Raw genomic sequence first — 144,179 nt, 5'->3', positions numbered from 1 at the left:
TCGTCTCCTGGATTGCCGTGTTATACGCGAAGATTACGTACGGCAAGATGGCGTCCCAGGTCTTGTGTTCAGCGTCGACGTACATAGCGATCATGTCCGCGATCGTTTTGTTCAGGCGCTCCGTAAGGCCATTGGTCTGGGGATGGTACGCAGTTGTTCGTCGATGGCTTGTGTGACTGTATTCCAGGATGGCTTGCGTCAACTCTGCCGTAAACGCCGTTCCCCGGTCCGTGATGAGCACTTCTGGGGCGCCGTGTCGCAAGAGGATTTGTTCGACAAAAAATTTGGCGACTTCTGCCGCGGTACCATTGGGCAGTGCTTTTGCTTCGGCGTAACGGGTAAGGTAGTCAGTGGCCACGATGATCCACTTGTTACCCATAGACGAAGATGGAAAGGGGCCAAGGAGATCCATCCCAATTTGTTGAAAGGGCATGATTGGGGGCGGAATCGGGTTTAGTAGTCCTGCTGGTCTGATCGGCGGCGTCTTGCGTCGTTGGCACTCACGGCACGTCTTCACGTAGTGGGCAACTTCGGCAGGCAGTCGCGGCCAGTAGTACTTCTCCTGGATTCGATGCAACGTGCGCGCAAATCCCAGGTGGCCTGCTGTGGGCTCATCGTGTAACGCCTGCAGAATCTCTTGCCGGAGGGTTTTGGGCACTACGAGAAGCTGCGCGGTCTTGTTGGGTGCGAAGTTCTTCTTCACGAGGAGGCCATTGCTTAACGTGAAGGATGATAAATTTCGCCTGAACACACCAGGAGGGGAAGCGGTCTTTCCTTCCAAGTAATCGGCTAGCGCTTTCAGCTCAGGGTCTGATCGCTGTTGTTCTGCGAAACTGCTGGCGCTTACCGGTCCCAAAAAGGCGTCGTCGTCATCGTCCTTCGGGGGAGCATCGACGGGAGCGCGGGATAAGCAGTCTGCGTCGGAATGCTTTCGGCCCGACTTATAGACAACAGTCATGTCAAATTCTTGAAGTCGTAGGCTCCATCTGGCAAGGCGGCCGGAGGGATCTTTCAAATTAGCCAGCCAGCAGAGCGCGTGATGGTCGCTTACCACCTTGAATGGTCGGCCGTATAGGTATGGACGAAACTTAGAAGTGGCCCAGATGATTGCAAGGCACTCCTTCTCGGTCGTCGAGTAATTGGCTTCGGCTTTTGTGAGTGACCTGCTAGCGTAGGCGATTACTTTCTCCTGTCCGGCACTCTTCTGGACGAGAACGGCTCCTAGGCCCACACTGCTCGCGTCGGTGTGAATTTCGGTCTCGGCGTTTTCATCAAAGTGGCTAAGTACAGGAGGGCATTGCAGGCGGCACTTGAGTTCGTCGAAGGCTTCTCCTTGCGGCGCTTCCCATTTAAAAGGTACGTCAGCCTTTGTAAGCTGCGTCAACGGTTCGGCGATCCGCGAAAAGTTTCTGACAAATCGTCGATAATAAGCGCACAGCCCAAGAAACTGTGGAAGAATTTGAGAGTGAAGCATCGACCATCGAGAAGACGTTGGATACCCGGATGCGCCACTACGAGCGACCACTTCAACCAAACTACTCATGCCACTACCCAGCACCTCCACCAGATGTCACGTAGTGGTGATGAGGTCGGCGACACCCTTCATTTGTGTCGTCGACCTCATCACCACTACGTGACATCTGGTGGAGGTGCTGGGTAGTGGCATGAGTAGTTTGGTTGAAGTGGTCGCTCGTAGTGGCGCATCCGGGTATCCAACGTCTTCTCGATGGTCGATGCTTCACTCTCAAATTCTTCCACAGTTTTCGGCGGGTTCCGGACAAGCCCCGCAAAAAGCGACTCTTTAACGCCTCGCATTAAGAATTTCACTCTGTCATCTTCGGTCATGTTAGGGTCGGCGCGGCGAAACAGGCGTTTCATCTCCTCTACGTAGGCCAGGACGGGCTCGTTTGGTAGTTGAATTCTTGATTGGAGGAGGGCCTGAGCTCTTTCTTTTCTCACAGAACTTGTAAAGGCCATCAAGAACTGTGCTTTGAATATCTCCCAATCCTTGAAAGAAGTCTCGTGATTTTCAAACCAAACTCGGGCATGTCCTTGAAGAACAAAGTAGACCTGCCTGAGTTTCGCAGCGTCGTTCCAACCGTTGAATTCTGCCACACGGCCGAAAAGGTCCATCCAGTCACCCGCATCTTCATCCGATCGTCCCCAGTCACCCGCATCTTCATCCGATCGTCCATAGAAGCAGGGGGGCTCACGGGGTTGGACGAAAACAACCGGTGCTGTAGGCTGGGCCATTGTCAGCGTCGATGCCTTCCGAGATCAAATGGAGTCAGGCAGCAGACCGTGTTCGGGTTGTAGGCCTTGAAGTCGGCGGCTGGCTTGGTGACTTGTAGGCTGGTCTTCCAGGGCGTCAGGAACACGGCTTGGGTCTTCGCTTGAAGGATCAAAGGCAGCACCTCCACCAGATGTCACGTAGTGGTGATGAGGTCGACGACACAAATGAAGGGTGTCGATGATTGCACTAAAACTCTTTATTTGGGCTGACTTGCGCCCGCAAAACAACTAAGCAACTCGGCGGCGGGGATAGTAACAAACGTGCTCGTCGGGTCGTCGAACAAAGAATGCCCGTCACACTCGGCAACGCTCAATTTAAAGGCTGCACAGAACAATCTAGATAACGTCGCAAACAGCTACCAGCACGGGCTGGAACATTGTGGAAAGACACGCGAGTGGCCGGAACCTTCGAGACAGATCTCGGTGCGTCTTGCGCTACAACAAAACTGATAAAGGTGTGACTCGCGACATCGAGCAGTAACAAACAAAGATTACGGAACTGATACGCGGTCCAGAATCAGAGTGATAAGCCTGTATGCCGGCGGCTGTTAAAAAACAACAAATACTGTTTTGAAGGTTTCGCGGCAATATGCACATGCGCTAGCCCTAAGCTCAAAATGGCGTCGCGCCTATCATACAAAGGACCGGCCCGTCGTGTTGCCGTGCGCTGCCACGTCGGCAGAGAAATCGTCCACATGGGTACTAATTAGGCCCCAGTTGGGTGCCAGTTGTGGGCGATTCCTCTGCCCGAGGGATGCGCACGACAAATACACAGCGGACCATATAACAAACATCTTTAATCTCACGTCAGCGCGGGGGTCGTCCAAGGCTGTGCGGGGTCGTCGTCCGGGGGGCTGTGGGTCGTCTCCGTGGAGAAGCGCCAGGAGCGAAGAAGCAGGAATGAAGGGGGCGAGACGGCGGCGCGTGCCTTCCTTTATAGCCCCCTCGCGCGGGACCGGTTATCCCCGAACGAGCGAGGAGAGGGAAACAGGCAGCGCGCAGGGAGCATTGGGAGGTGGCGCGGCCTTCGAATGCGCGGCGCGCCACGGGCCCTACAGATATGTGGCGCAGGGCCCCACAAGTTTTCCCTCACGTCGCTGCCCTGACGTCTTGTGCTGCTACGAGTGATGAGCTTCCTGTCGACGACCTTCATCGAGCTATCGCGACCGACCTTCCATCCGCCCAACGGGACCAAATAGTCGCCCTTCTTCAGCGCTTCAGTGCATCTTTTGACGTGTCCCGGCCTTCCTTGGGCCGCGCCTTGACCGTTTCTCATGCAATCGACACTGGTCCTCATGCTCCCCTGCGGCAGTGACCATATCGCGTGTCGCCCACTGAGCGCCGCGTCATTCTTGACAATGTCGCCGATATGCTTCAACGGGCATCATACGACCATCTCATAGCCCTTGGGCATCCCCCGTAGTGTTGGTGACGAAGAAAGATGGCACGATCCGTTTCTGTGTAGACTACCGACGTCTGAATAAGATAACCCGCAAAGATGTTTACCCACTACCACGAATTGACTACGCGCTAGATTGTTTGCAAGGAGCGGAGTTCTTTTCGTCGCTAGATTTGCGCTCTGGCTATTGGCAAGTACCCATGGCTTCCGCTGACCGCCCGAAAACAGCCTTCATCACTCCCGATGGCTTGTATGAATTCAATGTGATGCCGTTCGGACTGTGCAACGCCCCCGCCACCTTCGAGAGAATGATGGATAATATTCTCAGTGGGCTCAAATGGGAAACGTGTCTTTGTTATCTAGATGACATTGTCGTTTTCTCGAAAGATTTCCCTTCCCACCTTCTGCGCCTTCAGCGTGTCCTTACGTGCCTTACTAAAGCCGGCCTACAGCTCAACTTGAAGAAATGTCACTTTGCCGCTACCAAGCTCACAATACTTGGTCATGTCATATCCAAGGATGGCATTCTACCGGATCCCACCAAACTTCGTGCCGTCGCAGACTTCCCCAAGCCCACAACCTTGAAAGAACTTCGCAGTTTTGTCGGTCTATGTTCGTATTTCCGCCGTTTTATCCGCAACTTCGCCAGTATCATCGCCCCTTTAACGCAACTTCTCGCCGGAGGCCCGAACCTCTCCTCTTGGTCACCAGCCTGTGATGCTGCGTTCAGTACACTACGCCGTCTACTGGTCTCTCCCCCTATACTCCGCCATTTTGACCCTGCCTGCTCGACCGAAATACACACTGATGCAAGCGGCGTAGCTCTGGGCGGTGTTCTTGCTCAACGGAAACCTGGATATTCCGAGTATATCGTCGCGTACGCTAGTCGTACCCTCACGAAAGCGGAATCGAACTATTCTGTGACCGAAAAGGAGTGTCTGGCCATCATATGGGTCATTACCAAGTTTCGTCCTTATATTTACGGTCGCCCATTCTACGTTGTTACCGACCACCACGCGCTCTGTTGGCTATCCTCCCTCAAAGACTCCTCCGGCCGCTTCGCCCGCTGGGCGTTACGTCTTCAGGAGTACGATATCCACGTCATCTATCGTTCTGGACGCAAGCACACCGACGCTGATGCCCTTTCCCGTTCACCGCTTCCTAACGACTCGACGGCTGGCTTCGTTTGTGCCTACGATATGTCGCCGCTCAACATTACCAACATGAAATCTGAGCAGCGAAGGATCCATGGATATCCTCCCTCTTAACATTCCTGTCTACGCCCGCAGAGCTGTCTCCGTCACGTGCACTTCGTCGTCAGGCCCACCACTTCGCCACTCGTGATGGACTTTTATACCGCCGCAATTACCATCCCACAGGGCGAAAGTGGCTTCTCGTGATTCCGCGACATCTCTGTGCTGAAATCTGCGCCTCTTTCCACGCCGATCCCCAATGCGGCCATGCAGGTGTCATGAAAACCTATTCTCGACTGCGTAGGAGATATAGACGAACGGTCGTGCACGGCTGGTCCTCCCGTGTGCGCCGCGTACTCCGTGCCCGCTATCCCCCGGCATTTGCCGGAAGAGACGACGCGAGACGACCGTTCGTGTTGCCGGATGGATCCAGAATCTCTCTCTCGTCTTCTCGCGGGAACCCGCCTAGATGTCTTTGTGGCGTACCCATCACTGGCCTCCTTCCCCCAAGGTGAGGTATTCACCTCCTTCCCTCAAGTGGAAGTATTTGCCTGCCTGCCTGCCTGCCTGCCTGCCTGCCTGCCTGCCTGCCCGCCTGCCCTGCCTGCCCTGCCCTGCCTGCCTGCCTGCCTGCCTGCCTGCCCTGCCCTGCCCTGCCCTGCCTGCCTGCCTGCCTGCGTCACATGTGAGCGTCCAGTGATTTGATGCACCCAGTTCAGTTCAGGCGTTCAGTCGTGTCCGACTCTTCGTGACCCTATGGACCATGTCACGCCACGCTTTCCGGTCTCTCACTATCTTCTTAACATCACATAGCTTCATCTGCAATGCCTCGAGAATGCCATCTAACCATCGCGTTCGCTGCCTACCCCTTCTCCGGCGACCCTCAACCTTTCCCAACATCAAATCTTTCTCCAGCGACTCCTCTCTCCTCATCAGATGACCAAAGTAGCTGAGCTTTAACTTTAGAATTTGACCCTCCAATGAGCAGTCAGCGAGCCCCAATAACATCACTGAAGAGTGAGCGCAAGGGAGGTGTCACCTTAATTTGTTGTGAGCGGGTGTGAGGAGCACTTTGTAAACATTGTCTGCGAAGCTTTGAAATTTGACTTCATGCTCATAAAGACCACCTCTGTGAACTTCATGCATTAGAATATTACCACAGGTACCATTTCAGAGACCTTTGAAGTAGTCACTAACCCAACATGTCTATCAGCTTACAAGCCGGTACGACGATTTTATGGACTGTGACTTCACTAGCTTAATCAAGTCATTCATGAAGCTTTGTGAAGGCTACGACAATATGCGTATGTCTATCTGCTTCATTAGCTTGCATGAGCGTGCCCGCAATGAACATGAATTCTTTCCTGCTGAATGATAGCCATAAAGGACCTACAAAATTGTCTTGTCTCAGCACCTTGTGATTGTGCTTCCTTGTGTGTCTTTGTCCCGTCCCTTACGCTGTTCCTTCACCATGTCTTTCTGGGCTGTATAGAGTGCTCACAAATTTTCCTGATTATCTTAGCATTTGCTACATCTAAACACCTATTTTCTTAAGCATTGATGCATATTTACTCCTTTTTTATGACATGCTAAGTCTCATAGGGCACCACTCACGTCACACCTGTTTCTGTGTTTAACCGCACCACTTCTACACAGTATTAACATTACCGTGGGCCTGACATGGTAGAGACAAAGTTCAGTTCAGGGCCATTTCCTTCTTGCATTAACTGGAATAGTTCGTTCCACTTGCAAGGGTAACCAATTTTTTTTCAAAGCGAAGCACAGTGTAGCCCTTAAAAGGGCTGATGAGGCTAAGATTTTTGCTGGGTTCAGGTGGATGCAGCCAGCGCAGGACCTGGTTAATTCGAGAAATAAGGGAGATACATTTGTCCTGCCGTAGGCCTAGGGGCAGCGTGTCGTACTCAAGATCTAAGCAGGCCCGTTCTTGCAGGCCCGTTCTTGGTTGAAGCAGGGCTTTGTAGCTATGAGTGTTGGTGTTTCACATAATGTGGTACCTCACGAGTATAAGCTAATGACTAGGTGTGAGATGACAGTGGCACAAATTCAAGAATTAGTGATTCAGCGAGTTGTAAAGTAAGTTGTAAAATATTCTGCAGGAGGACCTGCCGGGGAAGCCATTAGGATTATCGCATTCGCATTAGGGCTTGTGTCTTCCAGCTTTTTTTTTTCGTTTTTCTTTAAGATTTTTTTTATTTTTGAAGAAACATGCTACAGGGATCTTATAAAGGTAATTATGATTATATTGTAATGCAGTACATTTCCAGGATTTTCTTTGTTGTTATTCAAGCCAAATTTGAAACGTTTCTGCATACACCCTTTAATTTACAAATTTTTCAAAATTGCTTTTCGCAGTCTATATGGACATCTCATTGCCTGCTCTTAGCTGCTCCCCACTGACATAAACTTAGCCATGTGGGACCAAATGATGCAAGTGAAATGGGTCACAGTGGGAAGCGGTCGCGACATTTTCTTTACTTGGCTCATCGGCTTGAGTTGAAGGGAGAGGAAGGGCTTTATTTTTTACCTAGATCTGTGTTAGTGTAATAACACAGAGATTTGAGCTGGTTGGTTCATCTTCGATATTTAAACCGGCGCTGCGACAGGGGACGAGGAACAAGAAGAGGCGACAAGACAAGCGCTCGGACCAACAACTGAAGGTTTAATGAAACATACAAGGAAATATATTGTCGCATGACAACCAGAAGCTCATGCGCTATCCCTTCCCACCAAAAAACCAAAACATACAGCTATGGATCCAAATATGAAAGTTCACAATCTTTGATGATTACTGGTGGTGTGCTAACGCACGTGTCACTATTTTTTTATGGATGTTATAGGCTTCACTGAGTTCTCTGGTCAATTTGTTTTGATTCCTAAAAATAATCTTAGCTTTATCAAGGATCGGAGTGCATGCTTTTTTCGACACCTTCGACAAATCGGGATCATTAAGATTACAATCTCTGTAATGTAGTGCTAAGTTGGATGAGGGAACACCTTTCAAAGACGTTTTATGCTGGCGCAGGCGCTATTGATGCATTTCCCCGTTTGTCCTATATACCTCTTCCCGCATGTAAAGGGAATATCATAGACTACTCCTTCTGCGCATGGCACAAAACGCAGCTCATGTTTTACTTGACATCCTTTGCTAGTTTTTTGTTCGTTTTGTTTTGTGAAGCCTATCACAACCATAAAAATAGTGAGACGTGCGTTAGCGCACCATCAGTAATTATCAATGATTGTGAACTGTCATGTTTGGATCCATAGGTGTATGTTTTTTTTTCTCGGAAGGGATAGCGCATGCGCTTCTGGTTGTCATGTGAGAATATATTGTTACATATATGCCCTGAGTCGCTGGATGTTGAAGAAGAGGACGATCAACAGTAGTGACGCGAAAGGAAGACAAAGCTGGAGCAGCGGTAGCTGTTACTAAGAGAAGGTTGGCGCCTACCCGAAAATTCACTTAAGTTATCAGCCGTTGCGTCCTCGAGCTAACCTTCTTGCTACGTGTCATCTTGGTGGAGGTGACCAAAGATCCCCGTGCGCACAGACTACCCCTTGCGCTTCCAAAAGCTCGATTTGCGCAGTGGCCGCCATCTACCTGGGCTTTCAACGACGTCAACAACTACCACTATGACCTCCGAGGCAGCCCCTACCACCGCGGCAACTTCGGCTCAGCCAGTCGTGCTCACAAAAATCCGCTACCCTGCCATATTTAATGGCGAAGACAAGACAGACGTGGAAGGTTGGCTGGATGAATACGAGCGCTGCAGCAAGAACAACCACTGGGACGCGATCATTATGCTGGCCAACATCATTTTCTATTTGGCGGGAACAGCTCGCACGTGGTTCCAAAATCACGAACAAGAGCTGGTGACGTGGGCAATCTGTAAGCAAAAGCTTCAGGACCTGTTCGGGAAACCCATTGGTCGAGCTGTCGCAGCAAAAACAGAACTTTTATCTCGCATCCAATACTCCACGGAGTCCTACCTTGCGTATATTCAAGACGTGCTTGCGTTGTGTCGCAAGGTCAACTGCTCAAGTACTAAAAATGACAAGGTAGGCCATATCCTCAAGGGTATTGCGGATGATGCGTTAAACATCCTGTTCTGCATGGATTCCTCCACCTTCGAATTAGTGCTTCAAGTCTGTCGAAAATTCAAGCAGGCTAAACAACGACGCCTCTTACATCGCTTTGAGCACCTTCCAAACACCGCAGCTACATCCTCCTGCGATGATCTGGCCCCTTTGCAACAGCCTTCTCATCCCACGAACATGACTCGTATCGTCCGGAGAGAACTCGAGGCCTTAGCTCCTACACCATTCATGTCTCCGCTACCCGACACCGTGGCCATGATACAGGCCGTAGTTCGCCAAGAACTTGCAAACGTCGGCCTCTCCTCCAGCCCCGTGTCGCCCACGCCACCACCCCACTCTGTTCCTGTAGTGGCTGCTGCTACTGCCAGCCCACCTTCCCCACGTCGCTACCTTAGCCGCAATCCTGCAGAGTGGCGCACCTCAGACGACAGGCCAATTTGCTTCATTTGCTGACGCGCCGGTCAGACATCGCAGTATTGCCGTAGCCATACCTTCTTCGCTCCTCGCTCCTATTACAACGCCGACCGCCGATACTACCAAGGACCTCGACGCTTCCCTGCCCAACCAGAGGAGCTCCGCCCCGCCTACGATGGACCCGGACATTATCTTTCTCAACAAGATGAGACCCAAAACAAAACCATCCCCCCTGCCCGTCGCACCAGCCGATCTCCATCCCCACTGGCTCGTCTATCCCGTTCACCGGTATCTCGCCGCAACTCCTCCCCATCATACACCGGCACCTACTCGGGAAACTAGCGAGTGCAGCGCCCTGGAGTGACGCTGCATTCCCGACCCGGACTGTCAACTCGGAACTGACCCCCGCACCTAGACGTAACGTCATTGATATTCTTGTGGACGGAGTCTCCGTTTCTGCAATTATTGACACTGGAGCCCACATTTCTGTTCTCAGTTCCTCGCTCCGTCGACGCCTAACCAAAGTCCTCACACCTGCTTCCTCGTCTACCATTCGTGTTGCTGATGGCAACACAGCTACTGTCATTGGAATCTGTACTGCGAGAGTTACCATTGCCGACCGCCACATCCTTGTGCTATTTACAGTCCTCACCAGTTGCCCTCAAGAAGTTATATTAGGACTCGACTTTTTAACAGAACACTCCGCTCTCATTGTTCTTCTGGACAGATTAATCTAGACCTGCCGCTCTGCGCTGACAACAAAGCTCCTGAAACTTCAACGTTCCGTCTCCGCTCCGCTACATTTACTCGCCTACCACCAGAAGCCGCAGTGTATGTGCTGATGTCGCTTTTTCCCTCCGTTCCGGATGGCGACTACGTTGTTTGCCCCATAACTTACGTGACTCTTCAGCGTAGCGTCGCTCTCCCTCACAATATAGTGCATGCAGCGAATAACAGCACTTGCATTCGAGTCCTGAACTTCAGCTATTTTGTGCAAGTTCTTCTTGAGGGGATTTTTCTCGCCGAACTGACCCCATTGTCGGAGTTTATGTGGCTGCTCTTTTACGTGATCCTATTTATGGAGTGCCGACATGACCTGCACCTTTCCCACCTCAGGAGGTCCGCACATCCGGTATGGTTGCTCCTGAATTGCGCCCTGATCGTGCTAAAGCACTTACGGCCCTTCTGACATCGTACAGTGATATTTGTGATTTGGGTGACCGACCCTTGGGTAAAACGCCCCTCGTAACACAACGCATCGATACTGGAGACGCCAGCCCCATTCACAGATGACCTTACCGAGTCGCCATTTCTGAACGTCGCCTCATACAAGATGAAGTAGACAAGATGTTGGCAAGGAACATTATAGAACCTTCTAGCAGTCCCTGGGCATCACCTGTCGTGCTTGTTAAAAAGAAGGACAATACCTGGAAGTTTTTGCGTTGATTACCGACACCTCAACAAAATTACAAAGGACGTTTACCCGCTCCTCAGGATGGATGATGCCCTTGACTGTTTGCACAGTGCCAGCTATTTTTCTTCGATTGATCTTCGTTCAGGTTATTGGCAGATCGCTGTTGACGAACGGGACTGAGAGAAGACCGCTTTCGTCACGCCCGATGGCCTGTACCAATTCAAGGTGATGCCTTTTGGTCTGTGTAATGCACCCGCAACATTCGAACGCATGATGGACTCTCTTTTGCGCGGTTTCAAATGGACGACGTGTTTATGTTACCTCGATGATGTTATTGTCTTTTCCTCGACCTTCGAGAGCCATCTCCATCGCCTTGAGGCCATTCTTGGAGTCTTCCGAAGAGCTGGCCTACAGCTTAACACGAAGAAGTGTAGCTCCGGCCAAAGTGAACTCAAGGTGTTCGGTCACGTGATTGACGCACGTGGCGTTCAACCCGACCCAGACAAAACACGTGCTGTAAGTGCATTTCCTACACCCTTCTGTACCAGTGACATGCGTAGTTTTCTAGGCCTTTGCTCCTATTTTCGGCGGTTTGTCCGCAACTTTGCGGAGACGGCTCGTCCACTCACCAATCTTCTGAAGAACGACGCTCCATTTTGCTGGGACCAAGAACAATCTCAAGCATTTTCTGCGCTCATTGCGGCCCTCACCAACCCAGCCATCCTCGCACACTTCAATCCCTCAGCACCAACGGAGGTACGCACCGACGCTAGTGGTCACGGTATTGGTGCCATTCTTGCCCAACAGCAGATGGGTCGCACTCGCGTCATTGCTTATGCCAGTCGCCTCCTTTCTGCGGCTGAGAGGAATTACTCGATCACAAAACGTGAGTGCCTAGTCCTCGTGTGGGCCATTACAAAGTTTCGCCCTTACTTGTTTGGCCGCCCGTTCTCCGTCATCACCGACCACCACGCCTTATGTTGGCTTTCGCCTGGGGCGTTGGGCCCTCCGCCTTCAGGAATACACGTTTTCTGTCGTCCACAAGTCCGGCCGGTTGCACGCTGACGCCGACTGCCTCTCCCGCAACCCGGTAGATCCACCACCCACAAGCGAGTGTGACGATGACACATGTGTGTTGGCCATCTCTGACCGTTTAAACATTCGCCATGAACAGCGCTTAGATCCCAAGGTTTGTAGCATCATCAATCGCCTCAGCACTAATCACCTTGATGCTACCCTTGCTTTGTTCGTGCTCCACAACGGCACCTTATACCGGCGGAATATGCCACCAGATGGCGCAGAGCTTCTGCTCGTAATCCCCAAACACCTGCACGCCATCGTTCTACAGCACCTGCACGACGCGCCCACTGCGGGTCATCTTGGTCTATCTCGCACGTACGTCAGCGTTCGCCGCCTTTTCTTTTGGCCGGGCCTCTATCGCTCTGTTCGTCGTTACGTGGCTTCTTGTGACCGGTGTCAGCGACGGAAGAAGTCATCGGTGGTGCCTGCTGGATACCTGCAGCCGATCGACATTCCAGTAGACCCGTTTTCCCGAGTTGGCCTTGACCTCCTCGGCCTTTCCCACTCTCTTCGTCGGGGAATAAATTGATTGCGGTGGCCACGGATTATACTACGCGCTACGCTGTCACTCGAGCGATACCCACCAGCTGTGCAAACGACGTGCTTGCGTTTCTTCTCCACGACGTCATCCTGCTCCATGGTGCTCCACGCCAGCTGCTCACTGACCGTGGCCGTTGCTTTCTTGCTCGAGTAGTCGACGAAATTCTCCAGTTCTGCTCCATTAAGCACTATTTCACCACTGCTTACCATCCACAAACGAACGGCTTCACCGAACGCCTCAACCGCACGCTCACGGACATGTTGTCAATGTATGTATAGGATGATCACCGTGACTTGGATGTTACTTTACCGTTTGTAACGTTTGCATATAATTCCTCCCGTCACGACACGATGGGCTACTCACACTTCTATCTTCTATACCGCTGCGACCCTCCCCTTCCGTTTGACAGCGTACTGCCTCCCACCATTAATGCCAGTTTCTATGTTCGTGACGCCATATCTCGAGCTGACGCCGCCCGGGTTATTGCTCGCCGCCGACTAGCTTCCTCACAAAATTCCCAGAAACGCCGCCATGATTCTCGTCACCGGGACGTTCACTACTCTCCGGGCTCTCTCGTCTTGCTCTGGACTCCCGCTCGTATAGTTGGGCTGTGTGAGAAGCTCTTGCCACACTACGCAGGACCCTACCGTGTCTTACGGCCAGTCACTCCTGTGACATACGAGATCACCACCTGTGCATCCGCCGCAACAGTCCGCTATGCCACATATCGAGATCGTTCATGTCGTCCGAATGAAACCGTACTACACCTGCACTAGTTCGACATAATGCGCTCCGAGACTGTGCTTTTCATGGGGGGGGGGGGGAATTTTACATATATGCCCTGCGTCGCTGGATGTTGAAGAAGAGGACGATCAACAGTAGTGACGCGAAAGGAAGGCAAAGCTGGAGCAACGGTATCTGTTACTACGAGAAGGTTGGCGCCTACCCGAACATTCACTTAATGGGCCACTGTCCAGGAAAGGCCCTTTTATGCAAAGGAGCCCAGTGTTTCGATCAGGTACCGGAGATAGTCTGTGCAAAATGCTACAGTGACACGCGCGCCGCAAAGCATCGAAAATACAATTCAAAGCTCACTCATGCTCTCCTTTGGGAAGCCAGCTCCCCTGTTTCCTGCGCTGGCCCGACGGGCCACAGTAATGACGTACGTACCGCGAACGACGTCCATTGGTCCGTCTCGCTGACTGACGGGAGAAGGATGGGTGTCTACCGCTCGCTGCGCGCTTTTCCCAGCGGCGCGCGCTACCTCGGCCGTTTTTTTTTTCTTTTTTTTTTCGCGCTCGCGGAGTGCCACGCCCCACCTCCCGCCAAACGCGGTGGAGGAAAGGGAATTTGTGTTGCGGAGGCTAGAAGACCTCGGGCAGGAGAGTGAAAAACCTTTACGAGGGAACGGAAGGAGAGAAGCATGACAGAATCGGGTAATTGCGGTGGCTGTAACTGCGTTATTAGTTACTCTTTTCAAAAACATTTTGCGGCCTTGCGTTCTAGGGGCGAAGTCTCACACTCACCGGGGAAGAAAATATTTTTGACCGGAGGGTGGACAGTGGGCCTTTAAGTTATCAGCCGTTGCGTTCTCGAGCTAACCTTCTTGCACGTGCCAATATTTCCTTGTATGTTTCATTAAACCTTCAGTTGTTAGTCCGAGCGCTTGACTTGTCATCTCTTCTTGTTCCTCGTCCCCTGTCGCAGCGCCGGTAAAATATCGAAGGTGTTAGTGTAACCAGCTTAAACATTTTGTGTTGTGGAAATGAGTGATGAAATACTAATCGTTAGTGCACTTTTTCTAGCCACGGTAAATAACTTTTCGTTGTATACCCTTTAATCGAGTGAGATAGCTGAAGGAGTCGGTTCATTATCACCAACATGTATGCAGCTCTGTCCTCACCTATTTGTTCCTTCTTTGTTGTGGTTTCTATGCAACAGTTCTGTAACAACATTATTCCTTTCGTACGTAGACAAGGGTAGAACAATGACTGGCTCGTGACGACATCCATATGCAATAAGCCAAACGGGATTGAAACCAAATACAGCATATGGAAATGTTTTATTATTGTTGTTATTTCCCAGGGTATTCAGTAGGAAGCTATTATTTTATTGTTTTTACCTGAAACATTACGATGTCAGTAGGAGAGATGGCAACTATATGTCAGTGGGGAGATCCAAACCCACCGCCTCTGCATGTTGTGTACATTGCTGTACCAAGTGGGCTGTTAAACCTTGCCCTTCCGAGTATATTTAGGTTATGCACAGCCGAATATTGAGATTGCTAACAAGGGTCGCCACTAACCAAAGCAGCAATAGGTCTACCGCAAGTGCCACTTGGAATGTGATTGAGAGAAGCAGCTGTACGAGAACCATTTAGTGCTCCTCTAGGGGCACCAAAGGGCTCTAGCCAGAGCCATTGTTAAAGGTTTACTTCATAGAATTTGCGAGTTTCTCTGAAACCCCTGAAATTGCCTTCAGGAGATGCAATATCAAAAGCTGCTTTTGTGCACTACTTTAAGGCTATTGTACTGGGAAGTTATATTTTGTAAAAGATGGCCGTAACGTGTGAGCTTTCCTTGGAAGTGCTAGGTAGTTTATAATGACTAATTATATACAACTCTGAAAATTTCTGTTAAGCAAGAGCTGTAAACCACTGTGCAAACACGATGAGTGCAAAGATCTTCTCTTGGTCACGTCTCAGTATATGTTTTGCCTTGTTAAGGGTATCTGCTAACTCCGAGGCCCCTGTATTGAGCTGTTTCTGTGATGGGTTTCTTGTGACATAGGCAAGCGGTTTTGCCTTATGAGTTACCTTAAAGCAACTAGCACTTCCTTTAGTTTTGCGCTTGCACAATCATGCACAAGAGACGAATTTTAGGGCCATGCAGCGTTACACATCTTGCATCTACAGCACACCTAATATGAAGAGCCTGGGAGTGCTGGCAGCAATCTCTCTTTCGTGCTTTTCTCACTCTGATCTGTTTTTTTATACCGTCCTCAACATTTGAAAAAGCAGCTTAGTTCATATAGAGAATTTTCGTATAATGATTGGGTTTGGACGCATATTCATGAAGCATGCTTGGGTAGAAAACAGGAAAATATTGTGTTTTCACTATACACTATCCTAAACACAACTTATGGCCGTTGTGTTCTGATTTTAAACCTAAATTATTAGAATTTCTTTGTGGCAGAACCAGAAACACAAATGTAGGTGATTCCTTCACATTTACATTTAGGGAACCAATACACCAAATGTGTCATAAATTATGATGGAAATGGCGAGCTCCTGCCTTGTAATTTAGGACAGCAGCAGCATAGGAAGCAAAATGAGTTATGTATCACTGAAATTCTCATCAAATGAGCTAGAGTGTTACAGTGCTGTGAAACCTTGCCGTAATCAGTGGTACCCACCACATAACCACACCTCGGTAAAATATTAGAGTGCATATAATTTTTTTTATTTCACGAGTGTTCATGTTTCATTTTAGTTTATGCACTGTCTGGCCAGCACTCTCCCCTGATTATAATTCCGCCCTCCACTTTGCCAATGAAGTGCGTCTGGATTCTGTTACTCAGTGGAAGCAGAATGTTTTGCCTTACTTGGCTGAAATGGTGACCGCCAGTCCAATAATGCTTTTATGAACTTAGGCGTTTGTCAAAGTGCCATAGGTTGTATGCGAGAACTGAAATAGATTCTTCTATTCAGTAGAAAAAATGGTGTCTGGCAGCAGACGCTATATTTTTATATTAGCTTTCAATACATAATTTTTGTCGGTGTGTGAGTAACCTTGTGCAAATTGATCACGATTTCCAGCTTCTTCATACAAAAAGAGAACAATAGTAGCCTCTACCGAATTAAAATATTCTTGGTAAAAACTTTTTTACAGTGCTTCTAACAAACATTTCATGGAATGAGTGCCTTAGAAGAAGGTTTTTCGTTGTGCCGAAAAGATTAAGTGTTTAAACCTTTGTAAGGTGCGAGAAACGTACTCATTCGGTAGAGTCATTGTTTTCGCATATTGCAGCCACAAAAGGTTTGCTTTCTGCAGTGGTCGTGGGACGTAAATTTAATAAGTTCATGATCATCATCACCAACAGCCTGACAATACCCACTGCAGGGTGAAGGCTTCTCCCATATTTCTCCAATTAACCCGGTTCTGTGCTAGCTGCATCCACTTGACTCCTGCGAACTTCTTAACCTACTCCGCCCACTTAACTTTCTGCCGCCCCCTGCTACGCTTTCCTAACTTAGAATAGAGTTTGTTACCCTAAGCGACCATTGGCTATCCTCTCTTCGCTCTACATGTCCTGTCCATGTCCATTTCTTCTTAATTTCCCCTAGAATGTCGGTAACTTGAGTTATTTCTCTGACCCACTCTGCACGCCTCCTTCCTCTAATGTTACCCTTACCATTTTCGTTCCATGGCCCTCTGGGTTGTCCTCAACTTAAGTTGACCCCTCTTGGTTAGCCTCCACGTTTCAGCCCCATAGGTGAGTACAGGTAAGATGCAACAGTTGTATACTTTCCTATTGGGCGATACCGCTAAGCTGCTAGTCATAATCTGCGAATGCTTGCTAAATGCGCTCCATCCCAATCTTATTCTTCTTGTTATTTCCTTTTCATGGTCCGGATCAGCGGTTAGACATATTCGCCTACTACTTCCAGCGCTTCGCTATCTACCTTAAACTGCTGTTCCTTACCGAGGCTGTTGAACATTACCTTAGTCTTCTGCATATTGATTTTCAAGCCTACCTTTCTACTTTTCCTGTCTAGGTGATCAATCATTATTTGCAATTCATCCCCCGAGTTGCTTAGCAAGGCAATGCCATCAGCAAATCGCATATTACTGAGGTATTCTCCATCTACCCTTATCCCTAACTGTTCCCATTCCAAGTCTCTGAACACTTCCTCTAAGCAAACTGTAAATAGTACTGGGGAGATTGTGTCTCCTTGCCTAACACCTTTCTTTATGGGAATTTTGTTACTTTCTTTATGCAGAACTACGGTTGCTGTGCAGCCACTATATATATCTTCCAGCACTTTCACGTACGGCTCGTCTACCCCCTGGTTTCGCAATGCCTCCCTCACCGCCGATGTTTCAACTGAGTCAAATGCTTTTTCGTAATCAATGAATGCTATGCATAAGGGCTGGCTATACTCCGAGCATTTTTCTATCACCTGATTGATGGTATGGATATGATCGATAGTAGAGTACCGTTTCTGAAAACCTGCTTGATCCTTTGCTTGATTGCAGTCTAAGGTTGTCTTGATTCTATTAGCGATTACCTTAGTAAATACCTTATACGTAACAGACAGTAAGCTGATTGGTATGTAATTTTTAAGGTCCTTAGAGGCCCCTTTCTAATGAATGAGGATAATGTTTGCATTCTTCCATGGTTCGTGATGCAGTCGATGACACCAGGCACTGCGTGTACACAGTGACCAGTTTTTCTAGCACGATATCCCCCCCGTCCTTCAACAAATCTGTAGTTATCTGATCCTCTCCAGCTGATTTTCTCCTTCTCATAGTTTCTATCGCTTTCTTGACCTCTTCTTTCGTCACTGGTGAATCTTCTTTCGTCACTGGTGGAACGTCTGACTGTTTTTCCCTACCGCCAATCTCATTACGGTCCTGACTACTTTGGCTACTGTAGAGATATGTATAGAACTCCTCGGCTACTTTGACTATCTTGTCCACATCCGTGATGATGTTCACCGCCTGGTCTCCTATTGTATGCATCTGGTGTTTGCCTATGGCCAATTTCTGCTTTACCGCTTTAAGGCTTCCCCCGTTCTTTACAGCATGTTCAATTTCCTCCATGTTATACGTCCTTATATCAGCCACCTTGCGCTTATTGATTAGCTTTGATATCTCGGCCAATTTGATCTGGTCTGTTCGATTGGAAGCTTTCATAATCTGACGTTTCTTAATCAAATCTTTCGTCTCCTTAGACAGCTTACCGGTATCCTCTCTAACTATCATACCGCCTACTTCTACAGCGCAGTCAATAATGATATCTCTGAAATTATTTTTCATTGGCTCTAGGGTAATGTCGCCATCCTCGGTTAGAGCTGAATATCTATTCTTTAGCGAGATCCTGAACTCCTCTCCCCTCTCCCTCACTGCTAATTCATTGATGGGCTTCTTTGTTACTAATCTGTTGCGTTCCTTCTTCAGATTTAGGCTAATTCGGGACCGCATCATCCTGTGGTCACTGCATCGCCCTTTCCCGGTTACCTCTACATCTTACCTAATGGAGGGGGTTGAACACAGTATGAAGTCAATTTCATTTTTAGTCTCCCCATTAGGACTTTTCCATGTCCAATCTTCCATGTTCAATTTCCGTGTTCTTCCGTTTGCTGAAGAAGGTATTCATGATTCTTAAGTTATTGCGCTCTCCAAACTCAACTAGTAACTCCCCCCTGCTATTCCTAGAACCAATATCATAGTCACCTACTGCCTGGTCTCCTGCCTGCTTTTTCCCTACCTCGGCACTGAAGTCGCCCATTAGTACAGTATACTGCGTATTTACTTTTCGCATCGCCGATTCTATATCTTCGTAGAAGCTTTCAACTACCTCGTCATCATAACTACATGTAGGTGCATAGGCCTGTACAAACTTCAGTTTATACCGCTTATTAAGTCTAATTACGATGCCTGCCACCCTCTCAATATTACTATAGAATTCATCTATATTACCCGCTATATACTTATGACAACCTCGATAACACTGTATGTGCCCATCCTTCAGTACAGTATATGCCTCATTCGGCCTCCTAACCTCAGTAAGCCCTATGACATCCCATCATCCCATTTCATACCCTCTAACTCCTCTAACAGTGCTGCTAAACTAGCTCCACTAGCTATGGTTCTAGCGTTAAACGTTGCCAGGGTCAGTTTCCAATGGCGGCCTGTCCAGCGGAACCAGGAATTTTTAGCACCCCCTGCTGTGTTACAGGTCTGACCGCCGCCGTGGTCAGTTGTTCCGTAGCCGATGGTGAGTGAGGGCCGGGGTTTGATAAAACTAATCATGGGAGGTTGCGGCCAAGTACTGCACCAGGGTGGCCAACTCCTGTTCTGGTGAGAAAGTGCGTTGCCGGATGTGTTTACCGTCATCAGGTCGCACCCAAAACCTTGTTTATGCAATTCCATTGACGTGCAGATCTTTTTTTTAATCCGGTGGAGAGTTGCGCTGCACCGGGATTTGAACCCCGATCCACTTACATGCGAGTCGGATGTTCTACCGCTACGCCACCGCTGCACCCTTAGTTATGTGTTAACAGAAAAAAATGAGATAAAATTAGATGAGGAGGAAAAACTGGGAAGCCCATCATATTCTCCAATGTAGCCATAGAAAAGAGTCTAGCCCTTCAGCACGGTGACATAGCTAGGCAGCTCCCAATTTATTTAATAACTAGTGGCTGTTTGTGTCAAAGGAACACATTTCTACCTGCAAATTGTGAAGTATGGAATAAAGGCAAGTGTTCATAATTCAGCGTGCATTAAAAAATGTTTTGCTTCTCATCCTGTAACTCATTACATGATGGAACTCAAAAAGGATATACATTCAAAATACACCTTAGAATGAGCTCAGTCCTACTTCACCCTTTTTGATGCAGTCTGCACTGGTCGCAGCACGCTAACTGTTAATATTGCATTAGTTCACTAAACTATCAGTGCACTGCAGCTGATGATTTAATTTATTTTAGGAAGCAGCTAGAATTTCAATGGCACAAAGTCGATGCTGCAGGATGCATGAGGCAAACGAGCAACTTTTGATGTACAGACATCAGCAAATCTGTCTAGAGTGCTCGAACACCGACCTGTCGCGTAAAGAAAGTGAAATTGTCGAGCAGGGGCCTGATGTTATGAACAATGATGGCGCTATAAAGAAGGCACGTAGGCATACTATTTGCACTGATAACTGCACTTTGCCACTTATAGAGCAGCTCTGCCAATATTTCACTTCGTTTGCTCTGCAGCATACCTCTCCAGCATTGTAGATGTGTGCTGACGACTGTACTAGGGGTGAAAGTGTGCTGCTGTTACTAGGGGGGAGGACTATATACCTAAGGAGGATCAGCTGCCAAATATTATAGTGATTGTGAGTAGCCGCTGCCAGCATTCTAATTCATCGGGACAGTTTGTCCATATGGTAACAGTAGCAACTAGTGCAGCTCCTTTATGACTGCATTGGCAGCAAGAGCACAAGTGTGCCAGAAGGGAATACGCTATCAAGGTAAAACAAGCCAAAGTTAGTACCTTTTTTGCTTCGTGCACACTGGCTACAAATGAATTACTTCTCCTCTATGTGAAAACAGTCATTAACTTTGTTTCATGTATTTTGCCTCGCTTAACTGATCAGTATTAGACACATACGTTCATCAGACATTGCCATTCTGGCTTGTGGCAGAGATAAATGTATTAATATATTGTGGCAATAAATTATTAACCTTTTACCACTTGCTTGTTTGCAAAAAAAAAACATTTTTGCAAATGTGTGTAACATGCAAGGCGGATTTTGGTGTTATCCCGTCACATCGACGCAGATAAAGTAAAATAGTGTGTACCAGTGAAAAAGTAATTTCTAGTCTGTGTTTGTACTAGGCTTTGTTACTGCTGCTGTCTGCAATCAACAAACTACATTTCTAATGATCGCACTTTCGAAAGAAAATAGCATTCATATTAAAACATATAAGTTAGGCCGAGGACCTGGGTTCACTTCCAACCATAGTGGTCGTTGCAAGTCAATAAAGGTGAACTGCAAGACAACTTGCAATGCCATTGCACACAAAGAACCTCAAATCAATGGAATCAATACAGCGCTGTCCGCTATGACGTCTCGTATAGACAGTATATGTTACTTTTGGAAGTTAAACCCCTTATACCAAACCGAAAAAAGAACAAAACTTTCTTTATTGACCACATTGACGAAACCAAACAAAAATCGCGATAACAATGGCCTTTCAGCGTAACACTGCTGCTGAAAGAAAGTGCGATAAAAACGTGATGGTATTCTCCACCTGGGCATGGATATTGAATGAATACTTGTTTTGTTTTAATTTGAAGGTAAACCTTTAGAAAAAAAAAATTATTGATGAAGGGCCTAGAGATAATTGTGTGACATCTCCGGGTTTTGTTGATGCTAGATTGCCATTTTTTGGTGTATGACAGGCTGACGGTTGTATTTTGGTGGCTTCATCTCTCATTGCCACAGTCACGATATTGTCAAGAGCTCGTGAGCACCTTTTCAATGTTATCTGCTACCCTTGAAAACTAAGAACAGAAGCAAACAAGATCGCTTTCAAAAGTTCGACATTGCTGCAATACCCAAAAAGCAATTTTTCCCACTGTATTGGTATTGGAACAGCCGCAAGAGCTGTTCAAACGGCACCTGTCACTTCAACAGAAGGGTGGTGGTGGAAAGCATTTATTTCAAAAGGAGGGGTTGCTTGGAGAGCCCCCCCCCTAGTGGGCCGCTCACCTTACAATAGTAGGTAGAGCGTGTCACTTATGAAAGCGGACGAGCAATGAACTTTTTGTTTTGCATATAATCAAACATCAATCACAGCTGCTTCATTTAGAGTTCCAACAAGTGTTAAGAATCTATTTGAAAGCTTGCGGAAGCCGCACAACAATACTGTCCCACTTTCTAGTAGAAAAAAACACCTCATCCCGAAAGCAGCTAAGTGCTTTTAATCTCCGCACTTTAATTTCACTGTCGCCATGCGAAATGCATAAACTATTCTCACTACATGTACGGTGGAATATGTCTGCACTCAGTAGAGGCGCTAAGAAAAGTAATGTATGAGCTTTTGGGGTAGAAGCACAGCTGTGAATGGTTTGCATTTTTTTAAATGCAGGCCTTCTCATCACCGGGCGGAATAAGTAATACAGTCGTACCTTAGTGGGGATCTCACCGAAATACAAGGCGTGCGTTCCCTCATAACTGCCAAAGATAGCCTTTCGGAGCCGATTTGATGTTAACAATATTTAACACAAACCTGCGTCTGAGAGCTACGACCGGTTTCGTGGTGCAGCTGTGCGCCAGCGATTGAACACGTGCACAAATAAACCGCATTTTATTGATTCGTGGCAAGACTAGCCACTAGAGCACTAGCCTCATGCGGTCTTAGGGGAAGTATCGCGGCACGACAGCACGCACGCACATTCAACGGCTAGCAGTCAACACAGCCAACACGGTCAACAAACGCAACACAGGTTGCCCTTGCTAGGAGGGTGCCGTCCGGAGCTGGTACCAGCCAGCCGGCGGCCTCTTCTCTCCTCCATTTTCCAATTTCCCTCTCAAGTCGCAGTAGTGCGTTGGAATGAGCAATACGCGTCCCTGACCGAACTGGCTTTCCGCCGAGATTTCCGGCGGACTCTCTACCGCGACACCGGATTTCGCTCTCGCTAAAGAATGCTCAAGTTGGAATAAGTCTTTAGTATTCACACGTCTGCAAATGCTTTTCTGTATGTTAGTCTAATTTTAAAATTTGCTGATGTTCATGATGGAAGTACCATATATTCCAAGGGAGCATTTTGGCGGCCTAGTTAGGTGCATTGAAGAATGGGGACCGAAGCAGCGCAGAAACCACAAAGTAACGACACAACACAGCGCCTGTGTGTGTTGTGTCATCAAGTCGTTGTTTCTCCGTTGTTTTCGTCCCATACCAACTATATTCGCTCCAAAATGAAACGTGCGTCTTTGCCAGGGAAACACAGATTGCGCGTATGAGTACTGTCGCAGTGTTTCTGGTCGAAGTGGGTTCACGGCTCTTATACAGCTTTACCTCTGCATTCCGAAATGCATAAATATACTAATCACTGACAACAGAACCTGCAGTACAGAGCACCGAAAAAATATTTGAGCATGAATAGTTTCCAACACTTGAAAACCTTTATTGTTTCTTACTTTCTCAGTAATACTTGTGCTGTTCTTGCTGTCATTACTTGAAACAGTTTGTAGTTGTAGAACAGCAGTGCCATCACCACAAACGATGACGCGACGGAAAGGCGTCTCACTGCAAACACACTTAGCTGAGGAACTGTAGCGGCAATTCAGAGCTGTTCTCCAGGCCATTCCAGTGGTCAGGCGCTTTGTGAAGGTGCCGGCAGACGCACGTAATGATCAGCAGCGACCATCTCATTTTCCTCACCTTCCGGTGCCAACTGCGTCATCTTTAAAAGAAAGATGCAATTTAATAGTCAACATACTTCGATCAAAAGAGGTCTGACCTGCTCGCATCTTTAAATAGCATGATCTGCCGGGCTGGTTGGTTACGATCCATTTGTGTCAGCAGCGCGCACACAATCAGGAAAAAAGAGAAGAGGATAGGACAGAGCGAGGGCAGAGCGCTCAAGCGCTCTGTCCTATCGCCTTCTCTTTTTTCTAGATTGTGTGTGCGCTGCTGAAACAAACGCATCTTTAAAGCATTGATTCGTATAGCTATTCGCTGTTTGTGTATCCCAAAATTTCAGAAAAGGTGAATAACTACCTCATCAGCATATTTATAGTAACTTCTCTTCACTCAGGTGCTATTCATTGTAACTTGATAGTCAACGAGAACGCTTAAGAAAATGCGGGGCTAAATCCACTGAAAGCCCGAGCTGCGAATAAATATAAATAAAACTTGAAGTGTCTTAGGTGGAACGAAAGGAAGAAGATGGTTTGCACGGTATAAAAAAGAAGAACCGAACAAGGGTAAATAGTGTACGCCTCAGGTCGCAGATGAGCCAACGTTTCGACAAGTGGACTTGTCTTCGTCTGGGCATGACGAAGACAAGACAAGTCAACTTGTCGAAACGTTGGCTCATCTGCGACCTGAGGCGTACCCTATTTACCCTTGTTCCGTTCTTTTTTATATTGAAGTGTCTTAGGCATATATATGAGACCGAAACTTTTGCAAACGTTTAGGACCGCCTACGCGTATGAATGCAAAAGCTCGCCCGCGCTACGCGCTGGAGCTACGGCAGCTCCCCACGCTTGCTCCCAAGGCGCACGCCACCACGTGTTGCAATCTCCACTCTTTCTGCTTCTCTGACGGTGCCTTTTCTACACTTCCTCTGGTGGCGCCCTCCGCGCTAGGTCCTGTGGTGTGGTGAGGTTATTGAGTCAAACAATGTGAGGCACAGAAGTGTGTTAAAAGGGCTTTAATCAAGGCCAGATAAAGACCTCCTGCACGCTCTTTCGCTAAGCAGACGATATAGTGCCATGTGGTCGACGTGAGCCACCGAGGCCAACCAAGCCCGCTACTGAGGAGGATATGGGTTGACACACAGCGTGCATGATGGGGGGTAGGCAAAAAGGAAATGCACCACCTTGGCGTTGGAGCCGGGGCAGTTTAGACAGGAAGGTACGTTGGAGCGAAAATTGTATAGAAACAGCCTGGCCGGGGTGATTAATGGGTTCAGCTGTATATGGCCTTCAAGGTGCGAGTCTGCGAACTGGTAGGGAAGGGGTGTGGTGAGGGTAATGTTTACAGTAAGTGCTCAAATCACATGTAATGTTGCTTCAGTGCAGAAAAAGTGTGCCTCGTCCGCTATAGATAGAAATAGCGAGAAAATCAGCAGCCTCTGGATAATTTTCTTAAGGCCAAGCTGCTGAATGCAGTTATTACCGGCAATTCCTTCGTGACCTCGCACCCATAGCACTGTGACCGTGGCAGGAGGCTGTTGCAAGAATACGCAGGCGAAGTCGTTGTGCAAGTCCTCCAGAAGGCGGCATGCATGATTTGCCCGAATGGGTTCCATCAAATTGGTGCAAATATAATAGTTGCTATATAACAGCTGACTGTTATATCCGCAGATGATACTTTACAGGACACACGAGAAGACAAGATGGCAAAATAAAGGAATAACTATGTACTGCTGCCCAGCGGTTCACTAACACTTGGCTCATACTCAACGCTAAATAAAAACTCTACAGCGTCCCACTCAAGGAGGAAAGAAGTCGATGAATACGAGTGGCGTCATTAGGCCTATCCACCGTTTTTGGATCCCCTTCCTGGCTTCAGTTGCTGCTGTCTCCTACTGGTCCCCGGCAGGTGATTGAATTGGGCGAACAGAGCAAATAGGCCTGGTAGGGACCAGCCTATCTGAAACGTAGTCAGAGAAGAAAGGCAAGTTCGCCAGAGAAGCGGAGGAAGTCCCCTCTTCCAAGAAGGTCGCAGCCACTCTCGAAGACTTTAGTGCAGGCTCACGCCGTTTTTCTCGCCCTGCTAAGCTGCTTCGTAACAGGGACTCTCATTTTAAAGAGAGTCAAAAGCAAATAAACCGACAACGCCGTAGGACGCCAACCGCAACAATTGCTCGGAGGCCGCCCAGCCTTGCAACAAACGTCTCGTTTAGAAGCTTGGCAGATAGTTCGAAGAACAAACGCTGTCAGGCAAAATGGCATCAAGTCTTCGTTCTTGACTGGGGGCCGTAAAAGGGGTGGTTAGTTGGCGCAGCCGCGGTTAGCAGTGTCCGATTACATTATAGAATTTTCAGTGTAAGATTATGTTGTAACGTAATATTACCAGAAGGCACTCTGGAACCGAGGAACACCGACAACCAGTCAGGTCAGCACGAGACGGAGCAGTCCTACTTCGTCGTCGTTTTCACAATCGCCCGTTAAATTCTCGTCGTTTTCTTTGAATGGCATGTGTCTTTGCCCCCCTTCTTGGCAGCATCGCCTCGATGCTGTAAATGCGATGAGCTTATAGATAGTGGGCTAGGTTGATATGGGAAGACCACAACACAAAACGGGACGCCATCGGTCTCAAGATCAGTCAGCAGGGCGGTCGTGGTAGGGTTTCATCCTGACGACGTGTACAACGTCAATGAAATTGCGTCGTCTGCTGCTTGAGGGGTCTTGTGTCGCACGCTGGGAGGACTTGATCAACCAACTGGCCCCCGTGTTTGCATTGGTGGTCTTGGGTCGCGGATTCTACTTCGTATGTCCCGTCACTGATGCCGCGGAAGACACGGTATGGGCCGAAGTAACGGCGCAGACCGGCCGAAGTAACGGCGATGACTCAGTTGAAACCTCGGCGGTGATGCAGGCATTGCGAAATCAGGGGATAGACGAGCCGTACGTTAAAGTGCTGGAAGATATATATAGTGGCTGCACAGCAACCATAGTTCTGCATAAAGAAAGTAACAAAATTCCCATAAAGAAAGGTGTTAGGCAAGGAGACACAATCTCCCCAGTACTATTCACAGCTTGTTTAGAGGAAGTATTCAGAGACTTGGAATGGGAGCAGTTAGGGATAAGGGTAGATGGAGAATACCTCAGTAATCTGCGATTTGCTGATGACATTGCCTTGCTAAGCAACACGGGGGATGAACTGCAAATAATGATTGATGACCTAGACAGAAAAAGTAGACAGGTAGGCTTGAAAATCAATATGCAGAAGACTAAGGTAATGTTCAACAGCCTCGGGAAGGAACAGCAGTTTACATTAGGTAGCGAAATACTGGAAGTAGTAGGCGAATATGTCTACTTAGGACAGGTAGTAACCGCAGATCCGGACCATGAAAAGGAAATAACACGAAGAATAAGATTGGGATGGTGCGCATTTGGCAAGCACTCGCAGATTATGACTAGCAGCTTACCGGTATCGCTCAAGAGGAAAGTATACAACAGTTGCATCTTGCCTGTACTCACCTATGGGGCTGAAACGTGGAGGCTAACCAAGAGAGTTCTGCTTAAGTTGAGGACAACCCAGAGGGCTATGGAACGAAAAATGGTAGGGGTAACATTAAGAGATAGAAAGCGTGCAGAGTGGGTCAGAGAAATAACTCAAGTTACCGACATTCTAGTGGAAATTAAGAAGAAGAAATGGACATGGGCAGGACATGTAGTGCGAAGAGAGGATAACCGATGGTCGCTGAGGGTAACAAACTGGATTCCAAGGGAAGGAAAGCGTAGCAGGGGGCGGCAGAAAGTTAGGTGGGCGGATGAGATTAAGAAGTTCGCAGGGGTCAAGTGGATGCAGCTAGCACAGAACCGGGTTAAGTGGAGAAATATGGGAGAGGCCTTCGCCCTGCAGTGGGTATAATGAGGCTGATGATGATGATGATGATGATGAACGGCGCAGAAAGTTTTCAGAGTCCGCGATGACGAACAGGAGTCGAAATCCAGACACAGTCTCCTGGCTCATAGGCAGCGAAGCGCCGTCTCTGGTTGTAGCGGTGAGCATCTAGTTGCTGTTGTAGGTATATGCGCTGCCTTGCCAGCTGCCGCGCTTCTTCCGCATGCTGAGTAAAACTAGAGACGTCCAGGTCAAGCTCATGTTCGTAGTCGGGGTATACGGGCAGCATTGTATCAAGGGGAGTGGTAACTCGACGGCCGAAGACAAGTTCGAAGGGAGTGAGCCGCGTCGTCTCTTGAAGTGCTGTATTATACGCGAACGTGGCATATGGAAGAATGTTATCCCAGTACTTATGCTCTATATCCACGTAAATAGACAGCATGTCGGCCAGAGTTCTGTTTAGCTGTTTCACCAAGCCATTAGTTTTTGGGTAGTATGCCGTGGCCCGTCTATGGTTAGTGTGTGTAAGACTGAGCACAGCCTTAGTCAGGCGGGCCATAAAAGCTGCCCACGATCGCTAATGATAATAGCCGGAGCGCCAGGACGCAATACGATGTCGTGGAAAAAACACGGTGCTACTTCGGTAGCAGTTCCATTTGTGAGCGATGCAGTCTCAGCATACCGGGTCAAGTAGTTTGTCGCGACAACAATCCAACGTTTTCATTAGTTGACTTCGGGAAGGGACCAAGAAGATCCATCCCCACTTGTTGGAAAGAAGTTTTCGGTCGTGCGATGGGTTGAATAAATCCGGCTGGTTTCACGGGTGGAGTCTTTCGGCGTTGACAGACTCGGCAGGTTTTAACGCAAGATCATACTGAAGGTAATAATTTCGGCCAATAGTACTTCTCCCGAATTTTTGCAAGCGTACGACTAACTCCCAAGTGGCCGGCGGACGGTTCGTCATGACAAGCGCTCAAGATGTCAGGTCGTAGGTGCGTAGGTACTAGGAGTAGAAATGTCTGTTTTGAACTTTCAAAATTACGCTTGTAGAGAACTCCACATCGTGAAGTTTATGACTGCAAGTCACGACGAAATACAAGCGGTACCCTACTACCGCGTCCTTCCAGATACTCGATGAACGGTGCCAACTCCAGGTCCTTGCGTTGAAGGCCAGCCATATGCGATTGGGTAATGACCCCAATAAAGGGAAAATCGTCAGCAATTTCAAATGCAGTGGAGTCCAAGGGCGCGCGTGACAAGCAATCCGCATCTTGATGTTTATGTCCCGACTTATAAACAACAGTAACGTCACATTCTTGAAGACGGAAGCCAAGCGTCCAGATGGGTCTTTAAGGCTTGCCAGCCAGCACAACGAATGATGGTCGCTGACAATACCGAAGGGTCGTCCATACAGATATGGTCGAAACTTGCAGATGGCCCATATTACCGCAAGACACTCCATCACCGTGATCGAATAGTCCGCCTCCCACCGTGAGAGTGTTCGGCTCGCATAAGCGATAACCCCTTCTACTCCGTCTTGCCACCGGATAAGTACCGCCCCGAGGCAACGTTGCTGGCCTCGGTATGTACGTCGGTTGCGGCGTCTTCATCGAAATTGGCCAGTATTGGGGGTCTGTGTAGGCGACTTCGGAGCTCCTGGAAGGCTTGTTCTTGATCGCCTCCCCACAGGAAGGGTATGTCTTCTCTGGTTAGCGCTATCAGCGGTTCAGCTATCTTGGAAAAATCTTGGACGAAGCGTTGGCAGTAAGAACAGAAAGCCCGAAATCGCCGAAGTACCTTTTTGTTGGTGGGGCGTGGAAAGCTTGACACTGCAGTAGTTATGTCGGGATCAGGGAGAACGCCCTGTGCACTAACAACATGGCCGAGAAAGCGTAGTTCGTTGAAAGCGAAGTGGCATTTCTCAGGCTTAATCATTAGTTGCGCGCCTTTGAGTGCTTGAAGCACAGTGCGCAACCAGTATAGGTGTTGCTCGAAAGTAGGCGGGAAAATAACATCATCTAAGTATACCAAGCACGACTGCCACCTCAGACCTGATAAAACGGTGTCCATCCCACGTTGAAATGTGGCCGGAGCAGAGCAAAGACCACACGGAAGCACCTTAAACTCGTACAAGCCATCGGGCGTCACAAATGCAGTCTTCTCTCGGTCTCTGATCCACCTTAATCTGCCAGTATCCGCTTTTAAGGTCTAATGAGGAGAAGTAACTGGCGTCGCGTAGTCGGTCGAGGACATCATCAATCCTAAAGAGCGGATAGACGTCCTTTTTATTTAGCTTTCGTTAATTGACACAGAATCTCAACGTGCCATCTTTCTTTTTGACAAGGACCACTGGCGACGACCATGGGCTTGTCGAAGGCTGGATCACGTCATCCGCAAGCATTTCATCCACTTGCATTTTAATGGCTTCACGCTCTTTAAGAGAAACCCGGTACGGGAGCTTGCATATCTGTAACGTGGACCCATCGGTGATGATGCGGTGCTTGGCGACAGGAGTGCTACCGATCTTGGAGCCCGTGGCGAAGCAGTCTGCGAAATCGGTCAAAAGAGCCGAGAGAAGATTCCTCTTATTGGGCGTCAAGTCCGGGATAATTAGAACGGTTTGAAGAGCATGACAAGATGTGGTCTCTTCTTGACGGTTGTCCCCGGCGGTCCATAAATAAGGCAAGGCAGTAACGTCATGAAGGAAGGCAACAGCCGTGTCTTTAACGAGGTGCCGCATCTCCTTGCAAAATTTGTCATGAGGACAGTAGCACAACCGTTCTGGAGTTGAACGAGTCCTCGAGAGACGGCTAATTCCTTCTAGAGTAGTAGCGGGAGGTGCCCATATGTGATGCCCTCGTAATCGTGGAATAAATAATGGCACACAAGAACCAACACACTAGACCATGCGGGCACCCTCACGTCATCGTCAACTATACGCAAAACGTTCAGTCCCGGATCCTCGTGTTCAATACGCACTACAGTCCGTATCGTCGAAAAGGTCACACGCGCTTCTTTCAGGTTAATGACAGCGCCGTTGGTCTGCAGAAAGTCTAGGCCAAGAATCAAGTCTTTCGAACAGTTGGGAAGTACAACGAATTCTCCGACATACACAAAACCACTGATGCCGACCAGCGCTGTGCACTTGCCGGCAGGGGCAACCAAATGACTTCCCACTGTGCGAATTTTCGGACCGGACCAAATGCATCAAAACTTTCTTCAATTCTCGGGCGAGACCATGACTCATTACTGAATAATCGGCACCGGTGCCGAGTAACGCGGTGACATCCACTGCATCAATCGTTATGCACAAATCGGAGGTAGTATGTAGGATACTGTCGCTACCTGACTCCAGAAAAATCTCGCCGGATCGGCCTGACGATGACGGAGGATCTTCACATTTCTCGACATCAGCGGCTCTGCCTCCGAATGCCGCAGGTATTAGTTTCCCCGGCGAGGGCTGGGACAGCGACGTCGGGAATAGTTGGGACTTGGCGAACGGTAGCTTGTCGGGGACGTAGACCGAAGCTCTTGGTAACCGGACGTGTTGGGATACTGCCGCGCAACAAGGTTGCTTGCAATCTCAACAGGCCGTTCACCATTCCGAGGGCAGGGATCATTCGATGCAAAACCCCGCATATCGACGCGGTGGTACGGGCACCCCCGATAGCGGTGACCTGCTTCACCGCAATAATAGCAGAGGAGTCGGCGGTCCCGGGTCCGCCATGCTTGATTTCTACGCTGTCGCTGGTAGGTTGGCAGAGAGGAGTAGCGAGGCTCCATTCGGCTCCATGCGAGGTCCCCCGTGCGAGGACCCTGCGGATTCATTGCTGGGGCTGCGACATTGACACCATGGTCAGGCGTGGGAGGAGCCTTAAGTAGGACAGACGCGTATGTAGGTCTCGCGTCTAACTGGTGGGAAACGTCAGGCACTTGCTCAGTTGCCATACACACCTCGTCCCGTACGACTTCAGCCAGTGAAGGAAAAGATGTCGTGTTGGAAGGCATACGGAGGGCTTGCAGTTCCTCTCGCATGAAAGAACGAATATGGTTGCGCAATAAGTCCATGTCGCTACCCACATGAATAGGGAGTGCGTCACACCCAATGCTGTTCACGTCGCAGTTGTATTGACGTGCTCGGTTTTGCAGCCTTGTCTCTATGGTGGCAGCCTCGCTGAGAAACCCGGCCCCAGTGTGCGGTGGGCTGCGCACCAGCTTTTTGGCATGTGGCGCAGCTTTTTCTCTTCCGACATTTGCGAGTCTACGCGCTTGAAGAGGCCTGTCATGTCCCTAAAGAACATGCGCACGCTCTCGTTTGCTGACTGCGCGAGTGTAGTGCAGTTTCTGCTCGCTCCCGGCGGTCGGCACTAGAAAAAGGCTTCCCAGGGTGGAAAAGAAGCCTCATGGTTTTCAAAGCTTGCTTTTTCAAAGCTTTGTAAGGGGCATGTCATCGATACACGTCCATCTGCTGCATTCCTGTGCCTGTGATTGCCTGCAATGACATGAGTTTTTGTGTACATATTGGTAGTGATTCCGGGCCAATGCAAGCATCGTTTCTGGTGACATTGAACATATCCCTGTTTTCTACCAGGAGGTTGAAAAAAAAGCATAAAAATAGCGATGTAGACAGTGGGTGCTGGCTTTCAAATTTATCATTGAAATAAGTCTCCACAGGATATATTGTAGCATGCACTGACGACGAAGACGCGCAGAGGTGTGAGAGAACGAAGAAGTGTGCTAGCTCCTCTGTGAGTCTTGCAAAGAAATTGAATCCATAGATCTTTTTTTTTCTCTTCTGCCGGAGGTTCGCATCTCTCCGCAAAATTTACTTAGCAACTCCCCTTTCGAGATTAGGCCTTCCACTGACCATTCCAGTTCTCCTTTCCTTCGAAGCAAGCGTCAAGGGATATGCCTTAAAACCAGTTTGCGATTTCATTCATGATTACATAATTTCAACAGGTAGATTCCTATTCTAGGTACGATTTGATTACCTTTTCTTTTCCTTTTTATTTTTTCCAAATTCCAGTTAAAGATCCATATTTATCTGAATACTCCAGTCCTTGAACATAATTATTTACAAACTACAATGCACCCTCGCCAATCCCCCGCCGTGGGTATGTGCCATTTTGTCTCAGGGCATTATCATCATCATCAAGACTGAGCTCTAACTCTGTTTCTGAACTCTGAGCCTGCCCCGGCGCAACTGTGAGGGGCCTCGTTTACGCGACATTTGTGGAGCTTCTGGGTATGACTTTAATGCGCCGGACACCCCTACAAGCCGGGACCAAAGCCCAGGACGCACGACTCACGTAGAGACCCCAGTACATCAGAGCACTCGCCGACGGCAAGGTCTTCCCCCCGACTGCGGTCCTCTCTCTGACCACAAACTAACAAGGAACACTGGTGTAAGCGCGATGAATCCGCCGGCATCGACAACTCCGGTCTTGCTCCACCAGCAGCAGAGATCCACCACGTTTCCACGGCCTGCCCCATGAGGACGTCGAAGACTGGCTGGAGCAGTTTGACCGAGTGGCTGTCTTCAACGCCTGAAACGCTGACTCCAAGCTGCGCCATGTCTACTTCGCGCTGGAAGATTCTGCGTGAACATGGTTTGAAAATCCCGAAGCCGGACTCCGCACATGGGACACGTTCAAGGTGGAATTCTTGCGCATGTTCACCAGCACATTTCGCAAGGAAAAAGCGGAACTTCTTTTAAACAGCCGAATACAACTTCCAAATGAAAGTGTGACGGTATACACCGAAGAGATGAAGCGACTCTTCCGACCATGTCGGAAGATAAGAAAGTGCGCCTTTTGATGAAGGGTGTTAAAGAGCAGTTTATTGCCGGCCTATTGCGAAGTCCACCAACAACAGTAGACGAATTCATCAGGGAAGCGACCACCATCGAAAAGGCACTTGACATGCGTGCCCGGCAATATCGGCGTAGTACTGTGTCTATGACCGGCGCCAGTGCAAGTGAATCCATACAGTTTTCGACGGAATCGTTGCGTGATACGATCCGGGCGATAGTCCGGGAAGAAGTGGCTAAATACCTGCCGATTCCACCACAGCCACAGGTCGCAACAGTTTCTGACATTACTCGGGAAGAAGTACAACAAGCGCTGGGCGTGCCCGCTCCCGTTGTGCCCGCACCAGTCGCAGCTACACCGCCACCCCAGACCTTGAGTTGCGCCGCGGTCACCAGCCGCTACCTTCCACCTTCGACGCCGTCCTTCGAGCCACGCGCACCGGTCACCCGTGGGTCGTCTGAACCAAACGTACGCCGTCGCGGCTTTCGAGGGACCGATGTCTTGCGAACATCCGACAACCAACCGTTGTGCTATCATTGCGGGGAAGCTGGACACATGTTTCCCCGCGATCCCTACAGGGACCTCGGCCTCCGTGGGTTTCCTCTTGATGCCCGTCGTCCGTTGCCTGGACAGCGGCCACGCGAAATTGCAGAATTCATTTCGCATGCCGACCCAGGCACAAGCCGCTTCCGATCACTGTCGCAGAGATGATCACTTTTGTCTAGATCGATCGCGCACTGTGGTGCGGAACAAATAACCTGAAATTTTAAAAGATCTACTGGCTTTCAATGATAATGCTCGCGCTCGCAGGCAGCCGACTCAAGCTTGTTGCCAAATGGAAAAAAATCATCGATAATAGTTCACTCTATTTGCTCTGCGGGATAACCCCTTGAGCGCTCTAGACAAGTGTGATCGACTCAGTACACTGCCATTTAGGCTAATAAATGCATATAATCATTTAGATCAATACATCGTCAGTACAAACGCAAAACTTATATTCTTGCCTATTATTCTCTTCTTGACAAAAATGCTTTATCATTGGCTTTCAGGATGTCATATGTTGCTACAAGCTGCAGCTGTATTGGGGTGTTATGTCAAGCCTAAATGTTAGAAGCTTTTAGCTACTACTGATGTTCAACAGGCGCACTCTCAAAAATAGGCAAAGAGGCGGGCATCTGTTTCTTTCTTTCTTTCTTTCTTTGTTCCTTTCTATTACAGAAAGCCGGAGCGAAAGCTAAAGGCTACAGAGCCTGACAAAGGCTTCCGCTCCGGATGACGTTCAGCGTGCAGTTTGAAAAACGTATACAAAACATACAAAAGAGCACTTCGAATCATAAACACAACGCGCAAATACAGAAATTTGATTGCATGAAACTGAGTCACTCCAAATAACTATGGATAGGAAAAAAAGAAATACAAAAGATTGGCATTTTATTGCGGATTGCTATGTAATAAACCAACTGCAATTAATGAAACAGATGAAACATGCCGCTGTAGACGATATCAATAAAACCGTTTGTTGAACTTAGTGGTAAAGTATAGAACACTTGCAAAATAATAAAGAAATGCACATGTAACCTCTGATACAAAAAACACAAAACAAAAAATTAAACTATGCAATTGCGATGTCATGCTTGAGTAATAGGGCTTTAAGAAACTTTTTGGTGACAGGTTTGTTAAAGCTTACGAGCGTATCTACACGATTCAACAGAAACGGTATCTGGTAGTCTGTGTGTTGCCGGCCGTAGTTTGTTCTTGTGGCAGGTGTCCTTCTGAGTACTCGGCGAAAAGAATACTGTGAACTTGGGTTTGAATCAGAAGCTTTATATAACTTATTGTTGTGAATGTACTGTACGAGCTTGTAGTAGTAGACCTGGTTTGCTTTGATTATTAAATGTTGTGAAGAAAGCGGATGCGTTGGGAGAAGATGGGGCTTGCCATAAAAGTTTTCAAATATTCTCAGCATTTTCTTCTGCAATAAAATTAAGTTCTTATAATTTTGGGCTGTCGTAGTTCCCCAGACGAGTGCGCAGTAAGACAGTCGAGAGTAGAAGAGGGTATAATACAACATTTTTTTCAGCCAAAGTGGAACGAGGTTCTTAATCTTATACAGACACCCAACAGCTCGACTTAAGTCCCCTGCGAGACGACTAACATGCGTATTCCAAGATAACTTATTCTGAAACCACACACCCAAAAATTTTTGTGTCGATACCTGATCTAGCAGCTCATTACGAAAATTAATGGCGATTTTGCAACATAGAGGCTTATTTATTGGTGCGAAGATTATATATTTGGTTTTGTGTATGTTTAACCTTAATTTATTAACATCGAGCCAGAGGGATAGTGAGTTGAGGTAGTTATTCACTGCGTCCTGGAGCGAAATGAGCGATCTGCCTGCGAAGAAAAGATTAGTGTCATCTGCGTACATAATTAATTTTGGCGAACTTGGTATATTGCAGTTGTCATTAATGTATAAATTGAACAATGTCGGTCCTAGAATTGATCCTTGCGGTACGCCGTACAGTACATTTAATAATGATGAATGCGCATTATTTATTGTAACATATTGGGAACGATTAGTCAAATAATTTCTTACTAGATCTAATGCGACACCTCGTATACCGTAGTCGTAAAGCTTCATTAATAATATTTCATGGTCCACCGAATCGAAAGCCTTCTGAAGATCCAGAAATATACCTACTGTGTGGAGTCTTTGTTCAACATTGCGTATTATTTCGTTTTTAATGTTCAGTAAAGCCTGTTCAGTTGACTTGTTCTTTTGGAATCCGTATTGTGTCTCATAGATTGTGATATGTTTTCTTAGGAAATCTTCCATTCTGACGTTTATAACACCCTCAAAAGCTTTTGACAAAAGGGGGAGCACTGATATGGGACGGAAGTTGACTGAGTAATCACTCCCACCTTTATGAATTGGACTCACCCTTGCTATTTTGAGTTGATCAGGAAATATTCCAGTCTCCAGCATACTATTAACAATATGGGTAAGAACAACAGAGATTAGATCGGAAATATATTTTATTGGAATTGCCTTAATATCATCAATGCCGGCCGCAGTGCTATTTTTAAGATTTTCTATCAGTCGCTCAATTTCAAGTGGTGTGGTTGGCGACATTGCCAATGAGTTCAGAATAGCAGGTTTCGGTAAGACAAGCTCTTGTACAGGTGGGCAAGTGGAAGTGTATTTTCCGCTTTTTATGAAATGGTTGTTGAGGGTATCAGCAGCTGTTGTGTCACTAAGATTTCCGTGTGGCGAGGAAACCTGAATAGTTTCCTTACGAGGACTGCAGTGCGTAAGGTTTCTGACCTCTTGCCAAATTTTCCTAGAGTTATTGGAAACACGGGTAAACAACTTTTCATAGTAATCTAACTTTGCTTGCTTAAGTTCTTTATTAAGTCGGTTGCGATATTTTTTGAATTCTACAAGCTTACTGACATCACGAGTTTTTATAAAGGAATGGTACAATTTGTGTTTGTGTTTAATCCTGTCTAAGAGTACTGCATCTATCCATGGTTTCCTAATTTTGTTTTTGTATTTTATGCTCCTTGCACTCAACGGAAATGCTTTATTGTAGCAGTGTTTCAGTTTCTCGGCAAATAGAGTGTACGCAATGTTCGGGTTTGATTCATTGAAAACAGATTCCCAACCAGTGTCTTCTATCAAACGGCGAAAATCCTTTAGTGCCTTGCTAGATATGTTACGACATGAAGGTGAATCGTTTTTAATTTTATCTTTGTGTACGATCGGTATAAAACAGAAAATGATCAGTTATGGCAAGTGATAATACGCCAGACGAAGCGGGTCCACGTTTGTGATGCAGACGTCTAATAATGTAGCACTGTGCTCAGTAATGCGCGTGGCTAAGGAGACAAGATTAGAACATGAATTCACTATATCGCTAAGAGTTATGGAATTCACATCCCCCGCCATTAGGTTTACATTCATGTCACCCATAACAACAAACTTAGTCCCGGTGTTACTTAAGTGGTTTAACATATCATCGGCAAAAGAAAAGAAATTTCTTTTATTTCCGCATGGTGGTCGGTACACCACTGCGACGATAACCGATTTGAGACGCACGGTTAGACACTCAACATGTTGGTCGATAAAAGAAAATTCAGACACTACTTCAAGAGATAGATGCTTTCGGACGTAGATAGCGACTCCCCCACCACGCCCAGAATTTCGTTCAAGGCCATGACACACGTAGTTATCAAGATGCGGTGGGTTATCATTTGCTGTCAACCAGGTTTCTGAAATAAGCACAAGATCAAACTCAACTACAGTGTTTTCGAATAAATCGAGTAGTTTTTCGTGTTTGTTTCTGATGCTGCGCATATTTAGATGCAATATTGAAAAACACTCATGAAGATTTGCATATGTGTCGTTAAAGGAATGATAGTCGTAATATCTGCACATGCCATCACAAGGCATGGTCGTGGTGGCATGCTCAGCCATTACTTGTTCTAATTGTTTTTTTCAGCGGCACGTTTTTTTTTTTTTTTTTTTTACGCGGTCATGCTGTCAAGGTCATCGGCAGAAAAAATGCGCAGGAGTGTAGATGTCTCATTTTGTCGGGCAAATATTTTGCCTCCATTAGTCCACAAAAACTTCCAATTAACCTCTTTCTTTTTCTTGGTGGCAGCTCCAAGAAGCTGTTTGCCGTACCTTGTTAAGTGTTCGTTGACAAACCCAGGCCGAGTGTCATGAGTGTTCTCATCAAAGCCAAGCATTTTTGTGTCCAGTCGCATTTTTCTTGCCTTTGCAAGTAAGGCGTTCTTTTTACTTCTCCGCACAAAACGGACAATTATGTTAGACTCGTTATGCTTGGAAGTTGGAACTCTGTGGCATATATCAATGTCACTTTCGTCAACCTCTTCTGCAACAAGATGCCCGATTTTTTTTACGACAGTTATTGGTTCACCTTCGAGAGGGACACCTTTGTGCTGCCCTTTGCTTGAGTATATTTTATGTATGTGTGATGAAGGGCCGCGTTGATTATGACACCATAAATCATCATCATCAGCAGCAGCAGCAGCCTGACTATACCCACTTCAGGGCGAAGGCCTCTACCATATTTCTTCAATTAACTCGGTTCTGTGCTAGCTGCATCCACTTGCCCCTGCGAACTTCTTAAACCTCATCCGCCCACCTAACTTTCTGCCGCCACCTGCTACGCTTTGCTTCCTTTGGAATCCAGTTTGTTACACTAAGCTACCATCGGTTATCCTCTCTTCGCACTACATGTCCTGTCCATGCCCATTTCTTCTCCTTAATTTCAACTAGAATGTCAGTAACTTGAGTTCTTTCTCTAACCCACTCTGCACGCTTCCTGTCTTTAATGTTACAACTACCACTTTTTGTTCCATAGCGCTCTGGGTTGTCGTCAACTTAAGTAGAACCCTCTTGGTTAGCCTCCACATTTCAGCCCCATACGTGAGTACAGGTAAGATGCAACTGTTGTATACTTTCCTCTTGAGCGATACCGGTCAGTTGCTAGTCATAATCTCCGAGTTCTTGCCAAATGCGCTCCATCCCAATCTTATTCTTCTTGTTATTTCCTTTTCATGGTCCGGATCTGCGGTTACTACCTGTCCTAAGTAGACATATTCGCCTATTACTTAAACTGCTTCGCTACCTAACGTAAACTGATGTTCCTTCCCGAGGCTGTTGACCATTACCTTAGTCTTCTGCATATTGATTTTCAAGCCTACTTTTCTACTTTTCCTGTCTAGGTCATCAATCATTATTTGCAGTTCACCCGACTTGCTTAGCAAGGCAATGTCATCAGTAAATTGAGATTACTGAGGTATTCTCCCTCTACCCTTATTCCTAACTGCTCCCATTCCAAGTCTCTGAATACTTCCTCTAAGCAAGCGGTGAATTGCACTGGGGAGATTGTGTCTCCTTGCCTAACACCTTTCCAGCTTTCTTTATGGGAATTTTGTTACTTTCTTTATGCAGAACTACGGTTGCTGTGCAGCCACTATATATATCTTCCAGCACTTTCACGTACGGCTCGTCTACCCCCTGGTTTCGCAATGCCTGCATCACCGCCGAGGTTTAAACTGAGTCAAACGCTTTTTCGTAATCAAATAATGCTATGTATAAGGGCTGGTTATATTCCGAGCATTTTTCGATCACCTGGGTGATGGTATGAATATTATCGATAGCAGAGTACCGTTTCTGAAAACCTGCTTGACCCTTAGCTCGATTGCAGTCTACGGATGTCCTAATTCTATTAGCGATTACCTTAGTAAATACCTCATACGTAACAGACAGTAAGCAGATTGGTTTGCAATTTTTAAGGTCCTTAGTCCCCTTTTTTATGAATGAGGATAACGTTTGCATTCTTCCATGATTCCGGTATCGTCGATGACACCAGGCACTGCGTACACAGGGTGGCCAGTTTTACTAACACGATATCCCCCCCCCCCCCCCCATCCGTCCTTTAGTAAATCTTTAGTTATCTGATCCTCTTCAGCTGATTTCCCCCGTTTCATAGTTGCCAATGCTTTCTTGAACTCGTCCACTGGTGGAACGTCTGACAGTTTTTCCCTACCGCCAATCTCATTGCGGTCCTCACTACTTTGGGTACTGTATATATCTGTATAGAACTCCTCGGCTACTTTGACTATCTTGTCACTATTCATAATGACGTTGCCCGCTTTGTTCATTATGGCATGCATCTGGTTTTTGCCTATGCCCAATTTCTTCTTTACCGATTTAAGGCGCCCCCGTTCTTTACAGCATGCTCAATTGTTTCCATATTATACTTCCTTATATCGGCCACCTTGCGCTTATTGATTAGCTTTGATATCTCTTCCAATTATATCTGGTCTGTTTGATTGGAAGCTTTCATACTCTGGCGTTTCTTAATCAAATCTTTGGTCTCCTTAGACAGCCGATTCTTGCCGATTCCACATCTTCGTAGAAGCTTTCAACTGCCTGGTCATCATAACTAGTTCCTCTACCAGCACTGCTAAACTAGCTTCACTACCTAGGGTTCTAGGATTAAACGTTGCCAGGGTCAGTTTCCAATTGCGGCCTGTCCAGCGGAGCCAAGAATATTTAGCACCCCCTGCTGTGTCACAGGTATGACCGCCGCCGTGGTCAGTTGTTCCGCAGCCGCTGGTGACTGAGGACCGGGGTTGTATGGGCCTAATCATGGGAGGTTGCGGCCAATTACTGCACCAGGGTGGCGGTCTCTTGTTCTTGGGAGGGAGTGCGTTGCCGGAGGTGTTCACCGGCATCAGGTCGCACCCCAAACCTGTTTATGTAATTCAATCGACATGCGGATTTTGTTTTATCCGGTGGAGAATAGCGGGGCACCGGGATTCGAACCCGGTCCTCTTGCGTGCGAGGCGGAAGTTCTACCGCTACGCCACCGCTAATCCTACCTCTACGCCACCGCTAAATAGCCACGATATTACCTAGGGTGCAACACCTTACAGTGACATCAGTCATCACTGTACGTCGCTACAACAGCCGTGGCCAAAACGCTAGCGCTGTCGTAGATATTCAGAATACATTATAACATTATGCGCCCATTATCGGCAAGGAGCAGCTATTATCTTGTAAATCACAACCTAAAAACCATTTGGCACTACTGACCAAACGACACCAGGCGTGAGCAATCGGCAGCCTCTTTGAAAGTGGTCAGCGCTGGAAGAACAGCAGCTAAAACACGCACAGCGCAGCACAATCACGGGCATACGTTCAAGCAGCCTAGGACAGGCACCACAGAGCGCATTACATCTCGGTACTAATAGCGCAAACAACACTGGCAAGTGCGGCGGAGGTCGGCGCTGGCGAGTGGGCAGCGCTACTTGGTTTAACCCAGCTGTCATCGCCGCACCACGCTCTAAATTTTGTTGACAGCACTTTTTATATTTCCTCAGTCTTTTTATGAATTTCAATTTTCATATTTGAAATGTTTCTTGACCCCTAAAGGCTCTTAAAGCGAAAATACATTTGCGCCGGAAGCGCGTCATAGCACTGCGTAGCCAATAGCGCCCTGGCACGCTGTGCCGGCTGTAGGTAGCGAAGGCGAACCCCAGAAAGACGCCTGAATACCGACAACGGCGCAGATCAAAACTTTTATTCTTCTGATCAGCCCCGACAGCCCCCAGTTTTCAGTGGAGCACAGGGAGTAGACCGGATTAATACGACTAGGTTGCTGCATTTACAAGTTCGGACGATTTTCGCACTGAATGGGGCCGCTCGAACATAGGATGAAAACCACAAGTTGTCCTTAACGACACCAGAGAAATTCAAGAAGGAAGTTTTCCAGTATTTACCAGCTTCGTGGGGAAAGAAAGGGCAGAACTGTTTCATCAATCTAAAGCCCTGCTCCCCAATGAGTCTGTCCTCGCTTACGTCGAGGAAACAAAGCGTCCCTGCCTCTGCGTCAACTCAAACAGGACGGAGGAAGAAAAATTAGTTCTGGTTTAGCTCTTGTTAACCCCAGTGTGATTGCGAACGAATTGCCTGCACGCCATTCCCCTATCATACCCTATCTGTGTAAGATGCTACAATATTGGGAACACTTAAGCTCATCCTTTAAGTGTATGACGTGAGAGCATAATCTACCAGCCCAAAACTAAAATTACGCTTCAACCAAACCGTATGAACGGGCCTGCGTGTCGTAGGGATAACGACATGCAAACGGTTCTGACAGGCTAATTCTGATATCACCCTTCCATATGAAATGTTAGAGTTTGAACGAAAAAAAAAAAAAAGAGAAGTGAAAGAAAAAAATGTTACTGCCTGGCCTCTGTTTTGTAGTATGTTCTTTCAGGGCGTAGATCCTGTCATGCAAACAAATTAGCCAACTTTTCAGTGCATAGGAGCACTCTAACCTTAGAAGATAACGCAGTGGGTGTCACGGTTACTACTGCACTGCGCAGATTGCCTCAATTACACGCAGAAATCTGCTAGCCTGGGCAGCCTGTTCATGCAGTGCATGAAGACTGGCTACTCGCGTCGAAGGATATACTGAGCACAGATTACGCATAAACGGCCTCCGTCGTCGCCTAATCAGAAGCGCTTTTCTTAATGTCTCACTTTCGAGGTATGGCATGGAACATAGCTCTGGATCGGCACTCTCGCACTCCCGTATATAGCAATATGTTATATATATATATATATATATTCCTTTTTCATCGAAAACAACGTCAGATGTGAAGAGTTATTTAACGAGTTTTCTAAAAGAGGAATCAGTGAGAATGGGCGTGTGCACTGCGAAAGGAAATGACTGAACAAGCGCATGAGTCTATTCAAAAAACTTATATTACGAGTAATCAAGTCGCAGTCTTGAGAGATTCCCCTCCCCCTTTAGACACACACAGAAAATAAAAACAATTTTACTGTTTGTAGGGGAAGTTAATGTAATTTCAATGCTATAGCACAAGGTTGCAGTTTTAAAACACTATATTCAAGGTATCTACAATGCCGGAAAGGGCATTAGAAGTGAATTGCATGAACCTAATTGTTTTTATTAGCGCAAGAAAAATTGAGAAAAAATGCAATATTGTCAACAACACTAATGCCAAATGCTAATGAAATGCAGCAAACAACCAGAACTTGACTTCATCAACATAGAAAAACATTGCAAGATTACACGCAATTAAGAGGAGCTTTTGGGAAATATTTGAGTAGGCAGCATAATCCTTTGTGCGTGTGTGTGTCTAGTGGGACATTAGCGTTAGCGTTCCTAACTTCCCCAGACCATCTTTTTTTTAGCATGTGATTTTGTATTGCTTTAACAGCAAAAACCATATTTGCAGTGAATTCACTTCAATGCATGCATTAAGGAGCTTGGTTGGTAGCATATCCTGAGCTCATTCAGAAGCTTATAAGCTTTCGTGCTTGCCCGCCTCACAAAAATGCAGTTACGAAGCCGTTCCACATATCAGTCCAGGCAGGAAGGCCTAGCTTGTAGATGCCGATCTAGATCATCTTCTGAGCTTTTTAGATGCTTATCTTTTAACAATGAGAAACAGATTGAAGAACCGTGAAGAAGCGATAAGCTACACTCCCATCCCTCCCAACTCCCTAATTACCCCAACAGCGGCCAAGAGTCATCCCTTCAATCAAATAATTAAAGGCTTAATTCATTCATTCTCTTTTTTCTTTTTCTTGTCAGCTGCCGCAGCTTGCTGCGTTTTCTACGTCGCATGCTCAGTTATTTTGAAGATGTTTTAATTTTTGTGATCATCCGACTTGTCGAATTGCTCTGCAGTTCTAATATGTCTCCTCTCTTCGCATTAGCTCCGAGTTGGAAGCCCCGTGCTCAATTTTGCTTCATTGACATGCTTCAGAAGAGAATCAACGCTCAATTCACATGATATGAGAACTTTATGCGCAACATATCATTGCCGTGACAATTAACCGCTCATTGACAGAAGTCTGCTCAACAAGCAAAATTCCTCACCCTCATGTCTATTGGACTGAAACTGGAAAAGAAGGTGGATGCTAAATAAGAAGCGAAATATTGCATGACAGTACGCTGAACGCTGCGCAATGAACAGCTACGTCATATTTTTTTACAAAATGACTTGCGCCTCACCATATCGCGTAATAAAAAGAAATGAAGCAGAACGTTACTAGAACGCTGGTTCCGGCCAGCATGTCGACGACGCTGTCACAGCTGTTTCACGGCATTAATTTTCGGATCACACAAAAGCGTTCGCTGGGGTAATCTATGCTTTCGAAGCCAAAACTGTCATAATGTAGTCATAACTGCAATGCAGCCGTGTAGAGTGCAACGGCAGCACGTAACAGCTACGTGTATGCCGACCGTTCTATGCTTCAGCGCCGCGTGTAGCAGACGACGCGCCCGGCAAGGAGCAAGAGTCAACTGCAGCCACGGGCGGTCTCGAGGGAGAGCGCGCTTCTCTTACGGTCTCACCAATGGGGTTTCCACCGCCCGCCGCGCCTCGGTGGGGTCGCCACCGCCCCACTGCTGCGTCTCTGCTACCGCCGTTCACGCTCGCTCTTCGCTCCGCCCGCCTCAGTTGCAAACGGCAGGTCCACCCCTTATTGCTTATAGGAAGAAGCCGTAATCAGCGCCTAAGATTTATCGTGTACGATGAATAAAATATAGTCAATACCGCTCACGCACGCTCGCGCCTTTGTCAGTGCGGCCGAGCGCGGTCGAATGAAACTGTACACTTACTTCAACATTTTTTGCGCCTAACTTTTGTAGAGAAATAAATTTATCAGGCTATGCAGAGTTTTTTCGAAAGCTGTGAGCAGGTGCAGCGTGACCTGACGTGAGTGCATGGCAAACTGATGAGTGGAGATTCTGTCAACCGCTTCTGTTTTCGTTTAGAGCAAAAGAGGCACCGGCGAAAATTCATGGCGCGTCTCAGATTCAGAGTAAGGAACAACATTTACGCATATAGTTAGAATTGCAGTTGTCTAGTGGAGTACGTGGTTCTAGCTTCGTTCAAAACAAATCAGTCGGTTGAAAGACACAATATGTACATGTAGTCTCGCCACTGACGCACGTACGTGTAAACAGATGTAGTAGGTTTAATACATAGATAAACAACAACTTTTAATCAAGGAAATGAGCATGAACAGTTATGCCTAATTGAAAAGAGCGCAAACAATAAAAAAATTGTTCTTCAAAGTTATGCATTGTACTACATATTCATCAATTCATCAAAACGTGACCTGCAGCTATAGAAAATTCAGTCTCAGTCTTCCTGGCCCGTTTGTTCATATAGGGATCTAGCCTGTAATTCCTGTCTGTCACTTTCTTGGCATAATTGACAAGAAGGATTTTGATAATTTTTTCAGATATCAAAGAAGCGGACCTTATAGGCTGCTGTTAATTCCTTCAGGGCAGCTCAGCAATGGCGAATTCTCAATTGCGCTGCTTGAATCAGGATTTGAAGTACTTCGAGAGCATTTGTGTGTGGTAGAGGCACGATTTGTTTTTTATTAAGGAAACCTTGTCCAATAGGGCAATAAACTCTGGTTTCGGATAATGCAGTCCACTAGAATTCTTGTCCTCGTAGAAGAGTGTACATGGGAGTGCTTCTTTCGCTTGTTTAAGGAAAAATAGCGCAGCATCACACCCGAGGTCACTGATTAATTTATTAATGTATCCATCGACGTAAGCTAAGCCGGAATATGTGACAGTAACGGGATGGCAGGAGATGCCACCACAATTCCTTCATTTCCTCGGTTACTGATTGCGGCCGGTCAGAAATGATTTCTTCGGCATCGACGAAAACTACCTTGATTTTGCTCCAAGATGAAACGTCCGTCTTGACAATGTGATCAAGTGGCGCTGTTACGGCCCTCGCATTTAGCATGTCGTTCTCTCCGCACATTATCCTTACTTTCCCCAAGAGAGCCTCAGTGAGGATACTATTGAGTTTTCTGGTGAGGACGGAGCCGACACCTTTCCCCAGGAGGTATTCTACCACTTGTAGAGTACACTCGTGATGAACAGCATTTCTTGAAATGTTTCTTGAGTGAAAGTTTCCTTCTTTAGAAGTTTCTTGGATGCTTTCGATATAGCAAGTGAACTCGTTTGTCAGCCACTGCAATCGAGTATCATCAGCTGCGTCATTTATTAGCCTCATTTTACCGCTTCCAGCACAAGTGGTGTCATGAATATCAAACCAGTTCTTTGTTTGCATAATAAGCATAATATCATGTAAAATTTTATTAAAACAGCATTTATTTGCAAAATAAAATAATGTTTAAATACTACACATTTGCTAATATATAAATGATAATAACATTGAAAATTTAACCTTACAGTCTTTACTTTGACTGTTCTACTGATACTTTATATCATGCAAGCATAATGCAATTTGAATTACATTTTTATGAAATTACTTTCATCTTCGGTGCTATATATGGATGGTTTCGAATCTAACGCTTACTGTTTTGCGGTTGCAGGCGAGTTGCTGTAATGTTAGCCTTGAAGAAGCTTCGATGTGATCACTGCTCATTCTTTTTTTTTTTGCTATTCTTGCGCAGGCTTGGGGAAATTGGGATTAAAATGGACAAAAGTAGCTACCATGCCGCAATGAATGTCATATGCTTGTCGAACGTTTGGTGAGCGACAGTGTTTCTTATACAAAGACTCGGTTCACATGTGTAGTAAATGACGACATGCCGCTGCAGCATCTACCTGCTTGTGCCCTTTCATTTCAGGGCTGCACTTACCACGAAACAAGCGAGCGACAGCGCGAAACCATGCAAAAGCCACCCGCCGCCGCTGAAGCAGATGCGGAGCGAACAGTGAGCAGGTCGCGCCCCTTGCGGCGGCGGAGAGCGTAACTCAAGGAGAAAAGTTCCCATTGTTCCCGCGGTGATTGAGAAGGCCGTAAGAAAGAGCGCGTGCTCTCCCTCGAGACCGGCCGTGGTTCTAGTAACGTTGGGCACCACCCTAAAGGCTGCTGTACGGTCACTGCAGGGCGGCGCGGCGAAACATGTAGACTCCCTCATGGATGGTCTCAAAGGAGAGCGTGCGCTCTTTCTTACGGCCTTCTCAATCGCCGCGGGAGCAATGGGAACGTTTCTCCTTGAGTTACGCTCTCCGCCGCCGCAAGGGGCGCGACTTGCTCACTGTTCGCTCCGCGTCTGCTTAAGCGGCGGCGGGGGGCTTTTGCCTGGTTTCTCGCGGTCGCTCGCGGGTTTCGTGGTGAGTACAGCCGCGAAATGAAAGGACACAGAAGGTAAATGCTGCAGCGGCATGTCGTCATTTAGTACACATGTGAACGGAGTCTTTATTATATTTACACTGTCGCTCAGCAAACGTTCGACAAGCATATGACATACATTGCGGCATGGTAGCTACGTTTGTTCATTTCCCAAGCCTGTACTAGAATCGGAATAAAAAAAAACTGAATGAGCAGTGATCACATCGAAGCTTCTTCAAGGCTAACATGACGACAACTCGTCTGCAACAGCAAAACAGTCTTTCTGTGCTAGATGCGAAACCATCCATGTAACACCGCGAAGATTTCATAAAGATTTAATGTAAATTGCAAAATGCTTGCATGATATAAAGTATTAGTATAACAGTCAAAATAGACGTTGTAGGGTTGAGTGTTAAATGTTATTACAATAATATATTAGCCAATGTGTTGTATCACTAACATTATTTTAATTTTGCAAATAAACCTTGTTTTACTGAAATTTTTACATGATAGATAGATAGATAATGTTTATTTGAGTGTGCCTCAACAGCCAAGTGGCCTAAAGGAGCGCACACTAGGTCAGATACATCAGAACACTTAATAACATTTAAAACCAGGCATGAAAACAACAATTAGGCAAATATGTCCGTGTCAATAAACGTTTTGTTATACAAGATTTGTATACGAGTCATTGGACAGTTGGCGTGCAAATCTGGATAAAATGTGTCAAAACATTTTGCAGCCTTTGCATGCGGCACACGAAAATTCAGTGGCATCAGTAAGGTCTCACAGTTAATGAAGCCGCGCACAATGTTTTGCAGAAATTGCATGTCACGTATGAGTCGCCTGTCGCCAAGAGTACACATATTGAGGTCTGCCAAGAGAGAATCGTAGTCGTAGAAACGGCGGCGTCCAATATATCTATCATGAAAGATGCGTATGAATTTACGCTGGAAATTTTCAATTTTGGCGCAATAGGTGGCAGATAAGTTATTCCAGGCCACTGACGCGAACTCAAGACGCGGTCTCACAAGAGCACAGTATAGAGTGCGTAGACATTCGTGCCGTTGAAATTTTTTTGTTAGTCTGGAGATAAGACCGATATGTCTCAATGCGCGTAACACAATTGAATTTACATGCAATCTAAAATCAAGCCTTGAATCAACAACAACACCAAGGTCTCGTATATGGGCCACACGAGAAATATGATCCACCAAAAGTGTATAATGAAACACAACTGCGTCGCGTTTCCTAGTTAGAGACAAGACGGAAGTCTTCTTAATATTCAACTTTAAGCGATTCAACAAACACCATTTCTCGACGTTGTTAATGTCAGCTTGCAATTGGCGGCAGTCCTCAATATCTCCAATATTACGGAATAATTTGAAATCCTCTGCGAAGAGCAAAATTCTGGAGTTCTTGACATGTAATGGCAAATCATTAACAAACACTAAAAACAACAACGGTCCTAAGTTGGAGCCTTGAGGCACTCCCGAAGATGATAGAAATTCGTTGGACACACAGCCGGAAAATCGGACAATGTTACGGCGGCTGCCAAGGTAGCTTTTGAGCCACCTACAGTACATGGGACAAAGTCCGTATTTTTCCATCTTCATCAGAAGTACCTCATGGGAAACCGTAACGAAAGCTTTAGTCATGTCAAAGTAGACTGCGTCTACCTGACCGCGATTAAATACATGTGGGCCAGTATATTCAAGAAAGCTGCATAAATTCGTTTCCACAGATCGACCTTTTAAAAACCCGTGCTGCAGAATTGAGATCTTCTGCTTGGAGTATGAGCCCATGCGTTCGTACATAACCATTTCAAAAACTTTCGCAAAAGAACAAATCAGTGACACAGGTCGAAAGTTGTTCACATCACAAGCATTGCCAGACTTGAATACAGGAACAACTACTGACAATTTCCAACGACAAGAAAAAACACCAGTTCGCAATGATAAGTTGAACAAATGCGCTAAAACAGGGCCACAAATGTCAGCGCATCCTTTGATTACGAAGCTGGGAATTTCATCAACTCCTGTTGAAAGTTTAAGCTTTAAATATTAAGCTTATTATAAAAACAATAAAAAATGGTTTGATATTCATGGCAGCAGTTGTGCTGGAAGTGGTAAAAAGAGGCCAATAAATGATGAAAGTGATTGCAGTGACTTACAAATGAGTTCACCGGCTATATGGAAAGTATGCAAGAAACTTCTAAAGCGTTAAAGAAGGACACTCTCACTGAAGACACATTTCAAGCCTTATTAGCGACCCATTGAGGCTCTATTCGGGACAATAAGGCTAATGTGCGGAAGGAAACGACATTCTAGATGCGAGGGCCGTAACAGCTAGCGGCAGTTGACTACAATGATAAGACGGACGTTTCATCTGCGAGAAAAATCGAGGCACCGTCTTGCGTCGATGCCAAAAAAAAAAATATTTCTGCTGTGCCGCAATCAGTAACCGAGCAATTGAAGGAAGTGATGGCATCTCCTGCCATCCCATTTCCCACTGTCACATATTCCGGTTTAGCTTACGTCGGTGAATATATCGTTAAAGTAATCAACTTCGGATGTGAAGCTTGCGCTAATTATCTTGAAACTAGCGAAAGAAGCAGCCTCATGTACTAGTGCTCACAAAATAAAGCGGAGCGCGAGTTTGGGGAAAAAGCGGTCTCCTTCGTCCGGGCTGCTGATAAGGCGAACACCAAATGTGTTAAGCTGAACATCAGGGTGACCCACACGTATCCAAGCTATACACATGCGTATCCGCTTGCAAGGCGCGCCACGAAATGAAATTTTGGTCGTATGTCTGCTCCGTTTTATTTTGGGGGCACTAGTACACTTTTCTACGAGGACAATATTCTAGTGGACTACATTATCCGAAACCAGAGCTTGTTGCCCTGTTGGACAAGCTTTTTTTTTTTTGAAAAAGCTGCCGTGCACCTACTACACACAAATGTTCTCAAAGTACTTAAGATCTCGATTCAATCAGCACTTGACAATTCAACACCGAGTTGCCCGAAAGAAATTGACAACAACGATGTTATTAGGTCCGCTTCTTCGATATTTGAAAATTTTCTCAGAGTTCTTCTCAATTAATTATACCAAGAAAGTGACAGAGAATAACGAGAGGCCAATTAACTCCTTGTGTGCACAAGCCGGTCAGGAAGATTTTGAGACTGAATTTTCTAGACGCAGGTACCATTTTGATGAATTGATGCATATGTAGTGCAATTTGTAACTTTGAAGAACAATTATTTATTGTTTGCCACTCTTTTCAATTCTGCTAACTGTTTATGCCCATTTCCTTGAGTAAAAGTAGTCGCCAGACTACATATACATCTTTTGTCTTTCAAAATTTGTTTTGAACGAAGCTAGAACAGCTCACTCCACTAGACAAATGAAATTTTAACTCTTTAATCTGAATCTGAGACGCGCCATGAATTTTCGCTGGTGCCTCTTTTGATCTAAACGGAAACGATAGCGGTTGACAGAATCTCCACACAGCAGTTCACCATGCGCTCACGTCAGGTAGCGCTATACCTGCTTACAACATTCAAAGGCACATTGCTTAGCCTGGCAAATTTATTTTTGTACAAAACTCAGGGGCAAAAAATGTTGAAGTGTACCCGAAGTTTCATTCGACCGTGCGCGGCAGCACTGACGAAGGCGCGCGCGCACGTGAGCGGATTGTTGACTGTATTTTATCCCTCATACACGATAAATATTCGATGCTGATTACGGCCTTTGTATAAACCATAAGGGGCGAAATGTTAGGACCATGTCGGTTGCAACTGACGCGGGCGGAGCTAAGAGCGAGCGCGCGTTTCCCTTGCACATGAACGGCTCTAGCGGAGGAGCATGGATGGATGGATGGATGGAATATAGGAGCGTTCCCTTTGAAACGGGGTGGTAGCAGTAGCTATCATGCTCATTTTTCTACCTATATCTTAATCATTGATCTGAATTGGTTAACTAAACCATCATTCTATTTATTAAATTGTTGTTTCTACATTACTAACATTATGTCACTTCTCTGCTTTTAAGCCACCAATCTTCCTATCGTTTTTTTCTAGTTTCCACCGCCGGTTTATTCACCCGGCCACTGGTACCTCTAAACCCCAGGGCTTCAGGAACTGTGATTGCGCCTGCATCAACTTCCGGATGGATACCATTACATTCCAGAATAATGGTCAATTGTTTCACTGGAATTACCACATACAGCACATGCGTCATCTCCGTTGTTAAATTTGTTTTTGTAGCTGCGTGTTCTAAGGCACCCTGATCTAGCTTCAAAAATTAGGGCACTGCCTCTTGAGTTATCAAAGAAATCTTCCTTCCTGATCTGCATTTTCCACTTTCGGTATAATTCAAGACTCTGTTTCTTTTCCATCCAATTTATCCAATTTTTACCTTCTGTGTTTTTCACCTGTTGCTTAATGCTCTTTATTTCTCCGTCCTTGTGACTAGCATACTTACTAGTTAGTTTCCTAGTCCTTTTTCTCCATTGTGAGTCAATGCTTTTTAAGTACAGGTATTTAAATACTTTAGCTGCCCATCTGTTACTGTCCAATTTCCTCAGGCGTTCCACATATAATATTTTACTCTGAGCTTCCCGTACTTCGAAAGATGCCCAGCCCATATCTCCCTGTACCGCCTCATTTGTGTTTTTGCCGTGGGAACCTAGTACTAATCGTCCAACGGACCTCTGATTTATTTCTAATGTCGACTGTACCTCTGATTTTAGGCACAAAACCGCATTTCCGGAAGACTTTCCGGGCACCATAATTCCTTTCCAAATACCCCTCAAAACCTCATACCTGTTTATCCCCACAATGCCCTATGCTTAATTATCCCGGCATTCCTTCGCCCTTTGGCCTTAAGTGATTGCTCATGCTTTCCAATGTATGCCAACCCTTCGTTTACCCATACCCCCAGATATATTCTGCTACTCTGGGTACTTTATGGCCTTGCATTTTAAGACCCCGATCAGTTGAGCCGTTGAAGATCATCAGACCCGACTTAACTGCGCTAAAACTGAAGCCTAGAGCGTCTCCTTCGTCTCCGCAATACTTAACTAGAGTTTGCAATTCTTCCAGACTCTCAGCTAGGAGCACAATATCGTCTGCATACATCAAACCGGGGAGGCGCTGCTCTACCGCCTTTCCACCTAATCTATATGACAGGTTAAAACCTAGACTACTGTCTTGTATCCTCCGTTCCAGGTTTATCATATAAAGCATGAACAGCACCGGTGATAGAGGACAGCCTTGTCTTAATCCTTTGCATACTTTGACACCTTCCGTACTTCTTGTACCTTCCCACATAATTTCTACTTTGTTATCCTGGTATATTTCCTGTAGGAACTCTATTATCTCATAACCGATACCTTCGTCTTTTAATATGTTCCACAGGAGTTCCCTGCTTACATTGTCGTACGCCCCGTTTATGTCTAGGAAGGCCAAATACAAAGGTTTATTTTCCACTCTAGATATTTCGATGCATTGCGTTAGCATAAGGCAATCATAAGCGCCTACCATTTCTAAAGCCGTTCTGAAGTTCTCCGAGTATCTTGTTACTTTCTACCCATGCTTGCACCTTTAATTTCACCGCCTACATGGCCAACCTGTACATACAGATGTTATGGTAGTCGGCCTGTAGGATTCCATGTGCATCCTGTCTCCTTTCCCTTTATAAATCAAATTCATTTTACTCTGCCGCCAGCTGTCCGGAATTTGCTTGTTCGTTATGACTGTTTCCAGAGCATTTAACAACGTTTCCTTACTTTTTGGACCAAGTTCATTAATCAGCTTGATCGGAATTCCACCTATTCCTGTAGATGTGTTTATAGGAATATTTTTTTCTGCCTTTTTCCAGTTTAGATTGGTCAGTTCTAAGCTGCTTTGTATTCTGCTACCTTGTGTTGCTTCCTGATTTGCGGACATTACCCTATCGTCGCTCTTAAATGACTCGGCTATAACTGATGTAATGTAGTTCACTGCGTTGTCTCCTTTAAACAATTTCCCTCGTTATCTTGAATCCGATCCTTCTTTCTTTGATTCTTCTTCCCTAGCCAGCTTATATGGTTCCAGAATTTTCTTGCTCCGCCTCTAGAGGCATCGTGTATGTCAGCCATCCAGCGATCGGTGGACTGCCTTATTTTACTTTGGACGAGGGCCTGCACCTCAAGTTTCTTTTGTGGATATGATTCCCATTTTTGGTCGATTTCCTCCTGAGATACCTGTGCTTTCTTTGCCTCTCGATGTTCCCTTGAAGCAGCCCGTCGTTGTTCAATAGCTTCCCTGATTTCCTTATTCCACCAGCTCCGTGGCTTCCTCTTTCCATTCCAGCGGTTTGCTACTTTAACCTCCTTAATTTTCCTCCTTGTGAGTAGTTCTACCTGTTCATTATCCCAGTCTTCCATGGGGTTTTTCTCTATTGCTTACTCTATGTCTGCTACTATCTGCGCTATTTGATCGTCATTTAATTTTGCGTTTACGTTTTGTCTAAGTTCCAATTCTCTTTTCATCTAGGGCCCCATCTGCAGACTAATACGTTTATGATCACTTCCCAGACTACACTCCCCTTCTTCGTTTATTTCCATTTTTGAGACCTTGCTATAAATTTCCTGCGACATTAGACAGTAGTCAATGGTCGTCTGCCTGTTGCGGAATTCCCACGTGATTTGGCCTTCACATTTTGTTTCTCTATTTACTATAACTAGATCGTGTCGCTCACAGAAATCTAACATTAGCTTCCCGTTACAATCCGTATATCCATCCAGATCGTCGATGTCGCCGTTCATGTCCCCTAGCAGAATAATATATGCCCCGTTTCCAAACTGGCTTATATCGTCACTGAGACATTCAACAAGATCCTTGTTTTCTTGCCTGCATTGGTGTCTCGTTCCTAAATAAACTACCCCTAGCCATGTCCTTATGCCGGCAATGGTTCCTGAAACCCAGATATGCTCTTTACAAGATCATTTAATTCTTTGCCAATTTGTTCCCTGGTGTATCAACATACCTACCCCTCCACCCTTTTTTTCCGTTCTCGTTCTGTTGCACCCTTCCCAGACGTAGCCATCTATAAACGGCGGATCTTCTAGATCCCTGAAATGAGTCTCGCAAAGAGCGTACACACCTATTTTGTCATCCTTCAACTGCTGGTCTATCTCTAGCCATTTCGCTCTTTTTCTACCTCCTTGCATGTTTATGTAGCTTATCCTAGTGTTAAATTTATTTTTGTACTTTTCTTTCTCGACCTACTCTTTGCCATTTTTGGGGGCTCAGCCTCCATTATTACTCTTTCTTCTGCTTCACTTCTAACTACCTCAGTGCACGGAGTCCTCGCGGACCCCCTAAAACAGCTACAGCCCTGCCTGCCAGGCGCCAGCCGATCTCTGCTCCCACCCTTCTGTTAAAATGAATGCCATCTCGCTGAAAAGCCCTACCAAAACCTGCTTTATGTACCTCCCTGTTTACCTCAACCACTTCGAACCGCTTCTCCAGGCTTAACTTTCTTATGTTCTGATTAACTGTCACCACGCCCTTTTCCAGCTTTCCGGTTAATCCTAACACCTCCGGTACTGTGCATACAACTATCTGCGCTTGCTGTGCTATCTCCATGATATCGTCAAATCCCTTAGACAAACTTTTCACCCCTCCTGCAGCGTCACCATTTAGGACATCGTTTAGCCCCGCTGCTACTATCACCCTACTGCGCTCTGCGGAATTTTTCAACAGCCTATTTTTACTCTCCTTCAGCACTGCCCTCATTGTGCTCCCTGGGAAGGCTCCAACTAACACTCGCTTATCACCCTTTACACGTTCCAAGATATCTCGCTTGCACTTGCTCATGTTAGAATCTCCGGCGATAAGCACCTGGGCCTTCTCTCTCCCTCTCCCAACTGTTGGCTCCTTTTTTCGGTTATCTGTGTCCTTCTCTCTGGGATTTTCATTCTTCCTTACTTCTTCCTTTTTTTCCGGCTTCTTAGTAGCTGCTTCTAAATAACTCAGTCGGTTCGGATCCGCCTGACCTACTTTGCTTATGCCTTCCATGCCAGTGCTGGCCCCAGCCACGTGGCCCGCACTGGAATGTTCGTCCTCGTTGGTTCCAAGGATAAAGTCGGCCACGTTTTTTCCATTTGAGGAAGCTGTTCAAGCAGTTTCTGATTTTCTGCCCTTAACAAATGTACTTCATTTTCTAAATCATCTCAACGAGACACTAAACTGCCCCTTTCTTGATCAAATCTATCTAGACGAGCACTCAGCACGCAACACCGACACAAAACGTCGCTGCCTACCGCTTCACCTACAGAGTCAAAACGCGTTTCCTTGAGATTAACCTGCGCCTCAGACTGAGTACACTTTGCCTTCTTTTGAGTGCACATCTCAGGCATGTATCGACTGAAATATATCTATAACGAATTCTCAGAATATACAAATTGCCAAAAGAAGACAGAAGAAACGACTTGCAAACGCGCGTTAAAGTCAATTCTGCGAATGTCAATAGCCTAGACAAAAAGTATTTATTTAAACAAAATAGTTAAAGAATGAACGCCGAGAAAACCTAGCTGCCGGCACGAAAAACCAGGCCGCTACGAAAAAAAGCTCAAATCTATTCTTTAGGCTGCACCTAACCTAACTAGCTGAAAACGGAATAAAGTTAACAAAAGAAAAAAAATCTATTTGACGCTTCGGAAGCTCCCGCTGTCGCCAGTCCGTCTGTTTCCGGTAGCCGCGTGCAATCGGAGGAGCCATGGAACACGCGTCCGCACCACACGGCTGTCAACTGTCAACTACTGTCAGCAGCAACTGTCAGCAGCAGCTGTCAGCAGCAACTGTCAACTGTCAGCAGCAGCGGGGCGGTGGCGATGCCACCGAGGCGCGGCGGGCGGAGGAAACAGACCCCATTGGAGAAGAGAAGAGAAGCGCGCTGTCCCTCGAGACCGGCCGTGGCTCCCTATGTTTTTTTTAGCAAGCGGCGCCTTCTGATGGCATTAACGCGATACAGAAAAAATTGCAGTACACTTTATCGGCGCTAGGTGGCGCCACAAGTTCATTCTTGGCACTGGGCACGTGGCACCGGCCTTGAATTCAAGACTGACTGACAATCTTGCGCCATCGCAGTGCGTTATTACAGTCAATAAATTAAAACACTATTCACAGTTGAACACTTATTCACTTGTCATTCAATGAAAATAGCACAACAACACCCGATAGTTTCTAAAAACAATCCGATGCAAACGGTCGACATGCGGTGGACGATCTGCCTTGGTGGACGGAACAGTGACGAAGAATGTGACTTGAAAATGTAGCAGTTAAATGCACTCCACGCTATATACTTTATTACCTGAGGTTCCTCTGTGCTTGGATGCTCACCAGTGGAGCATGGTTGCTGCTGATGGGATTGGTGTTCACTTGTAACTCTGGACCACGTGCACAGGACTTTGATGAGTCCAATTATAGTTTGCCAGTTAACGTAGATATGACTGTTGTGGTGTAGGCTTTTTGCAGGGGCGCCGCTCACTAGAGAAGCGTCCCTGTGAAGCGTCTCCGGCAACCGCCTAGCTACTTCCTTTATTGTGGGAGGTGCTCTCCCTTTTTAACACACACGCAGATTAAGTATGGGGGAAACGGTACTCAAGTTTTACACATCGGACGGAGATGATCACGTGATAAGGGCGACGTCTAACCTACGTCACAGCCACGTATTGCCATTTTGGTCCTCCTTGCACTCTCGGTAGGCTTTGTTTTCAAGGCAAAAGCCTTTGTAGGTTCATGGAACGAAATCCTGTTCGCGAGATCTGCTCGGAATCTTTGCTTCAGATTTATGCCCTGATGTGCCAATTGTCAATCATACTGATTACGTCATTACAAAAATAAAACTCCTGTCTCCATCGGGAATGGAACCTTCATCCCTCGGATGTCCACCGAGCGCTGTAACCAAGTGCGCTATGCCCGAAATCGTGAAATTCACATCATAATTCTCCTTGTCTACCGTAAGGATGGCAGTAGCGATGACAAGATGACAATGACGGTGCAATTAGGGATAATGACAATAATAACAGTGGCAATGATAATGACGGTGCATTTAGGTGATAATGACGGCGTAGCAATGATAATGAGAGCAACCATAGTGAAAAATCTCCTATTGCACCAAACGGGTTTTAATCGGTCCTGTATTATCCCGTATGAAGCTTAGACAGGTTTATACCGGACAGGTCATGTCCGGAATGAATCTCAATCTGGACGGTAGGGTGTGGTATGAAGCTAATACAGGACAGACCATATCCAGTATGTATCTCAAGCAGGATATCCCAGGTCGGATATGCATATGAAACAGGGCGGGACAGTTCTGTATGTGAGCTCAATACAGGGCTAGTCATGTCCGATTTAACTGAAAGCGGACAAACCCGTCATGAATGGAACTGATAAGGGACAGAGTATTTCCGTTTCTCAACACAATTCGGGCGGATCTTGAAACTCAACCAGAATGACCCCATCAGAACATTCCTGCGCGCTAAATGAGCAAGAAACAGCACATATACGTTACAAATTTTCTGTATATGTGGAATACGCGGTGTTTCACAAACACCTTGAAGATATGGATGTATGCGCTAGCAAGTACACACGCGCATCGCGTTGCTTTTGAGCGTGCAACAGTCGCTGTAGCTTGTACGATCTTGCAGCGCATCTTCATATGTGCGACTGAAGATCTGCCCCCTTAAACGCGAAAGTGCAAGCAAGAACGTAGCGTTTCATTACGAGGATAAAAATAGGCTCGGGAATAATGAAACATCGCTGGCCATCGAAATATGCACAGATTAGCCGGACATCGGGCGTCGCTTCCTCGAGTGTTTACGTATGCAGAACACTTTGGTCGGAAGCTAATTCATTACCGTCGCTGCTCCAATGGCAGCAGGTGAAGATAAAACAAGCAGTATTACTAGTGTTGGGGCACCGCATATCTCTGACTGCAGCAAAAATTACATGCGTTCGAAGACGATGGCAAAACACATCAGCACTAGTAAATTGCGACATTCTGAGGTTTGCCTGCAAGAAAGCAATGCATTGTAAAGATGTGGGAAACAGATAAAAAGATTCAGCGTGCTTAAAGGGCGATCGGTGAGTTACGACCACAAATACTACACCCCACAAAAATACACAAAGTACCAAAGAGCAATGTCGACTACATAAACGGAAATATAACCACTACAACCGCATCCAGCCCTGATGTAGTTGTTAGAGTGTTTGCTTATCGATCGTCAAGACTGAAGTTTGAACCACAACTAGTCAGTTTTTAATTTTTTGCTTTGAGAGTTTTTTTTTCTTTTTCAAACGTAGTCGTGTTATTTTATAGCCTGCATGCTTTTTCCAGCCTGGCGTCCAATTTTGTTTCTCTGAAACGAGGGCCACGGACCATACAGGAATTTCCGGAACAGAGCTCCGCGCGGTTTCATGGAGGTTCAGCCTGTATCAATTAACCAGAAACCGGACGAACCCGTCATTTCTGGAATTGATACCGGGCAGAGTATTTCCGCTTCTGAACAGAACCCGGGCCGATCGATGAAGCTCATCCAGAATGACCTTGCCAGACACACCAGCGCACTAAATAAGCATGACATGAAACATATTATAAAAATTCTGTATATAAAGAGCACGCATTGTTTCACAAATATCTCGAAAATATGAAGCCGTGCAGCTCCTACGATCTTGCGGTGCATCCTAACATCTGCGACTGAAGATCTGTCGCCTTAAACGCGAATGTAAAAGCACGAACGTATCGTTTCCCTAGCGAGGACATAAATATGCTCGAGAAAAAATAAAGAAACATCGCTGACCATCTAAAGATGCACAGAGAGCCGCACACCGGGCGACGCTTTCTCGAATGTTTACATAATGAAACCACTCAGTCAGAATTGTATTCATTGATGTCGCTGATCCGCGGTAAGCACGTGAAGCTAAAAGGCGCATTATTACAAGTATTAGTGCACTGGATATCTGTGTGTGTCGGAAAACTTGCAAGCGTTCGTAGACGACGACAAAATATATCAGCACTAGTAAATTATGATATCTTGAGGTTTGCCTGCAATAAAGCGACGCATTATAAAGATACGGGACATTTGTGAACCCTCGTGATAGACTGGAAAAAGATTCAGCGTGCTTAAAGGGCGATCGGTGAATTACGACCAGAAATTTTACAGCCAAGTAAAATATACAAAGTATGAAATCGCAAAATTAGCAACATATACCTAATCATTAACCAGTGTAACGATAAACCGCGTGGAGTAGTGGTTAAAGCGTCCATCTTAAGAGCGTGAAGACCGAAGTTCGAATCGTTGCTCGAAGTTTCTTTTACAGTTGTAAACCGGCAGATGTCAGAAAAAGACAAGGTAGGGCACCTTCTCAAGGGGATTGCTGAGGATGTGTACAAATTTTTTTATTTCGCGGGACAGCCTTGCCACAGTAGCAGATGTTATCAAGCAGTGCCGGGCATTTGAGGCGTTCAAGGCACGTCAGATAGCGCCCAAATTTGGTCATCTTTTTAATGTGACAACTGTTGCCGGTATCGACATTCCGGAGGCTGAAGACATCGCTTCTATGGTCAGGATTATATACGCGGAGCTGGATATTCAACGGCAACGTATAAATTTCTATGTACCTTACCACCCGACCTCGAAGTCCGTATCATCATGGGAACAGCGCACGCCATGGGTTGCACAAAATAACAGCGAACCATCTTACAACAACGGCGGGGAGCGGACCCTGCAACCAACATCGCACCCTAATTTCCAGCAGCATCCATCCCATCAGTGGTGCTCCTCGTCGCGCTTCTTTCGCCACATCTCGGCCTCCAAGGGATCCTGAAGTGAACTACCAGAGCCGCCAGCCACCCGTATGTTACGGCTGTGGGGGCGTCGAACATATCTTCCGCTTTTGCCCGCGTCGTGAAATTACCCGACCCCCTGTCCAACGAGCACCGCGCTTCACGAATGGTGCCCAGTGGGAGCAGCAGCCATCCGCTAACTTCTATCGGCCCCCTTCCCCTCAACGCCACGCACGGAATGACTCCCATACCCCGCCGCAGCGACAACCCCGTTCGCCATCCCCACGTCGCCGCTTTGTTTCTCCACCGCTGGAAAACGAGGTGATGCGACTGATGGAGGTAAGGTCGCCGGACGGTCAATTTCACGCATACCTCTACCTATCGTCACGCTAAAGAACAAAGTGTCAGTGTGTGTAGGCAATGTTAAAACGGATGCTTTGGTTGACACTGGTGCCGCTGTGTCAGTTATGAGCCTTTCATTTAGGAAGCGCCTTCGACAGAAAGTTATGTTTGTGTGAGACAAAAACACTACGTATTGCGGAGTTGGGGGTGAAACTTTAGTTCCGGTTGGCCTGTCTTCAGTTTCAGTTGTAATTGATGACGAGTGCTATAGGAAAGAATTCGTTGTATTGAGACGTGCCCCGCATGACGTGATCTTGGGTGTCGACTTTCTTTTTGCGCTAGTGTGGTGCGACTTTAGACTTTAGCGCCGGTGAAATTTGTTTGCAGCCGAACATTATCCTCGGATTAGTAGATAACATGCCTCATAGTCATCAAGGAGTTCTCGCCCTGAAGGAAGATGTGCTGCTGCCTGTGATGACGGCGACGTTCCCCCCCCCCCCCCCCCAATCAGAAAAAACTACACAAAAGTTTCTGATGTTACGACAGAATTTCTGTGTGGTTTTTGACGGGAAACCTGTTGTGACAACAAAACATTCTGTAGTAACATAAGAAATTTCGGTAGTTACAACAACAAAGTGCTACAGAACTACAGACAACAGAAATATACTACAGAAACCTACAGAACTACAAAAACATACTACAGAACTACCGAAAAGTCTGATGGTTACGACAGAACTACAGGATGTTTTGTCATATTTCTGACACAGTTCTGTAGTTTTTTTCGCCTAGCGTGAAGTGATCTGAATCCTTCATTGGTAAACATTCAATAGTCGTCGAGCTAGATGTCTCGAATGGAGCGAAAAAAAATATTTTGGTGCCACGCTCCCTCGTGGAGGCGGAGGATGGTCGCGCATACCTCTGGGCTGTGAATGTATTAGAAGAGCCTGTTCGTCTTCCCTCTGGTTTGACACTCGCGAGATTTGAGAATTATGTGACTCATGCCGGTGGAATTATTACCGATTGCAGAGAAGCCGCGAAAGACAAGTTGAATATTGTGATGAGTTTGAGGGCATGATCAACCAATTGCTCCCATCTAGTGAACGTCGATCGTATTCTGCAAGACATTTTGACAACTTATGCCCAAGCGTTCGACTTTGCCTCAAACGGATCGGGTAGCCATTTCCCAGCTTCTCGGCTACAGCACAAAATTAACACAAGAAATGCACCCCATATTCGCCAAAAACCTTACAGAGTCTCCCTGGCAGAGCGCAAGATAATTCAAGAACAGGTGGACGAAATGCTGCAGAAAGGAATCATCTGAGAATCTTCCAGTCCGTGGGCCGCACCTGTGATCCTAGTGCGAAAAAAAGACAATTCTTGGCGCTTTTGTGTACACTACCGTCGTTTGAATGCGGTAACAAAGAAAGACGTATAATCGTTACCTCGTATTGATAACACTGTCGATTGTCTGCATTCGGCGTCATATTTCTCCTCTGTTGATTTGCGATCTGGCTATTGGCAAATTCCTCTACACCCATCCGACCGTGAGAAGACTGCCTTTGTAACACGAGGTGGTTTATACGAATTTAATATAATGCCCTTTGGATTATGCAACACTCCCGCGACGTTCGAACAATTTATGGACACTATCCTTTGTGACTTCAAATGGGAAATATGCATGTGTTACCTTGATGATGGTATCATTTTTGGAAAGAACTTCCAAGAGCACAATGAGAGGCTCCATAATGTTCTTGAATGCATTGGCAAACCGGGCCTCATTTTGAATTCGAAGAAGTGCCATTTTTCATCATCATCATCAGCCTGACTATACCCACTGCAGGGCGAAGGCCTCTCCCATATTTCTCCACTTAACCCGGTTATGTGCTAGCTGCATCCACTTGACCCGAGCAAACTTCTTAACCTCATCTGCCCACCTAACTTTCTGCCGCCCCCTGCTACGCTTTCCTTCTCTTGGAATCCAGTTTGTTACCCTAAGCGACCATCGGTTATCCTCTCTTCGCACTACATGTCCTGTCCATGCCCATTTTTTCGTCTTAATTTCCGCTAGAATGTCGGTAACTTGAGTTATTTCTCTGACCCACTCTGCCGGCTTCCTATCTCTTAATGTTACCCCTACCATTTTTCGTTCCATAGCCCTCTGGGTTGTCCTCAACTTAAGTAGAACTCTCTTGGTTAGCCTCCACGTTTCAGCCCCATAGGTGAGTACAGGTAAGATGCAACTGTTGTATATTTTCCTCTTGAGCAATACTGGTAAGCTGCTAGTCATAATCTGCGAGTGCTTGCCAAATACGCTCCATCCCAATCTTATTCTTCTTGTTATTTCCTTTTCATGGTCCGGATCTGCGGTTACTGCCTGTCCTAAGTATACATAATCGCCTACTACTTCCAGTACTTCCAGCTGGAGAGGATCAGATAACTACAGATTTGCTAAAAGACGGGGGGGATAGCGTGCTAAAAAAACTGGCCACCCTGTATACGCAGTGCCTGGTGTCATCGATGGTACCGGAACCATGGAAGAATGCAAACATTATCCTTATTCACAAGAAAGGGGACTCTAAGGACCTTAAAAATTACAGACCAATCAGCTTACTGTCTGTTACGTATAAGGTATTTACTAAGGTAATCGCTAACAGAATCCGGACAACCTTAGACTGCAATCAAGCAAAGGATGAAGCAGGTTTTCGGAAACGGTACTCTACTATCGATCATATCCATACCATCAGTCAGGTGATAGAAAAATGCTCAGAATATAAGCAGCCCTTATACATAGCGTTCATTGATTACGAAAAAGCATTTGACTCAGTTGAGACATCGGCGGTGACGCAGGCATTGCGAAATCAGAGGGTAGACGAGCCGTACGCGAAAGTGCTGGAAGATATATATAGTGGCTGCACAGCAACCATAGTTCTGCATAAAGAAAGTAACAAAATTCCCATAAAGAAAGGTGTTAGGCAAGGAGACACAATCTCCCCAGTACTATTCACAGCTTGCTTAGAGGAAGTATTCATAGACTTGGAATGGGAGCAGTTATGGATAAGGGTAGATGGAGAATACCTCAGTAATCTGCGATTTGCTGATGACATTGCCTTGCTAAGCAACTCGGGGGATGAGCTGCAAATAATGATTGATGACCTAGCAAGGAAAAGAAGAAAGGTAGGCTTGAAAATCAATATGCAGAAGACTAAGGTAATGTTCAACAGCCTCGGGAAGGAACAGCAGTTTACATTAGGTAGCGAAGTGCCATTTTTGGAGAGCGACAAACTTTAGTTCTTGAGTTCCTCGTGAACGAGGATGGTAACAGGCCGGATCCGCAGAAGATTGCTGCAGTACGGTGTTTTTTTCAAGAACTACTCAGTTGACGGTGCTGCCCTCCTTTTGGTCGTCCCAAAAAGTCTCCGTGCCCAAGGTTTGCATGCCATGCAAGATGCTATTACCTCTGGACATCTAGGGTTCTGTCGTACCCTGCACCGAATTCGCCAGCGTTTTTATTGGACACAAATTTATAAAACAACCAAGCAATACGTTGCAACGTGTGAACAATGCCAATGACTTAAGGCACGCACCACCACGCCGGCCGTACCTTTACAACCCGTCAAGCCGCCTTCCCCACCTTTTGAAAAGATTGGAATTGACCTCCTCGGATCTTTTCAAGACTTTAGAGGGCTGCCGCTGGGTTATTGTCTGCATTGACTATCTTACCAGATACGTGAAGACTGCTGCTCTCGCTACCGCAAAGGCTGCTAATGTTTCGTCCTTTCTTTTGCATTCCGTTATTCTTCGCCATGGCGCACCCGTGTTATTATAAGTGATCGTGGTCGGTAATTCACTGCTGATGTCGTGGAAGAAATGCTCCGAATTGGGGTTCACACCACCGACACTCGACACCGTATCACCCGCAGACCAACGGTCTCACCGAGCGCACCAACCGCACCTTGACACCATGCTGCCCATGTACTATTGGCCGGAAAATAAAATGGACCACCGCTCAGGGCAGCGGAGCGGCTGCGGGGCCGCACAGGGGCGCTGTTATCTCGCGCCGCTCGCTGGCAGCCAGAGTGCCCCGAGTGACGACAAACTTCGCTCTCACCCTCACGCGGGGGCTTGTCGCGCTTATTAAATATCTAGTGTTGCATTCAGCTGCTCCGCTGTTGACGGTCCCGAAGGAGGGGAGCGCGCATCGCCTATTCATCGAGCACATCGGGCTGTAGCAGATCAGTTGGACAGCCGCAGTCCGTAAAACCGCGGCTGTGTGAAGAAACGAGTCGCAATTTTGTTTTCGTTGTCCTTTTATATTGCCTTCATGTTAGATGTTACTGCTAAACCCCTGCATCCACCATAGCCGGATTTTAGGCAACGCGGTCAAAGACGCCGCATCGCAGCCACCGTGAAGGGCGCCATTTCACGCCAGTGAGATAACAGAGACAGCGAACTTCTCTGCGGGCGCTGCTTCTCTTTCGAAGCGGTCGTATTGCCACTGTCTTCGCAATAAGCTTGATATTCTGTTCAGCAAACCATCTGCAAATTTTTTTCTTTAATTTGGGTCTACGATACTTAGTCTTTGACGATAATTTCTTAACAATAGTTCAGTCGCGAAGACATTCTTAGGAAGACGAATTACAAAAATTATTGCCAGTGATGAAATTTATTTGCGAAAGCAGATTAAAAATCTCATTGGCATTCTTCAGAGTTACCTTAGTGAGGCGAAAAGTTGCCGTCTGCCGCGATGACTTGACTTAGTCGATCGTCTTGGCATAGAGTCATAAAGTGCCGCCACTAGGTCTGGACGTCGGCGCAGGGCTTCCCATTACTCTTTGCCGGCCTGCCAGAGCTAGTCAGCTGTGCCACCACAAAGGTGCCGTGAGGAAAGTTCCTTCTTCATGACTTCCCAGATGTTTTCGATGGGGTTGAGGTCAGCCGTTAGGCGGCCACGGGAGCTGACGTACGGCGCAGCGCTCAAGAAGGTCGCTTACAGCACGCGCCTTGTGTACGGGGCTGCGGTCGTGCTGGAACACGTAGCTACCATCCGGGAACGGTCCGTCCAGGACGTGGGGAACCATGTGACCGGTAAGGATCTCGCAGTACCTCGGTCTGATGTTCAAGACCTCAGTCCGCACGAGTGTGCCGACGGCGTCCTTACCAATGGTGCCCCAAACACTGAGCAGTGGCCACTGCCGTGCACGCTGTAGGTGTACCCAGGGAGATACCTAAGCATAAGAGAGCAAATATGTGTCAGCAAACATTATCTTATGTCGGGTCCCGAACTAAAACCCGTTTCGCTTCAGAAAAATACGGCTTATAGCTAAAACATAACAAATCCAACATTCTGTTCAAGCTTCTAGGCGGCAAAAGAAAATAATCAGCTTCGTTTTCGATGTTGTATCTATGTCGAATCAAACAGAAGCGGGAGAAGCGAGGCGGCACTACATTTTCAAGACTACGATGTGTTTCGAACCATAGTTCGCTTTTGGCACTGATAAGTTAGTCCAACCTTAACCGCGTTTTTCGTTCGCTCTAAGAATGACAGATCATACCTGCGGTTAAACTACTGCCACACAATCTGCTGTCTGTCCCGGCGTGTCCACAACGTGGACGCCTCCGTGAAAATTGCCTCCCGCTACTCCTCTGTACACCACTGCTCGAAAGCTCCGGAGAAGCTGTAGACCCCTTCTTGAACGCCCGGGAGGTTCATGACGAACTTGGGATGAGCTGCTCCTACGACACTATTAGATCAAGGTGGCGAGAAGCAGGTCTAATGAACTGCGTTGCAGCTCAAAAGCCGCACCTCACAAGAAACCAAAGAGAAGAGAGACTCGGTTTTGCCAGAGCCTTCCAGCAGTGGTCTCCAGAGGAGTGGCGGGAAGTGATTTTCTCGGATGAGTCCACATTCTGCACGCGCTGGGACCAGCAGCAACGTGTGTGGCGCCCGCTCAACAGCAGGTATGACCTGTAATTCTTACAGCTAATGAAGTATGCTTTGCAACACATGGTAGTATTGAGAATATAGTGCAGCCTCGTTTTTCCATTCTGTTTGATTTGACGTAGATTCAGTATCGAATACGAAGTAGGTCATTCTCTCCTGCCGAACAGAAGCTTCAGCAAAGTGTTGAATTTGTTATGTTAGCGCTACTTGAATTAAGCTTGGGAGACGACATATGCTAATATTTGTTGGAACATCTTTGCTATCCTATGCACAGGTATCTCCTGAACTACGCCCACAATGTGCTCAGCAGTGGCCGGTGTTCAGTCAGCGTCTGGGGCGCCATCAGTAGGGACGGCCTCGGCCCACTCGTGCGGATCGAAGGCTCTTTCACAGCGCCAAGGTACTGCGAGATCCTTACCGGTCACATGATTCCCTACGTCCTAGATGGACCGTTCCCGGATGGCTGTTACGTGTTCCAGCACGACCGCAGCCCCGTGCACAAGGCGCGTGCTGTTAGCGACCTTGAGCGCTGCGCCGTGCGTCAGCTCTCGTGGCCACCTAACGGGGCTGACCTCAACCCCATTGAAAACATCTGGGGACTCATGAAGAAGGAACTTTCCTCACGGCGCCTTTGTGGTGGCACAGCTGACCAGCTCTGGCATGCCATCAAAGAGGAATGGGAAGCCCTGCGCCGACGTCCAGACCTAGGGGCGGCACTATACGACTCTATGCAAAGACGACTAAGTCAAGTCATTGCGGCAGACGACAACTTTTCGTCTCACTAAGGTCACGCTAAAGAATGCCAATGAGATTCTTAATCTGCTTTCGCAAAAAAATTTCATCACTGGCAATAATTTTTGTGATTCGTCTTCCTAAGAATTTTTTCGGGACTGAACCATTGTAAAGAAATTATCCCCGTATCGTAGACCCCAATTAAAAAAAAATTCAGATGTTTTGCTCAACAGAATATCAAGCTTATTGCGAAGACAGTGCCAATACGACAGCTTCGAAAGAGAAGCAGCGCCCGCAGTGAAGTTCGCCGTCTCTGTTATCTCACTGGCGTGAAAAAGCGCCCGTCACGGTGGCTGCCGATGCGGCGTCTTGGACCGCGTTGCCTAAAATCCGGCTATGGTGGATGCAGGGGATTAGCAGTAACATCTAACATGAGGGCAATATAAAAGGACAGCCAAAAACAAAACTCAGACTCGTTTCTTCACACAGCTGCGGTTTTACGGACTGCGGCTGTCCAACTGATCTGCCACAGCCCGATGTGCTCGATGAATAGGCAATGTGCGCTCCCCTTCGTCGGGACCGTCAACAGCAGAGCAGCTGAACGCAACACTAGATATTTATCAAGCGCGACAAGCCCCCGGGCGAGAGCGAGGGTGAAGTTTGTCGTCACTCGGGGCACTCTGGCTGCCAGCGAGCGGCGCGAAATAACAGCGCCCCTGTGCGGCCCCGTAGCCCGCTCCGCTACCCGAGCCACGGCCGGTCTCGATGGAGAGAGCGCAAACGCGCTCTCCCTCGAGACCGGCCGTGCCTGAGCGGTGGTCCATTTTATTTTCCGGCCGATAGTACGTCTCGTCTGACCATCGCAACTGGAATGCAGTGCTACCGTATGCGACGTACGCTTATAACACTGCAATTCATAAAGTTACCAGCTATTCTACTTTCTATTTACTCTATGCAAGAACTCCCCCCGTTTTCCTAGACACCATCTTCCCATTTCCCCCCAATGACAATGCGTCTGTGTACCTGATACTATGCCGTTCCGAAGAAGCGCGTTGTATAGTCCGCTCACACACTGGCTTCTCAAAGCCGCTCGAAAGAAAACTACGATCTGCATCATCATGCAGTTGCTTACTTCCCTGGAGACCTCGTCTGGTTTTGGACGCCTATTCGCAAGCGAGGATTATATAAGTTTCTCTGCAAACACGATGGCCCCTTCGTCGTGTTGGACCGACTGAATGATGTGAATTACTTCATCGCCAAAGTCACGACGGATAACCGCCGATCCCGCAAGACACAAGTTGTTCACGTAGCTCGCCTGAAGCGCTGCCATCTTCGATCTGCCTAATTTTCTGGAGGACGAGAATCCTTTGCCCGGGGGGAAATGCTACGCCGCGTAGTGGCTTACTGAGAAGCGGCAGAAGCAGAAGCAGAGGAAGCGAGGCGCGCGCACTGATTCGGGTTTCTGAACCGTGTGCGTCCGTTCTTCATTCGACGTTCACCTGTATTAAAACCATTTCATCCGTTACTATATATTCTTTTTATTTGTTTTAAGTACTTGTGTTATTCAATATTGCTGCATGCTTTTTACAGCCTGGCGACGCGGTTTTTCCGGAACCGAGGGCCATCAACTATACAGGACATTCCTGTATCAGCGCTCCGCATGGTTTAATTCCGGAATTTGTTGGATAGTACAGGAATTTCCTGAATTAGTCCACAATCCTGTATCTCAGATTCTGTACAACAAACCTCAATAAGATTTCCTGTATAAATTTCATACAGGATTTTTCAGTTGGGAACCATGTTGCACCATGTGCAGAAGCAACACTCCAGATTTCGCATTTCTGCAGTGGAGATTCCGATATTCTTTTAACTTTTTCCTCCGTCTTTCTGATGACCGGCTAGTGCGAACGGGTGAGTGGGCGGCCGGCGTACAGGAGGAAGCGCACACGAAGGCTGTGCACTCATTGCTGCAATATATGTCTTCTCTGCGTGCGTGCGTGTGCGTGTGTGCATGCGCGTGTGCTGGTGTGTCCCGCTTCCACAGCTCGAAAAGCTTGGAATCAGATGGCGGCCGAAACAAGGGAACATTTTCGTTTCCTTTGCTGTACCCTGAAGTACAACCAACGACAAAAACACTTCATCGCTTAAAGAAGGCGAAGAGTCATCTTGATAACCGGACAAAGGAACCTGGAAACATCTGGAAAGATAAGGAAACATCGTGATTCGCTGCTATTGCACGGGGAAAAATTGGAGGACGCTTAAGCTTCGCCTTTAAGAGCCAACGCGATCGCGTTATTGGTTTCTATTCGCATCATGTTATCATGCTCTTCAGCCTCAAAAAGACATACTTCTCATGATACACCACTTCATTTCTGTATTTAGTTCAGGGTAAAATTTAAATCCTGCCTTGGTTTCAACCAGCAATCAGACAACCTCCGTTTCGTTATTTCTTCCCACTTAAAGTCTGTAGTCTGTTTTTTTTCGCCACTATCCTTCAAACCCATGCTTTGAAGATGATAATTGGATGCATAAGACTTTGAATCGGGGGGGCAGCTCACGCCATCTGCTGCGGCAGCACCGTACTATCCAAAAGAATTTTCCAATGAGCGCCGCATTTTAGGTAAGCAAAGCGGAAATGTTCCTTCCTACTCGCTCAACTATTATTTCTATAATTAGTTTCTTTCTAATGATGCGCCTAAACCTTAGCTGACAATAAGGTAATGCATACACTATGTCCATTTTTATTCGAAGAGAAGCATTGCGGTTCTGAGGCGGAGTGGTTGCGTATTCGCCTCACATTGCGAATGAACTGCGTTCGACTCGACGGGTTTCCGCAAAACTTTATTGTTTCCATCGTAAGGAGGAAGATACACAGTTATGAGCAAAAGTGGTGTACAACGCCGGCAAGGCAGATTAATGATGACATACAACGCTTAGCCAGTAACAAAGCTCGGAAAACTGCATCGAAATGCCATCTAGCGACTGCGTAAGATAGAGCGACATTGACATTGGCATGTTGATAAAATGAAGTACCGCCAATATTGTCTAGATCTTAGATAGCTGTTGCTAGATAAAGTCAGGATACAGTTTCCTCGATCTCCACAACCGGCTGAATGACGTCTACCACTTTTGCTCACAACTGCACGTGCAAAAGCGAAGATGAAGTGACATCGATATCGGTGTGTGCACTTCACCTGCCTGTACACGTTCTGTTCCTGCGTGCTTCTCGAGTCCCAGTACCTATAGAAAAACCCCTTCCTACACTTGGTAGTTGCCTGGTGGAAACATTGGTTCTGGAGCTCCGTAGCCGCACTCTCTCTACACCTGCAACGCCAGACGGCGTCCAACATCAAGACATGCAAGCGGGTCCAACTGTTATCTGCGCCGGCTTTCTTCGCCAGTGGAACCCGGCTATCTTCAGCGAGACCGATAAGCACGATGTCAAAAATTGACTCAACTCTTACGAATGGGTGAACCTCTACAATAAACGGAACAACGAAACTAAACTGAACAACGTAATATTTTACCTCACCGGCGTAGCTAACTTGTGGTACTACAACTATGAAAGCGACATCCTTACGTTCGCTGCATTTAAAACAACGCTCCCAGAAGTAATTGGTCGCGCGGCTGTCAAGAAATTGAGCGCCGAGCAGCGCTTGCGTGAACGGTTGCAGCAGGTCGGCGAAAGCGTTACAAGCTATATCGAAGTCGTCGACCTGTGCAAACGTCTCAACGCGAACATGTCAGAGGCTAATAGGATCAAACACATCTTTAAGGGTATTGATGATGACGCCTTCTAGATGTTGTCAGCGCGCGACTTGCGTACCGTCACCAAAGTCTTCACGCTCTGCCAGAGCTTCGAGGAACTGCGCAAGAAGAGGGCGTAGACGCGCCAGCCCCAAATCATAGGTTGAATCGCTTGCCGGACTTACGCCTGTAGGAGACAACCCATCATTGATGCACCAAATTAAATCATTCATACGGGAAGAAGCGGCGCATCAGCTTCCCCTGCTTCCTAGCCCTCAAGAGCAACCATCCTATTTGGACCCGGCCTTGCGACAGGCTATCCAGGAGCAGGTTGCTGAGGCACTTCCTTCTGTCCACCCGCCTTTAGTTTTCGCTGCTGCTCTTCTGGCTTACGCAGACGCCGTTCCAAGACCTGTGACGATGCCATCCCAAGGCCGCTATTGCCGCAACCGTCTCCCATGTTCAGCCCCTTATACCCATGGCTCTGGGTACTGGTTTTCTACGCCTCAGTATTCCACAACTACTGAGCCTGCAGCATGCCGTCATTTCTCACTGAACCGCTCAGCTCTCTCCGACCGCCGTTCGCCCTCGCCGCGACGCCGCTTCATCACTCCGATGCGACGTCGACCGAACGCTTCTTGTGAGGAACATTAGAGACCACAATTCCTGAGGCGAGAACTCCGCCCCCGCTAAACTTTTCAAATCCGCATCTATCACCAGCCAACTTAAGTTTCGGTCAAGGGCGTTTCTGTCATGGCCCTAACTGACACTGGTGCTGCGATATCGGTAATGGACGCAAAACATTGTAGCATGTTCAAAGAAAGTCAAGATCCAATTGGAGGACATCCATTGCGAATGGCCAGCGCTCAGCAAATCAAGCCTTTAGCATCGTGCACCGATTGAGTTGTGATCCAGAACTACCTTCATATAATTGAGTCGTCGTGCTGCCAAGTTGCTCACACGCTGTTGTCTTAGGATGGGATTTCTTGTCGAGTCACGCCACTGTAATCGATCGTGCTCGCTCTGAAGTCGAACTTTCTGCGCTGCCTGAACCCGTGCTAGACAGCGCTTCTTCTAGCCTATGCGCTAAAGCCCTCATCGCCGAAGACATTGAAATTCCTCCCTCTTCTTCCCAGCTAGGAAATATAACATGTGACTATGTGTGCGATCGAACTGTCCTGTTCACAGTATATCAGAGAAATGCGCAACAACTTAGACAGGACTCAGGAAGAAACACATACAACAGTTCACGAGCGCATTTCACGCCTGCAACAGTTCACGCCTGCACATACATTTCTGCGCCAATAGTGCCTTCCGTTGCCCTATGCGGTATTCACTATTTCCGCTGGCTCCTCTGCGCTCTAGGTTTCTACTCCGTTTAACTACCCCACTGCTTTGCACCATGGTGAATTTCTCCGTAGCCAACAACTCATCGCGTCTCTTCTCCGTGAGGAGATTGAGGACGCGCCGCAGTTCGCCATGACTGCGCTCAGCCCTCCACTTTCTGCACACGTTTCCTCTTCAACAGACCTGTTTGGCCACTCCATCGACGCCAATCTTCCTATGCCTCATCGAGCGCAACTTCCCGCCCTACTTCAACAATTCAGCTCCTCCTTCGACTCGCGCGCCCACCAAATTCCCTGGGCCGAGGTTCAACTGTTACTCATTGGCTCGACACTGGAGCGCACGCACCCCGGCGACAGCGGCCCTATCGTGTCGCTGCAATTGAGCGCCAGGTTATTGAAAAGCAAGTAGACCAGATGCTCCCGAATTGCGTCACTCAGCCCTCAAACAGCCCTTGGACTTCGCCTGTTTTGCTCGTTAAAAAGAAGGATGGCTCTATCCGCTTCTGTGGGGATTATTGCCGACCTAGTAAGATTACGAAGAAAGACGTCTATTTTCTTTCTCGCATCGACGATGCACTGGACGTCTTTGCAAGGAGCTGAATTCTTTTCTTCTCTAGATTTACGCTCCGGGTACTGGCAGGTCCCGATGGAAGCAGCCGAGCACTCCAAAACCTCCTTTGGTACTCCCGATGGCCTGTACGAATTTACTCATGCCTTCTGGCCTTTCCAATGTTCCTGCGAAATTTGATAGAATTATAGACACCATTTTGCGCGGACTGAAATGAAAAACCTGCATCTGCTCTCTCGACGACATCGTAGAATTTTTTCCTGACTTCGACATTCAGCTCTACCGCCTGAAGCACGTCTTGACCTGTCTTTCTGATGCCGGCTTTCAGGTCAACTTTTAAAACTACTATTTTGCCGCCCGTAAATTACCCATTTTAGGCCACGTTGTCTCAAGGAAGGGGTTTCTCCAGACCCGGCCAATATTCGTTGTGTCACAGCCTTTCCCAAGCCGAGATCCATCAAAAATGCTTGCGCATCTTCCTAGACTCGGGCTCCTACTTTCGTCGGTTCATTCAAATCATTGTCTCCATTGCTGCCCCTTTGACACATCTTCTATCGGGCAGTTCTGACTTCGAAACCTAGTCATCTTCACATGACGAGCCGCACCCTTACGACACCACCCGTCCTGAGTCACTCCGACCCAATGGCTCCTACTGCACACACCGACGCCAGTGGTGTCGGTCTCGGCACTGTACTCGATCAGTGTAAATCTGGCTCCGCTGAATACGTCGTCACCTATGCAAGCCGAATGCTCACGAAGGCGGAATCAAATTACTCGGTCACAGAAAAAGAGTGCTTGGATATAGTTTGGGCTTGGAACAAATTCTGCCCTTACCTCTCTGGCCCCCCTTTCGAAGTTGTGACGGATCACGATGCGCTGTGCTGGATTTCCTCCCTGAAATACCGTTCCGGCCGTCTTTCCAGGAGGGCTCATCGTCTGCAGGAATTTGATGTCAACGTTGTCTACCGCTCTGGCCGAAATCATGAAGGCGTTGATGCCCTTATTCGCTGCTTCCTTCCAGCTCACTTCGCCAACCTTTCCACCTTGGACGCCTCCACGACGGCATTTCAGATCAATGGTATGCCTACTGCTCAGTGGAAAAACGTCTGGGTCGCTTCTCTTATCAATCTCTTCTCCGATGCAATGGCTGCATCTCCATCGCGTGCGCTTCGCCGCCAAGCACCACAACTTCCATTATCGCCGCAACTACAGTGCTGATAACCGCAAATGGTTGCTAGGCATTCCCCGCCACCTACGCTCCCAAGTCTGCGACTGCTTCCATCCTGATCCACAATGCGGCCATGCGGGAGTGTGCAAGACATACCATTCGCTACGCTTACGATACTGCTGTAGGAGCATGTACAACTTCGTTGTCAAATACGTTCGCTCATGCCTCGCCTGTCAACGTTGCAAGTCTCCTCCTAATCTTTCTGCTGGCGAGTTGCAACCCTTACCTAGTCCACCACGCCACTTTGATCGCGTCGGTATGGATTTATACGGACCGCTCCCATACACTGCCGCTGGAAACCGTTGGGCCATCGTCGCGGTTGACCACCTGACGCGATATGCAGAAACCGTTGCCCTCTCATCTGCCACAGCGTGAGACGTAGCCTTATTGACAGTGACAGCGACAGAGGACGCGTCATTTTATCTGACGTTGTTATAGCTCTACTCAACAAGCGCCGCATAATTCATCGAACCTCCGCCACTTCTCATCCTCAGACTAATGGACTTACTGAACGCTTTAACCGTGCCCTTGGCGACATGCATTCTAAGTAGGTCTCCTCTGACCACTTTGACTGGGATCGCCTCCTTCCGTATGTGACGCACGCGTACAATACTGCTGCACAGTCAACTACCGGTTTCTGCCCGTTGTATCTCCTTTGTGGCCATCACCTTTCTGCTCCACGAGATACCATTCTTCCGTATCAACCAGAGACATCTGAGTATACCCCTTCTTGTGAAGCTTCCCGCCACGCAGAAGAGTGTCGTCAAATTGTCCGATCTCTCACGACTGAAACCCAGTCCCACCAGAAATCCGGCTATGACAACCATCACACGGCATCGCAGTTCTCATTTGGCAGTTTTGTGAAGCTCTGGATTCCATCTGGTACTTCTGGACTATCCCCTAATTTATTTACCAAGTGTCACAGCCCCTATCGAGTCCTGGAGCGCATCTTCCTTGTCAAATACATTGTGGAATGCTTGACGCTCTCAATTGATTTCTGCCGATGTGGCCGCGATACTTTCCACGAGTAGTAATTTGATCGTTGCGCGCACTACAATCACAGTGAGAAGGTCCCGTGTTGGCGGCTTTTGAAAACAACAAATACAGCTTCGCATCCCTATGCTGAAGTGTGTGATTTAACTTGCTGTTAAATATCGGCCTGTTCTCCTGCATTTAGCAAATGCAAATGCATAATTCGTATGCAGAAAAATTACGTTAAGATACTGAGTAAATTGCATTATAGTAGACCTTGTCGTTCGTGCGCATTGTTTTATCCATCGCTTGTTTTTGAATAGGTGGAGGAAAATGAATACAGAGCCCATACGACTAAGTGGTCCCTAACATCATTAATGTCGCAGATGGATTCTCGGGGCAATTAAGGCTTGCTGTATTTCGTGATTCTCGACCATTTATTTGCGACGCTGCGCGAAGTCAAAATACGAGCACATCAATGAAGCTCACTTAAATCTATTCTCCTGAGCTCCTCATGACTACGATATTCTGAATTTGGGCTCTGTTTCCACTGTGCAAGCTTAACGTGTGGTGAATGGTACATCGGCCGATTCATCAAACCAAACCCTTATGACACCCTCAGTATTGCACCAAACCGGTCTTACCGGACCTGTATAATCCAGTACAAATCGTATACCGGTGCAAGCCGTCCCGTATAAAGTGTAAGCAAGTTTATTTCGGACCCGTATGACGTTCTAACCGGACAGACCAATCCTCTATGTACCTCACACCGGACAGGCCATTTCTGGTATGAAGGTCGAACTGGACAGATCATGACTGGTATGGATCCCTATCCGGACAAACCGGTTCGTATGTAGTTAATACTGGGCTGACCATTCCGGTATGCATCTCAAATCGAACATGCAGGGCCGCGGTATGAAGCTCATATACCGGACAGATCATGACGTGTTTAACTTAGATCAGGTGGGTGAACCCGTCCTTTATGGCACTGATACCAGACAGAATACTTCCGCTTTCTAAGTCTACCCGGTCGATTAAGCTCAACCAGAATGACATTGCCGTACCATGCGAGCGTGCTAAACAAGCATGAAACAATACACAATATACGTTACACCGTTTTTGTATACATGGGGTATGCTTTTTTCCCAAATACCTCAAACTCATGATGCCATCAAAGTATACTCTTAACTATACACCTACATGGCATCGTATTTGCGCGCTCTTCCTGGCGCAAGCATGCATTTATTACAAGCAACAATCACTGCGGCTCGTCCTATCTTGCGGTGTATCTTCATATGAGTGACCAAAGAGCCTTCAACGCGAAAGTCAAGAACGTAGCGTTTTGCTAGCGACGACAAAAATATGCTCGAGCATGACGGAAACACATCGCTAACCATCAAATAATGCCCTGATAGCTGCATATAGCCCAACGTTTACTCAGTGTTTACATATGGAAAATGCTCATACGGAAGTGCATTCATTGGCGTCGGTGCTATGCTGGCAGCATGTGAAGCTAAAACAAGCAATATGACAAGCATTGCTGCTCCGGATATCTCTATATTAAGCAATAGTTAAATTCGTTCGACGATGATGAAACATTTAGCGTTAGTAAGAGGAAGTTTTTCTGAGATTTGCCTCCAATTAACCGACATATTTTAAAGATGTGGAAGATTGGTGACCTTGCCGTAATAGCCAGCCCTCACAAATCAGCCCAGTATATAGTTCTGCAGCTCCACAACGGCATTTTACGTCCGGTAAAATGTCCCCGCAACGACAAGGTAGTCTTGGCCTTAGATCTTAAAGACACATTCGATAATGCCAAGCACGAAGTAATCCTTGACCACCTCAGTCACACCAACTGCGGCCACAAAACATTCAATTACATTTGACAATTCCTTAAAGAACGCCAAGCCTACATATGTATTCAATATGTGGAACACGAGCCATACACCATCGGATCGAGGGAAACACCTCATGAAGCGGTCTGTCTCCCCTCCTCTTCAATTTGACCATGCTTCATCTTCCCTCCGAATTGGTTTCTCTTCAGGAGATACTTCACGCTCGTTACGTGTATATCACAATCCGAGCCTCGCATTGTAACCTTGGTCACATTGATTCCGGCCTGCAAGAAACGGCGACCGCAGTCGACGACTACGCGACCTACTGCGGACTCTAGTGCTGCACAGCTATATCTGAATTTGTGGACGCACACCCCTCTTCTCGAGATTGAAGAACTCAGCTTCGCGTCAGTCTTCCCTCGGGGCCGATCCGGTAGGCCGAAGAGTATCGCGTCCGTGGATTTTTATACACCACCAGCGTAGGGCCGACACCACACTGGCCAAACTTCACACGGTGGGAGACTAGGTGGGCCGCATGGTCCACCGGGTCTCCAAAAACCGGGGCGGATCACGAAGCAGGGATTCACTGCGGCTTGCCCATGCTTTTATAATGAGTAGAATCCTCTACTTGACCCCCTACTTTCAACTGCGCAAACCCGATGATGACAATTTGAAGGCCATCTACCGGAAAGTAATCAAGCGGGCTCCCGACCTTTCGCTCACCACGTCTAACCAGACATTTCTGGTGCTGGGCGTGGTGAACATCTTCCGTGAGTTTCGAGAAGCCCACCAACTAAACCAATATACGCGTCTTGCAGAGACTATATCCAGTCGCGGCCTTTTGGATCGGGTGCACATTAGACACGAATTTCATACTGACGAAAGAATAGGAGGGCCAGAAGCCTGGAGACGCGCTCTCCGGGTCCGACTCCTTCGCCGCAACATATCCAAAGAAGACCATAACGGGTCGTCGCCTGGTGCGCGCGGAGGCGTTGGAGCCTTGCTATGGTCACAACCAACGCGTATATTATGTGAACGTTGCCAGCTTAAGCCACGAGGGGTGGTATATGGCTGCAGTCGTACGCAACACAAACATAGTTAACGGGCTCACATTCAAAGCATACAGCACAGCACAAAGCGGCGGAGGTTGCCATCGCTCCTGCTCTCAACATTCCTAATTCGATACATATCATCATCGGCTCGCGAGGGGCCTGTCGGAACTTGGGGCGGGCTCCCCCGCTTGCCCAGCGCATAGTTCAATCTAGCCGCCTGCGCACTCACTGCCTGGGTTGTGGCGCTGTCCTGGGGTCCTACGCCTAGTCAATCTGGCCCTTATATTCAATGTCATTGCCAATTACTACAAGGATAACAAACGCTACCCGGCCCTTTGTAAGGGGCTGCATCATGCTGATGAGAGCCTCCTCATCACAATTCTCACCAGCACTGTACTGTGCCCGGCGGTGCTTAGGCATTTCAATACATCCTTTGATGGCACGTGTCAGTAATGTGGAGAGGTGGCTGACACCTTCCACATGGTCTGGGCGTTCCAATCAAACCCATCCATTCCCCCAAACCCAATACAACCAGAGAAGCCTGGGAGGCGACCCTGCTATGCTGTCAAGACCTCAAGGCTGAAAAGGTCTTGGTTCAACGAACGCGGATGGCATTGCTTGCCAATGGTGCCCGAAATAGGGGCTCTATCTATTATTGTGAGGGGAGGGGCCAATAAGGCCCTAACCCATTCACCTCTGTGTTAACCATATAATGGGTAATAAATGTTTCAACCACCGCCATGAGAAAGATTCAGCCTGTTTAAAGGGTGATCAGTGAACTAAGACCACAATTTCTACACCCGCAAAATATCAAAAAGTGCGAAAAAGGAAAGCTCACTGGATAAAGAGCAATATGACCGCTATACCCAGAAGCGGTCAGGGAGTATAGTGGTTTGAATTTTGACTTGTTCTCGAAGATATTTTTTCAGTTTTACATTTTTTTCTTTTCTGGAATGTAATCGTGTTATTTTATCGGAACGTTTCCTCCAACCTCAAGTCACTTTATCCTCTGCAAACAAAAGTCCCCAACCGTACATAATTTTTTCACAAACCAGAATTAAAGCTTGTGGGTCCCTGTTGGCGTTCCAGCGGGAAAAGCTAGCTCTGTATGAACAACATGACCAGCCCGCGCTATGGGCTGTCTGACCTAATGATGTTGGCCGACGTCTGCGGCCAAGCTCGGGAGATCTCGAGCATTAGCCATTTGGCTACATCAAATCCAACCGCCGATGCGATGTTGGGAGCTCAATTGGACGTGTTGCATGATGCCGCAGGCGCGGCTACCGTCCGAAACGTTGCGCCGGGCATTCCCGGTAAGCACATCGAGCCGGAACAGTCCGATGGCTGTGGCTATAGAAGTTCCGTTCTTTTGAACGTGTCCCCTGGCGCACCCGCCGATGCGGCTCGCGCTAGTATGTTCGCGCCGCGAACTCCTGGCCAGCTTCCGAAGCCCGTGCCCAGTGGCAGTGGCTTCCAGGCCCAATCGCTCCGCCATGTAACAGGTGCGACTGCCAATGCAGTTCGCCAAACGAGTCTTAATACAGGCAATCCTGAATTACTCGTACAGCCATCGCCCGTAGGCGGCGGCTACTCTTCGCTCCTTTCACCCGCTGCGCACGCAGGCTGGCCCGGTGGCCAAATTGCGTCTACACCCGCCAATGCGGCGAGCGCTCCCCGTCCTTTGACGGAGAGGCATGCAGCGTACCCAGCATCGGGAGATCCCGAGTTGCATCACAAGCTACCACCCGTTGGCGAAGGCTTTATTCCCCCCGGTATTCAGTCGGAATTGCCCATTGGCGCCGATTGGAGAACGCCCGCCACAGCGGGACGCGCATCACACCCGATGGCTAGTGAGCGCGCAGTATGTCACCCGGAGGGAGACGCCGCAAACGTCCTCGCATCCGCTTTGCAACAGCTGTTGAAGCAGGCGCACTCGCCTGGCCCTCGGATCGGCGTACCGATACCGACATACAGTGGCTACAGCGACACGCAGAGCGCAAATGACTTCCTACTGGCCTTGCGCCGGTATGAGCTTGCGAGTGACCTGAGCGAGAGCGATATTTTGAGACGAGTTTTGCCAGTTGCACTCGTCGATCAAGCCGCCCGGTGGTACCTATTGGTAGGCCACAAAGCGAGCACTATGTCTGACTTTCGAGGCTTGTTCAGGGAGGAGTTCCTTCCGTACGATTACAAGCAGCGAATGCGGCGAGAACTGGAGCTGCGGACACAGGCACCTGATGAATCGCTTGTAGAGTTCGTACGAGCGATGCAGGAATTGTACGAGTACGCCGACACGGAAGCTTCGCATTCGGAGCGAGTGGAACGCGTCCTGCGCCAGTGCCACCCCACATTTGCCCTTTACTTGAGCAGCTGCCGATGCAGCGACCTGAACGAGCTTGCCATTGAAGCTCGCAGAGTCCAGGCTCAGATTTCTGCGGCCCGTAAATACCGGCCCCCGCCACCGGCTAGAGAATCACTAGAGCCGAGGTGTGCCTGGAGCGGCGCCCCAACGGTAAGGAGTGAGTACACTCCTGAGGCAAGTGGGTTCACGAGCGAGCCGTTGCCGCTCGAAATATCGGATCGCGCCCTGGATCCCTTTGGGTACCGGTTGCGCAATGCTGATTTCAACCCCCGTGAGTTCACCGGGGTTCAGCCGCGAAAGTCCGCACCTACTCAGAACGCACCCCCGGAGGGCCGCATACGGCCAGACGGTCGGGGTGCCTCTGAAACCCGCCGAGCGTCGCAGCAACAAGCATGGCGATCTGTGCGCTGCTTTAGCTGTGGCCAAACTGGCCACATAGCCAGAAACTGCCCCTCGAGATCGGGAAACGAGGCAGGCCGCCGGTAGCAGCACCGGCGGAGGCTGAAAATGCTCGGAAGCCTGTACCCGTCACGTCCGCATTCAAAGTTGGAGAGCCAACTAACACGCCAGCGCCTTTTGTTGACCTCGCCGTAGCGGGAGCAACATTTAAGGCACTGCTGGACACGGGTGCAAGCATTTCGCTCATTGGAGACGCGGTCGTTTCCCAGCTCCGACGGCGGTCCGTTCGGATGCGACAGCGAACAACGCCCCTCCTGCTCGCTAGCGGAGAGGTGCGCTCCTGCGGTGACATTCGCCTCGTAGTGCGCTTCGATAAGCGTGTACGCAGAATGCGTTTTGTTCACCTGCCTGGCCTGACAGTACCAATTATCCTAGGCCGAGAGTTCTTGGCTAAAACTGGACTGGTGATCGATATCGCCAGTGGGGGTTATCGGGAGAGCCCGTGTGCCCCGCTCAGGCCATTCGCCGAACCGCCGGTTACAACGCAGTCGTTGTTAACGCGCACGGCCGATCCGCTCGCAGACGGGAGGCATACCTCCTATGAGCGCTGTTCGCCCCCCCGACCGAGCTCGGTTAGGGCGGCCCGTCTCAATGCTCCCTCTCCGCAGTCGGAGAAGAAAACGCGTACAACCCCGGCCACTGCCGGCGAAAAAAGAGACAGTGGGTTTCCGTGTCAGTTGCCGCGATCGGCAGCGGCGGCCTGTCAGCACGCTTTTCATCCGCATTCGGAAAAGAAAATGCAGAGATTGCTGGCCGATGCCGGTGCGCTGACAGAGCACCAACGTGACCGACTCTTGTCGTTGCTACACAACTTTGACGAGATGTTCACAGACCAGCCGGGATGTACCAATCTGGTGCAGCACCGCATAAATACGGGTGACGCGCTGCCCTGGAAATGTAACCCAAGGCCCGTCAGCGCTGCTAAAAGGCAAGCGATCGATGAGGCGCTCCAGGAGTTGCTCGATGCTGGTCTTATATGCCGTTCTCAAAGTCCATGGGGGTGCCCAGTGGTGCTCGTTCCAAAGAAAGACCGCACTTGGCGTTTGTGCGTGGACTATCGGCATCTGAACGAGGTCACGGAGAAAGATGCATACCCCTTTCCGAGAATAGACGAGATTGTTTCCAATCTTGGCGGCGCTCAGTTCTTTTCGATACTTGACGCCAGCAAGGGGTATCTGCAGGTCGAAATGCGACCAGGCGATGAGTACAAAACGGCGTTCTCATGTCACAGAGGACTTTTCCACTTCAAAAGAATGCCCTTTGGATTGTCCGGCGCTCCGAGCACATTCCAGAGACTAATGGACCGCGTACTCGGCGATGCCCGATGGCAGCACGCCCTCGCCTACCTGGACGATGTGATCGTCTATTCCCACACATTCGAGGAACACCTCGATCACCTCAGAGACGTTCTGGGAAAGCTCAGGTCCGCTGGCCTTACGCTCAATCCCGCAAAGGCGCAGATATGCCAGGCTCAGGTGAGCTTGCTTGGATATCGAGTTGAACGGGGGCAGGTGTCTCCTGATCCAGAGAAACTTCGGGCGATCCTGGAGTTTCCTGCGCCTACAGATGTCAGCGCTGTTCGCCGATATCTCGGTATGGTGGGATACTACCGACAGTTCATTCCAAACTGTGTGCGCCTGCAAGCGCCCTTGGCACGATTGCTAAGAAAGTCTTCCCGTTGGCAATGGGGAGATGAGCAGGAAAGGAGCTTTCGCCAGCTCTCGCACGCCATCGCTGAGACAGCAGCTCTGAAGCTGCCTGACCTAAACAAGCCATTCGTTATCCAGACCGATGCCTGTGATATCGGAGTGGGCGCTGTACTCCTCCAGATGGATGGGGATCAGCTGCGACCAGTGTCGTTTGCGAGCCGCGCGCTCTCGCCGGCAGAACGCAATTACTCAGCGACGGAAAAGGAATGTTTGGCCATTATCTACGCACTGCGACGTTTCGAAATGTACGTAGAAGGAACAGGGTTCACGGTCGAGACCGACCACATGGCCTTAACATGGCTGAAACGCCTGCGCGAGCCCAGCGGTCGGCTTGCGCGGTGGGCCCTGACACTACAACGCTTCGAGTTCGAAGTGCGCTACCGAAAAGGGACTGCCAATGCAGTCGCGGACGCGCTGTCACGGGCGCCGTTCACTGACACCCAACCGGCAGGCGAAGACGAGGAGGAGACGGAAGGGCAGCTGTCTCCCCCTCTGCGTGGGGAGCGCGCAGCGGGCAGCACCCCGCCTGCGGAGCCCCGAAAGCACGTGCGCTTTGTGGGAGCAGTAGTCCCCCTCGAAGTTGCGTTCAGCAGAGAAGAGCTTCTCAAAGCTCAGCAGGAAGACTCGTACTGTCAGGAGTTAATCAATTGTCTTAGCGAAGAGACGGATGCTCTGACAACTCAGGCCAAATTGCGCTGTGAAGCCACTGGTAGTGTGGTTGGCGCTAACTCTAGTGTAGCTGGTATTGCTACGAGTGAGTTGGAGAACTTCCTGCTGGACTGTGAAGGAGCTTTGCTGAAATACGTGCCAGACAAAGAAGCCTCCAGTGAGTGCTTTAAAGTTGTGATTCCGCGCAAACTGCGCCGCGCCGCTATGCGGCACTATCACGACGCCGACGGTCACGGGAGCGCCCCAAAGACATGGCGGAAGCTTTGTCGGTTCGCTACCTGGCCCGGAATGAAGGCTGACGTATGTCGTTACGTGCGAACATGCCACATCTGCCAAGAGAGGAAGCCTCGAGGTGGCAAACCACCTGGCTTACTCCAGCCCATCATAAGCACGAAGCCATGGTAAATCCTGGCGTGCGATTTGATGGGGCCGCTGCCGCGCAGCAAAAAGGGGTACAAATACGTGCTCGTCGTTACGTGCCATTTCAGCGCTTTCGCTGAACTGTACCCGCTGCGGAAAGCTACTGCCCGGGAGATCTTGGGAAAGCTGTCGGAGGTGTTTTGTCGTTTTGGCTTTCCAGAGCGACTGATAACCGACAACGCCACGTATTTCACGTCGAAGATGTTTCGTGATACGTGCGCGGCAATGGGTGTACGGCAGCAGAAAACCACGTGCTATCATCCCCAGTACAACGTGAGCGAGCGCCGCAATCGGGATATCAAGCCGCTCCTGGGCGCATATGCGCGGTCGCATAATGATTGGGATGAGCACTTGGACGCCATATCCTTCGCTCTGCTCACGAGTGTAAATCGCTCGACCGGCTTCACGCCGGCTTTTCTCATGTTTGGCAGGCAGCTGAACACGCCAACGGACACGGTTCTGACCCATCGGTCGGACGATGTTCGCAAAGTCGAGGCCAATGTCGACGACTACGCACGGCGATTACGAGAGCGTTTGGCCAATGCCATTAAGGAGGAGAGCCGCAGCCGTGAGAAGGCCAGGGTAAGCCAAAAGGCGAGCTACGACCAAGCCCACAGGGACCTTGAGTTCCAGTTGGGAGACACGGTTCTGAGGCGAAATCATGTTCTCAGCGATGCATCCGCGGGATTCGCGGCCGGCCTTGCGCCCCGATGGGTCGGGCCCTTTGTGATCGCAGAGAAACAGTCGCGGCTGATTTACCGACTGAAAGACCCGCACTCGGGCCGAATAAGCGGACCCATTCATGTGGGAGAGCTGAAGCAGTATTTCCAGAGAGATGCTGCGGAAGCTGAAACGCCTCTCGTTCCGGAGAGCGCCGAGGCGGGCGATGCTGAGAGCAGTCTCTACCGGCATCGCTATAACACCCGCAGCCAGCGAAATCGTTGAGGCCGCATGCGTGAGAGCGCACATGCAGGCCTCAAACGCGGTCCTTGCTTGCACAGTTCGCATTCGAGCTGTTGAGGGAGGAACGCCAGACGCGCGAGTTCGCGCGCAAGCGCATGCAAGGGAAGGCAGTCCTTTCCGCGATGTTACAGTGCGGGAGGTAGGCGAAGTCGCCTAATGTCAACCGCAAGGGCACGAGAGGTCTCGTGTTTATCCGGCGCGTGTCGATACACAAGCCGGCAGTGTTCCTTTACGCGAAGCCTGTGCTGAGCACGTTCAGAGGGACCTAGCCCGCCGACTGGCCTTATTTATGACACCGGCACTCCGGGCGCATGGGCCACGCTGTCTGCATTCAGGCGGCGAGAGCGGCGAAGGTGATGTTTAGACAGCGCGCGCTGTGGCTGCGCCAGCCTGCAAAAATTCTTGGAGCAGCTCGCATTCGAGCTCGACCGAATAACGAACGGGAGGGCGAGGAGATACCAGTGCACTCTGACCTCTCCCGCCGCAGTCTGGGCTTTCCCGGACCCGAGTACGTCTGTTCAGCCCTGGCTGGAGAAGATGAACGAGCCCTGCCTCCTGCCCTGGTTGACAATCCCAGGGCGTCAACGCTGCTTGAAGCAAGCGGCGCACCACGATTCCAGCTTTCGAACTTCGCGCCTTCACCCCGGCAGCAGCGACTAAGATCCCAGTTGCAGAGCCTGCCTCTCCGGGGCACAGCCTAGTGTCCAGCGGCAGGGAACTGCCGAGAAGCCAGACCAACGGCACTAAAGGGTGGAAGCGACGCGCGCCTGCACTCCCGGGCGGACGCCTCGATTGAGGTAGGAGGGGTGTGGGAAGGCACATACCACCGCTCCTTCCCCTCCTGGCTACGACGCGGCGGCGAGGGTGAGGCGCGGCCTGTCTTCTCCACATCACGTGACAGCCTCCTTCCCCCTCTCTCCCTCGACTGCTGTGGCGAGGGAGGCGTGCGCTGTGTGTGAGTGTCCTTCCCCCTCTCTCCCTCGACTGCTGTGGCGAGGGAGGCGTGCGCTGTGTGTGAGTGTGGTGGTGTGCGGCCTGAACACAGAGCGGACCGGACGGGCCAGCAGTGCGGACGCGTCCGGAAAAGACTGGAACCAGGTGAAGTGAATTGCTTGATCGCGCGTGCGCGACTGAGGAAAACAATTAAACCGGTTACCCTTTGGTCACCGGTGTTCGTGTTGTTCTTGGGGGCCACCACTGTGGTCTTAGCTAGCGGAGCGCTGTTTGCTCCGAGAGCGGAGCCACAGCCCCGTAGAGAATCCCACAAGCTCCGTCTGGGTTCCTGCTTAGTCCAGCCTGTGCAATAAACCGGTATACTGAATCCGGTATGAAATTACTACGTGTTGATTCTGTAGGGAAAGCGTTATTTTAGCAAAGAACAGCTTTGCGCGCGCTCACTGGCACGAAATATTCCGCTTACGCGTTCCTGGGATAGCAGATGGCACACAGACCTCAATCAGTCAGTTTTTCCGCCCCAGAATTATGTATCGAGGCTGTGGTGATAGTTAGATAGAGGGTCAGTTAGAAAAATTCTGCGAGGAGGGTAGCGAGCGTAGTACACAAATCTGCGAGCAAAAGGCAGCGGAGCCGCTCGTCTCGCTCAACGGAAGCTGGCGAGTGCCAAGTGAGACTCACATGGCTTCGCCGGAGTAGCCAGCACAAAGGGGCAGCGCATGCGACGTTGGCCAGGGCAAGTCCACGCATGAGCCAAGGAAAGCCCACGGTGGGAAGCAGCAGGCCGGCGACAGCAGGACCTGCGCGTGCCACCTCTTGATATGCAACTGAACAATCCAGGGTAGCATTTCCATCATTAAACCGCGACGGCAAGACAGAGGAAGCCAGCAACAAAGTAAGCGCTTACTCAGAACTCAACATTTATTGAAAAGGAAGATCAATATATGAACTTTTTCAGGGAAGTCGGCATCAATTTTTTAAATAATGCCTTTAAAAAAATGTCATGTCAGTTTCGGCGGATGTCGTAAAAGGTATTTTGTTGACTGTCACCTGCTCAACTAAGCTGCTCAACCTATATATAGTGTCACGCACTTCCCGCGGTCCTGTACTGGAGGTAGATAAGGTGTGGCGGAGAAGAGAAAGAAGCTGGGTCTGTCCGCTTTGGGTGTGCTAACATGCAGCGCATCTAACATCCAAAGTGCAAATACGCCTGGTAACAACTGTGGTGGAGCTTGCGGGGAGATCACCACGGGACCTCTCCTACACCGCCAAAGCGGAGAATAGCTGGGCTACCTCCTTCGGATGGAGATGGCGCAAGCAGATGTTCCAACGCAGCCGATACCAGCAGATCAACCGACCCCCACACAGCCGTATCGGGAACCCCGGCACTCTTATGACTAGCCTTCAGAACGCGAGAATTACTGGCTCGCCCACTATACAATCGGGTGAGCAAATGCAACCGCTGGGATGCGAAGACTAAGTTGGCGATTGTTGTATTCTTTCTTGAAGACACGGCGCTTACATGGTTTAACAATCATGAAGCATCCTTTACCAGATGGAATCGCTTCATGAAAAAAAAAAATGAATGGGATTTGGCGATGCCGATGCTCGAAAAAAAAGCGCCGAACCGTATCTGGCTCAGCCAGTGCAAGCACCGGGGTAGACCTGCCCATCTTACATAGAAGTCCTCAAGCTGTACAGAATAGCTTTTGCGCGGATGACTGAAGAAGACAAAGTGTGCCACCTCCTTAAGGCAATAGCGGAAGACGTGTACAGCTGACTCATTAGTCAAGACGATTTGAATACCGCCCTTGACGTGACATGACACTGCCGCACGTTTGAAGGCTTGAAGCGACTGCGTATCATCATGAAGTTTGGTCGGCTGTAGAATGTCACAACTGTCGCCAGTGTGGATATGCCTGAAACGACGAGCATGGCAGATACAATTCGGCAGATTGTCCGCAAAGAGCTGCGGAGGTATCAAGATATTGGAGGCCACGCCAGATCCGTCTACAGTGGCACCTCTTCGGTAGACAATCGTCCATCTTCTGCCTGCCATGCGCTCTCTGTTGCATCGCCTTGTGACATCCGATGCTCTGCTGCTCGTAGCCCGAGCTTCCAACCTCTCACCATCAACGCCTACAACAGCGAGTACTCTCGGCTTCCTCGTCTAATGCATCCAGATCATGAAACGTTTAACCCAAGCGACGACCAGCCTTATTCATCGAGTGAACATGAGCCGCTGGTGCGTTATGCCTGTGGAATGATGGGCCACATTTCGCGTTTTTGCGCAATCGCCGTCCGTACCCGCAGTATCGCTGACAGTGAGTGAACTCCTGTACAAGGTGTGCTGCTGACAATGATGATATATAGACAAGAACATCTGGCCGGAATGAGTACAGAGCAACACCTAGTCGACAGGAGCACAGAACGGTGCTGAACCGAAACGAATCACCGGCCTATGATTGCAACCTGACAACGCCATCTCGGTGCCTACGACGCTCATCTTCTCTGTAATCTTCCCAGTTTTCAGGTTGCCACCCTTTTTAGCGACAAGTGCTCGTCGATGGGTGTTTGGCGTTTCATGAAACACTGTCTCTTCGCGCCTAATGCCATGTATTTTAACAATATATAAAACACTTGAAAACCACTATGGCGCAAAGAACTCAACACAAGAAACAGAAGGACACCACATGCGCACACTATAGGAACTGTCTTTTTAAAGAAAAGGGAGAAATTAAACCCCTCGACCACGCATGTGCTCAAAGCCTAATCGCACTCAACCCTGCTGGTATCAGTTCAGTTCAGTTCAGTCGTTCAGTCGTGTCCGACTCTTCGTGACCCTATGGACCATGTCACGCCACGCTTTCCAGTCTCTCACTATCTTCCTAACATCGCATAACTTCATCTGCAGTGCCTCGAGGATGCCATCTAACCATCGCGTTCGCTGCCTACCCCTCCTCCGGCGACCCTCAACCTTTCCCAACATCAAATCTTTCTCCAGCGACTCCTCTCTTCTCATCAGATGACCAAAGTAGCTGAGCTTTAACTTTAAAATTTGACCCTCCAATTAGCAGTCAGGGTTTATGGTCGACAATATCGACTGATTTGATCTTCTGGCAGTCCAAGGAACTCTCAAGAGTCTTCGCCAGCACCACAATTCAAACGCGTCAATTCTTCGGCGGTCAGCCTTTTTCACAGTCCAACTCTCGCATCCATACATCACAACTGGAAAGACCATAGCACGAGTTATACGGATCTTGGTTGGCAGACTAATGTCTCTGCTTTTTACTAGGCGGTCAAAGCTAACCATTGCTCTCTTTCCCAGAAGCAGGCGTCTCCTAACTTCATGGCTGCAGTCTCCTTCCGAGGTGATCTTGGAGCCCAAGAAGAGAAAAACTGTCACAGCTTCCACTTCTTGTCCATTGATGCTCCAGGACTTGAAAGGGCAAGACGCCATGATCTTTGTCTTTTTAATGTTCAGTTTAAGCCCAAACTTCTCACTCTCTTCTTGTACGCGCATCAGAAGTCTCTTGAGTTCCACTTCACTTTCTGCCATTAAAGTGGTATCATCCGCATATCTAAGGTTGTTGATACGTTTTCCAGCAATCTTCACTCCAGCTGAAGACTCGTCCAGACCGGCCTTCCTCATGATGCACTCTGCATATAGGTTAAATAGGCAGGGCGACAGTATGCAGCCTTGCCTCACTCCTTTCTCGATCGGAAACCAATCAGTAAGACCATGACCAGTTCTGACTGTGGCCTCTTGCCCTTCATACAGGTTCCTGAGGAGACAGATGAGGTGAATTGGAACTCCAATCTCTTGGAGAGCTTGCCACAATCTGCTGTGATCTACGCAGTCAAACGCTTTCGCATAATCAATAAAGCAGAAGTAAATGGGTTTCTGGAACTCTCTTGTTTTTTCCATGATCCAGCGAAGGTTAGCAATTTGGTCTCTAGTTCCTCTGCCCTTGCGAAACCCAGCTTGCACGTCCGGAAGCTCCCGATCCACATACTGCTGCAGCCTACCGTGGAGGATTTTCAACATCATCTTGCTAGCATGCGAAATAAGCGCGATCATGCGGTAGTTGGAACAATCTTTGGCACTGCCTTTCTTTGGAATGGGGATGTAAACTGACCTCCTCCAATCCTGTGGCCACTGCAGGGTTGTCCAAATCTTCTGACATAATGTATGCAGAATGTTAACAGCGTCATGGTTGAGGTTTTGAAGCAACTCAGCTGGAATGCCATCAATTCCGCTAGCTGGTATCAGAAACCAGCAAATGACATAACTGAACACATATGACTAAACACTTGAACCAAAGATAACAAAATAAACGAAATAACCCTAGCTAGTTAAGCTTGTTTAGCAGTACTGTTAGAGGAACTAGAGGGTATGAAATGGGATGCCATAGAGCTTATTGAGGTTAGGAGGCCGAATGAGGCATATATTGTACTGAAGGATGGGCATGTACTGTGTTATCGTGGTTTACCGGAGAAGCGAGAGCTAGGAGAAGGTTTCCTTGTCATTAAGTATATAGCGGGTAATATAGATTAATTCTGTAGTATTAATAAGAGGGTGGTAGGCATCGTAATTAGGCTTAATGTCACGCGCTCGGTAATCACTAGAGGTCATCACCGAGACATGACAAAAGAGGGGGGGGGGTCGTTCGATGCCCGGCGTAGCCGGCAAGCAAACGTGGAGAATGAGACGAGGACGTGTTGACTTGAAACAACAATAAGACGCTTACAGGCTCAGAACGAGGTATATACAAAACATTTAGAGGGCAGCAATTAACATTCTGAAAAGCAACGACATAAGTGAAGAAACATTCTAATTAAATATCTCGAATTTCGTATACAGGGTCATGATTTTGCGAGATGGAAATAACAATTCAAGTAACAGTAAGGAAAAGAAAGTTCGGAGCAGTTTCAAACATACAATTGACCGGAGAACGCGGCGGCAGTCCATCACTGGGACGACGCAGACGGGCGGCACTCGAAGGCGACGGTCCTTCCGGTGCAGCTTGCGGTCTGAGGATACGGTGCCGGCGGCGGCGCTCGGGTACCCCCCGGGAGCACGCGGCAGCTCAGGTTTCAGTCTTCGGGAGCGAACTGGGCGGACGGACTTTGGGGCCTCGGCGGCTCCTTTTTAACGCGGCAGCGTTAAGGAGCTCGTGTCGCAGAAAAGCCGGTGTCGTCGGCGTCGTTGGCAGTGAGCGATAAATCCCGGCATGAACTTCATAAATAAAAAGCAACTTCCAAGATAGGCTGGGTGGGAATCGAACCAGGGTCTCCGGAGAGTGAGACGGAGACGCTACCACTCAGCCACGAGTTTTTTGTTTTTCTTCATTGCCACACTTTGACAAACACTGCACACACACAAAGCACTTTGCATATTAGGCAATGCGTACCCCATGGTAAAAATAAACCTTTCCCCTCTAAGAACTTTTTAACTGGTAGAGTTTCTGTATGTAATTTGAAGAAGAAAGCTTTTATTCCTGGCTGCACTTGCATTCTTTTAACTCTTTTCAAAACGTCCCCACCGTTGCCTCCATTGTACATGGCTCTGTACACTGGCACTGGAAAAACAACATCACACAGATCACCGTATAGCTTTTTCCGCTTCACTTAAGAATTCTGTCGAAAAACGCGCTGTAAGAAATTTCACGCTGTCAGCCACTTCTCTAAAATAACCGAAGATTCTCCCTGGTTCACTCTTGGTACCCACAACAAAATCAGGCAAAGCACGGTTTTATTTATTTTTTATTTATTTATTCCTCAAAGGTCTCTGATGAGACATTACATGAGGGAGTGGGCGTTACAGGGCATATAAGTATAACAAAAATCTTAATGAGGTGTTTTCGATGATGCGCTTGAAAACTTTGAGGTCGATGATCAATATGAGATGTTTTCAATGAGCCGTTTGAATATTTTGGGGTCGATGACTGTAGCGACTTCGGTGGGCAGGCCATTCCAGTCCTGTGCGGTGCGCAAGAAAAAAGACTGCTGAAAAGTAGTAGTGTGAGCTTGAGGGGGATACACTGCATTAATGTGGCTGGAGCGGGAGATACGGTGGGCTCTCTTTATGTACGTGTTATCAGATGGCAAAGAATAAAAAAATTTATGAAAAAGGTTAAGACGCGCGATTCTACGCCGTGAGGCTAGGGAGGGTAAGTTTAATTGTGCTTTTAGCGCCGAAATACTCTTACGGTTCAGTCTTAGTTGGCACACAATTCTTAAGAAAGGGTCACTAACATCTCGGAAGAAGAAAAACCTGTTGACAAGCTGGCGGAGAAATAGATGTCCCAGCCCGAGACCACCGTCTTTTACACTTCGAAACAAGTTCGTCCGCTTGCACCGTTCCCAGCTCGATGACCAAACAAACACAGCTATAATACGATGTATCTTCTGTACATTTAACCGGGAACAGTGCAACACTTGCATGACATATCAGAGTTTGCTTAAAAAGAACACATTGCACACCGTCGCTCTTGCAAAAATTGATAAATATGCCCCCTTCCATCTATCTGCTTTTTCCTGTATTTCGTTCAGTTGTCCTTTCCAGTATGCATCAATTGATCATGTATTTCTTCACTGTTGGGAGGGGGTGTGTTACGACCGTGCACCCGCATTTGCGCGCTCTATTGTTCGCCTGTGGGCATGAATAAGTGCTGTGGAAATGTGGTGATGGTCCAATGGCTCTAAGTGAGCCTGTTTCCAGGAATCCTGTTTTGTAAGCCTGTTTTGCTTTGTGGACAACCTGCAAATGCCAAATCGACCCTGTCAAGAGAACGTCTGGAAAAACACAAAGAAACGTCCCCCTGCGGGAAATAGCAGGAAGTGCTTTCTTTCTTTTGTTCACCCTTCCAGTCGAGAAGGGCTATCCTCCAGTGATGAATGCCTCCTATCCAAAGGAGACGACAGAGTGACATGTCCGCTGACGTGCAGGACAAGAAAGGAGCATGACGCATACGGCCATTAAGTAATTTCCCAGGAATGCAGGAAAGATTTGCAATTGTCGAAAAGGGACAATGCTGGGAGCCCTATGCGGCGCGCACGTGTACTTGGGTTTCTGAGAAGTAAATCCACTTGCCGGAACCAGCTGCCTATCGATTCTTGGCTGAAGAATAGAAATGTACCTCCTCGCCGTTCCCAAGCTTTTCCCGCCAACAAGTGACCAGGCTCAACGAAACAATGCCGGGCCAGTCAGTGCTTCAGACCATCAGTGCAGTGATGTGTTCGATTGGATGCCGATATCTGAGGGGCGTGCCCTGGATTTGGTTGGTCAGCATCTTCAGAGAGGGGCTGGACATAGGGGGTTTTAAGGACGCTGCAGAGCACGAAATGTAGCTCTGAGCCCTGGGTAAACGGCTCATCCAGTCGCTTCTCGCTATGAACTCTTAACGCTTGCCATTTTGCTGATGTACCCTTCTTTTTCGTGTAAATAATCTTGTAAATAAGTTTCTCAAAGTGCCATTAAACCTGCTTGTACATATTTCACCAACTTCGAAGATTCAATCCTACTTCAACCCCGAGTCTCTGCACGCTACCAAGTGAAGGCCGGGTCGACGTAGCCCCAGCGTCACGACAACTGGTGATCAGCGGTGGGATCTGAATCTACAAGCACAACGACTGGTGACCAGCGTTGGGATCTGAATCTACAAGCCACAACATCTGGTGATTGGAGGTGGATCTGAATCTACAAGCCACAACATCTGGTGATTGGAGGTGGGATCTGAATCTACAAGCCACAACATCTGGTGATTGGAGGTGGATCAGAATCTGCAAGCCACAACATCTAGTGATCGGAGGTGGCATCTCAAGCAACAAGCAGGAGCAACAATCGGCCAACAAGAAAGCAGCTCGGAACATCGATCGCATGTGTGGGTGAGTGCTTGGCTTTTCTTCTGATGTGGACCAGGTTCTAGAACAGGGTTAGATTTTAGAACTGGTAAAAAGTGTTGAAACGCCTTTAGGTTTGGTAGTTTGCACTGTTGTTTTGGAAGTAGCCGACACTCGGAGCGATCATGGACCTACAAAAGCTGCTGAAACCGGAACTGTTGCAATTGTGTGAGGAATTGGGAATTGATACAAGTGGTTTGGCACGAAAACCCTTGATTATAAAGGCAATCACTGATCTGGGAACCGATGATGAGGAGCTCAGTGAAGCATGGAACCTCATCGGTCAAAAAAAGGAGCAGCTCAGACAGCAGAAAGAGCGGGAAAAAGAGGAAAAGAGGCGTGAGCGTGAACTTGAGAGGGAAAAAGAGGAAAGGGAGCGCGAACGTGAGTGGGAAAAAGAGGAAAAGAAGCGTGAAAGAGAAGCAAAAAAGCTGGACCAAGAAATTGAGCTCCGGAAATTAGAACTAGAGTTGAGCAAGAGGTCGGGCAATTGTCCCCAGCTAGCGGTACCTCTTCTCAACAAGGAGGCAGATTTCAAGATGTCAAAGTACATGCAGCCATATGTGATATCAGGGGATATCGGTCTGTATCTGGCTAACTTTGAGCGAACCTGCGAAAAACTGTCCTTCCAGCGAGACACTTGGTCTCAGAGATTATTGACGGTTCTGCCCTGCGAGGCAGCGGAGGTTGTCGCGCGGCTAAGCAAGGAGGACGCGGACAACTACGAGAAGGTCAAAGCTTGCCTTCTGAGAAAGTATAGGCTTAGCGCCGAGGCGTTCAGACAACGTTTTCGGAAAGCTACTAAGTCCAGGGACGAGAGTTACCCTGAATTCCTGTACAATTTAAGAGTTAATTTGGGCGAGTGGCTAAAGAGCACAGATTCCTACAGTGATAGGGACGCTGTAGTCGAGCGAATTCTTTTGGAGCAGTTTTATAACTGCCTCCCAGAAAAAGAAAGAAATTGGTTACAGGACCGAGGCGAAATTAAGTCGGCAACTGAAGCTGCCGAACTTATTGAGGAGTATGCTTCGCGCCGACAATTCAGCAACCCAGCAGTGGATAGGCCCCGCAATCCCAAGTTCAGTGTGAAAAACCGTCAGGAAAGGCACTTTGCTAGAGTTGGAAACGAAGAAATGAAGGTTTCTTCAGGCAAATTCCCTAGAAAGGACGGCAGTGAGAAAAGTGGGGAAGTGACCAACGTGCAGAACACAAAGAATAAGCTTGAGGCTAGGAAGCCGCTCACATGCTTTAGGTGTAATGAGCAGGGTCACATTGCCGTCAACTGCCGGAAAGAAAAGATTGCTTTCTCGTATGTCAGGGACTGCGATGAAAATATTCAGCTTTTAGAACCCTACCTGCATGACCTAGTAGTCAACGGGAAGCCTTGCAAGGTACTGCGCGATTCGGCCGCAACGATGGATGTTGTCCATCCGGCGTATGTATCGCCTTCCGACTATACAGGACAGTGTGCATGGATCCGACAGGTAGTTGAGGAACAGAGTGTGTGCTTGCCGATCGCGAACGTGGTCATCGAGGGCCCTTTCGGCGAATTAACAACCGAGGCTGCCGTTTCAGGAAAGCTTCCTACGTGCTATCCGTATTTGTTCTCCAACAAATCGGACATGCTACTGCGAAAGAGGGGCATCCTTTTCGGAGACAGAGTTGTGCAAGCCTTAACACGTTCAAAGGCGCGAGAACTAGCTACACTGCTCATTCCAGAAAAATCCACAGCGGAGGAAACGGCAGTTAAAACAGTGGTAAATGCGGAAGATAGCAGGTCAGAAAACTTTGAGAGCGAGGCATCTCAGATATGTCAACTTGAAAGTGAGCTTGATGAGACGCGGAATGAGGACGTTCTTGAGAGTAACCTCTTGCCGCCAGTGTCTAGTAATCTCACGAGACTTTTAAGTGGAACCCGAGAGGACTTAGCTATAGAGCAAGCCAATGATCCCAAGATACAGGAGATAAGGGAGCGCCACCGCGCCACTAAGACAGCAAACAATATTTCTTTCGAGATGAGAAAGGGAGTGCTGTATCGCTTATTCAAGGATAAGCGCGGAGTAGAGCGGGACCAATTAGTCGTTCCCCAAAAGTACCGCGGAGACTTACTGCGACTTTCCCATGGCAGCTCGTGGTCATGTCACCTTGGAATAAAGAAAACAAAGCAGAGGCTGTTGCAAGAATACTATTGGCCTGGATGTTTTAAGGACACGGAAAATTTTGTACGGTCATGCGACACGTGCCAGCGGGTTGGAAAGGCGCAAGATAAGTGGAAAGCTCCGATGGTGTTAGTACCAATCATTACCGAGCCGTTTCACCGGTTAGTAATAGATGTAGTTGGGCCACTTCCTGTGACAGAGTCAGGGTACCGTTATATCCTCACTATGTTATGCCCAGCCACAAAGTTTCCAGAGGCTGTTCCGCTGCGCGAGGTGACGTCCGAGAGTGTAGTGGATTCGCTGCTGTCAGTGTTTGCACGAGTTGGATTCCCTTCCGAGGTCCAAAGTGATCAGGGTAGCGTTTTCACGAGTGTCCTCACCACCTCATTTCTCGAGCGATGCGGCATTAAGGTAGTGCATAGCTCGATCCATCATCCGCAGAGCAACAGCGTAGAAAGATGGCACTCTGTTCTCAAACGAGTCCTGAGGGGACTGTGCTATGAAAACAAGCGCGAATGGGATACCTGCCTGCCTGCAGCGCTTTTCGCTTTGCGGTCAGTGCCGCACGAATCCACTGGATTTAGCCAAGCCGAGTTGGTGTACGGAAGGTCACTGCGCTCACCTTTGCGAATGGTGCGCGAAGCCTGGGAGGGGCGCGGAGAAGACCCAACAGTAGTAGAATTCATTCTGAACCTCTTGAATCGCTTACATAACACTAAGGAACTCGTTGAGGCCAGCATGAAGTCAGCCCAGGCTCGTTCCAAGGTGTACTATGATAAGACAGCCCGTCAAAGGACGTTTTGTATCGGGGACCAGGTGATGTTGCTGAGAAGTTCAAGGCAGAATAAGCTCGAAGTACAGTGGGAAGGACCGGCTGAAGTCGTTGCAAAGCTTTCTAACACTAACTACGCAGTGAAAATTCCCGGTAGGCGTAAAGAAGTGCGCATTTATCATTGCAATCTTATGAAGCCTTATGTGCAGAGGGAAGCCGTGGTAAATCTAACTTTAAACCTTCCCGAGGAGATGGGGGACAACTTGATTTGCCTCAGCGGAAAAGGAAGCAACGCTCAGGAGCTTCTCAAAAAGACGGAGCAGAGAGGAGAACTAAAGAAATCCCAGCTGTCCGATCTGGGCGAAATAATAACAGAGTTTGAGGCCTGCTTCGTGGACAGGCCAGGCAGGACTGATTTGACTGAGCACGATATTGAGCTGACTTCAGACGTGCCAGTGCGATCAAGGTGCTACCGATTCTCTCCAAGGCAAAGAGAAATTCTGGATAGGGAAGTAACTCGCATGCTGGAATTGGGAGTAATAAAACCCTCGGAAAGCGATTATGCTTCGCCTATGATCTTAGTAGAAGCTCCAGGTAAAGACCCTAGGCCTGTGGTAGACTACCGAAAGCTAAATTCTCTCACCAGGGATCAAGTGTATCCTATTCCGAATATTGAGGAGAGAGTAGAACAGGTCAGTAGAGCGGCATATGTGACTACGCTGGACCTTACTCGAGGATACTGGCAAGTACCGCTCACTGAACGCGCCAGCAGATACGCGGCTTTCGTCACTCCGACGGGCAGCTACCAGCCAACAATGATGAGTTTCGGGCTCAAAAATGCTCCATTTTGTTTTTCCCGACTCATGGATAGGGTTTTAAAGGGGTGTGAAACATTCGCGGTGCCTTATTTAGACGACATTGCGGTTTTTTCCGACTCATGGGCGAACCATATGGTACATCTAAGAGCTGTACTGAGCCTTTTGCGTCAAGCTGGACTAACCGTAAAGGCCGAGAAATGTTGCCTGGCAAGGGCGACCGTGGACTACTTGGGTCACAATGTAGGTCAGGGTTTCAGGAAACCCAGCGAGATTAAGATTTCTGCGGTAGCAGACTATCCGCGGCCGAGCACGAAGACGGAAATTCGAGCATTCCTAGGTCTGACTGGGTACTACAATCACTACATCCCTAACTATTCAGCTTTGGCTAGCCCTCTGACCGACGCTCTCCGCAAGACAGAACCGACAAATGTAGTCTGGGACGAACAAAAGGAAGCCTCCTTCGTAAATCTGAAGGCTGTGCTGATTAGCCGTCCGGTATTGCGAGCTCCAGACTATGACCGAGAATTCACGGTCCAGTGTGATGCCAGTGATCGAGGGCTAGGTGCTGTTCTCTGCCAGAGAGATGACGACGGTAATGAGCACCCGTGCTCTACCTGAGCAGAAAACTGAGTTCTAGAGAGAGGGCTTATTGCGCGTCAGAGAAAGAGTGCGCTTGCATTGTATGGGCCATTCAAAAATTGCAGTGCTATCTTGGAGGGGCCAAATTCACCGTAGAGACGGACCATTGTCCCCTGGCTTGGCTGCAAACTGCGACATCGAAGAACAGTCGCCTTCTTAGGTGGAGCTTGATTTTACAGCAGTACAATTTTGAAATAAGATACAAAAAGGGGAAGTTAAATGGGAATGCGGACGCGCTTAGCCGCTCTTTCTAAGCGGTCCGAGATGTTCCTCACCATGTATCCAAATTGATAATCAGGTTTTTTTTTTTTTTTTCGTGCGCTTGTATATGTGTGGCTATGTAAAGCAGCACGTTTGGTTTTCTAGGAATACGTGGGTCCTGAACGTCTTGAGAGTGGGCTTTTCTCGAACAACAATGGCAGTTTTCTTTTAACCTGGTCTCTTCAGACGGGAGCCGAGTGCTTGCTTCGACATGTGGTTGAGTTTCAGACAGCTCGAGCAATTTGGCCTACAACAATCAAGACAACGCGACAAGCAACAGCGAGCTTCAAGCGTTCACGTGCAGGCCATTAAGTCGTCTCTTCAAGCAGCAGCTGCGACTGCTGCCCTCCGAGTCTCTTCTGGCGGGGGAGGAGGCTGTTACGACCGTGCACCCGCATTTGCGCGCTCTATTGTTCGCCTGTGGGCATGAATAAGTGCTGTGGAAATGTGGTGATGGTCCAATGGCTCTAAGTGAGCCTGTTTCCAGGAATCCTGTTTTGTAAGCCTGTTTTGCTTTGTGGACAACCTGCAAATGCCAAATTGACCCTGTCAAGAGAACGTCTGGAAAAACACAAAGAAACGTCCCCCTGCGGGAAATAGCAGGAAGTGCTTTCTTTCTTTTGTTCACCCTTCCAGTCGAGAAGGGCTATCCTCCAGTGATGAATGCCTCCTATCCAAAGGAGACGACAGAGTGACATGTCCGCTGACGTGCAGGACAAGAAAGGAGCATGACGCATACGGCCATTAAGTAATTTCCCAGGAATGCAGGAAAGATTTGCAATTGTCGAAAAGGGACAATGCTGGGAGCCCTATGCGGCGCGCACGTGTACTTGGGTTTCTGAGAAGTAAATCCACTTGCCGGAACCAGCTGCCTATCGATTCTTGGCTGAAGAATAGAAATGTACCTCCTCGCCGTTCCCAAGCTTTTCCCGCCAACAAGTGACCAGGCTCAACGAAACAATGCCGGGCCAGTCAGTGCTTCAGACCATCAGTGCAGTGATGTGTTCGATTGGATGCCGATATCTGAGGGGCGTGCCCTGGATTTGGTTGGTCAGCATCTTCAGAGAGGGGCTGGACATAGGGGGTTTTAAGGACGCTGCAGAGCACGAAATGTAGCTCTGAGCCCTGGGTAAACGGCTCATCCAGTCGCTTCTCGCTATGAACTCTTAACGCTTGCCATTTTGCTGATGTACCCTTCTTTTTCGTGTAAATAATCTTGTAAATAAGTTTCTCAAAGTGCCATTAAACCTGCTTGTACATATTTCACCAACTTCGAAGATTCAATCCTACTTCAACCCCGAGTCTCTGCACGCTACCAAGTGAAGGCCGGGTCGACGTAGCCCCAGCGTCACGACAGGGTGTATCTTTGGGATGTTTTACAAAGAACCATTAAAAAAGAGTTTCCGCTTCATCCGTACGGCATCAGATTTTTGGCCATTCAAAATGAGGATGGTTTCCCGTTGGACCAAGTAATGATCTGGGGCCTCCATAGTATATGGCGCTCCAGGATGGCAGGTTATTACTGCGACCCAGACGCGCGACCGGCCCGCATGTACTTTAAGGAGAATGTGCACAGATTCGTGCAAGTGGTGAGATCACAATCATGTAACCCCGATTGGCTACCCAGGATGGAAAATTTGAGCCTGCTCAAAGAATTTTAAACAAGTCAAGGCCTGTCAAGCAGCTCTGGCAGGTTGCGGGTGTCAAGACCACTCAGCCACGAGTTCGATGCTTGAAAGCGGTACAAAAGCTCTTCTAGTGAATGCGGTGTTGCCTTAGAAACGTGCCGTAGAACGTTATACTGCGGTGTATATCGGTAATTATGAGCATGTTATAGAAGTCGCAGTTACACGAGTAGCGAAGTACGTTTCCGCTACATTTCTTCTGCGCTCTTCGCACATGCAGAGCCATCTTGCGGCAAACACAGAAGAACCCCTTCTCGCAATGTGCGGCGCTGCCCCGACACGTGGCGCGCCACTCGCCCCTGACGTTTCGCCGTGCACCCTCACGGGTTGTAAAATCAAGCGTCTTTCCTTTCTTTAGATCACTATCTTCGCTCACCCGCTTCTCCCCTTCGGGCCGCGCGGGTACCGGTGCGAGGATGCCCCAATACCCTTGCGTATAATAGGTTTTCTCGACGAGGTGCAATAACGCTATCGCGTTCCACTTTTGAAGGCGAAGCTTAAGCGTCCTCCAAATTTTTAAACCCTTGTCGACAATGCCTTGTGCGCAGGGACGGAGTCCGAAACAAAACAAACACTTAGAGCGCACAAAGTAGTTCACTCACAGAGGAAGGCGCACGTAGACACACTACACTTTAGCACTGCATGGCCGCCATCTTGGTTTCAATAACATAACGCACAACAAAAGCAACAGTCACGTACGCCCTCAACTTCGGTTCTTCTGGCGGTCACATTGCCAGGGAAAAAAGAATATACGGATATACAAATGAAGCTCTATACTTTGGACGTAGTAGGGCTGACTTTGGGGAACGTACGACACAGGCAGCAAGTACTCTTCTGCTCGAGCATGGAGAGAGTTGTAGCTAACACAGGGAAAGCTACACTGTTCCGAGTTAACGTGCACGTACGCGTTCCTGCGCGCCCGACCGATGGTCACATATACAGGTCCCGTGAACATATGGGGTTTACAGAACAATTCCGTGTGTGTATAAGTGCAACATGGGCAAATTAATGGATGCCACCTATTCTGTGACACGGCCCCCACTTTCGGAATACTATCGCATAATATTCTAGACACACAGAAGGCGGCACTCGGGCCTAAACTATACACAAGTAAGCTTGCGGGACAGTCATAATCGTTATATAAAACTAGGACATAAGTCGAACTACACGTATGATTCAGCATTTGAATGTCAATACAGTGAATATCATGCCAACAAATCTATAACCTGCTAAGATAATCGGCTCCCACGTTTTCATTTCCCGTTATATGCTAGATTCTGAACTGATACTCTTGGAGCAGCAAGCTCCAGTGCAGGACCCTATTGTTTAGTTGCTTGGCCCATTGCATATAGCTCAGCGGTTAGTGGTCCGTTTGAACAAGGAAGGGCACCCTGTACAGGTAGGCGGAAAACTTCTGAATCCCCCAAACCAATGCCAAGCACTCTCTCTAGATTGTGCTTTATGCTGCTTCCCTGGGGAGCAACTTTCCACTAGCGTAAGGCACTGGGCAAAGCGTCCCGCCATGCTCCTGCATTAGCACTGCGCCGAGGCTGGTGTTAGAGGCGTCCGTGTGCAGCACGAACTGCTCGCAAAAGTCTGAGAGTCGTTGTCTGGGAGGGGTCGAAACTCACCGCTTGAGTTCTTCAAAGGCTTCCTAGTGGACCAGGGTCCACTTTACGACGGTGCTGTCATCCTTCCTCATGAGCCGGCTGAGGGGTTCGCTTATTCGAGCATAGTCTGGACTGAAGCCACAGTAATATTCACTCAAATCGAGGAATGCTCGTACCTGATGCTTTGTTCGAGGGATTGCTGCCGCCTGAATCTTCTCCAGCGTTTTTCCAAGTGGCGGGAGTTCACCACTACCGATGCTCGATGTTCTCCATCCCGAACCCACATTTGCAGGGTCGCACTGTCAGACCGGCTGCTTGGATCCTTGCAAACAGCTGTCGTAGCGAAGAGAGATGCTCTTCCCACGTATACTGGCAACCAGGACATCGTCATAATAGTGTTGCACTCCCAGAACTCTCTGCATCCACTTGGAAAATACTGCGGGGGCTGTCTTTCTGCCAAACGGCATAAAACATAATTGGAAGAGTCCCGCAGTTGTTGAGAACGCAGTCTTGGGCTCGGACTGTTTGGTCAACGAAATTTGCCAATATCCTTTGACGAAGTCCACCTTGGAGAAGTATTTCTTCTCTCCGGCTGTAGCGAAGACCGCGTCCGCTCTGGGCTTGGGTTCCGAATCTGCGACCAAGACGTCGTTCAGGCGCCGGAAATCGATGAGAAGCCGGTTCGTGCCGTCCGGTTTCTTCACCAAAATGACTGGAGAATTATAAGGCGACTGTGATTTCTCGATTATTCTGAGTTTCTCCATCTGCTGCACCTCTCTTTCGACACCTTGCCTCGTCGCGAATGGAAAGGGATATTGCCTTACGTGCACCGGAGTGCTGGTGGTGAGCTCTAACCGACATTCAGCCCAATCCGTTTTTCCCGGAAGGTCGGAGCAAATGCGAGCGTGTTCTGAAATTACACCTCGAAGCTGCTGTCGTTCATCCACCATCAAGCTATCAGAAAGTTTCACGTCTTGTTCGCCCTCTGTCTTCTGACAAGCCGGAATAGGAATGGCCCCATTGCTGTCCGATTCAGTGATGCCGCAGACCGAGTGACATACCCTTCCTCTTGGCTGGCTTTCTCGCTCTTCGTATCTTTTAAGCTGGTTGGCGTGAAAAATCTTTCTCCCTCCTGCTGTCTCGATTACATAGCCTGCTTCACCTTTCTTTTTCTTGATCTCGAATGGCCCCTTCCACTGAAGTAGTATTTTGTTGTGTTCAGTACGCAGAAAAATCAGGACCTTGTCTCCAGGATGGAACATTCTTTATTTGTTTTTTCGGTTGTACATTTTCGCGTAGCATGCTCCGGTCTTTGCGAGCTCCTCGTGCGCTAGCTTACAAGTTTCTTCTAGACGATTCCGGAGGTCGCAAACATGTTGATACGTTGTCTTCGCCTCCTCTTCGAGCTGGCGGTTAGTCCACAACTCCTTCAAAATCGCCAGGGGTCCTCTCACTTGTGGTCCATACAGCAACTCAAAGGGTGAAAACCCGAGACTTGCTTGAGGCACTTCCCTGCATGCGAAGAGCAACGGCGCTAGGTAGCGGTCCCAATCTCTAGGCTTTTCGGCACACATTCTCTTCAACATTAATATCAGGGTGCCGTTAAATTTCTCGACCATCCCGTTCGTCATCGGGTGGTACGGTGTGGTGTGAAGCTGGTGTATGGAGAGAAGCCTGGCCGCCTCCCTCATCAAGTCGGAAGTGAAATTGGCGTCCCGGTCGCTTAGAACTTCGTTAGGGACTCCAAATCGAGAGAACATCTCTACCAGCGCCTCAGCGACTCTTTCAGTTTCCACGCTCGGCAGCGCTACGGCTTCTGGGTATCGGGTTGCATAATCCATTAGGGTCAGGATATACCGACTGCCATGCTTGAAAGGGGGCTGAATTGGACCAACGATGCCTATGGCCACTCTTTCGAAGGGGGTCTCAATTAGTGGCGTCTTTCCTAGCGGCACACGGGGTACCCTGCCCTTTGGGATTGTTCGCTGGCAAATGTCACATGACGCAACAACTCTTTTCACATCGGCGGTGATGCCTGGCCAGAAAACTTCTTCCAATATCAGGTCCTTGATCTTTTGCGCGCCCAAACGGCCGCCCATTATTCCGTCGTGTGCGGTTTTCAGTACCACCTCGCGGTGGCATTTTGGGACAATCAGCTGACGCAGCACCTGCCCAGTTTTCTCTGTGTAGATTCTGTATAATAGCCCATCTTCCCGCCTGAATTCTATCTTGCGATCGGCGTCTCGGCACGTGAGCTTCTTGCCAATTGGGAAAAACAAGACTCGAGCGACCTGTCCTCTGCTTGTTGATCCGCGTAACTCTTTCATTTCGGCTCCTCCGCGACATCGAACGTTTTGAGCGCTTGGAACTCTCTTGATTGCTTCCTGGTTTGTGCGCGAGTTACAACTGCTGCTACAGCTTCCTCGTCGATGGTCTCGCTACAAACTGGTTCTTCAACCACCTCCTTCGGGTCATCAGGTGCCCTTGCTTCTTCTACATTTCCCAGAATTAAGTCGTAAAGAGGTTCCTCCATGCAGAGAGCGGTGATGATTCCCGAAAAATACGGGGTGTCAACTTCAACCCGCGCCTCAGGCAGCATTTTCGCTGTTCCGTCGACTAAGTAAACAGGCCTGCTTTTTCCAGTCAGCTGATCGTAGTGGACGAGGTTTTTCGTCATGATGGCTGTATTGCATCCGGTATCCCGTAATACGAAAATTTCTTCACCTTCATACGTGCCCGCCACCACTGGCAGTCCTTCGACCAGAAACTTTGGTCGTGTCATCATAACTGCATTCACGGTAGGGATTCTCTCCCCGTTTTAGAGCTCCACATAGCCATCGCGAATGCTTTCCCGATTTGCTTCCTGGGCGGGCGAGTAAACACATGACGCCTGTGTCCTATCGTTTGGCCCTGCACAGCATGCTTCCGCCTTGTGACCCTTTCGTCCGCACTTGAAGCAGGTGGGGCTGTAGTTGTTAGTGGCATGAGTCCGGCATGGTGAATCCTGATGCCCAGTGCGGTTGCAAAGATAACATTGGGGAGCTGTCCTTTGACTTCCTCTTTTATCGTCTGCCTCGGGCCTCCCGGTATCGTCTTGGCTGTCTTTCTTTGATTTAGCGAGATTTAGACTTCCCTGAGCCTCTAAAAACTGGTCAGCTAAATCCAACATCTCTTCCAGTGTATTCGCCTTTCTTTCCTTCAGGTACAGCACCATGTGGGAATGACATCCATAGAGAAACTTTTCCCTAATCAGGAGTCTCGCAGGTCATTCGTTTTCGCAGGAATTCCGTTTTCGTATCAGACAGCTCGATTCAGCGATCAGAATAGTGGCTGAGACGCGCTGAGATCTGAGCTGCGGGTTCTCCATCTGCCGGTTTTCTGGGATTGAATTTGTCTCTGAAGCCGTCCGCCGTGAAACGAAATCTCTTCAAAAGGGCCGTTTTAACTGTGGTGTAGTCGGCTGAATCCCCCGGTAGCAAACGCCCGTAAACGCTGAGTGCTTCCCCACTCAAACAAGTAGCCAGAACCGTCAACCACTGGCTCTCTGGCCACTTCTGGCTTTTCGCAAGGCATTCAAAACGTCTTATGCACGCGTCTAAATCATCCTTTTTTTTTTCATCAAATGGGATAAAGCGTTTAATTGCGTTTAGCTTTAGTTCACCCTTTTCTCAGCTTCCTTCCTTTTTTCTGGTCTCCTTCTCCAGTTGCTGGCACTGTATTCTCAAGCGCATCATCTCAATCTGACGTTCGCCAGCTTCCTTGGCGGCCAAACGCTCTTCCTCCGCTTCCTGTCTAGCAAACGCTCGCTCCTCACGCTGCTTATCCTCTACCCATTTCCTAAGCTCAGTGCCACTCAAGCCAAGCTGGCTACCCATCGCGATCAACTTTTCAAAATCCATGCTTCTATCTACGGAAACACTTTCAACAATTCAAAAAGAAGCTCGCCACAAAAACTCCTGTTCGCGCACCACACTCTCCCAGTCTACGGAGGCACACCTCAAGAATCAACACGTCTGTCTCTCCGTTTGCCACGTTCCCTTTGCATCGAACGTCCTGTTCGCGGACGCCATTTTAACTGTCACGCGCTCGGTAATTACCGGAGGTTATCAACGAGACATGACAAAAAAAGGGGGGGGGGGGGGGTTGTTCGATGCCCGGCATAGTCGGTAAGCAAACATGGAGAATCAGACGAGGACGCGTTGACTTGCAACAACAATAAGAAGACGTTTACAGGCTCAGGACGAGGAGTACACAAACAATTTAGAGGGCAGCAATTAACATTCTAAAAGGCAACGACATGAGTGAAGAAACATTCTAATTAAATAATTCGAATTACGTATACAGGGTCATGCTTTTCCGGGATGGAAGTAACAATTCAAGTAACAGTAAGGGAAAGAAAGTTCAGAGCAGTTTCAAACATACAATTGACCGGAGAACGCGGCGGCAGTCCATCACTGGGACGACGCAGACGGGCGGCACTCGAAGGCGACGGTCCTTCCAGCGCAGCTTGCGGTCTGAGGATGCGGTGCTGGCGGTGGCGCTCGGGTACCCCCCGAGAGCACGCGGCAGCTCGAGTTTCAGTCTTCGGGAGTGAACTGGGCTTACTGACTCTGGGGCCTCGGCGGCTCCTTTTTAAACCCTTGTCGACGATGCCTTGTGCGCAGGGTCGGAGTCCGAAACAAAACACACACTTAGAGCACACAAAGTAGTTCACTCACAGAGGAAGGCGCACGTAGACACACTACACTTTAGCACCGCATGGCCGCCAACTTAGGTTTGAAAAACATAACGCACAACAAAAACAACAGTCAGGTATGCCCTCAACTTCGGTTCTTCCGGGGGTCACATTGCCAGGGAAAAAACAATATTCGGATATACAAAGGAGGCTCTATACTGTGGGCGTAGTAGGGGTGACTTTGAATGGGGAACGTACGACACAGGCAGCACGTACTCTTCTGCTCGAGCATGGAGAGAGTTGTAGCTAACCCAGGGAAAGCTACACTGTTCCGAGGCAACGTGCACGTACGCGTTCCTGCGCGCCCGACCGATGGTCACATACACAGGTCCCGTGAACATATGGGGGTACAGAACAACAATTCCACGTGTGTATAAATGCAACATGGGCAAATTAATGGATGCCGCCTATTCTGTGACACTTAATAAGCGGTATAAGCTGAAGGTTGTACGGGCCTATGCACCTAAACGTAGTTATGATGACCACGCATTTGCAAGCTTCAACGAAGATGTAGAATCGGCAATGAGAAAAGTAAAGACGCAGTATACAGTACTAATGGGCGACTTCAATTCCGAGGTTGGGAAAAGCAGGCAGGAGACCAGGCAGTAGGTGACTATGGCATTGGTTTTAGGAAAAGCAGGGGTGAGTTACTAGTTGAGTTTGAAGAGCGTAATAAGTTAAGAATCATGAATACCTTCTTCAGCAAACGGAAGAACCGGAAATGGACATGGAAAAGTCCTAACGGGGAGACTAAAAATGAAATTGACTTCATACAGTGTCCAACCCCCGCCATTATGTAAGCTGTAGAGGCAATCGGGAAAGTGCGAAGTAGTGACCACAGGATGGTGAGGTTCCGAATTAGCCTAAATCTGAAGAAGGAAGTCAACAGAGTAGTAAGAAAGAAACCCAAAAATGAATTAGCGGTGAGGGGGAGGGCATAAATGTTCAGGATCTCGCTACAAAATAGATATTCAATTCTAACCAAGGGTGGCGACATTACCCTAGAAGCAATGAACGATAACTTCAGAGATATTATTACTGAGTGCGCTGTAGAAGTACGGGGTAGAATAGTTAGAGAGGATAGCGGTAAGATTTAATTAAGAAACGCCAGAGTATAAAAGCTTCCAATCCAACAGACCAGATAGAATTGGCCGAGATATCAAAGCTGATCAATAGGCGGAAGGTGGCCGATATAAGGAAGTATAACATGAAAAACATTGAGCATGCTGTAAAGAAGGGGAGAAGCCTTAAATCGCTAAAGAAGAAATTGGGCATAGGCAAATATCAGAGGTATGCGCTAAGGGACAAGGCGTAATGAGATTGGCGGTAGGGAAAAACAGTCAGAAATTCCACCAGTGGCGAAGGACGAGGTCAAGGGAAGCATTAGAAACTATGTAAACGGGGAAATCAGATGGATAGGATCAGATAACTACAGATTTCTTGAAGGACAGGGGGGATATGGTGCTAGAAAAACTGGCCACCCTATATACGCAGTGCCTGGTGTCATCGAAGGTACCGGAACCATGGAAGAATGCAAACATTATCCCCATCCATACGAAAGGGGACGCTAAGGACCTTAAAAATTGCAGACCAATCAGCTTACTGTCTGTTATGTATAAGGTATTTACTGAGGTAATCGCTAATAGAATCAGGACAACCTTAGACTGTAATCAAGCAAAATATCAAGCAGGTTTTCGGAAACGGTACTCTACTATCGATCATATCCATACCATCAACCAGGTAATAGAAAAATGCTCGGAATATAACCAGCCCTTATACACAGCATTCATTCATTAGGAAAAGCAACTGACTCAGTAGAAACCTCAGCGGTGATGCAGGCATTGCGAGATCAGGGGATAGACGAGCCGTGCGTGAAAGTGCTGGAAGATATATATATATAGTGCAACAGATGTTTGGTTTGGGCTAGTTGGTAGCAGTTTCTTGAAGACATAGCGCAAAAAAGAGACGGGGACAACACCCCCCGTCTCTTTATGAGCTATGTCTTCAAGACATATATAGTGGCTGCACAGCAACCATAGTTCTGCATAAAGAAAGTAACAAGATTCCCATAAAGAAAGGTGTTAGGCAAGGAGACACGATCTCCCCGGTACTATTCACTGCTTGCTTAGAGGAAGTATTCAGACACCAGGAATGGGAGTAGTGAGGGATAAGGGTAGATGGAGAATACCTCAATAGTCTGTGATTTGCTAATGACATTGCCTTGCTAGGTAACTCGGGGGATGAACTGGAAATAATGATTGATGACCCACACAGGAAAAGTAGAACGGTGGGCTGGAAAATCAATATGCAGAAGACTTAGGTAATGTTCAACAGCCTCGGGAAGGAACAGCAGCTTAAGTTACGTAGCGAAGCACTGGAAGTCGTAGGCGAATATATCTACTTAGGACAGGTAGTAACCGCTGATCTGCACCATGAAAAGGAAATGACAAGAAGAATAAGATTGGGATGGAGCGCATTCGGCAAGCACTCGCAGATTATGACTAGCAGCTTACCGGTATCGCTCCAGAGGAAAGTATAAAACAGTTGCATCTTACCTGTAATCACCTATGGGGCTGAAACGTGGAGCTAACCAAGAGGGTTCTACTTAAGCTAAGGACAACGCTGAGGGCTATGGAATGAAAAATGGTAGGGGTAACATTAAGAGATAGGAAGCGTGCAGATCGGGTTAGAGAAATAAGTCAAGGTACAGACATTCTAGTGAAAATCAAGAAGAAGAAAGGGGCATGGACAGGACATGTTGTGCGAAGAGAGGATAACCGATGGTTGCTTAGTGTAACAAACTGGATTCCAAGGAAAGGAAAGCGTAGCAGGGGTGGCAGAAAGTTAGGTGGGCGGATGAGGTTAAGACGTTCGCAGTGGTCTAATGGATGCAGCTAGCACAGAACCGGGTTTATTGGAGAAATATGGGGGAGGCCTTCGCACTGCAGTGGGTATAGTCAGGCTGATGATGATGAATCTTGGCAATATCACTCAGTCAATCGTAGCAACAGCAGTGTCAAGTATACGAAGCAATAGCAGTTAAAACCTAAAACGTGAAAACAAAACAAAAAAGAAGCTAAAATAACAAAAACAAAGATAACTAACAAAAAAACGTAGCAGTAGGAATCAGTCACTCGTAGCAAAAACCGTGTCAAGTATTCGAAGCAAAAGCAGTCAAAGCCTAAAACGTAAAAACAAAAAACGAAAACAAGGTAAAATAAAAAAGTATACCCAGTACCACCAAACACAGGTCGTCAGACACAAAAAACGTGTTGCGAAGCACACCATCATAAAAACGTTTCCAGAAAGCGAACTTCATTTTTCTGAAGAGCTACAAAGCTATGACTGATACACATTCCCCCCTTTTTCTAATCAAAAAAGCTTGAAACATTTTTCTCGCCACGTGATCGCGACTTCTGCCGAGAATCCTGATACTTCTCAGCACTGGCTGACATCCGCAATCTATATAGTGGGGGGAGGCAGTTTGATCCTCCTCCTTTATCTAGCGATTTGTTATTCTCCCGTGCCCCGTCGTAGATGCAACGACCCGTCTGGCCTATGCAGGCCCTTGTTTTCTAACGCGATGTGTTTCATCAAATTTTCATTCAGTGTTTTGTCGTTCTTAATGCTGTTTATTGTTAGAAACGCGATATAGCGTAACTGTACTCTCCTTGACGGAACGACGAGGCGGCGATAACAAAGCAACGCTGAAAACGCGCATTTGACGTCTAGTCCCGTCGCTGCGTGCGATGTGCATTGGAAGCAACGATAGCCGTTGGCGGCGGCGTCGCGCGGCGGATCACGAAGGATTGTCGCCTCATGCGGTTACCGCTTAACTGGTGACATGACCGATTTCACAGCGCTTTCAATTAGGATCTTTGAATTCAGGTCGGAGGGACCTGTACCTTCCTCACATCAGACACGCCACCTAATGCAGGTGCGTCTTTCACCGTTGTCGGGTGACCTTTCAAATTAGCTTACGGCTTCACGCTAAAGGTAATTTGAGATACGTGAGGAAGGGAATAAGCGGATTCGCGAGAGGAGCCTGTCGTGTCTTAGGCGGAGCTCATGTGTGGCCTTATTGTGCACTCTGTCCATGCAAGGAACGCTCTATGCTTCTTTTATCAAGTCGGCGACGGAAGGGTCGCGTCTAATCCCAAGTAGCACGCCGTCAATGGACCGCCATCAGCCCAAAACCGGCCCCAATATTGGGACCAATAATGGTGTTTCATTGGGGCGCTACCCGTGCCAAGGTTTAATCCAATCTACTAGACTGGCTTTGCGACAATGGCCACCAATGGAAGACTAGGTTATTTATTGGCATGCAGCCTCACTGAACGGCTACCCAATATCTTCCACCCAAGCATACCCACTGGCTCCTATATAACGTACATCCAGCCACTCTTACTGGCTATTCAATACTTACGACCAAGCTTACTGGCAGGCTTTTATTAACTGCTATCCACCTAGGCTCATCGGCTGCCCAACATCGCCAACCCAAGCTTGTCCACTGGCTTTGCATAATTGGCAGCCAGACATTCCCATTATTGTTTAACGTTGTTTTTTGTGACTATTTTTTGATTTGATGGGTGTTACGGCTCAGAGGTAGCTAAGGCCTTCATGCGCCAAACACAGGGCTGAGTTTGGTTTTGTGCAGGTATTTACATGCCACTAATAATATATATACAGCGTCCTGAAAGTATACATGCATTCACACAAAAAAGCCAGAATTGTTCGTTTCATGGATATTTATTAGGTGCGCATGTGGTACATAGTGAAAAAAAAAACTGTAGGCAGAATTCTTTCAGACTTCCAGGACTTCACCTCTGGTTCTGTTCATTGACAAGGTGTCGGCAGATACCAGGTTGTAGAAAGACGCCGCATTAAAGGCAGTTTCAGGTGTCTGCCGAGCCAGTATCTCTAACATGCGCCTTTTGCTCTCCATTATAAGGACAGCAGCTTTCAGCAGCCCTTGCAGATGTATGCTCGAGCAGCTTGCATTACCATCTTCCTTTTGTACAAACATCTGCAAGCAAAAACAAAAATAAGAGACAATAGCATGCAGTATTGTTTTTTCTTTAGTACAGCTTGGCCAAACTGTTCATGAGCAGTAAAATTTGCCACTGCTACAAAATTAGTTTATCCAAGTCAGTGTGCTGAAATCGGAATTCATGAAAAATGCATATTTTCTATTTGGTGCAATACAGTTAAAGCAAAAGCTTTTCTTACTCTTACATAAACAGCAGATAAGCACATTCTGTAAATCTTATCAGGTGCCAATGACTGACAAGATGATTAATTTCCAGTTAATATGCCGCACTGTATAAAAATGGATATTGTAAAAGAAGGCTAGGTCGAGACGGCGAGGTCGTGACGGCAAGGACAGCGAAGCCTTGTCTAGCATTTTAATCCGATCACGAACCCAGGCGCGCGCCGGAGCAGGCGCCGCGGGACGATGATGATGGTACGTACAAATGAAAGAAGAAGATCATGGCATGTACAAATGAAAGAAGGTCCACAGAAGGCTCGCACAATCTGCCCGGGGGGTCGGAAGCAGTCAGCCTGGCCGCTCCTAACTAACCGATGTACCGCGGCGCACAAAGGTTTCAAGCGAGAAACATGAACAATTTCAGTTCCACGGTGGCGTCGATCGGCTGGGGGATCAACAGGCGTGACTTTGTAGTTAACTGGAGAAGTTTGGCTGATGATCTCGTAGGGACCAAGGTAGCGGTGGTGGAATTTGTCACTAAGGCCAGGGGTGCGCAGTGGTGTATAAAGCAGTACTTCGTCCCCGGGACGATAAGAGACCACGCGATGCGTAGAATCGTAGCGACTCTTGCAGTCTTCCTGGCACGCTGCTGTGTGGAGGCGGGCAAGATGACGGCATCTGGCCACACGAGATAAGGACTGGGTAGGCACTGATGTGGAGTGTCCGGCGTAGAGAAGAAGGAAGCGTCGAGAATTGTAGTGGGAGGACGGCCATAAACGAGGAAAAATGGAGAATAACCGGTAGTCCACTGTACTGCTGTGTTATAGGCGAAAGTGACGAATGGTAGAATAGTGTCCCAATTTCGATGATCCGGTGTGATGTACATGGAGATCATATCCGATAATGTGCGGGGAAATCGCTCAGTCAACCCGTTAGTCTGGGGATGGTAGCTTGAGGTTGTCTTATGAAGGGTGGATGACGCGTAAAGAACTTCGGCAACGACTGTCGATAAGAAGGCCATCCCGCGGTCACTTAGGAGCACCCGAGGAGCGCCAAGACCGAGACCACTGGCATCAGTGTGCAGGATGGTTGGAGCGCTGTCACTGAAGTGGCCAAGAACAGGGTCTGATGTGAGGGCGTGCTTCAGGTTATTAAAAGCGGCTTCGCACTGTTCGGTCCACACGAAAGGGCTACGTGCTTTAAGTAGTTCATGAAGTGGAGCAGCAATACTTGAAAAATGCCTTATAAAACGCCGGAAATAAGACGCCAGGCCGAGAAAACTGCGCAATTCTGTAATCTGTTGTGGACGAGCAAAGTTCAAGACCGCGATGATTTTTTCAGGGTCTGGACGAATGCCGTCATGGCTGACTAGATGCTCCAATATTTTAATTTCCTTCTGTGCAAAGTGGCACTTCTTGGTGTTGAGCTGAAGGCCCGCTGAAGCGAAACACGTGAGGACCTCATTCAGGCGCGTGAGATGGTCGTTAAAAGTTGACGAAAAGATGACAATGTCATCCAAGTAACATAAACAGGTTCTCCATTTTAGGCCACGAAGCACAGTATCGATCATTCTTTCAAATGTCGCTGGTGCGTTACAAAGTCCGAAAGGCATAACATTAAATTCGTAAAGGCCATCGGGAGTTGCGAAAGCGGTTTTTTCATTATCGTCCTCGATCGTGCATATGTATTTGCCAATAACCTGAGCGGAGGTCCAAAGTCGAGAAATATTCGGCGCCTTGGAGAGAGTCAAGGGCGTCATCAATTCTTGGCATTGGGTATACATCTTTGCGGGTAATTTGGTTGAGTGCGCGGTAATCAACACAAAAGCGTACCGAGCCGTCCTTTTTTTTTAACTAACACTACTGGGGAGGACCATGGGCTTGTCGAGGGACGAATAATATTGCGATGGAGCATGTCATTTACATTTTCTTCAATTACATTTCGTTCAGAGAGGGAAACCCGATAAGGCCGTCGGCGAACGATAGAGTTACCTTCAGTAATTACGCGATGGTGCGCAACACTAGTCCGTCCCAGTGGTGGGGAAGTGGCATCAAAAATGGCTTGGTGGTGTCGAAGCAATGTCAGCAGTTCTTGGCGTTGGTTCGGCGTGAGGTTAGGATTAATAGTCTTTGTGAGAACAGAAAGAGAGACGTCTGGCGAAACGCGGTGCTGAGGTAGAAGGGCGGTGAGCACCATCAAGGACAAAGGTTGAACATTCACCATACAGGGGAGAGAAGTTCCTTTTGGGAGCACGATGGATTCACGTGAAGTGTTAGTGGCCACTACTGTCGCTGAGCCGTTGCAGAACCTCACAAGACTAGACGGGAAGGCGATACCGCGTGCAAAATGACGATAAGATGGTGCGATGAGTACGTCCCCGTCAGTGATGTGGTCACAAACAACGGTAAGCAGTTTTTCGCACTGAGGAGGCAAAACAGTATCAGCGGCGGCAACGAGGGGATGATGTCGTTCAGAAACTTGAGATGAAAAATCGCTGTCTGTCGTATGGATAACGCGGTCGCCACAAGAAATTAACGCCGAAGCGGTTGAAAAAAAATCCCATCCAAAAATTATCAGATGCGCACATGGAGAGAGCACAGCAAACTGCACATGATGGCGGACGCCGTCAATAACTACTCGTACGGTGCACTTTGCTAAAGGGCGAAAAGGGACGTCATTGGCTCCACGGAGTTCAGGCCCATCATATGGTGTCTCACTTTTCTCAAACGGTAGCACAAATCAGCGTGAATGACAGAAATTGCAGCTCCTGTATCAATCAATGCTTCGACCGGTAATCCTTCAGCGAAAACAGAAATCACATTATACGGGCGATCTGGAGGACTTTTGGTAAGTTCGCAGAGTGCAGTTTGACCTCCGGAAACTGCAACGCTTAGTTTTCCGGATGGCGGACAGGGAGAGTTGTTGCGGGTCAGAGAGGGGAAACTGAGCGGCGGTATGAGGATAGGGACCGGCGTCGGGACGCATGGGTTCCACGAGGCTCAGACGAGGATTCTGGAGGCGGGGATGATCTTCGAGGTGGGCTTGGAATAAGCCGGCGTTGATAATATGACGTTGAAGGCATGTCATTTTCGAAGGTATCGTAACCACGGCGTTCGTTCTGGAGGCGGCGACGACAGAAGCGGGATATATGTCCTGTAATGCCACAGTAACAGCAAACTGGTCGGGAGGGGCGCCAAGGTGCGTAATAGGGTGGTGCAGGTTGAGCCGTCGCTATTGCATTGACTTGATTGTAGGTTGGTGCCGGTCGGGGCGGGGGAATCAAAGGAGGAGGGGATGCTGCGACGTGCGCGTAAGTCGGTATTGGGCGGGGTGCCAGAGGGTCAGATGCCATAGGTTGGGTGATTGTTGCCAGCTCTTCTTTGATGATGCTGCGGAGACCGGTTTCATTAGATGTTGCGGAAAAGTGATCGCACCCGTGTCGACAGACAGGCTTGAGGGCCTGGAGCTCTTCGCGGATGAGGGCTCGAATAAGTGCCCGCAGATCGAGATCAGCATAGGTCGGGCCAGTAGCGTTGGCGGGCTGCAATCGTGAGGACTGCAGCTGGTCGATGCGTTGACAGGTCGTAATAATGGAATCAATAGTTGAAGAATTCTGAGCAACTAGGATGTTATACGCCATAGAATTGATTCCTTTCAAGACATGGTGAATTCGTACAGGTTCCGCCATGGTGGGACTAACACGCCAGCAGAGTGCAAGTATGGCCTCTATGTAAGACGCATATGACTCATCAGGACCTTGAAGGCGTGAAGCGAGCTTGGTCTTCGCGATCTCAGTCCGAACTGCCGGGTCGGCGAAGTACTGTCGGAACTGCTGTTTGAAGGTGGGCCAGTTAGTTGTGTGGGGCTCGCGGTTGATGAACCAATTCCTGGCGACCTCAATAAGGTAGAAAGAGACGTTGAGAAATTTCACAGCATCGTCCCACCGGTTGTAGGCACTGCAGCGTTCATAGGTGTCAAGTCAGTCATCGACGTCTTCATCGCGACGACCAGCGAACAGCGGCGGGTCGCGCTGTCGTGTGGGCTCAGTCGGAGGGGGTGGTGCAGCCGAGGTAGAGGGTCCGGCCTGTTCGTGGGTACTGTCGGTAGACATAGCGATGGTGGCAGTTGCCAAACGGCGACCGGAACGTAGCTCCAGCGAGAGGCAGGGCCCAAGGCAGCAAAGGGATCAAATTTCACCTCCACCACTTGTAAAAGAAGGCTAGGTCGAGACGGCGAGGTCGTGACGGCAAGGACAGCGAAGCCTTGGTTTAGCGTTTTAATCCGATCACGAACCCAGGCGCGCGCCGGAGCCGGCGCCGCGGGACGATGATGATGGTATGTACAAATGAAAGAAGACGATCATGCCATGTACGAATGAAAGAAGGTACACAGAAGGCTCACAATATCTTACCGGTTGTCCAGCACAGCCTTGCATGCAGCTCAAACGAAGCAGCCCAAGAGAAAATTGGTACGCAAAGGTTCGTCCTAGTGATCCCGAGTCTTTTCTCCTGCAGGGAAGTGTAGCAACATGGGTGGCAAATAAAGCAACAAAGGCTCCCAAAAACCTACTCCTTTACGAACATATATCTCAAAATAAAGGGTCAGTGGTACTCACGCTGAGCTGCAGACTGTTCCGCGAGACGGGACGAGGCATGTCGTGGTTCTACTGTTTATTCTCCGACTGCAAAACGCAGCTGCAGCAGACAAGCCGCGAGGCGCGCACCTGCGCTGCTAGAGAGAGAGGGAAGAACGAAGAGAAAGAGTGCGCCGGCCCCAGTCTTGCGAGCGCGGCAGCGCTGACCGAATGATTTCATATGACACCGCAAGAGCGAATTACGTGGGGTTCAATGGACGCTGCTCAGGCGTGGGAATGAAGAATGCGTATGTTCTCACGGAGAAGGCTGGCGCCGCTGCGTCGCAAACAGCCGCCTCTCTAACACTGCTAGAAAGAACGTACCGTCTTTGCCAAAAGCAACCAGGCTGCCAGATTTGCTACTTAGCCGTTTAGTTAAGCGTTTTACAGGACATGACAAATTATTATTCACCTGTTCGGAAAAAAAGCCCAACAATCTTATCTGTAAAGACCATTTTTTGCCTTTTGATATAGATCAAGGGCTCCAAACAGAGTTGAGAAGGAAACCCTGCAGCCTGGCTACCTTTGGCAAAGACGGTTCGTTTTTTCTAAACTGTTAGAGCGAACGAACGTAATTTCTAGATTAAAATACCCTCGGTCTGGTTGCAATGTGTTTTGATAATAGTCCTAAAAAGCATGGAGAATTTTCCCAGAAAACTGCAATGGAACAACCATTTAAACGCGTGACGTTGAGCCGACTTTGCAATAATATTCGAAGGCAGGTCATGAGAGTTATTCACGCATTTATACAGCTTTCGGGCAAAAATAATTTTTTTGAAGAGCAGCATGACCAGGCAACAATAATTTGATGACAAATATTTTGGTGGTGAGCACGCATTTGTGTTTTTTTTTGTTTCTGTAAAACAAAAATATTCATTGACCCTTAATTATTTCCAGTCTCCAATTTTGGGCTTCGAGCATCATCAATATTTTCTCTTTTAAGTATTTACCAGGAAATGTTAAAGTTCGAACTAGTTAACAGCTGCCACAGCAAGTGCACAACTTGTAGTAAAAAGTTGGGCAGCGTGCAATGCTATTGAATTTAATTACACTTCATTCCCGAACATCTGAGAAAGCTAGATTTTTTTCCCTATTAGGCGAAGGTAGAGAACGTATGAAAAATAATGCTTTTATTTTTTATGTGGGGGGAATCTACCTTTTGACTATGCGCTATGCTGCATCAACAGCTTAAAGTATTTGTTCATCATTCGTCCCTTGCTGAAGCACTCAAAGCAGAGCACGCCGGCGTATAGGAATCAAGTGCAAGTTTATGACTGATGTAAATTACAACACAAAATATGCTGCAGCTAGCCCGTCTTCTGTGTTTACAAGACCACCTACGGCGGAATACACTCAGTGCTGGCGCCTCGTTGAGAGTCAGCTAGCGTACATGACGAAACGGTGCCTTCACTAGCCCAATCTCTTCGACCTCTGTTTTCCAGAATTTGATCTTTTCTTTCACCACGCAAATGAAATAGTGCATTAATAAAGTATTTATGTGTCTATTTGCAGTTATGGACAAACGTTTTCAGGATATGGATGTAAGACCTCATCGCAGCAAATTAAGCCGGGCTAACCACCTATATTATATATGGTTTCGAAGGTGCTACGTCTTACTGGTGTAATGCAAATTGCAGAAGTGTATATGCTTGTATACTGCGCCGTATTGTGTTTCTATACATAGGCAGCGAGAGTTGTCAGCTTAAGAAAATTACGCGTCTGTTTTGTTGCGATTTTATCGAGGAGGGCGACGAAGTATCCTTAAAATTTTGACGTATGAGTGCCCTCGAGCATCACGCTGAAGACGTATAGAAGGAATGGTAGGGCCTGTAACTGCTGCGCGTTCCACCTCTGTACTAAACTTCTTCACAGTAGAGAACAGCGACACAGCCGGGCATTTCTAAGCGCTTCGTAGACGGCCTAAGCCACGCGTCCGTCTCGACGGCAACATTGCACGAAGCATGCCCTGCTTATTTGCGTATAGTGCCACCCAATCATTCATTTCGAGGCTTTCTAAATGTTTTGGCTAAAGAATCTCTGCCTTTATCTCATGGCATGGGTTGTCAAGAAACTGAAACCTTATGCCGGCAGGGGTTAAGCCACTGGAGCAATGGAGGAGGACCCTATACCAACCGTGCCCTTACCGCCTAAGCATTTTTTCTTAAATAAATGTTCTCCACTACTGTTACTATATTGTTGACGATGTATAAAACATACTTGAAAGCCATCGCGAAGGACAAGACAGTATTGTTCGGGACGGTAAAAATATATCAGCGCAGTTTGAGAATTGATCTTTAATATCTGCAAGCCAATTCCGGCCAACACATCATGTTATGTGCAATGTTTTTCCAGCCGGCAAAACTCAGTGGACAATATCGACCACTATAACCCAGTCATATTCATTGTTGTAAAGTCCCCGAAACTGGCGCGGCCACATGAACCCCTGTGTGCCAAAATGTATCCAATGTAAACAAGACAGCTATACCAACAGGATCATATCAATTAATACATACAATGATGCGTGACATGTTGGCAAGCCATCTCAGCTACCCATAAAATATTGACCACTATAAACCATGATGGATACAATATTGGGAAGCCATCTCAACTAGCAGTAAAATATTGACCATTGCATGGCAGTAAATATTTCAAGTTCACAGGCCATCAATGATGGCAAAAAATATTGATTAACCTATAGAGATCCATGGTACTCTGGCAGGCCATTACACTTCGTCAGGCAACAACGACCACTTTAATTGCAGATATACAATGATGGGAAGCCAAGATGACTGGCGGGAGGATGTTGACCAATGTATGTCAGGATAAATTCGATGCTGACAGGCAATCAATACTGGCATTGCAATATTCACAAATGTATGCCATGATAGCTGCAATGCTGGCCTGTCGCCACAGCTTATAGGGCAATATTGCCCACTGGAACTAACAAGCATACATTCTTGGGAAGCCACTAAGACCGGTGGGATAACATTAACCAATATATGCCAAGATATAATAAATGTCGACAAGCCAGCTATACTAGCAGGACAATATTTAGCACTGTATGCCATCATCGACCATTTTATCCGCAGATATACACAATGTCGGGAAGCCATCACGATTGGCAGGGGGATATTGATCAATGTATGCCAAGATATATTCGATGTTAACAAGTCGCCAATACTGGCTGGACAATATTTACCAATAGATGCCATGACATGTTCAATGTTGGCAAGTGGCCACCGCTCGTTGGGCGATATCAGCCACTGGAACTGAAGATGCCTACAATATTGGCAAGCCACTAAGACCGACGGGATGATATTGACCAATGAATACCAAGCTATATTCAACGTCGACAAGCCATATGTACTGGCAGGAAAATATTTACCAATGTATGCCATGATTCGCGAATTATAGGTAAGACATTGCCGATGGCTGGGTAATATTGGTCATCATATATCAGTGTATATACAATGTTGGCAAGCAATTCTATACGCAAGGTCATTATTGCCCGTTGATAGCCCATGAATGTCAATCATAGGGGTAACATGTAATTCACTGGTCCAAAAGGGGTCAATGTTATCGCATGACTGTACCATTATTGGTAGCGCATTGGCAACGCCGGGCCACTGGTGGACCAGACATCGCCAATAAATTTCCAATGTCGGGCCGGTCGCATGTGCTACCTGGGATGGTTGTTTGGATTATGGGGTTTAACTTCCCAAAGCTACTCAGGCTGTAAGAGACACCGTAGTGATAGGTTCCGGAAATTTTTCACCACCTGGAGTTCTTTAACATGCACTGATATCGCACAACAAAGGGGCGCCTGGCTTTTCGCTACCACGGAAAAGCGGCCGCCGAGGCCGGGATTAGAACCAGCATACTTGGGCACAGTAGTCGAGCGCACTAACCGCGCGCTGCGCCACCCGGCAAGGGGGGGGGTCGCGTATGAAGGCGACAAACAAGTGTTCTCGCCTTTATGCTTACGTGCACTTTATGCTATATACTGAAGGGAAGGGGGATGGCATTTTCTCTCGCTGTGGCTGAATGGGGCGAACAACTCGCGTTCTTAAGGTTGCCAATTAGTGAACCAGGGTCTCAAATTATGTTTTTGCAGAGTCCAGCTGATCACGTTAAATATTGCTTAGTGTCCGCTCGTCGACCATCTATATCTCCCGCATGGTCGAACCTTTACAACCATTGTACCACAGTCTTCAATCTGTCGCCAAGGAATGATGACAGCGACTGAGGTTTGAGCTGGACGCACGAGGATACTGTATTGGTTTGTCTGACTACTGGTGTAGGCGTCATGGCTCGGCATTGTCAATCTCTGGAACTCGGGCTGTAGGCGTCCAAAGCATAGACTCGATTCGTCGTTTTCTGCTCATGCGTCGTGTACTAGCCACCATGGTACTAACGTAAAAGGCGTCTTCAGGTGCAGTGCAAGTGGAATGTTACCCAGGCTACCCGACTAAGTATATCACCAACAATTGCAGAAACTGTCAAAAAGTCGTTTACTGCAGTAGTGGTCACCGAAAAGCAGTGTGCACAAGAGACGAAGGCGACACTAATCCACTCTTCCAGTTCGCCTCCACAGAAGCGTCGGCCGAACTTCAGCAGTGTGTTCAAGAATAAAGCCTTGTGCTTGACAAGCCTGATAATGCTAATCGCCTCATCTCATATATTTTTCTTACCTACGCGCGCCGCGTGGCGGCTAGTGTTAACGCGTTGACCGCTGGACCGAAAGAAGCGGGGATGAACCCGGCCGCTGCGGGAACATATTTATGGTGGCGAAAATAGATTCACTCCTGCACTGCGTGATGCCGGAGTACGGGAAAGAACCCCAAGTGACCTATATTGGCAGACCGCTCCAATACGACATCTCTAACAGCTTGAGTCACTTTGAAATGTTAAAGCAAACCAAACATTACATACGAGCTTGTTTCGATGCAGAACCGAGCCACTAGATTCATTCTTTCTCAATACGCGTCCAGCGTGAGTATTAGGCGCTAATCTCTAAGTTACACCTCTAGCCCCTGTATGGAAGACTTTTTGGGACCCCGTTTGCTGACCACAGGGGCCCACGCACAAGTATTCAGCCCGGCGTACAGTTTCAATCACCATCGTCCGTTTCCCAGTGGCACGAGTCCTCCTCCCCCTCTCCTTTTCCCCGTCGCGTAATTCCATCTCCTCAACGGTAGGGTCCCGCAACTTCTTTCTCGTCATTTGTTGCCTCTCAGCGGGTTAAACGGCGATTGTTACCGAAAGGTGTCTGAACGCAACCTAAAGGTAACATACATTCAGTAAAGGGAGGAAATGATTACATTGAAAAATTTTAAATAGTGTTAGCGTTGTCATCCCCTAACCCAGCAGATGAAGAGATTAGTGACGCCGACTGTGCCGACGAGTTCAATTGCTCTTTCGCTGCTGTTTTCACGACAGAAACTGACTCATCAATGCCCAGCCTACTTCCATCAGTGCTTCCAGCAATGTCACCTGTTACCATCAGTGCGCATGGCATCTCAATCCTCATTAACAAAATTAAGCTCTCATCATCTGCTGGCGTCGATGATATCAATTCCAAAGTTTTAAAAAATACTAAAGACATATCTTCCGTATATCTGTCTCTTTTATTCTCACAGTCTCTTTCAACAGGAACGCTACCGAACGACTGGAAGATGGGGAAGGTCATCCCGGTCCACAAATCAGGTACAAGAGAATCTCCATTAAACTACCGTCCCATCTCTCTAACTAGCGTGCCATGCAAACTCATGGAACAAGTCATCTACTCCCATATCATAAACTTTCTAGATTCACACAACTCCTTTCATCCTGCGCAACATGGTTTCCGTAAGGGTTTCTCGTGCGAAACACAACTAGCAATCTTTACTTTCGATCTGAACACTAACCTTGATCGTAACCAGCAAACTGATTCAATTTTCTTAGACTTTGCAAAGGCCTTTGATAAGGTGCCTCACAAACGCTTACTAATGAAACTCTCCGCTCTAAATTTGCATCCCAATATTCTAAATTGGATTAAAGAGTTTCTTGCTAACCGCTCACAGTTCGTCTATGTTAATAACAAAAGCTCAAACACAATCCCTGTAACATCTGGCGTCCCACAGGGATCTGTACTCGCCCCTCTCCTGTTTTAATATATATAAATGACCTACCTCTTCATGTACACTGTCAGATAAGAATCTTCGCCGACGACTGCGTAATCTATCGGAAAATTACTAACGTATCTGATCAAGTAGCACTACAGCATGACCTAACCCAAGTGCAAGAATGGTGCAACCGCTGGTTAATGACATTAAACGCCAAGAAGTGCAAACTCATCTCTTTTACTCGTCAGCATAACCCCCTTATTTTTTCATATGAAGTTGCTAACTCTTCCATAGAACGCGTGGAATCATATAAGTACCTTGGAATCACACTTTGCAGCGACCTTTCTTGGTGTACACACATAACTAACATCATATCATCTGCAAACAGATCTTTAGGCTTCAAAAAACGTCACCTACGTCATGCGCCCCAACAAGTAAAACTTTTCGCATATAAAACACTGGTCAGATCAAAGCTTGAGTACGCCAGTCCAATATGGAACCCATCTGAAATATACTTAACAAATGCGATCGAATCAGTTCAAAACCGCGCCATCCGTTTCGTGCATCACGCATACTCTTATTCCATCAGCGTTTCATCTCTAAAGGAAAATTCCAGTCTTGATAACCTTTTACTCCGTCGCCGCATTGCCAGTCTTTGTTTACTGCACAAAATTCTAAACAGTTCACTAAATCAGGCACCTTACATTGTGCATCGCACCCACATACCTCATCGCGCTTCGCATCCATTTCAGATAACTCGGCCTGTTGCTCGCACCAAAACGTTTTCAGGATCTTTTTTTCCCCGAGCAGTTGTGGACTGGAATGCCCTTCCCCACGAAGTCACCGCCCTCTCATGCCAATCTTCATTTATTGATGCCTTAAAAATTTATTTTCAAACACAATGACCTGTGCTTGTATTTTCTCATGCTTGTAAACCCACCCCTTATGTAATGCCTCCAAGAGAGGCCTTTAAGGAAATAAAGTGAAGTGAAGTGAAATGGATCACTGCCTTGTCATGGCGGAGGTGTTTGCGAAACTCGATGAAGTCATGAGCTCTGCTGTGTAGGGCCACCCAAGATAGACAGGTCAGGGCAGAGAGTTCTGACAAAATGTGATTCACTGGAGAAGGTAATGGCAACCCACTCCAGTATTTCCTGCCAAGAAAACCCTATGGCTAGTCACAATAGCATTAATGATATTGTGCCGGAAGATGAGCCCCCCAGGTTGGAAGGCGTCCCACATGTTACTCGGGATGAACAAAAGGCGATTCCTAGTAGCTCCAGGACGAATGAAGCAGCTGGGCTAAAGCCAAAAGGACGCTCAGTTGTGAATGTGTCGGGAAGCGACCGGAAAGTCCGATGTTGCAAGGAGATATATCACATAGCAACATGGAATGTAAGATCTATGACGCAAGGTAAACTGAATGTCGTCAAGAGAGAAATGGAAAGATTGAACATGGATACCTTGGGTATCAGTGAGCTCAAGTGGACCGGAATGGGAGAATTTAACTCCGGCGACCATTATGTCTTTTATTGTGAACCCGAATCCAAGAGAAGGAATGGGGTCGCTCTCACAGTAAAGAGAAGAATGGGCAAAACAGTGCTAGGGTATAACCCCAAAAACGACCGAATGATTTCACTTCGGATCCAAGGTCACCCTTTCAACATAACAGTTATCCAAGTCTATGCACCAACCACTACTGCTGAAGAAGCTGACGTTGAGAGTATTTATGCGGACCTGCAATGCTTTTTAGACCGCACTTCATCATCACACGTCGTTTTTCTCATAGGAGATTGGAATGCTAAAGTCGGATACGAAGAAATATTCGGAATTACAGGCACGTTCGGTCTTGGTGAGCCAAATGAAGCTAGGCAGAGGCTAGTAGAGTTTTGTCAAGCAAACAACCTTATCAAAGCGAATACACATTTTCAATAGCACAAGAGGCGCCTGTACACATGGACTTCATCGGAAGGTCTGTACAGGAACCAGATCGATTATATTCTTTGCCGGCAGATATGGAGAAGCGCTATACAAGCAGTAAAAACAAGGCTTGGGGCCGATTGTGGCACCGATCTGCAGCTTCATGTTGCCAAAGTTAAGCTTAGATTGAGGAAAACGCAGAAAACTAGAAGGCTTTTCAGGTATTATTTGGATCAAATTCCATCAGAATATGCCGTGGAAGTGAGCAATCGATTTCAAGAATTAGATCTAGAAGACAGAGAGCCTGAAGAGATGTGGACTGATGTTCGTGTTATAATACAAGAAGTTGCTACTAAGGTAGTTCCAAAGCAAAAGAAATGCAAGAAAGCAAACTGGTTATCTGAAGAGGCTTTGCAAATAGCTGAGGAAAGGAGGATGGCAAAAGTTATGGGGTAAAGAGAAAGATACAATGTTCTCGATGCGGATTTTCAGAAAATAGCAAGGAGAGATAAGAATGCCTTCCTGAACATACAGTGCCAAGCAGTTGAGGACAACAGCCAATTAAGGAACACAAGAGGTCTGTATAAGACAATCAAAGATATCAAAGGAAGCTTCTGTGCTAAGCTGGGCATGATAAAGGACAAACGAGGCAAACACCTCACTGAAGCCTCAGAGATAAATAAGAGGTGGCAGGAATACGCAGAAAAACTGTACAAGAGGGACACGGATGTGCAAACCCAACATAAGACGGTTGTGATTACTGATCTCGAGCCCGGCATCCTGAAGAGTGAAGTTGAATGGGCCTTAGCCAGCCTTGCTAAGAACAAAGCTAGCGGAATTGATGGCATTTCAGCTGAGTTGCTTCAAAACCTCAACCATGACGCTGTTAACATTCTGCATACAATATGTCACAAGATTTGGACAACCCTGCAGTGGCCACAGGATCGGAGGAGGTCAGTTTACATCCCCATTCCAAAGAAAGGCGGTGCCAAAGATTGTTCCAATTACCGAACGATCGCGCTTATTTCGCATGCTAGCAAGTTGATGTCTAAATTCCTCCAAGGTAGGCTGCAAAAGTATGTGGATCGGGAGCTTCCGGAAGTGCAAGCTGGGTTTCGCAAGGGCAGAGGAACGAGAGACCAGATTGCCAACCTTCGTGGATCATGGAAAAAGCAAGAGAGTTCCAGAAACCCATCTACTTTTGCTTTATTGATTATGCGAAAGCGTTTGACTGCGTAGATCACAGCAGATTGTGGCAAGCTCTCCAAGAGATGGGAGTTCCAATTCACCTCATGTGTCTCCTCAGGAACCTGTATGAAGGGCAATAGGCCACAGTCAGAACTGGGCATGGTCTTACTGATTGGTGTTCGATTGAGAAAGGAGTGAGACAAGGCTGCATACTGTCGCCCTGCCTATTTACCCTATATGCAGAGTGCATCATGAGGAAGGCCGGTCTCGACGAGTCTTCAGCTGGAGTGAAGATTGCTGGAAAATGTATCAACAACCTTAGATATGCGGATGATACCACTTTAATGGCAGAAAGTGAAGTGGAACTCAAAAGACTTGTGACAAGAAGTGAGTGAGAAGTTTGGGCTTAAACTGAACATTAAAAAGACAAAGATCATGGCGTCTGGCCCTATCAAGTCCTGGAGCATCAAGGGACAAGAAGTGCAAGCTGTGACAGATTTTCTCTTCTTGGGCTCCAAGATTACCCCGGAAGGAGACTGCAGCCATGAAATTAGGAGACGCCTGTTTCTGGGAAAGAGAGCCATTGTTAGCCTTGACCGCCTAGTAAAGAGCAGAGACCAACCAAGATCTGTATAACTCCTGCTATGGTCTTTCCGGTTGTGATGTATGGATGCGAGAGTTGGAGTGTGAAGAAGGCTGCCCGCCGAAGAATTGACGTGTTTGAATTATGGGGCTGGCGGAGACTCTTGAGAGTTCCTTGGACTGCCAGAAGATCAAATCAGTCGATATTGTTGACCATAAACCCTGACTGCTCATTGGAGGGTCAAATTCTAAAGTTAAAGCTCAGCTACTTTGGTCATCTGATGAGAAGAGAGGAGTCGCTGGAGAAACATTTGATGTTGGGAAAGGTTGAGGGTCGCCGGAGAAGGGGTAGGGCATTGCAGATGAAGTTATGTGATGTTAGGAAGATAGTGAGAGACCGGAAAGCGTGGCGTGACATGGTTTATAGGGTCACGAAAAGTCGGACACGACTGAACGACTGAACTGCACTGAAGCGTTGTCATGCTGTTGTCTCGTGGCTGTGTTCACGATTGGTTTTGTGGCTATTAAGAAATAAAAACATCACATAATGCAACCTAAAGGGGAACACTCAGCAGGAAAGATATTGGTAGCTTATTTTAATGTTGCAATTTAAAACAAATTCAAGAAAAAAGTTACAAACACAGGATTCGAACATATATTTGAATCGTTAAGTGTTCAGGTTAGTTATGCGTATTAAGTTCTCGATCACAACAAGTAAAAATAAACAATGACTTATCAGATGTCAAGCACGTGGTTTCTGGTGTTCCGCAAGGTAGTATCTTGGGACCGTTGCTGTTTCTTCTTTACATCAATGACGTTGTCAGTATCAGTAATCTACCAACTTTTGTGATTTATGCTGACGACACCAGTTTATTTTTTAAAGCTGCCCAATTGGTAGATCTTGAGAAACAAGTCTCAAAATGCCTACAGTCGCTTCTAGAATGGTCTCAAAATAATTTTTTAAACATAAACACTGAAAAAACCAAAGCTGTGCCGTTCAGGCCTCGAAACAAGTTGACAAATATGCCACCGCACTATTTAAAGATCGGTGCGTCATGCATCCAAACGGTCTCGGCGGTAAAAAGCTTGGGCGTTATTTTCAACGAGAATTTGAGTTGGAATGATCATGTTGATATGGTGGTGAACAAGCTGTCAAAAGTTGTCGGTATCTTGTGTCGATTGAAATATTTTATGCCAAAGCGTATTAAGGAAATATTGTATAATGCTTTGTTTTCTTCTGTTGTTAAGTATTGCTTTTTGGTGTGGGGTACCACGACGTTTACTAAAATTAACCGCTTATACCTCCTTCAAAAGAAAGCCGTTCGAATTGTTATGAATGCTCCCCGACTTGGACACACTCAACCAATTTTCAATGAACTTCGAATTATCCGCTTGCCACAATTATACGACACTTTACTCTTGCGGCGGTATGAAATCGGTGTTTAAATAACAACTGCCTGGTAATAAAGCTGTCAGGATTGCAACGCAAAGAGTCAATATACACTACACGAACGACACCCAAATGGCTTGTACCTAAGATCCAAACAAATTATGGTTACCAAATGCTGAGCTACACTCTCCCGCATCAATTAAATAAACAGTCTGAACGAATGTATAGATAATGAAAAATCGATTGTTTTATGTTTGTTCTTGTTTCTAAAAGTGATATTATGCTATGTACCACTGCAATGCCTCTGTAGGGTGCGTCGGCCTCGTCAAGCCTTTCTACTGGCTTTTTGCCGGCGCACCCAACATCCTCAAGATGTTAAATAAACATTATTCTTATTCTTATTCTATGCGCCACTGAGGCAACGAGTACGGCAGGCTTTAAATGCGCTCATATTCATTTTTAAAATATTTCCGCTATCTGTCGCCAGGTGACGCTGCTCAGAGGACCCTGCGCTGCGCAGGAGTGGTGGAAAGTTTAGCTAAGGGAGTTGACGAGATCAGGGAGATAGCAAAGCAGACGCAGATAGTGGTATGCACAGTACCAGAGGTGCTAGGATTGAACGGAAGGATGGAAAAGGACGTGGTGACAGTTAATGAGGACATAAGAAAGTTAAGCCTGGAGAAGCGTTTCGAAGTGGTTGAGGTAAACAGGGAGGTACATAAACCAGGTTTTGGTAGGGCTTTTCAGCGAGATGGCATTCACTTTAACAGAAGGATGGGAGCAGAGATCGGCTGGCGCCTGGCAGGCAGGGCTGTAGCTTTTTTAGGTGGTCCGCGAGGAGTCCGTGCACAGAGGTAGTTAGAAGTGAAGCAGAAGAAAGTGTAATAATGGAGGCTGAGCCCCCAAAAATGGCAAAGAGTAGGTCGAGAAAGAAAAGTACAAAAAAGAAATTTAACACTAGGATCAGCTACATAAACACGCAAGGAGGTAGAAAAAGAGCGAAATGGCTAGAGATAGAACAGCAGTTGAAGTACGACAAAATAGGTGCGTACGCTCTTTGCGAGTCTCATCTCGGGCATCTAGAAGATCCGCCGTTTATACAAGGTAACGTCTGGAAAGGGTGCAACAGAACCAGTACGGAAAAAATGGGTGGAGGGGTAGATATGTTGATACACCAGGGAACAAATTGGCAAAGAATCAAATCATCTTGTAAAGAACATATCCGGGTTTCAGGACCAATTGCCGGCATAAGGACATGGCTAAGGGTAGTTTATTTAGGAACAGGACATCAATGCAGGCAAGAAAACAGGGATCTTGTTGAATGTCTCAGTGACGATATAAGCCAGTTTGGAAACGGGGCCAATATTATTCTACTGGGGGACATGAACGGCCACATCGACGATCTGGATAGATACACGGATTGTAACGGCAAGGTAATGCTAGATTTCTGTGAGCGACACAATCTAGGTATAGTAAATAGAGAAACAAAATGTGAAGGCCAAATCACGTGGGAATTCCGCAACAGGCAGACGACCATTGACTATTGTCTAATGTGGCAGGAAATTTATAGCAAGGTCACAAAAATGGAAATAGACGAAGAAGGGGAGTGTAGTCTGGGAAGTGATCATAAAGGTATTAGTCTGCAGATGGGGCCCTTGATGAAAAGAGAAATGGAACTTTGACAAAACGTAAACGCAAAATTCAACGGCGATCAAATAGCGCAGCTAGCAGCAGACATAGAGGAAGCAATAGAGAAAAGCCCCATGGAAGACTGGGATTATGAACAGGTAGAACTACTCATAAGGAGGAAAATTCAGGAGGTTAAAGTAGCAAACCGCTGGAATGGAAAGAGGAATCCACGGAGCTGGTGGAATAAGGAAATCAGGGAAGCTATTGAACAACGACGGGCTGCTTCAAGGGAACACCAATTGGCAAAGAAAGCACAGGTATCTAAGGAGGAAATCGACCAAAAATGGCAATCATATCGACAAAAGAAACTTCAAGTGCAGGCCCTCGCCCAAAGTAAAAAAAAGACAGTCCACCGATCGCTGGATGGCTAATATACACGATGCCTCTAGAGGCGGAGCAAGAACATTCTGGAACCATATAAGCTGGCTAGGGAAGAAGAATCAAAGAAAGCAGGATCGGATTCAAGATAACGAGGGAAATTGTTTAAAGGGAGATAACGCAGTTAACTACATTACATCAGCTATAGCCGAGTCGTTTAAGAGCGACGATAGGGTAATCTCCGCAAATCAGGAAGCAACACGATGTATCAGAATACAAAGCAGCTTAGAACTGACCAATATAAACTGGAAAAAGGCAGAAAAAAATATTCCTAAAAACACATCTACAGGAATAGATGGAATTCTTATCAAGCTGATTAATGAACTCGGTCCAAAAAGTAAGGAAACGTTGTTAAAAGCTCTGGAAACAGCCATAACGAATAAGCAAATTCCGGACAGCTGGCGGCAGAGTAAAATGAATTTGATTTATAAAGGGAAAGGAGACAGGATGCACATAAAATCCTACAGGCCGATTACCATAACATCTGTTATGTACAGGTTAGTCATGCAGGCGGTGAAATTAAAGGTGCAAGCATGGGTAGAAAGTAACAAGATACTCGGAGAACTTCAGAACGGCTTTAGAAATGGTAGGCGCCTGTTCGTGCTTACCCAATGCAACGAAATATCTAGAGTGGAAAATAGACCTTTGTATTTGGCCTTCCTGGACATAAACGGGGCGTACGACAACGTAAGCAGGGAACTCCTGTGGAACATATTAAAAGAAGAAGGTATCGGTTATGAGATAATAGAGTTCCTACAGGAAATATACCGGGATAACAAAGTAGAAATTACGTGGGAAGGGATAAGAAGTACGGAGGATGTCAAAGTATGCAAATGATTAAGACAAGGCTGTCCTCTATCACCGGTGCTGTTCATGCTTTATATGATAAACCTGGAACGGAGGATACAAGACAGTAACCTAGGTTTTAACCTGTAATATAAATTAGGTGGAAAGGCGGTAGAGCAGCGCCTCCCCGGTTTGATGTATGCAGACGATATCGTGCTGCTAGCTGAGAGTCTGGAAGAATTGCAAACTCTAGTTAAGTATTGCGGAGACGAAGGGGACGCTCTAGGCTTCAGTTTCAGCGCACTTAAGTCGGGTCTGATGATTTTCAACGGCTCAAGTGATCAGGGTCTTAAAATACAAGGCCTCTAAATACCTAGAGTAGCAGAATATAAATATCTGGGGGTATGGGTAAACGAAGGATTGGCATACATTGGAAAGCATGAGCAATCACTTAAGGCCAAAGGGCGAAGGAATGCCGGGATAATGAAGCATAAGGCGCATTGTGGGGATACAATAGGTGTGAGGTTTTGAGGGGTATTTGGAAAGGAATTATGGTGCCCGGACTTACTTTCGGAAATGCGGCTTTGTGCCTAAAATCAGAGGTACAGTCGACATTAGAAACAAATCAGAGATCCGTTGGACGATTAGCACTAGGTGCCCACTGCAAAACTACAAATGAGGCGGTACAGGGAGATATGGGCTGGGCATCTTTCGAAGTCCGGAAAGCTCAGAGTAAAATATTATATGAGGAACGCCTGAGGAAATTCGACAGTAACAGATGGGCAGCTAAATTATTTAAATATTAAATACCTGCACCTAAAAAGCGTTGACTCACAATGGAGGAAAAGAACTAGGAAACTAACTAGTAAGTATGCTTGTAACAAGGACGGAGAAATAAAGAGCATTAAGCAACAGGTGAAAAACACAGAAGGTAAAAATTGCATAAATTCGATGGAAAAGAAACAGAGTGTGGAATTATACCGAAAGTGGAAAATGCAGATCAGGAAGTAAGATTTCTTTGATAACTCAAGAGGCAGTGCCCTACCTTTTGAAGCTAGATCAGGGTGCCTTAGAACACGCAGCTACAAAAAAGAAATTTAACAATGGAGATGACGCATGTGCTGTATGTGGAAACTCCAATGAAACAATTGACCGTATTATACTCGAATGTAATGGTATCCATCCGGAAGTTGGTGCAGGCGCAATCACTGTTCCTGAAGCTCTGGGGTTTAGAGATAACTGTGGCCGGGTGAATAAACCGGCGGTGGAAACTAGCAAAAAACGACTGGAAGATTGGTGGCTTAAAAGCAGAGAAGTGACATAATGTTAGTAATGTAGGAACAAAATTTAATAAATAGAATGATGGTTTAGTTAACCATTCTAAATCAATAATTAAGATATATGGAGAAAAATGAGCATGATAGCTACTGCTACCACCCCGTTTCAAAGGGGACGCTCCTATATTCCATCCATCCATCCATCCATCCACCGTTGAGAGAACGGAATCACGCTTCCCCATCTGCGTATTCAGTCTCAACGACTCTCGAGTAGTTCCGCAGCGCTATTCCATCAACCGCTTTTGCGTGCCACTGTATGTTGCCAGTACTGGGCTATAAATATATTAACATAAGCATTGTGCCTTTATGTAGCCTGTGCGCTCTCTGAAAGTTTATATTCGGCTTTTGGTTATATTTAAAACGGCTTATTACTGCACATTAGAATGGCTTATTCATGCTAAATTATTTCCCTTGTAGTGTGGTAATCTTCATCGTTATAGCCACTAACATGCATCGAGTGCAGGCACACTCGAGCACGAAGAAGTTGGGCTTTGTCTTTGTGATTCGCTACGCCTGACACCCCGCTGCGAGTTCATTCCGAGCAGGTGGATCCATCTGCGTCGAATGAATAAATACACAACTACAATTGGTGCAGGTGCTGGGTACGTTCCCGTCTACCCTGGAACTAAGAAGCCGAACATTGCCGTCTGCTTCCAACATTTCGGACGATAATGTCTCGACATCGCCGCCCCTCCCAACCACCGTGCTGTGTTTTGGAGCTCTACGGCAGCGTGATCCATGCCTCTTCATTGGAACAGCGGACCAAGACGTCGACGATTGGCTGCCGGCGCATGAGCGCGTCATTAGTTACAACAGATGGGACGACACTATCAAGCTAAGTAACGTAATCTTTTATCTGACTGACGGGGCGAATCTCTGGTTTCGCAACCATGAGGCAGACCTGCCATCTTGGTCTGCATTTAAAAAGAATTTTGCAGAAGTGTTCGGCCGCCCTGCAGTTCGCAAGCTCCGAGCAGAACAACGCTTGCGTGAGCGCATTTAGCATGCCGAAGAGTCGTTCACCAGTTTTATAGAAGACATCGTTGACCTGTGCAAGCGTGTCGATCCACTAATGCTCGAAGCGGACAAGATCGAAAACATCTGGAAAGGCATCTCTGACGACGCGTGTCAGATGCTCTGGGTGAAAAATCCTGCCATGGTCAGTGACGTTATCAAACTTTGCCAGAGCTACGACGAGCTTCGTAAGAAGCGCGCTTATACCCGGCGGTCCGGTGTTAGAGACGACGCCATCTCTACACTAGTGCTGGGTGGTTCTAATCCATCAGAGGACTGCCCTTTGATTCAAGAAATCAAAGCCTTCGTTCGAGAAGAGGTCGCCCGCCAGCTACCACTGGTCCCTCAGTTACAAGATACTGGCCGCCTTGTTCCTGACATGGCTCCATCTTTGGCCCCTACCATACGGCGTGCGGTGCAAGACCACATCTCTGATGCCCTTCCGCCCAGCTCCATGCTCCCGCCCAGCCCAGTGCTGCCGCCCAGTCCCGTGCCGGCGCAAGTAACGGCACCACTGATGTACGCCCAAGTTGCGGCCAGTCCGCTAATGCCATCAGGACCTCTTTCCTACCAGGCCGATCCTTCCAACCTTCCTTCGCCTTTGGCTGGGTCTGCATTCCATGTCCCTATTTCATGGGTACGCCAACGCCCTACGAACCCTTGGCGTACCGCGTACAGCCGGCCAATCAGCTACTCTTGCGGGCTGCCGGGTCATGTTGCGCGCCTTTGCCGCCAACGCCTTCCACCTTCTTGCCCTGACCACTGGAACTACTCCTACGATACCGACCAGCCAATGCCGAGAACTCCACCCGGTTCCGACTTTGTATCTCGCCACAACCAAACGTACACCACTCGCCGATAATCTTCCCCTCGTCGCCGTTCGCCATCTCCGCTTCTACGACGTTCTACCGGCGCTGTTGAGGGAAACTAAGAGTCGCAGTTCTCGGGGTAAGAACTGCGCTTGGTTCGAACTCTTCAAGTCCTCCGTGTTCTCCCGCTAACGTAATACAAGTGTTTGTCGACGGCGTCGCAATACTCGCTCTTGTCGACACGAACGCTGTCGTATCCGTCACCTGTGAAGCTCTTTGCCGTCGTCTTTGCAAGGGGACCACCGCGCTTTCTCACTTCTCGCTTCGCACCACCTCATCACAGCGCATTCATTCCTCAGCGACGTGCACGGCCCGTGTTCTCATCGAAGACGTCTTATACACCATCGAGTGCATTGTACTGTCTCACTGCTCACACGACATCATCATGGGCTACGATTTCCTTTCCACTCATCGTGCCGTTATTGACTGCGCCTGCGCGGAAGTTTCCTTTTTTGCTTTTTGTGATACCGTCTTGTGTGACGTCCCTACCTGGTCTGCGAAACTCTGTCGCCAATGACACAGAGATTGCTCCATTTTCTGCTGCCCTCGTTCCACTCTCCTGTGAAAGCGTTACTACTTCGACTGTCTTCTTCACACCTTCCAACGCCGCTTCACGCCATTCATGCCCCCGGCTTCTATTTGCTGTTCTCAAGTTCGAGGATGGCCTGAGTGCAATGTACGGCTCGAACCTATTTTCTTACCCGTGCGTCCTGCTACGCGGCGAGTGTCTCGGCAGTATTGAAGAACTTGACCCCGCGCTTGTAAATACCCTTTCTGTCACGCCTACTTCATACGACGATAATTTTCTCAGCTCTTGCGATATTGCGACCGCTTCAACACCACGCGATGTTTTTCAACAGGATATTGACGCAATCTTCCACTCGCGCAAAGCGATCAACTCGCTACCCTCCTACAGAGCTTCACTTCCTTCGACCTTCTTCACACTGCTCTGGGTCGCACGCCTGTCGTTACGCACACAATCGACACTGGTACAAACGCACCTTTGCGCCAGCGTCCTTATCGCGTGTCGGCCTCTGAGCGCTAAGTCATTGCTGGTAACGTGGATGATAGGCTTCGCCGGGGCGTCATAGAGCCACTAACAGTTCATGGGCTTCTCCGATAGTTTTGGTCACTAAGAAGGATGGTTCCATTCGGTTCTGCGTAGAGGCTAAACAAGATCACGCGCAAATACGGCTATCCTCTGCCACGAATCGACGAAGCCTTGGACTGTTTACAGGGAGCCGAGTATTTCTCCTCTTTGGATTTGCGCTCTGGCTACTGACAGGTGCCGATGGCTGACGATGACCGCTCAAAAACTGCCTTTATAACACCGGACGGCTTATACGAGTTCAACGTTACTCCCTTTGGCCTTTGCAATGCCCCAGCTACTTTCGAGCGCCTAATGGACACTGTTCTTCGTGGACTCAAGTGCCAGACCTGTCTTTGTTATCTGGATGACATCGTAGTTTTTTCTGCCCGACTTTTCTTCTCACCTTCTCCGCCGGAAGCATGTTCTCACGTGTCTCGCCAACGCTGGGCTTCAGTTGAATTTGAAGAAGTGCCACTTCACCGCCCGAAAACTCACAATTTTAGCTCGCGTAGTTTCTAAGGATGGCATCTCTTCCCCACCCCACCAGACTTCGCGCAGTTTCACAGTTTCCGAGTTTCTGAAGCCAACCTCCCTGAAGCAGCTCTGGAGCTTTATAGGCCTCTGCTCCTACTTTCGACGTTGCATCTTGAACTTCGCCTCTATCATCTTTCCTCTGACCCAGCTCCTTGCCGGCAGCTCCGACCGTTCAGCCTGGACTCCAGCCTGCGATAAAGCCTTCGACACTTTACATCGCCTATTGGTTTCGCCTCCCATTCTCCGCCACTTCGATCCGACGGCGCCTACGGAGATTTACACTGACGCCAGCGGTACTGGGTTCGGTGCTGTCCTCACCCAACGTAAGTCTGGTTTCAGCGAGTATGTGGTGGCATACGCCAGCTGAATATTGACGAAAGCAGAGTCTAATTATTCTGTAATAGAAAGAGAATGTTTGGCCAGTATTTGGGCCATCGCAAAATTTCGTCCCAATGTCTATGGCCGACCGTTTTGTGTCGTGACCGACCACCACGCTTTGTGCTGGCTGGTGTCTGAAAAATCCCGCCGGCCGCCTTGCTCGCTGGGCTCTCCGTCTCCAGGAGTATGACTTTCAAGTCATTTATCGATCAGGCCTGAAGCATACGGACGCGGACGATCTTTCCCGTTCGCCATTGCCTAGTGGTTCCTCGTCTGACCACGTCTGTGCTTATGATTTCTGTACCTTTGCTACTGTTTACATGGCCACCGAGAAGCGGAATGACCCATTGATCAGTGAACATTTAGACTTTCTTTCAAGGCCTGCTCCCGGTCATTCATCCAGAGCACTCGTCCCGCAAGCCCACCACTTTTCCATTTGCGACGGTCTGCTCTATCGCCGTAATTATTTGCTTGACGGACGGAAATGGCGTCTAGTCATCCCACGTCATCTCCGCGCCGACATTTGCGCTGCGTTCCATAGTAACCCACAGTGTGCCCACGGTGGCGTATTGAAAACCTACATGCGCCTCCGCCTGCGATTTTGCTGGCGTGGAATGTACCGCTTTGTACGACACTTCGTACGCGCTTGCGAATCTTTTCAACGCGAAAAACTCCTCAGATGTCCCCTGTTTCATTGCAGTCGTTACCCTGTCCAGCTCATCCGTTTGACCGCGTTGGCGTAGATCTCTATGGCCCTCTTCCTGCTACTCCCGCTGGGAACTGGTGGATTATCGTGGAAGTAGACCATCTTACTCGCTACACTGAAACATCACCGTCACCCTCTGCCTCCGCATGAGACGTCGCTTTGTTTCTTCTCAAGAACATAATTATTCGCCAAGGGACTCCCAAGGAACTACTCAGCGACCGGGGACGCGTTTTCTTGTGCGACGCTGTTCAGGCCCTCCTGAAAGAATGCCGCATCATTCACCGCACCACTACTTCTTACCACCCTCAGACGAATGGCCTGACAGAACGCTTCAATATTCTGCATCTGTCTGGAGCCCTGGCATTGATTCACTCGTTTCCAATTTCGAAGCTGTGCAGAACCGCGCCTATCGCTTCATACTGTCAAACTACACAGAACAAGTAGTGTAACTGCCATGAAATCAAGTTTGTCCCTTCCACTTCTATCTCACCGCTGATCAGTAGCATCATTATTCCTTTTTCATATAATTTACCACAACAGCTACCTGAAAGAAAGATTACTAACAAGACCATCTTACATATCAGTGCGCATTGATCACCGCCATAAAGTTGGGGTTCTGTCTAGTCACACAAAATGTTTCCATGACTCATCCATACCTAGAACTTGCGTCAGTTGGAATCACCTACCCCATGATATCGCATGTATACCAGATAACGACGCATTTCGCAAGGGCATTGTTTTCTTTGAATGTATCTATGCTTGTTACTATGTTAATATTTGCCTTTTACTTCCTGAACATCGTTTTTACTTATCCCCACTGCATTCTGAAGTTTTCTTTTCCTTTTTCTTTATGCGCATGTTTTTTGTGTCCTTGTAATTTATTTTTTTGTAACTTTGATGTACTTTCATATACTGTTATGTATCCCACTCCCCTCTGTAATGCCCCCGGGCCTTGAGGGTAAATAAATAAATAAACCGTACTCTGAGTGACATGCTGGCCATGTACGTGAACGACGCTCATTCAAACTGGGACCAGGTTCTTCCCTTCGTAACATGCGTGTACAACACTGTGACACAGACCACCACTGGATTCTCTCCCTTCTTTCTTCTTTACGGACGCGAGCCAACCTGCACAATGGACATGCTTCTTCCCTACCGCCCTGATGTTTCTGAATGATCGCCACTCTCTGACGCCGCCCAGTACGCAGAAGATTGTCGTCAGCTTGTTCGTTCGCTTACAAAGGAAACCCAGTGGCAACAAAAACCACCGGGACACCGGCGAGGCTCCTTCATATGCACCCAACTCCCTGGTGTGGCTTTGGGTCCCTGCCACAACCGCCAGCCTTTCAAAGAAGCTTCTTGCTCGGTATCACGGTCCATACCGAATCCTTCAAAAAGCATCTCCTGTCAACTACGTAGTTGAGCCCGTTACGCCCTCTGCGGACTTGCATGGCCATGGACGCGAAACAGTTCATGTGGACCGAATCAAGCCCTACTACGATCCGTCTGTCCTTTCGGCTCCACGAGTCGTCAGGATGACTCCTTTTCTACCCGGGGGGGAACTATAGTGTGGTAATCTTCATCGTTATAGCCACTAACATGCTTCGCGTGCTGGCGCGCTCGAGAAATAAGAAGTTGGTCGTTGTCTTTGTGATTCGCTATGCCTGACGCCAAGCTGCGAGTTCATCCCTAGCAGCTGGATCCATCTGCGTCGACTGAATAAACACACGCCTACACCCTATGCAATCATTTGTGACTCTTTTTCTTGCAATAGCCAAAAAGGAATCAACTCTGAACGTGTCACGTGTTTCATAAATATATGAATACATATCCTTCAAAAGTGGTACGCACCCAAGAAGTAGGCCAGGCTCACGGCTGTTTCCGCGATGGCGAACACAGTGCCATACGAGTGCAGCTGGCGGCATTCCAGGCGCAGCGCGAGGAGCGGCATCAGGCAGACATCGGCAAAGCCTGCGCACACCCCGATTTTCGTCATGCGTATTATACTCCCGGACAACTTTTTATGGCTATGCAGCCAAAGTTACAGAGCCGAAACGCATCAGCTTACTGCGCAGCAGAACATAGTCTCTTCGTAAATTTCGCGGACTGTGCTATGGAATATTATACCATCACTAAAATATCGACGTTGTTATGTATCCCGATTTTACTACAAGAGAAGCCTGTACAAAGTTAATGTAGTGAATTTTAAAATCACTACTATAGGCCGAGAAAACGGATGGTGGCGCCATGTGTCAAGAACCTCCCGAATAATACATCGGTTGCTTCTGCTGTGTCTACCCGCCGGTTTCTGCACGCTTTCGCAATGCGTTTATTTCGACAGCATATGCAGCGCGTTCTTCTCATTACCACAAATTCACGCTTACTTAGGCATCAATTATTCTATAGAAAGTGAGTTCTGCGTCGTTGGAAGCTCGAAAACTATAATTTCAAGCAAAGGTGCAACTGAAAGCCATAACCGAGGCCAGATGTGCCAGAACTACATGGTGTTGTAACACCGTGATGGAAGCTCCGTCCCCGCAGCCCTGGTTGCATAAGCAGAAAGAGCTGTCCAGAACTATAGTGTCCTCTCGCGCTGTTGCAAGTCACCATTTCAAGAAGTGCCTACTGCAGCTGCACGCCTGTCCTGAAAAGCGACGAAATGGGCACAACTGTCAGCCTACGTTCCGAACCTGCACGAGGCTCTTACACGAGCTTACTTGGACTCAGAATGGCGAGGCCTCGAGTAGTAGAGGCAGCCGGGGTCGTTTACAGTTGCCAGCGGGGCGAGGCAATTACTAGACTCCCGGACAACGCTTTTGTAGCTATGCAGCCAAAGCTACAGAGACGGAACGCATAAGCTCACTTCGCAGCAAAATATAGTCCGTTCGTAAATTTCGCGGATCGTGCTCTGGAAAATATTGATGTTATTATTTGCATGACGATTGTACTGCAAGACAACCGCGTACAACGTTAATGTATTGGATTTTGAAATCATTATAGTACGCTGAACAAACAGGATGGCTTTGCCATTTGTCGAGAATCTCCCGAAAAGTACGTCAGCTGCTTCTGCTGCGTCTACCTACCGGTTCTGCACACTTTTGCCATGCCTTTGTTTTGGCAACGTACGCGTCGCGTAATATTCACTAACAACGAATTTACGCTCACTTAGGCCTTGAGTCTTAGGCCTCAGGTCAATGACCCGTTACACGCTTGAAAGAAAGGCAAACTATTGCTTGACAGGCTTCAGTATATATTTCAAATCAAACAGGACGTAACTAAATATTATTAAGACCAAATACATTCTGTTTAGAGCAAAAGGTATAAACGTTCCTGATAACCTAAACTTCAATATTGAAAGCACGCAGCTACAGCAATGGCCAGAAATTAGTTTTCTTGGTGTTCTGTTTCAAGAAAACTTATCTTGGAACTCACATGTATAGATCAGCTTCGTCGTAATTTTTGTCTAACTGTTTGCCTCTTAAGCAGATTTAGGTCTACCTCCCAGTGTCCACAAAGCGACAAATATATTAATCACTAATACGCTCCCGTTTAAGCTACTGTTCCATTCTATGGCTAATAAATACACAAACAAAACTAAATTCTTGCCTTGCTATAAAAAAGGGAACATTGCGCGCTGTCATGAACTCACTGCTTTCCCAAAGATGCCGGCATTTATTGAAGTCCTATGGCATATTAGAAATAAATCAGCGGCAGACAAACAAGCTATATAGTTCGAAATATTCTGCCAATATAAGCTAAATACAATTGCCTTGGAAAATACATTCCACAATGAGATAAGCACCTAAGAACATCGAAAAGAGCGAATGGAAACACCTCGTGCACGGAAAAATTATGGTTTTCAGAGGTTAAGAAGGCGAATTCATGAACAAATTCATCAGCACCCCATTATCATGGACACTGCACACAGCACTCCATCTAATCGCAAATATAAAAAGTTAAAGAAATGCTAATAGATGAGTGTTGAAAGAATAAATCTAATATACTCCTATTGCAGTCTGGAAAACGTAATTTTTTATACTTGAGCCATAGTTATACTATGTTTTCTGGCAGCGATGGCATGAGGTAGAACATCCGCCTATCATGCAAGAGGACCGTGGTTGGAGTGCCGACGCCGCGCAATTTTCTACCCAATTAAAAAAAAATCGCGTGTAGATGGATTTGCATAAACAGGTTTGAGGTGCGACCTGATGACGGTGAGCACCTCCGGCAACGAACTCCCTCATCAGTACATGCGTTGGCCATCCTGGTGCTGTAATTGGCCACAACCTCCCAAGATCGTGGACTCGGCGGCACCGCACGGCGCACGATGCCTACCTATGTGTTCTGCATCGTACAGGTGTTCCTGTGGCTGCAGGAACCCGCAGATGGCCGTTCCTTGGCACTTACCGACTACGCAATTCATTCATGCGCAATGACTTCAACAATAACTTGTCTTCAGAATCATGCCTCAAATGCTGAGGCAGCTTCATCCTTACTGAAGGCACCGCCGCACGCGGATTTCAGCGCTGATCTGCTCAGGCTTGATTCCCCGCTTTGCGCACGACCCAGAAGAATCACGTCATCAGAAGAGCTTAAAAGAATGGAAGCGCTGGAGCACGATCTTCAGTAGACTCGGCGGCACCGCACGACGCACGATGCCTATTTTTTCTGCATCGTACAGGTTGGTGACAAAAATCTTGTACTAGCTCTCTTAGCAGTAACTCTGTTGCCTTATTGGTGCTGCCGAGTCCACTCTGCTTGCTCCAGTGTTGTGTTGACGTATCTCGCGTTGTTTTATTGTTACTAAGAGTTAGTGGTGACGTCGAAGAGAACCCAGGGTCTGATGAAGATAAACTGGATATGATTTTAAACACTGTCACAAAAATTAAGTCCTAACAGGACCACTTACAAGTGGGTTTACATAGTGTTCAACAAGGCTTACAGAAATAGAGACAAACATTCCTTCACTGCAGCTCTGTAATGAAAAGGTTACAAAATGCGAGGAAGTAATTCACACTCTGCCTAAGGAGATTACTCGACTGAGTAGTAAAATAGAAGACTTGGAAAACCGAAGTCATCGGAACAATCTAATCATATACGGCCTTAGGGAAGATGAGAACGAAAGTACGGCAGTATTAGAAAAACGGGTGAGGCATGACATTTTTAAGATTCTTAAAGTGGAAGTAAAATCTATTGAAAGGATACACCGGATCGGCAAAAAAGGTACTACACGCGAACGTTCAGTAATCCTTCGTTTCTTTAATTTTTCTGAAAAAAAATGTCTGTTCTTCGAAACTGTTTCAAGTTGAAAGGAAAAAACATATCTACCTCTGAGGGCTTCTCACCTGGAGTACGGGAAACGCGCTTTAAACTGTAGCAATCATGTCAAGAAAATCGTGACAGGGGCGATAAGGCGTCGTTAATATTTGATAAACTGAAGATAGGCAGCAATCTGTACGCATGAGACAGCATTGAAAGCAAGAGGATGTTTGTCAAACGCGAAACATATGTGAGGGTGAAAACGAAAACTTTCACTCTAAATCGTGACAGAATACTTCAGTTCCGCTATCGTTAATGTTTCAATGCCAGGAGCATTGTCAATAAATCTACAGTATTGCAAATAATTGTGCTGACGTATAGCTCTGATAAATTTGTGATTACTGAAACCAGGTTACATCCTGAAATCCACGATTCAGAAGTGCTCCCATACTCATATTCTCTCACCCGATTTGACCATGATAGTCGGGAAGGGGACGTTGCTATTGCTATTAAGGAAGGATTGCCATTTAAAAAAGATGAAGGAATTCCCAATCATGAGAGCGTATGGTGCAGTATCAATATTAATCGGAACGTCAGTGCTATTAGGCGGCATATACCGACGGCCGAACGCGTCAGTCGACTATCTTACTGAGCTCCACGATTTTTTGTACCGTGAAGTTAAGGAAAATTCTAAGCTTATCTTAGTTGGGAATTCCAACCTAGCGGGGATTGACTGGGAAAATCTAACTGGTATAAACGAGCGCAGTAGTTGTGAAATGTTTTTGAATCTTATGTTTAGTTTTTCTTTGGTCCAACTTGTTAAGGAACAAACGCGTATACAAGGGCGCGCTAGCACCATTCTCGACATTGCTCTCGTTTCCAAAACACTTATCCCTAATATCAGTACTAAGAATGGAATCTCGGATCATAAAATAGTATTACTCACTCTTGATAACGTAAGCTCCAGCCCCTACCAAAGCTCCACCCTATCTCGCATATCTGTTAAGGACTATCGCAGGGCAGATGATGTCAGAATAATTGATTACATTGAAATAATGCTAGATGGTATTTTGCAGCCGACATTTGAAAACGTGAATGACTTATGGTTGCAGCTAAAACGAATATTGGCACACCGTGAAGAAAAATTCATCCCAACTGTAAGAAAAGGAGTAAATAGAAATACAGCTTGGATTACGCGCCGCATTCAGTTCAGTTCAGTCGTTCAGTCGTGTCCGACTCTTCGTGACCCTATGGACCATGTCACGCCACGCTTTCCGGTCTCTCGCTATCTTCCTAACATCACATAACTTCATTTGCAGTGCCTCGAGGATGCCATCTAACCATCGCGTTCGCTGCCTACCCCTTCTCCGGCGACCCTCAACCTTTCCCAACATCAAATCTTTCTCCAACGACTCCTCTCTTCTCATCAGATGACCAAAGTAGCTGAGCTTCAACTTTAGAATTTGACCCTCCAATGAGCAATCAGGGTTTGTGATCGACAACATGGACTGATTTGATCTTCTGGCAGTGCAAGGAACTCTCAAAAGTCTTCGCCAGCACCACAATTCAAACGCGTCAATTCTTCGGCGGTCAGCCTTTTTCACAGTCCAACTCTCGCATCCATACATCACAACTGGAAAGACAATAGCGCGAGTTATACGGTTGGCAGACTAATGTCTCTGCTCTTTACTATAGGCGGTCAAGGCTAACCATTGCTGTCTTTCCTAGAAGCAGGCGTCTCCTAATTTCATGGCTGCAGTCAACTTCCGAGGTAATATTGGGGCCCAAGAACAGAAAATCTGTCACAGCTTCCACTTCTTGTCCCTTGATGCTCCAGGACTTGATAGGGCAAGATGTCATGATCTTTGTCTTTTTAATGGTAAGTTTAAGCCCAAACTTCTCACACTCTTCTTGCACGCGCATCAGAAGTCTCTTGAGTTCCACTTCACTTTCTGCCATTAAAGTGGCATCATCCGCATATCTAAGGTTGTTGATACGTTTTCCAGCAATCTTCACTCCAGCTGAAGACTCGCCCAGACAGCTTTCCTCATGATGCACTCTGCATATAGGTGAAATAAGCAGGGCGACAGTATGCAGCCTTGTCTCACTCCTTTCTCAATCGGAAACCAATCAGTAAGACCATGCCCAGTTCTGACTGTGGCTTCTTGCCCTTCATACAGGTTCCTGAGGAGACCGATGAGGTGAATTGGAACTCCCATCTCTTGGAGAGCTTGCCACGGCCTCTGTAATCTACGCAGTCAAACGCTTTCGCATAATCAATAAAGCAGAAATAGATGGGTTTCTGGAACTCTTGCTTTTTCCATGATCCAGCGAAGGTTGGCAATTTGGTCTCTAGTTCCTCTGCCCTTGCGAAACCCAGCTTGCACGTCCGGAAGCTCCCGATCCACATACTGCTGCAGCCTACCGTGGAGGATTTTCAACATCACCTTGCTAGGATGCGAAATAAGCGCCATCGTGCGGTAGTTGGAACAATCTCTGTCACTGCCTTTCTTTGGAATGGGGATGTAAACTGATCTCCTCCAATCCTGTGGCCACTGCAGGGTTGTCCAAATCTTCTGACATAATATATGCAGAATGTTAACAGCGTCATGGTTGAGGTTTTGAAGCAACACAGCTGGAATGCCATCAATTCCGCTAGCTTTGTTCTTAGCAAGGCTGGCTAAGGCCCATTCAATTTCACTCTTCAGGATGCCCGGCCTCGAGATCAGTAATCACAACCGTCTTATGTTGGGTTTGCACAACCGGGTCCTTCTTGTACAGTTCTGTGTATTCCTGCCACCTCTTCTTTATCTCTGAGGCTTCAGTGAGGTCCTTGCCTCGTTTGTCCTTTATCACGCCCAGCTTAGCCCAGAAGGTTCCTTTGATATCTTTGATTGTCTTATACAGAGCTCTTGTGTTCCTTAATTGGTTGTCCTCAACTGCTTGGCACTGTATGTTCAGGAAGGCATTCTTATCTCTCCTTGCTATTTTCTGGAAATCCGCATTGAGAACCTTGTATCTTTCTGGTTCCCCCATAACCTTTGCCATCCTTTTTTCCTCAGCTATTTGCAAAGCCCCTTCAGATAACCAGTTTGCTTTCTTGCATTTCTTTTGCTTTGGAACTACCTTAGTAGCAACTTCTTGTATTATATCACGAACATCAGTCCACATCTCTTCGGGCTCTCTGTCTTCTAGACCTAATTCTTGAAATCGATTTCTCACTTTCACAGCATAATCTAATGGAATTTGATCCAGATCATACCTGAAAGGCCTTCTAGTTTTCTGCGTTTTCCTCAATCGAAGATTAATTTTGGCAACAAGGAGCTGATGATCGGTGCCACAATCGGCCCCAGGCCTTGTTTTTACTGCTTGTATAGCGCTTCTCCATCTCTGCCGGCAAAGAATATAAGCGATCTGATTC

General features: G+C 47.6%; 1 protein-coding gene and 1 long non-coding RNA gene across 2 annotated transcripts; both read right to left on the bottom strand.

The window, feature by feature from the left end:
• Positions 1-84,672: 84,672 nt before the first annotated feature.
• On the bottom strand, positions 84,673-137,450 carry LOC146207022 (synaptic vesicular amine transporter-like). Its single transcript, XM_084576100.1, has 3 exons — positions 137,351-137,450; positions 85,790-85,908; positions 84,673-84,714 (listed from the first exon to the last, which is right to left on the bottom strand). The coding sequence occupies exons 1-3, from the start codon at positions 137,448-137,450 to the stop codon at positions 84,673-84,675; spliced, it is 261 nt and encodes an 86-aa protein (XP_084432226.1).
• Positions 110,431-115,580, bottom strand: LOC146207023 (uncharacterized). The gene is made up of 3 exons (XR_014703304.1): positions 115,517-115,580; positions 115,313-115,409; positions 110,431-110,718 (listed from the first exon to the last, which is right to left on the bottom strand). It is a non-coding gene; the product is annotated as an uncharacterized LOC146207023 (long non-coding RNA).
• Positions 137,451-144,179: the final 6,729 nt, after the last annotated feature.

Source organism: Amblyomma maculatum, chromosome 1 (genome assembly GCF_055883805.1).
Source record: "Amblyomma maculatum isolate TAMU_Amacu chromosome 1, ASM5588380v1, whole genome shotgun sequence".
Taxonomy (NCBI): Eukaryota; Metazoa; Arthropoda; class Arachnida; order Ixodida; family Ixodidae; genus Amblyomma; species Amblyomma maculatum.
Note: the sequence above shows the minus strand (reverse complement) of the source record. Positions and strands in the feature narration are given on the sequence as shown.

Excerpts from the sequence above, each read along its gene's own strand:
- LOC146207022 (XM_084576100.1), bottom strand. The coding sequence starts at position 137,450 with ATGCCGCTCCTCGCGCTGCGCCTGGAATGCCGCCAGCTGCACTCGTAT. Across the intron at positions 85,909-137,350 it reads GAGCCTGGCCTACTTCTTGG|GTCCTGCTGTCGCCGGCCTG; the intron begins GTGCGTACCACT and ends TGGCACGCGCAG. Across the intron at positions 84,715-85,789 it reads GGCTACTCCGGCGAAGCCAT|GGCAGGAGGCAGGGCTCGTT; the intron begins GTGAGTCTCACT and ends ATTGTCAACCAG.